This window comes from Vitis riparia, chromosome 11 (genome assembly GCF_004353265.1).
Source record: "Vitis riparia cultivar Riparia Gloire de Montpellier isolate 1030 chromosome 11, EGFV_Vit.rip_1.0, whole genome shotgun sequence".
NCBI classification, from domain to species: domain Eukaryota; kingdom Viridiplantae; phylum Streptophyta; class Magnoliopsida; order Vitales; family Vitaceae; genus Vitis; species Vitis riparia.
In genome coordinates this window covers 5,065,790-5,184,926 of record NC_048441.1, presented here as the reverse complement: position 1 = coordinate 5,184,926, position 119,137 = coordinate 5,065,790, and the positions used below count along the sequence as shown (strand labels likewise).

At 38.1% G+C, this 119,137-nt stretch overlaps 1 protein-coding gene across 1 annotated transcript; it reads left to right on the top strand.

Annotated features, from left to right (window-relative positions):
• Positions 1-18,961: 18,961 nt before the first annotated feature.
• LOC117925002 (galacturonokinase) lies at positions 18,962-90,439 on the top strand. The gene is made up of 14 exons (XM_034843779.1): positions 18,962-19,197; positions 19,499-19,612; positions 20,084-20,155; positions 20,862-20,905; positions 39,895-40,048; positions 40,889-40,954; positions 74,329-74,408; positions 75,655-75,754; positions 77,640-77,812; positions 86,880-86,920; positions 87,017-87,045; positions 89,135-89,204; positions 89,370-89,459; positions 89,936-90,439. The coding sequence occupies exons 1-14, from the start codon at positions 19,165-19,167 to the stop codon at positions 90,178-90,180; spliced, it is 1,311 nt and encodes a 436-aa protein (XP_034699670.1). The 5' UTR covers positions 18,962-19,164; the 3' UTR covers positions 90,181-90,439.
• Positions 90,440-119,137: the final 28,698 nt, after the last annotated feature.

Sequence of the window (119,137 nt, the reverse complement as noted above, 5' to 3'; positions counted from 1 at the left end):
TACAAATCTCAACCGACAGGGGAATATGCCCCAGTATGGCATCAAATGTGTGACAGGTCGGAAAATCAGATGACCTCAAATCATCCATCATCAAATGCATGGTCTTAGTCATCCACGCCCATAGTAGAATCAAACCCACATATCCAAGAGGTATCTCTCAGATGGAGAAGCATGATGACATCTAAGTGCCGAGAAGTGCGGGCCTAACTGGATGGCTCCCGAGAGGCTCCAATGAGAAATCCTCGTAAAAATAATGAACACGTCATCGCCTTGGTACGCATCCCGTGAGTGGGGGAGATCATACAACTCCATGAAGATCTGTAAACCTCACCCAAAACGGAAATATGCCCTGATTACTACTCAAAAAGTGCTATTTGATAGCTTGTAATTAATCCTTTTAAACACTTTTGAGTAGTAGTTATTGCCTTTTAACCCAATTAATATGTTAAGGCCTCTTGCAATCAATTCTAATCAAATTGCCTTAAGTTTTGGTGTTTTGATAGCTTTTTGATCACCAAAGCAATATAAGATTGAGGAGAGTTATTAGGAATCCTTGGCAAAGCAATGGGAAGCTTAGAGGCATGAAGAACCAAAGCTTTGAAGCCCTTTGCCATAAGCAAAGTTGAAATGCAAGGAGGGGAAACAAAGAGAAATCTGTCATGAAGCATTCTTGATGACAGTCATTTCAGCCACTTTTGGAGTACTTACTGATGTCCAAATTATGCATTCTATATGTCATTTGAAAGCTTAGGAAGTCAACAATCCAATGCTTCAAACCGTGTTCGATTTGGAGCTGAAATGAGGAAGTTACAGCCTTTGGAAGACAACTGCTCCAAGCTGAAGGAAGAATTCAACAAAGTGCTGCGAAATCACCCTTTTTATTGCGGAATGATTTCGCAACCTTTTTTGCACAGTGCTATGGATTTCCCCTGAAGTTTCACGGAGCGATGGAAGCCAAACACCACAAGATGAAAGCCAACTTCGCAGCGCTGCGGAATCAGCCTTTTGTTGCGAAGTAATATCGCAGCCCTTCTTGTTTGTCTGCGAAATTTCGCAGACCTCTTTTTCTCCTGTGAAATGGTCCTTAGTGCTTCCCGATATTTGTAACCGACACTTGGAGATATTTTTCATCAGATTTTTGTTGTCTAAATCCCCAAATTCTCCTTGTAAGCCACCAATTATAGGATTCCTTAGCTTTTAAGTTAGGAAATTAGCTAAATATCCATGTAATAGTTATTAATGTAAATTTTGGTATAAATATAGCCCGAGGAGCCTGTTCTGAGGGGGATGAACCTTTTGTAAGTTTGAAAGAAAGTAACATACAGAGCTTGAGCTCTATCTTACCTTACGTTCTCACTTTGATTGTATTTTTCATTTACTAAGTTATGCACTCTCTGAGGAGCTTTCCCCAGAGAATGAGTAACTAAACCTTTTAGTTCCTTGGAGTGAAGGTTGCCGGGAAAGGTTCCAAGTGCAAGAATCAGAAGCTTTGTGGTTTCAGCTATGAATGAAGAGAAAGTGTGTCCCATGAATGGTTTCTATGTTTTTAGTTAACTTAAAACGCCTTGGAGTCACCTAGGCCAACACTTGGTAAGGCAAGTGATCTCTAACCATGGAGATGCACTAGTTTACCCTTTGCGAGCCTCTGGGAGGTGACTTGAAGGTAGGATTTTCTAGAATTGCCAACACTTGGTAAGCTTTTGGACTCTAAGGAGACATCCATTAGTTATCTCTTGCGAGCTTGTGAAAGGAAGTCCAAGGTTAAAGATCACCTTGAATGGTAAAGGCTAAGTGAGAGGCTAGAACCATTGCAAGTTGCATCAGTGAGAGAATTAAAGCTGAAATCCAATTGAGGGATGCATTTGTGCAGCACCTGTTAGAGAATTGACTTTAGGTTAATTCTCTAATGTGAGGAATTGAACCAACTGACCGGAGCTATGCTATTGCATGAGGAACCTCCCCTGTAAACCTGAATCTCTAAGGAATGCTTTTCTTCTTAAGTAATTTTCATCACTTGTTGTGTCGTTAGTCTAAGTCTAAATCTTTTTCAACCAAAGTTATTGTTTTATTTCTTAAACTAACCTTGAAAAGAAACAGCACCAATTCACTTTGAATTGGTATCATTTTCAGCTTGGAAACCCTTCCCAGTGAACGATCCTAGAGCCACTATGCTATAATAGCTTTTTCTTTGCTACCCTAGTTCATGGTGTTATAGGTTATAAATTTTGTTGATTACTCCCGCCATCAAGGAGCACCAGCTGGACACGAATCAACTGAGACACCAATTAGGCATGAATCATGCCCCAGTATGGCATCAGATGTACGATAGGTCGGAAATTGGGTGACATGAAATCATCCATCATCAAATGCGCGATCTCCGTAGTCCAAATCAAACCCAAACATCTATGAAATGTCTCCCGGAATAATAAGCATGACGATAACCAAATGTCGAAAAATGTGGGTTTGGTTGGATGGCTCCAAAGAGGCTCCACTGAGGGATCATGACAAGGTAACGAACCCGTCATCGTCTCGGTAAGCATCCCGTAAGTGGGGATAATCATGCAACTCCGTGAAGATCTATAACTGTCAATCGAAACGGAAATATGCTCCGATATGGCATCAAATATATGGTAGGTCGGAAATTGGGTGACATGAAATCATCCATCATCAAATGTGTGATCCCAGTAATCTAAATCGAACCCAAACGTCAAGGAAACATCTCCCGGAATGAGAAGCACGATGATATACAAATGCCGAAAAATATGGGCCTGACTAGATGGTTCAAGAGAGGCTCCACTGGGGGATCATGATAAAATCACGAACACATCCTTGTCTTGGTATGCATTTCACAAATAGGGATGAGCATGCAACTCTATGAAGATCTGTAAATCTCATCGGAAAAGGAAATATACCCCAGTATGACATCGAATCTGTGGTAGATCAGAAAATCCGGTAGCACCAAATCATCAATCATCAAATGAGTGATCCTCATGAGCGGGGATGAGCATACAACTCCATGAAAATCTACGAATCTCAACCGAAATGGAATATGCCCCAGTATGGCATCAAATGTGTAGTAGATTGAAAAAATCAGGTGACATCAAATCATCCATGTCAAATGCGCAATCCTGGTAATCCAAATCCACAACTGAAACAAACCCAAACATCAAAGAAACGTCTCCCAGAAGAAGAAGCATGATGATATCTAAACATCAACCAAGTCTCAACGCAGTCTAAGCAGGGGCTGTCGAAGACGACATCTGATCCCATGGCCTCAAGGTGGTCTTAAAACGCGGGATGTAATGTAGGCTAGGGTGATAGGGTAATAGAAATGAAGGAAAACTAGGCTCAAATACCCAATGATCAAAACCCATGCCCTCATGTATGAAATGCAACATGTACAGAAAATCTCGTGAGCCATGGCCCTGAGGGTGCCTAATGTGAACATGATAACAATAACGAGACAATGAAGAAAAATGATCTGATAACGAGATGTGTAGGGATGATGCACATGAAGTATCAAATTGGGAATAGGTCGTCGTAAGAGAAGAGCAAGGGTAAGACAAATGGGATGAATCAAAAGCAAAACGAGGATGATGACAAAACAAATAACACGAAGATGAGTAATGATCCACTCAAATCAAACATGAAGTGAAGTCACATCAACAATGAATGTAATGATGGAAGAGACAATAATACAGAGCTCTTAAGAGAAAGTCACTCATCTCACTCTCAAAATACATGAAACCTGAATACAAATAATGAAGGGTCTCGAAAAGCTCACATACGAGCTCTCATCAACAAACATACTTAACGAAGTGACCCTCAAACATCAATATACACGCCCAATGATGGAGAATACTATGAACATACACACATGTGCTTATTTTTCTTTTCTTTTCATTCATCATTTTTTTTACATATATACAAATGCGCACCCCTTGAACATAAACAAATGAGCCCCAAATATGATATCAACAATGGATATACACACTCTCAAAACTCTCTCTGATGAGATGACCTTCTCAAACTAAGGATCTCTGAATCAATGTCCGTGTGATAGATAGCGGGAATGACGTGACTATCCTCCATGCAATGAACTGAGGAAGATCGCCATTTAGGGTGAAAATGATATGAAGCAAAACAAACAATAGATAGAATAAAGAATAAGGAATGAAGAACATGACCAATGAGATGTGATGAAATGCAATAGAGTGATGGTAGGAAAAATAATGAGAGAAATATGCACCTGTAGGTCCAAGACTCATGAGACTCCTAAACAATGCATGCATACACTAAAGGCCCCCTATCTCGGTGTAAAAAGTGAGCAAGGCAATAAGAAAGAAAGGTTATAACGCACATGCGAGGCTTAATGGGCTAGCAACAATCTATATATAAAAAAAGTGAAAGAGTATATGGCTAACTGAAATAATGGCCACCCATCCTATGACCATGATCTCAAACATAGTACCTCTTTAGTTGATCCACGTTTGTTGGCTCCGAGAATCGGTTTCCATCTAGATCCATCAACCATGCAACGCCCTTTGAGGTCAACTCCCTGATGAAGTAAGGTTTGCTCCAATTGGGTCTGAACTTCCCACTGGGATCTCTGATCAATCCCCTAATGACCTTCAGAACCAAGTCACCTATCTGTAGTGGTCGGGGCTTGACCCGCTTCTTAAAAGCATGGGCCATCTTCCTCTGGTAGGCACGAACATGGTCTGCTGCCCTCAATCTCCTCTCATCTAGGAGATTGAGCTGGTTTAATCGAGTCTAAACCCAATCTACCTCTGGAATCTACTACTCCAATGCTACTCTCAATGAACCCATCTCAATCTCAACTGGTAGCGCTACCTCCATACCATACACCAAGGAATAGGGTGTGGCTCCTATAGAGGTGCGAAAAGAAGTCCGATAAGCCCACAATGCGAAATGGAGTTTCTCTAACTAATCTCGAGAAGTCTCAACCATTCTCCGTAAGATCCTCTTAATATTCTTGTTCGCGGCCTCTTCCGCTCCGTTAGTCTACGACCTGTACGCAGACGATTTATGATGCTGGATATTGTACTTCTGTAATAAACTGTCAACATCTGCTCTGAAATATACTCCTTTGTCCGAAATCAACTCATGAGGGACTCCATAGCGGCAGATAATGTGTGATTTGATGAAACTAGCGATCCCAGACGATGTCAATCTCGCATATGAAACCGCCTCCACCCACTTGGTGAAGTAATCGATGGTGACCAAGATGAACTCATGCCCATTGGAAGATTTCGACGAAATCTTCCCAATGATATCGATACCCCACACTGAAAATGGCCATGGTGAAGTTAATGGATGTAACTCTGAAGGTGGCACGTGAATGAGGTCCCCGTGTATCTGGCACTCTGGACATCTCTGAACGAACTGGCAACAATCTGTCTCCATGGTCAACCAGAAATAGCCAGTCCTCATGATCTTACGAGCTAACATATGTCCTCCTATATGTGGTCCACAAACTCCCGCATGAACCTCTCTCATCACTCGATCGGTGGAGGCGCGGTCCAGGCACAATAATAACATCTCATCGGCTAATCGTCTGTATAATGTCTCTCCACATATCACAAATCAGGTGGCTAGTTGTCTCAATGCTCTCTTATCCTTGGCCGTGGTGATCTCAGGATATACTCCAAGTCTCAAAAAGTGATATATGTCATGATACTAGGGCAAATCATCATTTGGCTCTATATTGTCGATCAGACAACAATAGGCAGGAACGGATCTTGATTCGATCAGTAAAGGGCGAATAGTGGCATCAGCAGGAATATTGATCATAGAAGCTAGAGTAGCTAAAGCATCGGAAAACTGGTTTTGCGCTCTAAACAGATGTGTGTATCTCAAATCATCAAATCTCCCAACCAGTAGCTCCAAGTATGCATGGTAAGGCCTAAGCTTCGCATCTCTAGTCTTTCACTCACCCTGAATCTGTCTCAATACCAGATTGGAGTCACCAAACACCTTTATCTATCTAATCTCGAGCTCGAGAGTTGTCTCTAATCCCAAGATACAAACCTCATACTCAACAATATTGTTCGTGACAGGATGTTGATCCTAGAATGTCAAACAAACATATCTGGGAATGTGATCACCATAAGGGCATATCAACAAGACACTTATCCCGTATCCAGAATGGTTGGCTACACCATCAAAGTACATGCGCCAACCTGACAGACTAGTCATGGCAGCAACATCCTCATCCAGGAAATCATCATCAATAGCTCTACCATCAGAAACTGGTAATGAGGCTAGGTGATCCACAACAATGCTCCCTCTAATGGACTTCTGAGTGACATAATGGATGTCAAACTCAATCAGAAGTACCAACCATCTCATGAGACGGCCGACCAAAGCGGGCCTGTCAAAGAAATATCTCAGAGGATCTAGACGGGATATCAAGTGCACTGAATACTCAGTCATGTAATGTCTCAGTCGGCGAGTGGCCCAAATCAATGCCAAACAATAACGCTCAATCATGACATACCTCGCCTCATAGTCTAGCATCCTCTTACTCAGATAATAAATGGCTCGGTCCTTGCCCGAATCATCGAGATGAGCTAACATGCACCCCAATGCTACATCTAAAACTGACAGATATAGGAGTAAAGGACGGCCTAGTGTAGGAGGTACCATAACTGGTGGTGACAACAAATACTCTCTAATCCTCTCAAATGCATGCTGACACTAATCATCCCAAATAGTAGGTTGACTCTTCCTTAAGAGTCAAAAAATAGGCTCGCAGATGTCTGTCAATCTGGCAATGAATCTGCTGATGTACTGAAGTCTACCCAAGAAGCCTTTGACCTTTCTCTCTGTCCTCGGTGCAAGCATGTCTAGGATAGCTCTGATCTTGTCCGGATCTACCTCTATGCCTCTCTCACTGACCATATATCCAAGGAGCTTCCCAGAAGTCACTCCAAAAGTGCACTTCTTGGGATTCAGTCTCAATCTGAACTATCTGATCCTCTCAAAGAACCTCTCTAGAGCTGATAGGTGATCTGATCTATTTTAGGATTTCACTCTCATGTCGTTTACATAAACCTCGACATCCCGATGCATCATGTGATGGAAGAGGGTGGTCGCTGCTCTTTGATAGGTGGCTCCTACGTTCTTCAATCTGAATGGCATGACTCTATAGCAATAAGTACCTCACTCGGTAATGAAAGACATCTTCTCCATATCCTCTGGAGCAATCAGAAACTGACTGTACCTGGAAAATCCGTCCATAAAAGACAATATCGAATGACCTGATGTACTGTCAACTAGTATGTCGATATGTGGGAGAGGAAAATCTTCCTTAGGACTGGCCTTGTTGAGATCTCGAAAATCAACACAGACTCTCACATTGCCGTCTTTTTTGGGAATAGAGACGACATTGGCCAGCCACTCCGGGTACTATACCACTAACAAAAATCTGACACTGAGTTGTTTCTGGATCTCCTCTTTCACTTGCAAGCTCCAGCGATGGTGCAATTGTCTTAACTTCTCCTCGATCTCAAGTGAGCTCAAGCTGAACTATCTCATCGATCTGGGTCAAACTGATCGCAAGCATCTCATCAATGAACTCGTCATGTGGCACAACTCTATCCACTATGTCTCCGATCTCGACAAACGTCCCGTGTTCATTGACCTTATTCAGGAAATAGAGCGTCATAAGGCTCATGCGATCTGGAGATGAAGGGGCGGCCAACATAGATGTCGAAGTGCCATGGGCTCCATCACTCAACTGTAGCTGATGGACGAGGCACTGTAGCTCGACCTCCTAAGTAGTACTGAGTCCCTTAATGATCTGGTCCAAATAAGTCTGCGGCTCTGATGCTCTCACAAAGTAGTCCGTCAAACTCAAGGTGTATGGACGAACAGGATAATCAAACGACGTATGAGTCAGTCGAGCCCTCACTTGCTCCTTGTGCAATCGCGCCATATATCTATAATCGGTCTCAATGGGGATGAACCCGAGTCCGAATGGTACATCATGATCAGGGATAGCCATGAACTCACTAGGTCCGTGCTGATGTCACCCCAACCCTATATCGGGTAAATAAGACATGCTTCTCATCATATCGAGCACCACTGTGCTGCCATGTTGATCAAACAACATAGCCACGAAGTCTCGACTAAGATCCTCTATCTCTAGGGTTTGCATCTCATCGAACGTGAATCTAGTCAGAAATAGGTCGTCATCACTATAACTAATCTGAAGCATAGTGTCACAGGATGCTTCAAATGACCCTCCCCATGGGCTTATATAGGAGAAGGGGAGCTTCTGGAGACTCCTAGAGCCATCTACACTAAGCCATTGGTGGGAAGAGTGTGGAAGGTTCTAGAAATGCCTAGAGATGTCCACATATCTCTACACTATGGTGGAAGGCATGAGAGGAGTCCAAGGCTTTCTAGAGACTTCTAGGAATCTCTTGTATATTCTTGTACATAGGGTTGTACATAGAATAGGGTAGGATGTTCTAGAATATTCTTGATTTGTAAGGAACCCTCCAAGGTTCCAAAGAGTTCCCTTGGTGCCTATAAATAGGTGAGGGCCTCATTTGGCCAAGGGACCACCCAAATCACTTCCTAACCAAGCAAGTGAGCTTCCAAGCACTTGTAAAGGCTTCTTTGAGTAATAAAGAGCTTCCATTCTTTAAAGAGTTGCCTACTAAGCTTCTTAAGCTTTCGAGTCACAAGTGTCTTAGCCGAGCAAGCTAAGCATTGGGGATCAAGGCTGACTTAGCAAGATCAAGCGTCTTGGCTTGCCTAAGTGCCGCACGAGCTTAGTGAACGACTAAGTCCATGACAATAGGCTCAGCAGAATTAAACATGTCTCCCACGGATTGCATTGTGACGACGTGACCATCATGAATGAACTTTACCTTCTGAAGAAGGGAAGAAGGAATGACCCCGGCTCTGTGGATCCAAGGTCGGCCTAAAAGCAGGTTAAAGGATGCGGGAATCCTCAAAACCTGGAATATAGTGACAAATATAGCTGGACTTATTGGTAGCTCAATCTCGAAGGTGCCCATGACCTCCCTCCGAGTACTGTCGTATGCTCGAACGGTCTGAATGGAGGAACCAAAATCAGAAAGTGCATAGCTGAGGGCGATGGCAGTGGCCAAAGGACAAACGTTCAGGGCCAAGCCATTGTCTAGAAGGACAGATGGGACCTGGCGACCTGAACAACCAACAAATATATAAAAGGGACGCGTGTGGTCTGAGCCCTCCGGTGGCAAGTCGTCATCAAAGAATACAATGCATGTGGCTCTAGCAACTATCACCATATGAATCAATCCCTCAGGAGTGGAGGTAGTCTCAACTCTGATCTAGCTCAAGGCTCGAATCAATGCATCTCGGTGAGTGTTGGAAAATGCTAACAAGCTCCAGATAGAAATGCGAGTCTGAGTGCTCTATAACTGCCTCAAAATCTTATCATCCTCCTTCCTGACCTCCTCTTGGGATGATGTCCCCTCCAAGGGTCTAGCGACTGCGGGAGGGTGTTGTCGTACCATTCTACCCTCACGGATAACATACTGCACATCTGAAGTGTGAGCATTATCGATGTATGGAGTCTGAGGAACATCAACATACGAATTCTGAACCTCATCAACATCTGGAATCAAAACAAACAGAGTTCGAACACTACAATGTGGGAAGATCGATGGCTCGATAGTGCCTGTCTGTACTGATGCCGCCTCAGGGATCAGTCTTAATGGTGTGGACATCCGCGGGCCCAAAATCATCTACCTATCTCATAAATCTCGTCTGATACTATGAGCTCTGGCTTTAACTCATCCCAACTCAGCATGTGGATGTGATTGTCAAGCTCAACGAAGTCAATGGAGTGCATGCTATCGATTGGAGGGGGAACCGTGTGTGTAGTGTGAGCCGATAATGGGTTCATGGTTACACTCGGCTAACCCAAGTGGACCACACCCTGATCAATCAAATCCTAGATGGCATGTCTCAGAGCAATGCAACTATCTGTCTCATGTCCTAGTCTTTGATGATACGCACAGTGTAAATCCATCCTGAACTGAGGCGGAACAAGCTGAGGTGGTGGTCTGAGAGTGAGAGCCATCAACAATCTAGCCTTTGTAAGCTTCCGAAGAGCCTAGCTCAACGACATGCCTAACTGTGAAAACTGCCTCTATGTCCTCAAAGCAAAAAGAATAGAGGTCTGCTAAGCTTGGGGCCTGGGATAAGATGTCGTAGGTCTCACAGTAAACTGTGCTGCATAGCATGACTGCGTTGTGGCATAATATGAGATAGGAGGCCTCTCTATGCCCTGTGTGGTGTGGTGAGGCAATGCCAATGTAGGAGGCACGTAAGTCTGATCATATGATTGTGAAGGCGCTTGTGGTCTATACTGCACACGAGGTGATGGTGGGTGGTAGAGTCCAGAAGTCTGCCCAACTGTCTTATAGTGTTTAGGAAGTCTCAACCCTGTCGAACTGATAGCACTGACATCTCCCGATCTCTGTCCTCCTAAGGGCTTCTTCCCCTTCGAATCAGAAGGAGAAGGCTCAAACCATAATCCTCTAGCTATACCCTCCTCTATATCGTACAAAGCATGTACCAAAGATCCAAAATCTATATGTGGAAATCCCATCAAGTGCAGAGCAAATCGAGGTTGCAAACTCCCCATAATCATGCTGATCTGATCCCTCTCAAATGGTCTATCAATGACCTGTGAAATCTTCTCCCTCCAGCGGGAGATGAATGAGGTGATCGACTCCTCTGGCCTCTGTCTCAACACCTCTAACTCCCTCATTGATACGTCAATGACAGTATTAAATGCATTTTATCTCAAGAACTCCTGGGCTAGATCATTCCAAGTCCAAACAGCGTGATACATCCAATGAAGCAAACCAATGCTATGCCGCACCACTCAGGGACATGGGGAAAAACATAATCATCTGAGTCTCGTCCAATCCACGAGCCCTTATGATCGTACTGTAAAGCCTCAAATGGATGCGGGGGCATCCAATCCCCGAGTATCGCTCGATCTCTGGCATCCTGAACTTGGTCAGTAAATTGGCCACTGGTGCTCCATCAAAATCCTCCCAAGTAATAGGTCTGTCTGAAGTCCTCAACTGCCTCAACCTCTGCTCAAGCCTATCCATGCGAGCATGTGGGTCCTCTGAGGTCGGGATGGGCACGGTGACAGGAGGCGGGGCAACCTTGGTCTGGCTATGCAGAGTGAAAGGTATAGCTTGCGGTGCTGACTGATTGGGTGGAGGGGATAGTGGCATGGTAGGGTCATACTGGGCGCCATCCTGAGGCGGGACCTCTTGGACCTACTGCCCATCTATCATCTGGCTGAGGCTAGCTATAGCCTCCTGAATCGAAGCCATGGCCACAACAAACTAGTCAATGGTAACTATATGTGAATCCATTTCTTTGATCTGATCTATGGTCTGATGGGTCAGATACTCTGATCAATCTGCCCTCAACTTGGATCCAAGAAGTCGAATCTAGACCGAACGTATCAATGCTCCTATAATAGCGGAAATACTAGATAAGATATGGGTGGAGGGGATAGTGGCATGGTAGGGTCATACTGGGCGCCATCCTGAGGCGGGACCTCTTGGACCTACTGCCCATCTATCCTCTGGCTGAGGCTAGCTATAGCCTCCTGAATCGAAGCCATGGCCACAACAAACTAGTCAACGGTAACTATATGTGAATCCATCTCTTTGATCTGATCTATGGTCTGATGGGTCAGATACTCTGATCAATCTGGCCTCAACTTGGATCCAAGAAGTCGAATCTAGACTGAATGTATCAATGCTCCTATAATAGCGGAAATACTAGATAAGATACGAGGTAAGGGAAGCTCCACAAGGAAAGTCTATTAAATATGCCAAAATATAACTCGGAAGTAATCAAACTGATATATAATCCTGAGCAGGTATATAAGAGACTACTACGAAGGTAAATAAACCTATCACTACTGAACCGACTCTGAAGTCCCACGGATGCACCCACGTGTTAAGGAAGAAAATCCTTATTGAAATATCTAAGGCTCAACCTACAAGGTCAAGGTGGCTCTAAAGAAAAGAGGGCTGGACTTTAAAGGATCCCTACTAGAAGCGATCGTACCCTTCGATGGTATGCAACCCTCTACACACCTTTGAAGAGACGGGGCACTTCCATGCAAGGTGGTCATCACCTCCACACATGCACTACCTTGACATTCTAGGGGGTTTCCCATAGTGAAATCTCTCAAAACTTTCAACACTTAGTGGTCAATTAGAGTGCATAGTGAGCGGTGTGGGTGCATCCGAAAACCTTATGAAGCTAAAACAGAAAGAGGAAACATACTGGTCGTACAAATATCCATGAAACCTAGCTCCGAGCTATACAGGTCTTCAATGATCAGACTCCAATCAACACCAATGTGTCGGTCTCCTCCAAAATGCTCCCAAACATCGATATAGCCCGTCACTAGACCCTACTCATAACCCCTGGCTCGGTCAGAGAAACAAGCACACACAAGGCCTCACACTTGCAAAAAGCGAGAGCCAAAATTGAAAGAAATGACCGAAAATAGAGGATTGGAAGTAAGAGGATAGCTTTGCGGCCCACACAGACAAGCGACATGCAGTCATAGAGAAGAAGGGCGGTCATGTAACATACAGTCAAGCAGGGTACAGATATATCATTCATGTCCACATACAAGCTATGACAATCAAGATGAACGGTAACAAAGACAACATGCTCAAAAGACGATCAAGATAATATATAAGCAAGTGAATCCACCAATCAAGTCAAATGATATACAACAATGAACCCATGCATGTGAGGTGATCAGAACAATCATGGCAAAATCAGGGTGACTATGCTAAGCAAGGCAAGATGATCAATCAATATAATCGGCATGTTAATGTCCCAAACAAATATAGCAATGAAGCATAGGAAAAATCGCTACAATTGGAATCCTCAATCAATATAATCAGCATATCAATGTCTCAAATGAATACAATAACCAAACATACATCTAATGATATCGAGGACTCTCAACATGCAATCAAGAGATAGGTACCCACTGATCGACCAATCAAATGTCACATTTGTTTCATCTTAAGTTCAAGCTTGACCCTCTTATAGATCCCCAGTGGAGTCGCCATTTTGTGGACCTCGCATTTCGACTCAATGCATTCCCACTCGATGGCAAACTCGTTTTTTTATTTGAAAGATGATTTTTTTTTTTAAATAACTTGGAGTCGCCACTTATTTTTGTTTTATTTTGAAAAGGGAAAACAAAATAAGAAAGAAAAACCTTAAGTGTGACTCCTAAAGGAAAAATAGGTCTGTGAAAAAACTAAGTATGGGTTCGGGGATCAGGTTACTTATCGGGAAGGTACGAAAAAGACCGTAACACCCCTCTAAGTCCCTAAAAACGGGTCTCTACTAATAAGATGAAGTAAGCGTGATAATTGGGAAGGAAATCAATGGATACCAAAGTGATCACAAATCAAAATCATGTCATGATAATGAATAAATGAACAAAGCGAGAGCGAGAGCCTACATTGGCAGCAAGTAACAAAGCGCTATCATGAAACAGAGTTAGTGCGCAATAGCAAATACAAAATATATCGCTCATAGTGTAAGACAAAGATCAGACAACATTCATTAAGCATAACAGTTGACGATCAGAAGAAAAATCTCATATGTAGGGCCCCCACCAAAGCCCAATCGATCTTGCATGAATTAATCTCACAAATTCCATTATTTTGGAATTATGAAAATTGTCTTCTTGCTTATTTAAAATTAAGAGAAATAGAAAAAAATATATTTTAAAATCAAAGAAAAATTTATGAAAGCGCTTGCCTGAAAGAAAAAGGCAAAAAGTTTATTAAAAACGGGATTTTAGGTGACCTTGAACCTTAAGGAAAGATGAAAAGTGGTAGAATTAAAGAAATATTTGACAACTGGTAGTGAAATTAAAACTATTCGAGAGAAAACTGGATTTTTTGGATTTATTTGAAAATTGGAGTCTTGGGAATTAAATTTGAAAATTGGAATTTTGGAAACTAAATTTGAAAGAAATCAGAATTTTGAAAATTATTTGAGAATTGGAGTTTTGAAAATTAAATTTAAGAATTGGAATTTTGGAAATTAAATTTGAAAGAAATTAGAATTTTGAAAATCCTTTGAGAATTAGAGTTTTGAAAATTAAATTAAGGAATTGGAACTTTGGAAATTAAATTTGAAAGAAATTAGCAAATTATTTGATAATTGGAGTTCTGAATATTAAATTATGGAAATTGAAAACTTGGAAATTATTTAAAAATGGAGGTTTTAAAAATTGGAATTTTGAAGAATTATTTGAAGATGAAAATTTTAAAAATAAATAATTAAATTAAATAATAATAATAAAGAAATTAATAATGATTAAATAAATAAATGTGAAAATTTGAAATTTGGAAATCAGAAATTAAATTTGGAGATTGGAATTTTGATGAATTATTTAAAGATGGAATTTTAAAAATAAATAAACAAAATAATAATAACAAAAATAATAATGATTAAATAGATAAATGTGAAAATTGGAATTTTGGAGTTCGAAAATAAGAATTTTGAAGAATTATTTAAAGATGGAGTTTTTAAAATAAAAAAATAAATAAATAAAATAATAGCAAAAATAATAATGATTAAATAAGTAAATGTGAAAATTGGAATTTATAAAAAATTGGAAATTGAATTCAAAAATTGGAAAATTGGAGAACTTATTTGAGGATGAAAACTTGAAAATTATGTTCAAGAATTGGGACTTTGAAGAACTAAAAACAAATGGGAGTTAAAAGAAATAAATAAATAAAGGAAAATTGAATCTTTGAGCATTTTGGATTTGACCTGTAGGATAAAAGAATAAAAAAAAGAAAAGAATGATGAGGCATGACCATTGCATGGCCCGCCTCAAATCATTTCCCTTGGAAAACTCCACTTGGAAACCTATTTGCCAAGTTGCATGTTAGGTTGACCTAGGAATGCAGCATGTTAATTGCTTGGAAACGAGCTACTGTAGGTGGACTTTTTGCGGCATTTCCAGAACCTTAGTTTACAACATAAAACCCATAAACCTCTACCATTCCATACCCCACCGAATGTGCATTCCAATTCTTCCGGCATGTATTTTTTTTTTTCTGCTTCATGCCCATGTTTTAATATTTTCTCATGAAACGATTCAAAGACCTAAAAGCAATTGGAATTTACAGAGAAAATCGATTGAGAGAACATCACACTATAGTGTGAGAGGAAGCAAAGAGAGTTTTTGGAGCCGAACAGCTGAGACCAACTATGAATTTAGAGAGAGAGAGAGAGAGAGAGAGAGAGAGGAAAGCGACTAAAACAGGGAATAAGGAAAGTAGAGAGAGAATGGTGGTGACAGGAATGCAAAGATGGGTATGGAAATGTGGAGAGAGGGGAGAGCGGTATATAGTAGAGAGAGAAATGAGTTTTGGGCATTTGAAGAATAATGCTAGGGTATGGTGGCAGTGGGCGATAAATAGAGAGTTAGATATGGTAACGAGCATGGCGGGTGAAGGATGGCCATGGGTGGTGAGAGGTGGAATGAGCATAGAGATACGTACACGTGGAAATAATGAAAACGAGCGGGTGGGAGGTGAACGACATGAGGAGATAGGTTAAACGAGCATGGGGGGTGATTGGGGTGGTCGTGTACATGGGGCTCCATGCACGTGAAAGAAATAATAGGAATGAGAGGAGTGTGGGTTTGATGGGTGGTGTCTTTGCATACTTCTCTCTTCTTCCATCCATAACTTCTCTAATTGAGCCATGACTCTGAATTCCCCACGCAGCAACGATTGTCACAAACATAGCTCCATCTATTTTCATCAAATTCCAAACCAAACAACCCACCAAACGCGACACAAATACAAGGGTAATAGCCAAGACAATAACCAGGGTGAACTATGGGGATTAAACAAATTCTAGAACATGTAACGCAAGATAGTATAGAGCTCCACTTCAGGTGGCATCCATGAGCTCAAAACAAGTGGGATCAATAGATAAAATAAACACAAGTTACATATACCAAGTTCAGAAACCAAACTCATGCATCAATCTTGTACCAAGAAATACAAAGAAAACCTGAGAACAGGCTATGCACATAGAAGACTGAATTTAACCATGACAACCAAATGACTCTTCTTATACACGTCGAAGCAGCAAATTGATATCCAGAAAGACAGTTGAGAATGGAAGTCAAACCGTGTAAAAATGAGAAGATGATAAGATATAGTAATCATACCTGGAAAGCACTCCTCAAGCGAAGGGTGGCTCATCTAGAAACAGAACATGCGTCTCATTTTCCCCCTCAAATTTTTTTGGCTGATCCCCTAATTTTTTCTCTTCCTCAAGCTCTCTCTAATTTTTTTTCAAATCCTCTCTCTGTAATCCTAAAAAAAAAAAACTCCTTTTCTTTGCCTCAGAAAAATCTGCCATTTTCCCAGCTATCCCCCTGCCTCTCTACAACTAGCCACCTTTTCGCTCAGCTATGTCCCCTCTTTTTGAAACAACTCACGCATCAACTCTTTTTTTCCTGCTTTCCATCACGTCTAGCCACCCAAGGACATCTCATTCATCAGCAGCTCTCTTTCACTTCCAGTCCCCTCTTTGGCTGCCCAAGGACAACTCCTTCTTGGGGTGGCCAACAAAATCATAATAAAAAGAATGGAATAAAACCCCTCTATCCGAGGGGGGTCTACAGATCCATTTTACTATTTATTTTAAAGCATGAATTTGATATTTATGATAAACTCAAATCTTAATTTTCATGTTATTTTAATTTTAATTTTAATTTATGATTCCGGAGATGTTAAAAGAAATATTATTTTAGCATGGATTTAATAATAATATGAAAATTCAAACCCTTACATTAATTCTCAATTTATAAGATATATATATATATATATAATTATTTCAATATGTTTGTTATTAAGAAAAATTATTTATCTTATTTTACGTTTGAATTATGAAGTTGGTAGTTATAATAAACTTGAATTTTACTTTTAATTTATGGATCATAATATACTAAAAAAAAAAAGAATAATATTTTAACTCATTCATTATTAAAGAAACAACTTATTTTACTTTATTTTAAAACATCGATTTAATAATTTCATTTTAATTTATAGTTAAGGATAAGTTCAAATAATCATAAAATCTTTAACTACAAAATCAAAAGTTTATATGATCACATCAAAATTTCGTAATTTATCCTTCAAAAAGCTCCAGATGAAAAAGTAGAGACTATAAGTCGATGAATTCTGATAATTTACCTAAATAATAATCTATATGTGTCAAGGGTAAAATGAGGGGATTACACTATAACATAAAGTAATCTATTTTTTCAAGATTATGTTGAAATTTTTTTAACATACGACGATGAGGAATTGGGGTATGTAGGGTGTAGAGATCCTTAATGAAACAATTTGTATCATCTACTCATTGTCCTTGATCGTGTAAAGTATATATATATATATATTAATGTATAATACAAAAATACAAATTTATCACTATTGTTCACAAAAATTTATATTGATAATAATTTATTATCATTGTTAATAAACACATTTTCCACAATATATCAAATTAAGTTGTTATTCATTGCTGAATTTATTTATTATATATCAATTGTAAAAAATTAGTATTAAAATTTAAAAATACTATACTATAAAAAGCTAATAGAGAAAAAAATGTAAATAATTATAAGAGATTTTACTTTTTTTTTTTTAAAATTAAAAATAAAAAAATCAAAATGAAGTCATAAAAAATGGGAAAAAATATTTATGGTATTTTATTTGAAAATTTATATGTTGCAGGATACTTTTATTTAGAAAAAACATAATTTGAAATCATTTTAAAAATTACTTAAATGAAAGTTTTTATTTTATATTAATTTTAGATAATTTAAATATCCAACTACTCCAAAATAAAATGTCCATTTTATTTTAATTAAAAACATGTAATTTCTTTTAGGCTGGTTGTTGGAAAAATTGAGGGAAAATGTAAGAGAAAGAAAATACAAGGAAAAAGTAAGAGGAAATAAAAAGTAAAAAAAATAAAAAAAAATAAAAACCCAATAAATTATTTTTATTTGATATTTCAAACCCATTTAACGCATCTTAACACATTCGTATCAAGATTAAATAATTTTAAAAAGTATAAATTTTTAATTATATTTGATTCTTTTTAAAATATTTTTAATAGGATAATCAAATATAAGAAAATTATTTTTTTAATAAAAAAAGTCAAATATAATTAAAATTATTAAGAAATTGATGTATTTTAAAATTATTTATCAATATATAAAAAAGTTTAATAAGTGAAAAAAGTTTGAAAAAGGATATAAAAGTAATTTATTACTTGAGTTAATTTTTTTATTTTCTTTTATTTTACTTTTTCTTTTAATTTTTTTTTCTATCCAAATTTCCTCCAAACTTTTCGAGAGTCCAACATAGCCTTAACGTTTTTCAGAACTAAACATAACTTTAAGATTTAAGATTTAAGATTTTTTTTTATTTTATTTTTAAAATGAGAAAACAAACGCGTTCTTCACCTTGCGACTTTCGAGGTGAGGTTACATAGGGGATGATCCTAGGCCCACTAGGCTCCGCCGCTCCGCTGCTTGAATCTTGATGCGGTCGGGGTAAATTCATATTTTCAATCACACAATTCTCCTATTTATGGTTTTCCAAGACAGACATTTTTACTTTCTTAATTATTTTTTTTAAGCTCTTTCAAATAATTTTCCTTTTGTTTTCTACTGTTTATATTTTGTCTTAAATTTTATTTTGTAAGTCAGATCGGGATAAATATAGCAACAAACTCACAAAAAAGGACAAAAATTTAAAATTTTTACAATTGATGGAATTTATTTTTCTAGGAATGTAATTTCGAACTTGAACGGTAAACATGGTACAGTATTTAGACAAATGAAAAGCTTTGAACACCCACCGTCGTCCCATCAGATAAAATGAAATCACGGACATTTCAACCGATTTTGGCTTTTTAGTAACCACCATCTTCGTTTCTTCTACTTCACCGTCTCCCCCTCTCATACCAGTCCCCGAATTCCTGAGAAAAGCTAACTCTCTGTGTTTTTGGATCATGGAGGGGGTGTCCTGGCCTTCGGAAGAAGAGGTAATTGTCGATCTGATGTGGTTTACTCCTCATAGCTTGTTTTGGTTTGCTTTAGATCTGCATTGTTTGCGACGATTTTCCGTAATCTGCTATGAATTTTTCTGGGTTTTGTTATTGCAACATGGGTTTTTTCACCTCATAATTTTAGTGGCGATTCGTTAGTTTCCATGATGGTGCATTTGCAATTTTAGAGCAATTGAATCAGGAAATGGAATATGTATGTTTTTATGCGATTAAGGACAACTCAACAAAATCCTCAATGGCAGGGATTTATTATATTATTATCATTATTGTTTTTCAGTTGGATCGAGTAAGAAAGGTGGTTGCTGAAATGGCAGGGAGAAATTCTAAGGAGGTTAGAGTGGTGGTCTCTCCATATAGGATTTGTCCATTGGGAGCTCATATTGATCATCAGGTTAGTTTGGTATTTTTTTTTCCTTGGTGAATCCAAGGAATTGTAAGATTTGTATAAATTAAATTATTGATTAAGGGCTATCAAAAAAAAAAAAAAAAAAATCAATTATTGACTAAGAGTTTTGTATGGATTATTGAAAAGAATAAGACATGTATTTGGATGTTTCTCTTCAACTCCACAATATTGTCCCACATTTGCACGGTATTTCCTACATATCTCCAAATAATTTTCGTTATAGTCAATGTGAAAAGGGTATCGATCTCCCAGAAAACTAAATCGAAATGGTTGATCAAGATTGCAGCAACATTTGTTTGCCTTGGCCCTACTTAGTCACATTTCAACTAGGGCATTTCATGAGTTGAATTTATTTGTTTAGACATGCTAATAAATATTAGGGATTTCTGAATCCTGTGGATTCTAGATCAAGCATTCAAAGTGTGTTTTTTGTATTTGATTTTTAACTTTTTGCAGGGTGGAGTTGTTTCAGCTGTGACAGTTAATAAAGGTATACTACTTGGATTTATTCCGTCTGGTGACTCTCAGGTAAGTTTGTCTTTTTCCTTCACAACATCATGAAAATTTAGGGATGTCTCAGTAATTTCTAACTGGATTGCTATAATGTAGGATGGATATGGACAAGGGACACGGGAAATGTATTAAATAAGACAAGAACATTCCAATGACAACAATAGATTAATATATTTTTATTTTTATATATAGCAATATGACATGAAAAACAAATGATTTTGATTAATTTATCTAAATTTCTATACTAAGAATTGCAATCATTAAATTATATTACTGTGTATAAGAAGCTCAAAAAAATGTTCTATATTATTATATTATATATGCACTTGAACAATATAAGATATAAAAAATATGTTATATTTATAGTTTGTCTAAAACATGATCCAGAATTTTTCTTTGAGCCAAACTTTCAATGTCAAATAATTATTCCTATTTTTGTCACATTAAAGGACCTCTAGCATGAATCCTAGATTGTCAGAGGACATTTCATGACTGGGTTGGATAGGACTCCTTAAAAATGCCTTAGCTATATCGATTATGGTTATACTAGTGGGAAGCATACCATTAAACTATGATCTTATTTTTGGAGAATTAACTATTTTTTATGAAGTTATAAAATAAATGCAACCAAATCTCATCCGTAAAGCAATCCTTCATGTAGGTTTCCTCTGATCAGTTTCCTTATTGTTTTCTTTCTAATCAGTTGAAACTTCTTATATAGGTTTTACTGCAGTCAGGACAGTTTAAAGGAGAAGTTAGGTTCAGGTATGGGAGCGTGTTTCATTATTCTGTTGTTGTTTTCCTATTGCTCATGTAATATATTTCAATAGCACAAGGTTAGTATTGTAATCAGATTATCCTTTTTTTTTTGGTGCATCTTCTTGTTATGTGTATATGTGTGTGTATATGTATGCATGTATATTGTATATATATTTTATATCTCATAAAAACAAAGTGTACAAAATCAATAATATTAACAACCAAAAAAAGCAAACTGGGAAGAAAATATTAAACTTTCAAGGAGGAAATAATCTAATACATGCACAATGACGGCACTATTTTTTTGATGTCCTATATTTTTATTGCCTTGTCAATCTTTTTGTTGGTATATCCATTGTTTAGGGCAGTTATTTAAAATACCAAAAACTTCTGTCCAAATATCGAGACATATATTGACATATTAGCAATGTTATCAAAGTATGCAGGAATGCAGCCAGAAGCCTATGATCACAATTGTTCTAGAGTTCTATCAACATTTTACTGCTGATATGTGTCACTTTTAGGATGACGTTAGTCCAATAAGAAGTCACAAAACCTCCCTTCTTCTCAAATTGGATGAAGTAGATTGGGATGTTGTTACTCATGCAGTCACAGCCATTATAAGCCTCTAACTCTAGCCACCTAACCAATACCTGATCCATTTTAGTGGGGCAACATTGGGGATCTAGCTTGCTGTTGGAAAACACCAAACCTTGGTTGAATGCTTCTTTTATTATGTTTGTCTAAAAAACAGTGTGCAGAGAAATTAAAAGACTTCGACCTACTAGTTTGGTATTAGGATTTATAAGTTAATTGTGCTAGTTCTAGTTTAGAGAACGTGACAGGCTTTAAGAAGGCTGATAGTAGGATCACGTGATGCCCTTTTAAGGGCTGGGGTTTGAGTGCACCAGATAGTGAGAAAGCGTATGATCATTAAGGTTTACTCTTTTACTTGCTTACATTGGTAGGGTATAACAGATATGGATTGATTGAATAAAATCAATCATTTCAGCTGTTCAATCCTTTGTCCTTGTTAGTGGGACCTTGATCGGCTTCTTCAAGAGTTTGAGGGTCCTTCAATAGGGGTTTTTCTGTTCCACTTCATCATTGTGATGGAGGTACGCAGTAGTAAAGGTGCTTATATGGAGAGTTTCTGGGTCAGATGTAGGAGTGATTGTTTTTCACTTAATTTATGGAAACAAAGTAGATATTGACTAAATGAGATATCTCTGACGCATGCTACTCTGTTTCACATTTCATGGCAAATTTAGTGAAGAGCAAACTTATGTCTCTGGAACTGGTGTGGGATGTTCATAATTTGGCAACGCTTATTTGGACAAAAGGTGGGGTTTTTGCCTTTTATCAATTTGAATCTTAGATTGAGATCATAAAACTAAGGAAGTGTGGAACTCAGTTGTGGAGAGATTGGTGGAAGATTGACAAGCTGGAGGAGGCAAAATGTCCTTCTTTCCAATGCTGATCTTATTCATGTGTGAAAACTTCAAATTTCGGTCAGAGATGAATTAGATACTCAGAATTTTGAAAAGTTCGAAGAGGTATTGATATGCTCTATATTAAGCATTTAAGGCGTGTTTGACAAGATGAAGTGCAAAGTTGAAAGGATTATTGTGGAGAAAAAGTCCTTTCAGGTAGAGTTTGAAGGATTGAATGGCGGAACTTGGGTATCAGTAACAGAAAGGAGCTGAGGTTTCGTAGTTTCAGTAGGATTTGACATGGAGGAGCTGGATTGGTTGATGGAGCATTTGAAGAAAGCTATGGAGTTGGAGGCTTCCAGGGGTTTTGTATGAAAGATCAGGGGCAAGACTAAGACCCTCTTGATGGAGATATGCTTCAATAATAGAGGGCGGTTCATGAAAATTACAGAATTTGTTGCAAAAAGGAAACTTATATTTCTTGTCGTCCCCGACGGCGTCAAAAGGAAAGGGTGGGAAGATCTTAGGAAGGCGATCCTATCAGTGCGAGAGTATCCTGAACGAGTCGGAGGAGCTTCGAAGGAGAAGAATGGTGATATCCGGATGAATAGGGACACTTTCAAAGGAGGACGTTCATATGCAAAAGTGGTGGCAGAGGTTGGTTTTAGGACTGGAGGACGGTCATATGCAAGAAGTGGCGGCAGAGGCTGGTTTTAGGATTGGAGGTACGCTGTCAGCTGGAAAATGGGCCAGAGCTGTAATATGTGAAAGCCAAGAAAAAGTCCAAGACTGGACTCACGAAGGAAGAGCCATTGCGAGGATGATGGGTATGAAAGGAATGGTGTCCATAAATCCCATTTCCGCTTTCAAAGGGTGCTTATTTGTGAGTTCAACAAGGAGAGCGGAAAGGGTTCATGATCAAGGAAGACTTTCAGTGAAAGGAAGGACGATTTTGCTAAGGAAATGGTCGCCTAAGGAAAATATGGTGGTTCACGGAAAATTCAGGAGGGGTTGGTTAGTATTGAAAGGTCTCCCTTTCCACTAGTGGGATGAAGTTTAGTTGAATTTCATTTTGAAGAAATGGGGGAGGGTAACGAAGGTGGCAAAGGAAACTTTGAAGTTGGAGGACTTGACGAGGGCGAAGCTGTGGGTGGAGATGCTTCCAAATGTCGTGTTACCAGCATTGCTTGAGGTGGAAGATGGGGACTGGTCCTATACAGTAGCAGTTTCAGTCACCGGAGAAGATGACGAAGCCGACGCTGTCACGTCCGAGATAACCCATAGCAGGAACGAGTGGGTGAAAGCGGGAGGTTGCGTCTCTCAGTCGTCAAAAGCTGCAGAAGGGCTACGAGGTAGTATTAGGGACAATGAGTGCTACAGAAGGAGGCGTCTTCCCCAGGCACGTCATCGACAATCAAAGACAAGTTTGGCGGACAAAGGGGAGAATGGAGGGGGAAGGAACAGCTTGGGCCCAGCAGAAGAAAATTTTATTGGGCCCGAGCATGAGATCTCTTTTAAAGCCCACACGATAAGGGCCCAAAGTGGGATGAGGTATCATGGGCTTCAAGATGGCCCAGAAGCTCCTCAAGCCCACCAGACTGCATTGGCTTCGTCTCCTTCTCCCCAGCGAGCTGTTTCCTCTGCAAAGGCGATCGCGATGCTCTATCCAGGCGGTGCAAGGGCCGGCGCCGCGGTTTTCTTTGGAGAGGAAGGTCGGGTTGTTGAGTTAAAGGCCCAGTCCCTTCCCAACCCTAGTCCACTGTTAGACACCACTGTGGGCTATAAGTTTATAGGCCCGTCGGGGTTGGGCCAAAACTTAGGAGGAACGAAGCCCTTTGGTATGGAAGTTTGGTCGCGAAGGGAAGAAATCGAAGCGAGGAAGGGGAAAGCCCCCGCGGTTCACATGAGAGATGCTACGTAGGAGGAAGAGACGACAATTTCAAAGAAGATGTGGTCCACCCTCTTCCCTCCAAGCGTCGATTGACGACAAGGACATCGGTGTAGCAGTGAGCCTATTTTCACACGGGGTTCGTCGTCGTCAAGTGAAGATCGCAACATGGAAGAGGAGTTTGGGATGGGATTTCAGATGGAGCGAGGAATCAGAGTGAATTCTCTCTCTAGATGTCCTCTGTCTGGTAATCTTTCGAAGGAGGACACCTCGGCGAGCTGCGATGAAGTTAAAGAAGGGCTAACAAGACAAGTGGGGTTTGATCCTCGTGGCTCTTTAGACATGGTTTCACCTTCTAATTCAATAATTAGAGGTAAAGGACTCATCTTTGAGGGGATTTGCGAATATCGGGAGCCAAAAACTTGGAGGTATGTCAGCCCTCTTCTTCTCAGCCACCCGAGTCATCTTTTTTTCCTTCTTGTAGTCTGGATTCTCCTTTGACGAGTCCCTCTAGTCCACATCTCCCCAATTCAGTCCCTCTTCCTTAGTCTCCTACGGAAAATCAAGTTATTTCAAAAAAATTTTATGAAAAAAGTGGTGTTGACTCTTTAAAATATGGTGACATCCCTGACCGTGTTGAGGAGGAGAACCAGTATGCTTTATCTAACCAGATGACCGAGAGCTGTACCCCTAAGGAGTCTATTGTCAGGTCGCATAAGGAGGATTCAGGTGATTTCCTTATTGATGGCCTTTCCCCCGGGAAAATGGCCGAAGTGCGAGAGGTTTTATGCTCTCTTGACATTAAGGTGTATTCCAGGAGGAAGAACAGAGGCCTCACAGGTTATTGAGACCTGATGGTTTTGGCTCGGAAGGTTAGGGTCTTTGTGTTTTCCCATGAAAATTATCAACTGGAATGTTAGGGGTTTGGGTTCAAGGAATAAGCGTAGGTTGGTTAAAGATTTTCTTAGGCCAGAGAATCCAGATGTTGTGATGATTCAGGAAACAAAAAAGGAGAATTGTGATAGAAGGTTTGTGGGTAGTGTCTGGACGGTCAGAAATAAGGACTGGGTTGCTCTTCCGGCGTCTGGGGCATCAGGTGGGATTTTGATCATTTGGGATTCAAAAAATCTGCATAGTAAGGAGGTGGTAATAGGATCTTTCTCGGTCTCAGTCAAGTTCTCTTTGGACAGTTGTGGACCTCTTTGGATTTCCGCTGTTTATGGTCTAAACAATCCCTCACTTAGGAAGGATTTTTGGGTGGAACTTTTTGACATATATGGATTAACTTATCCGTTATGGTGTGTGGGCGGTGATTTTAATGTCATAAGGAGAAGCTCAGAAAAAATGGGGGGTTCTAGTCTAACACCAAGCATGAGGGACTTTGATAGTTTTATTAGAGAATGTGAATTGCTTGACCCACCTCTTCGGAATGCTTCATTCACTTGGTCAAATATGCAAGAGTCTCCCGTGTGTAACAGACTGGACCGTTTTCTCTACTCAAATGAGTGGGGGCTGCTCTTTCCCCAAGGCCTTCAAGAAGCCTTAATCAGAAGGACCTCGAATTACTGGCCAATTGTTACGGATACTAACCCATTTATGTGGGGGCTAATACCTTTTAGGTTTGAGAATATGTGGTTACAACACCCTAATTTCAAGGAGAACTTTAGAGATTGGTGGAGTGGGTTTCAAGTAAACAGATGGGAAGGCTATAAGTTCATGAGGAGACTACAATATGTTAAAGCCAAATTAAAGGAGTGGAATAAGTTTTCTTTTGGAGAGCTTAAAGAAAAGAAAAAAAGTATTCTCAATGATTTAGCTAACTTTGATGCCATTGAGCAGGAAGGGGGTCTCAATTCTGATTTGTTAAGTCAAAGAGCCTCAAGAAAAGGGGAGCTAGAGGAATTAATATTGAGGGAGGAAATCCATTGGAGACAAAAAGTTAGGGTGAAATGGGTCAAGGAAGGGGATTGCAACTCTAAGTTTTATCATAAAGTGGCTAATGGCAGGCAAAATAGGAAATATATCAAGGAGTTGGAGAATGAGAGGGGCTTAGTGCTGAAGAATGCCGAGAGTATCACAGAAGAGATCTTACATTACTTTGAAAAGCTTTACACGAGTCCTACAGGAGAGTCTTGGGGTGTTGAAGGATTAGATTGGTCTCCTATTTCGAAAGAGAGTGCGTTAAGGTTAGACTCCTCTTTCACTGAAGAAGAGATTTCTAAGGCCATTTTTCAGTTGGATAGGGACAAGGCTCCGGGGCCTGATGACTTTACTATTGCCGTATTCCAAGATTGTTGGGATGTGATTAAGGAGGAGTTGGTGAGAGTTTTTGCAGAATTTCATAGGAGCGGAATTATCAAAGCACTAATGCCTCTTTCATTGTTCTATTACCCAAAAAGAGTTTGACAAAGAGAATATCAGACTTTAGACCCATTAGTTTGATCACTAATCTCTACAAGATAATAGCCAAAGTGCTCTCAAGGCTCCTAAGAGGGGTTCTACATGAGACCATCCACTATACTCAAGGCGCTTTTGTTCAAGGGAGACAAATATTGGACGCGGTTTTTATAGCGAATGAGATAGTGGACGAGAGAAGACGGTCAGGGGAGGAAGGCGTCGTATTCAAAATAGACTTTGAAAAGGCCTACGATCACGTGAAGTGGGATTTTTTGGATCATGTGTTAGAAAAGAAGGGGTTCAATCTTAGATGGAGGAAATGGATGAGTGGATGTTTATCCTCGGTATCTTATGCAATCTTGGTGAATGGTAGCGCTAAAGGGTGGGTTAAGGCATCAAGAGGATTAAGACAAGGCGACCCTTTATCCCCTTTTTTGTTTACTTTAGTCGCAGATGTATTGAGTAGGATGCTTATGAGAGCAGAGGAAAGAAATATGATGGAGGGTTTCAGGGTGGGTAGAAATAGAACTAGGGTGTCCCATTTGCAATTTGCTGATGATACTATATTCTTTTCTAACTCAAGGGAGGAAGAGCTGCAGACTCTGAAAAGTCTTTTGTTAGTGTTTGGGCACATTTCTGGGTTCAAGGTCAATCTTGACAAGAGTAGTATTTATGGCATCAATCTTGATCAGGCTCATCTTTCAAGATTGGCTGTGATGCTTGATTGTAAGGCGTCCGGATGACCTATTCTCTATCTGGGTCTCCCTTTGGGCGGGAACCCTAAGGAGTGTGGCTTTTGGGATCCAGTGATTGAGAGAATCTCAAGTAGATTAGATGGGTGACAAAAGGCCTACTTATCCTTCGGGGGGAGGATAACTCTTATCTAATCTTGCCTTACCCATTTGCCATGTTACTTCCTTTCCTTATTTAAGATTCCCACTTCAGTGGCTGCAAAAATCGAGAGGTTGCAAAGGGATTTTTTATGGTCAGGGGTTGGGGAAGGCAAAATGGATCATTTAGTGAGGTGGGATGTTGTGTGCAAACCGAAGACAATAGGGGGTTTGGGTTTTGGGAATATTTCTTGGAGGAATCTCGCTCTTCTAGGGAAATGGTTATGGAGGTATCCTAGAGAGGGTTCAGCTCTTTGGCATCAGGTCATTTTAAGTATTTATGGTTCACACTCTAATGGTTGGGATGCTAACACTTTAGTCAGATGGTCACATTGCTGTCCTTGGAAGGCTATTGCACAAGTCTTTCAAGGGTTTTCCTTGTTTACTCGGTATGTGGTAGGAAACGGGGAAATAATTCGATTCTGGGAAGATTTGTGGTGGGGGGACCAACCTTTGGGAACCCAATATCCAAGACTATTTAGAGTAGTCGTGTAAAAAACATTTCTATTTCTTCAGTTCTTGGTCCATCTCGTCTTTTCTCTTGGAATTTAAATTTCCGCTGTAACCTGTCAGATTCTCAGATTGAGGACTTAGAAGGCCTCATGCGGTCACTTGATGATTTGTATCTATCTTCTTCAGTCCCAGATGCCAGATTATGGCCATTATCCTCTTCAGGGCTTTTTTCAGTCAAATCATTTTTTCTAGCATTATCTCAATCTTCTGGATCTCCTCAGGACTTTCCTTTAAAGTTTGTTTGGAATTCTCAAGTTCCTTTCAAAGTGAAGTCCTTTGTCTTGTTAGTGGCACACAAGAAGGTGAATACTAATGACATGTTACAAGTGAGAAGACCTTACAAAGCCCTTAGTCCTGATATTTGTATTCTGTGCATGAAGCATGGGGAATCAGCAGATCATCTTTTTCTTCATTGTTTCTTGACGATTGGGTTGTGGCACAGGTTATTTCAGTTAACTAAGATGGATTGGGTTCCCCCAAGGAGCATATATGACATGATGTCCATCAAATTTAAAGGCTTCGGTAATTCTAAGAGAGGGATAGTTTTGTGGCAAGCTGCGAGCATCGCTCTAATTCGGGTTGTGTGGTGGGAAAGAAACGCAAGGATTTTCGAGAATAAAGCAAAGAATTCAGAGTTCCTTTGGGACTCTATTGTTTTCCTTGCTTCCCTTTGGGCTTTCTGTTCCAAGGCATTTAAGGGGACTCCCCTTAATGTGATTCAACTAGATTGGATAGTGGTGTGTACTCCATAAGGATTGGTCCTTAATGGGAGTTTGTTTGTTTTATGTGCATTTTCCTGTAATTTAGTTGTCTTTGGTGGGAGGATTTCTCATCCTTCTTCTTGTACTTCTTTTTTCTATCAATATATCTTTGTGTCTTTTCCAATAAAAAAAAAATGTCCTTCTTTCCCTTTTACCTTATTGTTGTTATCAACTCAATTTTGGTAAGGGATTGGAAAAGCTGTCAAGAGATTTTTTATGGGCTGATCTAGAGGATGAGAGTAAAATTAGGCTTGGAGGAAATGGTGGTGTGCTCTCCTAAGAATTGGGGGAGGGGTTTTGTTTGTTTGTTTTTTCTTGATGGGTAAAAAGTAGAAATTTATGGTGTTGTTTGTTTGGCCTTACTTTTTCATTATGGTGTGTGGGCGGTGATTTTAATGTTATAAGGAGAAGTTCAGAAAAATTAGGTGGCTTTAGTTTTACTTCTAGCATGAGGGATTTTGATGGTTTTATAAGAGATTGTGAATTACTTGACCCTCCTTTACGGGAACGTCCCTTTCACTTGGTCAAACATGCAAGAGTCACCTGTGTGTAAGAGATTGAATCGGTTTCTTTACTCAAATGAGTGGGAGTTTTTCTTCCCTCAAAGCCTTCAAGAAGTTCTTCCTAGATGGACATCGGATCATTGGCCGATTGTTTTGGATACCAATCCTTTCAAGTGAGGCCCAACACCTTTTTAGGTTTGAGAATATGTGGCTGCAACATCCATGTTTCAAAGAGTGCTTTAGTAGTTGGTGGAGAGAATTTGAAGGAAATGGTTGGGAAGGTCACAAGTTCATGAGGAAGCTACAATATGTTAAGGCAAAATTGAAAGATTGGAATAAGAATTCTTTTGGAATGCTAAAGGAAAGGAAAGAAAGCATCTTAGATGAAGTAGCCAACATTGATGCCGTTGAGCAAGAAGGGGTTCTTTCTTCTGATCTTTAAGCTCAAAGAGCTTTAAGAAAAGGGGAGCTAGAGGAATTAATTTTGAGGGAAGAAATTCATTGGAGACAAAAAGTTAAGGTGAAATGGGTTAAAGACAGGGATTGCAATTCAAAGTTTTTTCACAAAGTGGCTAACGGCAGACGAAATAGGAATTTCATCAAGTATTTGGAGAATGAAAGAGGTTTGATGTTGGATTATTCCGAGAGCATCACAGAGGAGATCTTACTATATTTTGAAAAGCTTTACTTGAGTCCTCCTGGAGAGTCTTGGAGAGTAGAAGGCATAGATTGGTCCCCTATCTTAGAAGAGAGTGTTTCTAGGCTGGATTCCCCTTTTGTCGAAGAAGAGATCTTTAATGCCATTTTTCAGTTAGATAGGGATAAGGCGCCGGGGCCTGATGGTTTTACCATTGCAGTGTTTCAGGATTGTTGGGATGTGATCAAGGAAGACTTAGTGAGGGTGTTTGCAGAGTTTCACAATAGCGGGATTATTAATCAAAGCATCAATGTCTCCTTCATAGTTTTTTTGCCCAAAAAAAGCTAGACAAAGAAGATTTCAGATTTTAGACCTATTAGCTTGATCACTTGTCTCTATAAGGTAATAGCCAAAGTCCTATTAGGGCGATTAAGAGGAGTACTATATGAAACTATCCATTCTACTCAAGGTGCTTTTGTTCAAGGGAGACAAATTTTGGACGCAGTTCTTATAGCCAATGAGATAGTGGATGAGAAAAGGGGATCAGGGGAGGAAGGAGTTTCAAAATTGACTTTGAAAAGGTTTATGACCATGTGAATTGGGATTTTTTGGATCACGTGTTGGAAAAGAAGGGGTTTAGTCCTAAATGGAGGAATTGGATGAGAGGTTGTCTGTCTTCGGTCTTCTATGCTATTCTAGTGAATGGAAATGCTAAAGGTTGGGTCAAGGCATCTAGAGGATTATGGCAAGGTGACCCTTTATCCCCTTTTCTGTTTACTATTGTTGCAGATGTGTTGAGCAAGATGATGTTGAGAGCTGAGGAAAGAAATATGTTAGAGGGTTTCAGGGTAGGTAGGAATAGAACAAGGGTGTCCCATCTGCAATTCGCAGATGATACTATCTTCTTTTCTAACTCTTGTGTAGAAGAACTGCAAACTCTCAAGAGTTTATTGTTAGTGTTTGGGCAAATTTCTAGGCTTAAGGTTAATCTTGACAAGAGTAATCTTTTTGGCATCAACCTTGATCAGAATCATCTCTGTAGGTTGGCCTTGTTGCTTGACTGCAAGGCTTCTGATTGGCCTATACTCTACCCGGGTCTTCCTTTGGGAGGGAATCCAATTGCTTGTGGATTCTGGGATCCAGTGATTGAGAGAATCTCGAGCAGATTAGATGGGTGGAAAAAGACTTACTTATCTTTCGGTGGTAGGATAACTCTTATCCACTAATGCCTTTCCCACATTCCTAGCTACTTTCTCTCCTTGTTTAAGATTCCCGCTTCAGTGGCTGCAAAAATTGAGAGATTGCAAAGGGATTTCCTTTGGTCAGGGGTTGGGGAAGGTAAAAGAGATCATCTTGTTAGTTGGGATGTAGTGTGTAAGCCGAGGATAAAAGGGGGATCGGGGTTTGGGAAGATTTCTTTAAGGAATCTCGCTCTTTTAGGGAAATGGTTGTGGAGGTATCCTAGGGAGAGTACAACTCTGTGGCATCAGGTCATTCTAAGTGAAGAATTTCTGAATTCCTTTTATTGATTATTTAGGTACACACCATACACATATATATACACAACTGATTGAATAAGAAAAATCAATCTAGCTTGATTCTCTCCTAAAATTAGGAAACTGAATCATCCTAAATGATCTCTCCTTCTTTATTCCTAAAATACTTTCCTAAATTAAAAAACCCTAACTTTGAATGCCAAATTTCAACACTCCCCCTCAAGCTGGAGAATATATATCATATAATCCCAGCTTGCAAGTTAAGTCTTCAAAGTTAGGCCTAGGTAAAGCTTTGGTGAGGATGTCTGCGGTTTGGTGCTTGGTAGGAACATAGTTCAATCTAACCGTCTCACTAGTCACCTTCTCTGTGATGAAGTGTCTGTCAATCTCAACGTGCTTGGTCCTGTCATGATGCACGGGTTCTTTGCTATGCTTATAGCTGCCTGATTATCACACATCATCAGAATTGGAGATGAACTCGTTTGCCCCAGTTCACTAAGAACCCTTTTTATCCAAATCCCTTCACAGATTCCCTGTGCAAGAGCTCTGTACTCAGCTTCTGCACTACTTCTGGCTACAACGGATTGCTTCTTACTCCTCCAGGTAACAAGATTTCCCCAAACAAAAGAACAATATCCAGAAGTGGACCGCCTGTCAATGATGTTTCCTGCCCAATCCGCATCTGAGTATACTTCAGTGTCACGGTTCTCTGTCTTTCTGAAGAATAGACCTTTCCCTGGTGTCATTTTTAAATATCTAAGAATCCTGTAGACTGCTTCCATGTGTTCCTCAGTGGGGCTGTGCATGAATTGACTTACAGCACTCACTGCAAAGCCAATATCTGGCCGAGTGTGTGAGAGATAAATCAAGCGCCCGACGAGCCGCTGATATCTCCCCCTATCTACCGGTGTACTTTCTTTCTCGATACCAAGTTTCTTCTGACTATCCATAGGAGTATCAATTGGTTTGCATCCAGGCATACCGGTCTCCTTAAGAAGATCGAGTATGTATTTTCTTTGAGAGACTACAATTCCCTTCCTTGATCTAGCCACTTCCATACCAAGGAAATATTTCAAATTTCCAAGGTCTTTAACTTCAAACTCCTCTGACAAATACTTCTTCAAATTCTGTAATTCCTCCATATCATTCCCAGATAGAATAATATCATCAACATAGACTATCAATATGGCCATTTTCCCGGCATGAGACTTCTTGACAAATAGAGTATGATTAGCCTGACCTTGTTTGTAGCCCAGCTTCAGGACTGCTTTTGTGAATCTATCAAACCAGGCTCGGGGAGATTGTTTAAGGCCGTACAAGGATTTTTGGAGTTTGCAAACCTAATTCTTTGCCATACTTCCTTCGAAACCAGGTGGTATTTCCATGTAGACTTCCTCTTCTAGGTCACCATTTAGAAACGCATTTTTTATGTCCAGTTGTTGCAAGCACCAATCTTGATTGACAGCCAATGAGAGAAGAATCCTGATAGTGTTCAGTTTTGCAACAGGAGCAAAAGTCTCTTGATAGTCTATCCCATAGGATTGCGTAAACCCTCTAGCTACCAAACGAGCCTTGAATCTCTCGACTGATCCATCTGCTTTGTATTTTATGGTGAAAATCCACTTGCACCCCACGGGCCTCTTCCCAACCGGCAAATCTGTGATAGTCCACGTCCCATTCTTCTCAAGTGCATCAATCTCATCTTGTACTGCCTTCTTCCATTCTGAAATTTTTAATGCCTCTTGTATTGTGTTGGAACCTGAGTATCATCAAGAGAAGTAGCAAATGCTCTGTAAGATGGTGATAGCCCTTCATATGTAACATAATTCCCAATTGGGTGATCTGTACATCTCCTAACACCCTTCCTCAATGCAATCGGCAGAGTAGAATCATCAATGCTGGGAATTAACACCTCTCCAGCCCTATCCTCACCTATGTTCTCTTCAGGAAGACTTGAATTGGAGTCAATATATTGGCCACATGTTGACTGTGATCCGTGCTCTAATTCCTGTCTTTTCCTCCTCCTGATGTAAACTTGTAAGTTCTCATTAGCAAGTTGTGGGGCTATAGGTTGAATAGGCATGGGAGACTGGATGGTCATAGGAGATGGCTGGACTGATGACGGTATGGGTGTGGACAACTCAGTGGGCGCGAATTGAAAAGGATTTGGTGACTCTGAGTGAAAAGAAGGTACACCCTCAAGAAGAGACTCCCAAACTTGATGTTCATTCATGCTCTCCCCCTGAACATGAGATTTGGGATAGAAGAATACATGTTCAAAGAAAGAGACGTCCATGGTGGTGTAAAATCTTTTGTTGGTTGGAGAATAGCATTTGTACCCTTTTTGGGTTGGAGAATACCCTAGGAAAATGCACTTATTCGCTCGAGGAGCAAATTTGCTACGATTTTGAGGATACACATGAATGAATGCCGTGCAACCAAATACTTTGAGTGGTAAATCAGAAGAGGCTACACGGGTGTGAGGAAATTGTTTTAAGAAAAGTTGACGTGGGGATTGAAAGGTAAGCACTCTGGATGGCATACGGTTAATCAAATAAGTAGCTGTGAGAATAGCTTCCCCCAGAAATAGTTTGGAACATTAGAGGAAAACATAAGGCACCGGGCAACCTCCAAGAGATGTCTATTCTTGCGTTCAGCCACCCCATTTTGTTGTGGGGTGTCAACGCAAGAACTTATGTGGATAATGCCGTGATTTTGAAGATAAGTACTGAGACTACTAGTAAAGTATTCCTTTGCATTATCTGACTTGAGGACTTGAATTTTGGAATTGAATTGATTTTGAACCATAAGATGGAAGGTTTGAAAAATGTGCCCGACCTCTGACTTTTCTTTCATAAGGAAAACCCATGTTACCCGTGTATGATCATCAACGAATGTCACAAACCATCGAGTGCCAGAAATATTTTTTATCCGGGAGGGACCCCACACATCACTATGTACTAGAGAGAAAACAGTCGAAGGTTTGTATGGGATTTGAGGATAGACTGTTCGAGTATGCTTTGCAAACTGACAAATTTCACAGTGATAAGATGCTGGATTTTTATTGATAAATAATTTGGGAAACAATTTTGCAAGGTAAACAAAGCTAGGATGACCAAGGCGATAGTGTAACATTATAATCTCACTATCTTTATTGACCTTAGAATTTGACACAGAATTGAAAGACTCTAACATACTCTGAGACTGTATGCAACTTGCTTGAGAAACTTGGTTTGAGAATTGACCACATGAGAGGAGGTAGAGCCCGGAACACAGTTCAGCACTGCCAATCATCTTCCCCGATTTCAAGTCCTGAAAAACACACAAGTTTGGATAAAATTTAGTAACACATTGGAGATCACGGGCCAATTTGCTAATGGACAAAAGATTACAATCCAAGTTTGGAACATGGAGAACAGAGTCAAGATACAAGTCTTTAGTAAGTTTTATAGAACCTGTCCCGGCAATTTTTGACTTTGAACCATCAGCAATATGGACGGATGAATGACCATTACTTGGCTTGTAATTTTGAAGAATGGTAGCATCTCCTGTCATGTGATCAGAAGCACCTGTGTCCACTATCCACGACTTCATTCCTCCTCGATTAGCAGTGAAGGCTACACCGGTAGTACTGCCACTGCCAACCTGGCTTAATAGTTTCTGTAGCATCTCCATCTGCTCTTTGTTGAATGGACTCGGCTCGGGAACAGAGGTGCTCTCAGAGTTGGCAGCCACGTGTGCTCTGCCATCTCTGTCAGACCGTGGCTTTGGTTTCCAATCAGCTGGTTTGCCATGAAGCTTCCAGCAAGTCTCCTTATAATGGCCTGGTTTCTTACAATAATCACACCAAGGCCTATCCCGTTTCTGACGATCTCCACCACTACTATTAAATGATCGAGTCGCAAGGGCAGAGGCATCCAATGTTGGGGCAGGTTGCTCTTTGGATCCCATCATCACTTTCTTTCTACTTTCTTCACGCCTAACCTCTGAAAAAGCCTCCCTGAGACTTGGCAGGGGTTTAATGCCCATGATTCGGCCTCTAACATCATCCAATTCCCTGTTTAGTCCTAGGAAAAACTTGAACAGTCTCTTTTGTTCCACAATTTTCCTGTATGTTGCTGCATCATCAGGACATTTCCATGAGTGAGTCTCGAATAAGTCAAGGTGCTGCCAATACCTTGTGAGTGTGTTGTAATACTGAGTAACTGTCTGCTCTCCTTGGTGGAAGTCATGTAGGGCTGATTCAACCTGAAAAAGTTCTGAAATATTTTCAGAACTTGAGTAAGTTTCTTTGGCTGCATCCCATATGTCCTTTGCAGTCCTAAACAGCAAGAAATTTTCACCTATGTCATTATTCATGGAATTGATAAGCCATGACATGATCATGCTGTTTTCAATCTTCCACTTCCTGAAACCCGGTTCTGTAGTTTCTGGCATGACTGCTTCTCCAGTGAGGTACTCATCCTTTCCTTTACCGCAAATGAACAGCAACACAGATTGTGACCACTGTAAGTAGTTATGGCCATTTAATTTGTGTCCTGTGATGAGAATAGGAGAGGAATCACTACCACCAAGGTTTGGAATTTCAGATCTGCCTCCTAATTCTGGTGACGTGACGCTGGATACTTGTGATGATGCCATTCCGTATTTCGTCATGGACCGGAAAGGTAGAAGAACACTTCCCAAGGCACGTGCAGGGATTGGAGTTGAGGAAAAATAGCCGGAGGACGTCGGAAAAGCTGATCGGAGGGCTCGCGGAGGCAAAAAGACCCCAAAAGAGGCACGTGCAGGGCTTGGATGGCAGAAACAGGTACGTAGGGTGGCTGGTCGGCGTCAGGCGATCTTGGAGTAGGAAGCGCGTCGCCGGAAAGTGGCTCACGCGCCCTCACGCGCCGGCGCGTGAGATGCAGTCGCCGGCCGGAAAAAACGCGCGTGGGCGGCGCGTGGATGGTTTTCTGGCTCCGGTGTTTTTGGAAAAGTTGTAGATCTCCTCCAGACGCTCCTTGCGGTGTGAAAAAAAAACCGTCGCCGGAAAAGTTCGCCTGAAAAGTTCGCCGGAAAAGTTCGCCGGCGGTGAATGTTTTTCTGACGACGATTACCGATCGGAAAGCGTTTTCTCCCTTGGCTATGAGAACAGGGACTGATGACCGGAATGAGAGATGGTCGGATTGAGAGATGGCCAGAGAGATTTGGCCGGAATGAATGATGGCCTGAATACGAGGTGGCCAGAAGGGATTAGGGTTTCAGAAAACTGGCTCTGATACCATGAAGAATTTCTGAATTCCTTTTATTGATTATTTAGGTACACACCATACACATATATATACACAACTGATTGAATAAGAAAAATCAATCTAGCTTGATTCTCTCCTAAAATTAGGAAACTGAATCATCCTAAATGATCTCTCCTTCTTTATTCCTAAAATACTTTCCTAAATTAAAAAACCCTAACTTTGAATGCCAAATTTCAACACTAAGCATTTATGGGACACATTCCAATGGTTGGGATGCCAACACTTAAGTTAGATGGTCACATTGTTGTCCTTGGAAGGCTATTGCACAAGTCTTTCAGGGTTTTTCCAAGTATACTCGGTTTGTGGTAGGAGATGGGGAAAGAATTCGCTTTTGAGAAGATTTGTGATGGGGGGACCAGCCTTTGAGATCCCAACATCCAAGACTATTTAGAGTAGTCACGGATAAAAATATTCCTATATCTTCAATTCTTGGTTCTGCTCGCCCTTTCTCTTGGAACTTTAACTTTCGTCGTAATCTTTCAGATTATGAGATAGAAGATCTAGAATGTCTCATGCGATCTCTTGATTGTATGCATTTATCCACTTCGGCTTCAGATGCGAGATCCTGGTCTTTATCTTCTTCAGGATTGTTTGCAGTCAAGTCTTTCTTTATAGCCTTGTTCCAAATACCCGATTTATCTCCACTTTTCCCTACTAAGTTTGTATGAATTCTCAAGTCCCTTTTAAAGTCGAGTCCTTTGTCTGGTTAGTGGCACACAAGAAGGTAAATATTAATGACTTGCTACAACTGAGAAGACCATACAAAGCTCTTAGTCCTGACATTTGTAAGTTGTGTATGAGGCAAGGAGAATCAACATATCATCTTTTCCTACATTGTTCTTTGGCAATGGGGTTGTGGCACATATTATTTCAGCTAGCCAAGATGGATTGGGTTCCTCCGAGAAGCATTTCCGACATGATGTCCATCAATTATAAAGGCTTTGACATTTCCAAGAGAGGGATAGTTTTGTGGCAAAATGCATGCATTGCTTTAATTTGGGTTGTGTGGCGGGAAAGAAATGTTAGGATATTTGAGGACAAAGCTAGGAACTTAGAGAATCTATGGGATTCCTTTCAGTTCTTTGCTTCTCTTTGGGCTTTTTGTTCCATGGTTTTTAAGGGCATTCCCCTTAATGTGTTACAACTAGATTGGCTAGCAGTGTGTAGTTCCAATGGGATGGTCTGGCCAAGAGAGCTTGTTCGTAGTTTTCATAGTGTAGTTTCTTGTTCTTTTATTGTGTTGTTTAGTTTTATCTTTGGGGGAGGATTCCTCATCCTTCTTTTGTACTTCTTTTTTCTATCAATATATATATTTGTTGTTTCCTATAAAAAAAAGTAGAAATTTATAAAAGAGAAACATCAAAAGAACACTCCAAAATATATGGGAACATTAGGAAGTATTCAAAACACAACTAAAGGCATCAGATAAAACAGAGGGGGATACTAAAAAACAACCACCCTCAACCCGAACCCAACCAGTCCACAAAGTCTATGGTGGAAAGAGGACTAGGAACTATATGCAACTTACACCACACCCAAAGATTACAAAGGAAAGAAAATTTAAGCCCTTGAACCTACCCACTCCTCATTTTCAAATGCCCTATTGTTTCTTTCCTACCAAATTGTTCAAAAAAGGCATAAGGGTGCCCACCATGCCCTTTTCCTTTTTTTACCCACAAAAGAACCTTGCCATCTTAAAAGTGTCCCTCTAACCGAAGAAGGGAGCACCCACAACACGCCAAAAAGGGAGAATAGAAGATGCCATAAAACCCTTGCTCTGTCACAGTGGAGAAGATAGATTTGAATCTGCTAACTAAGACACTGTTAGAAAAATGACTTTCAAGATGTGCGCACTGTGGAGGTATAACTCATGAAGGTTAGGGAATAGGAATTGTTGCTCAGGGAAAGTGAGGGGTCTGCATGAGGGGACTACGGAAGAGTATGGAGATGGTGGGACATTTTTTAGATACTTATTCATTTTGCAGTGGGGGATGGGCAAAGGGTGAGGTTTTGAGATGTTTTGTGGTATGATGATAACCTGCTGAAGATGGGCTTTCCAGAGATTTATGGTATTTAGAAACTGAGAAGGCAAAGTAGTGGATCATTGTTAATAGTTGGAAACAGGGAAATTCTGTAACATTAATCTCATCACGAACCTTCATGATTGGGAGCTGGAGGTGTTTGGTTACTTTTTGTGGATCAAATTTGTTGTTAGGAGCTTAGTTGGGGAAGGACTGGCGATATCTAATGGTAGTTAGCCAAATAAGGAATATTTCACTCAAATCTTCTATTTTATTTTTATAAAACTCCATGAAATGCAAATATCAAGTTTCCAATCTCAAAAGTAATAATAGAAGATCTTGACCGTTGACCAGTTGATGAGAAGAATGTCTCTCACAAACTGGTGTTGCATGTGCAACAGAGGTGTCGGATCTATCTATTATTTATTGCTCCACTGCTTAGTGGCCCAAGATCTGTGATTGATTTGGCCTTTTGGTGTAGCATGAGTTGTCCTAGACCAACAATGGAGGTGATCTTGAGCTGGTATGGTAGGTTTGTCAAATGAAATTGGAGAGAAATACAGAAAACAGCCACCTTTTTGTGAATCTTATGGAAAAAAGAAAAGTAGGTGAATATTTGAGTTGAGCTCCCAGGGAGGAAGTTGAAAGAACATGATTTGGTTCTCTCTGTGTAAACAGTTCGTGCCATGGTTGACAGGAGAGTTCCTCTTCTTTTTTTTTTTAAATTTATGCCTATACTTTTCTTTGTTCCACAGGGAGTAGTTTGTACCAATATGGCCTGTATTATGTTGGCTAAGTGGATTCAATAAAAGGAATCTGTTTCACTTTACAATAGCATCTCTCAATTATTTGCCTTCTGATTAAGTTCGCATTTTAGTGTCTAATGCGGTGTCTGATATTGGTTTTTTTGATTGAATTATTTTATTTGTATTTATATTTATTTATTAACTAAAGACATCTTTTAGCACTCATGAAACAACCTGCAATAGAAGCTGGAATGCTCTGGACTTATCATTATATTCCCAGATAATGCAACTTGTAATGTAATCATCCTTATAGAGATTAGCTATGGATCATGTTGGTAGATTTTACACTATTTCTATCATGTGGCATATAATGAAATTAGATTTGGTTTTTTTTTTGTTTTTTTCTGGTTCTACAGAGTTGACGAAATTCAGCACCCAAGGCATAGTGCTTTGAAAAATGACAAGATCATTACAAATGGTTCATCCAAATCAAAGGAAGAATGTGATTGGGGAAGGTATGCCAGAGGAGCCCTGTATGCTCTACAAAGTAGAGAGAATCATCTCTCCCAGGTTGGTGATATGCCCATCGTTCTTTTTGGGACTTTATTATCAATATATGATGACCTTGTGCCATATATTGAAAGCCCAAGTTTAAATACCTTAATGTTCCCATATACCACATGTAAATAGATCTTTATGGCTCTGTTTAGTCTTTTTGGAAGCATATAATTAGGACAAGATGATTTTGGCAAGTTCTTCTATCCATTTTACATGTTTGTTTAGGAATGGGCATCTTGCTTAACCAAATCTAGTGGAAAATGTTCATTTTTGATTCTTGGTTTTCGGGTTCAATTTCTTTATGCTTCTTCAAACCAATGCTGATCACATTGACCAGAAATGGAAAACTGGGTTCATTTGTGATTTTCATTGTATAGGATTTTTATTATATTCCTAGCAGGAGTATATTAGTAATTTTGCATATATGGATTATTTGGTTCAGTCATGGGTTTGTTATTACAGCTTAATTGTTCCCAGTTTACTATTTAATATTTTTAGAACATGGAAAATTCCTTTCTACTTCATGTTTTCCAAATTTTTATTTTTTATTTTTTGTGAATCTCTAGTTTGAGTTCAAACTTTTAGTGGGACCAGCATATAGGAACTCCAGAAACTTTCCTTTCCAAAATACTGGAGTCCTTTGTAGTTTTTATATTTGTTTAGTTTTGTTTCTTCAAGGTTTCCAGTTAGAAAGTTTTTTGACCTTCATTGAAGTAATGTCAACTCTTTTGGACATGTTTGAATATTTTTTTTTGTTTTTTGGATGTAGTTAATATGTAACATATTTTGTCATTTCTGGAAATATGGGACCCTTGATTCCAGGTATATAATCTTCCATTTCAATTATTTCAGGGTATTATAGGGTTCATCAATGGCTCCGAGGGACTTGACAGTTCAGGCCTTAGCTCTTCTGCTGCTGTAAGTTGATGCTTCCTTTTTCAGTTACTCATGTTCTGGCTTTATTCTAGCATCTTAGGTAACCAAGAAATGCTTGGTTTGTGAAATATGGTTAAATACATCACTAGTTCATTTCTTGTGGTTGAACCAGTATTTTTATTTTTTATTTTCTATTTTTGTGTGGTTTTGATAGCATTTCAAAACTTCCTGATTCAAGAATCTAAATGCCTGGCCTTTTTCATTTTTTTCTTTTTGGTGAATAGGGCATAGAATACAAGAAGATTAAATGGGCAAACTGATTTCTCCTGGTTTTCAAAAGGTCAATTGGTGTTGCTTAAGGTGTTATTTCCCATTGCATGTCCTTGTACAATCCTGTTTACTCTTCTAGAAAAAGAAGTAACTTCATTGTTAAAAGTGAAAAAAAAAAAAATGAAAATGAAGGATATATACACAGCTGGTAGTATATTCTAGGAAACTACGTATTCTGTTTAGGCATAATTCTAGGGTCATGACCCTGTGTATTTACAGGATCACTAAAATTTAGGATATGATACAAGGAAAGGAACAAAATTATAGATAATGAGATTTCCTAAGATTAGGGAGATTTCCTAAGATTATTAGGAACTTTATATGGTAAAATTTCAACCTTAAGTGGATGCAAAGGGATTTTGCATGTCAAGCTTGTCCAAGAATTGATGAAATATTGAGTGAGAAAGTTGGTCGATTGCTTAGTTGAAGCAACATAAGGAGTACAAATTTGCTTATTGTCCATTTTTTCTTGGATGAAGTGTCGTTTGATTTCTACTTGTTTGGTTTTGTCATGATGCACTGGATTATGTGTTATATTTATAGAGGCTTTATTGTTGCAAAATACCATCGTAGGCACTTGAGTCTTTACTTTAAGATCTGCAAGCACTATCTTAATTCAAAGTAACTCACAAATCTCTTGGCCATTGCCCTGAATTCATCCTTTGCACTATACTGAGCCAACACTGATTGCTTCGCTTCTTACTCCTCTAAGTGACAAGATTACCTCTAAGTAGAGGGCAATACCTTGTAGTAGATCTCCTATCAATTAGGGATCCTGCTCAGTTTGCATCAGTGTGGGTCTCTAATCGGAGATTTCCATTATTCTAGTATAAAATTCCCTTGCTTAGAGAAGACTTGAGATACTTGAGAGTTCTATACACGATTCCAAGTGAGATTTTAGTGGAGAATGCATGAATTGACTCACAACACTAACTGCATAAGAAATATCAGGTCTGGTGTGTGAGAGATAAATGAGATTCCTCACCATCCTCTGATAAATCCTTTGTCAACAAGAGGTTCCTCCTTTATGTCCTCAAGCTTGTGGTTGGCCACAATTGGTGTTTCTATTGACTTGCACCCCACTAATCCTGTTTCTCTAAGTAAATCCACCACAATTTTTGTTGGGATATAAAAATACCCTATTTTGATCTTACTACTTCAATTCCTAGGAAGAATCTAAGACTTAGTAGATTTTAATTCAAATTCAGCTGCTAAATAAGACTTTAGTTTCTCAATCTCACTTAAATCATCTCCAGTAATCAAAATATCATATTTGTACACAATTAGGGTGAATACCTTTCCATGAGTAGAATGTTTGATATATAACGTGTGGTCATCTTGACTTTTTTGTAACCTCTTCTCACCATGGACTTGGTAAACCTTCCAACTTGACCCTTGGAGATTGAGTAAGCCCATACAGAGATTTCTTTAACCTGCAGACTTTGTCACACCATTTTTTATAAGAAAAACTGGGTGGAACATTCATAAATACCTCCTCTTCCAAGTCTCAATGGAGGAATGCATTCTTTACATCAAATTACTGCAATGACCAGTTTAGATTTGTTGCTAGAGACAATAAAATCTGGATGATGCTCATCTTAGCTACTAGGGCAAAAGTGCCTTGATAATCAACATCATAAGTTTGTGTAACCTTTTGCCATAAGTCTTGCCCTGTACCTTTCCATTGAGCTATCAATTTTATACTTAATGGTATAAATCGATTTTCATCCATAGTCTTGCATCCTTTTGGCAAAACCACTATCTTCCAAGTCTTGTTTCTCTCTAATGCTTTCATTTCTCTTTTCATAGCCTCCTTCCATAGTTCCAAGCTTAGAGCTTCCTCAATGGTTGCAGGGAATTGCATGATTGTCAGTTGTGTAGTAAAGGCCCTATATTGAGGTGAGAGGTTCTGTAGGGACACAAACTGAGAAATAGGATGAATTGCACAAGATGTAGTTCCTTTTTTTGAGAGGAATAGGTAAATCTAGATCATTACTTAGGGTGAGATTTTGATTACCTTTTCCATTACCTGTTTTAGAGTCAATAGTTGGATCTTGCAAAGAAACTTTAGGCTGCTTTCTCCTAGAATATGTTGACACTTCAATTATAGGAGGTGCTTCATTTTCAGCTACTGCAGGATTTTCAACATCAGTGTTCTCAGGAGTGATACTAGAATTTTGAATAAATTTATTGAAAGAGGACCTTTGGAATCATTTTGATTTAGTGTTGAGCTGCCAATGCGGAATTCGTAGAGGTTGGCGTCAGATATTCTGGTTTCCTATGCATAACTCCCTTTCGATCACAATTCTTTACCTTCTAATCCAGAAATCAGAGGTAAAGGGCTCAGCCTTTAAAGGGAATTGTGAAATGCCGGTAGTGGAAAACTTGGAGGTATGCCTGTCTTCTCTTTCTCAGTCACCTGAGTCTTCTTCTACCCCTTCTTGTGGTTTGGCACTTCCTATGCCGAGTCCCTTTGGTCCAGATCTTCCTAGTTCAGTCTCTCATTCTCAGTCTCCTATGGAAAATCGAGTAATTTCTGAAATTTTTTCTAAAAAAGATGTTGTTGGCACTTTTGATAAAAAATATGATGGCAATCCTGTCCGTGATGAGGCGGAGGTCCAATTTGCTTCTTCAAACCTGATGTTCGAGAGTGTTAACCCCAGTAAGTCTAAACCCATTTTGCCAAAGGAGGTTTCCAACCTGGTTACAGTTAGCCAAGGTGGCGAGTTCCAAATAGATGGCCTGTCTCCCAGGAAAATGGATAAAGTGTGTGAGGTTTTAAGTTCTCTGGATATTAAGGTTTATTCCAGGAGGAAGAGTAGATGCTCCACAGGTATATGAGACCTGTTGGAACTGGTTTGGTGGTTTAGGGTCTGTGAGGTTTCTCCATGAAAATAATCAGTTGGAATACTAGGGGTTTGGGATCAAGGAATAAGTGAAGGGTGGCTAAAGATTTTCTGAGGTCAGAGAATCTGGATGTTGTGATGATTCAGGAAACAAAAAAGGTGGAGTGTGACAGAAGGTTTGTGGGTAGTGTTTGGATGGTCAAGAATAAGGAATGGGCTGCTTTTCCGGTGTGCGGGGCTTCAAGTGGGATTTTGATTATTTGGGACTCTAAAAAACTGTGCAATGAGGAGGTGGTAATAGGATCCTTCTCGGTCTCAGTCAAGTTTGCTTTGGATGGATATGGACCTCTTTGGCTATCTGTAGTTTATGGCCCAAACAACCCCTTACTTAGGAAGGATTTTTGGGTGGAGCTTTTAGACATTTTTGGCCTATCTTTTCCGTTATGGTGTGTGAGCGGTGATTTTAATGTCATAAAGAGAAGTTCAGAAAAAATTGGGTGGTTTTAGTTTAACTTTAAGCATGAAGGACTTTGATGGTTTTATAAAAGAATGTGAATTGCTTGATCCACTTTTACGGAACGCATCTTTTACTTGGTCAAATATGCAAGAGTCTCCTGTGTGTAAGAGATTGGATCATTTTCTTTACTCAAATGAGTGGGGGTAATTCTTTCCTCAAAGCCTTCAAGAAGCTCTTCCTAGAAGGACATCGGATCATTGGCCGATTGTTTTGGATACCAACCGGTTCAAGTGGGGCCCAACACCTTTTAGGTTTGAGAATATGTGGTTGCAACATTCTAGTTTCAAGGAGAGCTTTAGAAGTTGGTGGAGAGGTTTTCAAGGAAATGGGTGGGAAGGTCACAAGTTCATGAGGAGATTGCAATTTGTTAAAGCTAATTTGAAAGAGTGGAATAAGGTTTCTTTTGGAGAGCTAAATGAAAGGAAAAAAAACATCCTCAATGATTTAGCTAACTTTGATGCCATTGAGCAAGTAGGGGGTCTCACTTCTGAACTTTTAGTTCAAAGAACCTTAAGAAAAGGGGAGCTAGAGGAATTAATTTTAAGGGAAGAAATTCATTGGAGACAAAAAGGTAGGGTGAAATGGGTTAAAGAAGGGGATTGTAACTCAAAGTTTTTTCATAAAGTGGCTAATGGTAGGCAAAATAGGAAATTTATCAAGGTGTTGGAGAATGAAAGTGGCCTAGTGTTGAATAATTCCGAGAGAATCACAGAGGAGATTTTACTTTACTTTGAAAAGCTCTACGCAAGTCCTACTAGAGAGTCTTGGAGTGTTGAAGGTTTAGATTGGTCCCCTATATCGGAAGAGAGTGCGTCTAGGTTGGATTCCCCTTTCATTGAAGAAGGGATTTCTAAAGCCATTTTTCAGTTGGATAGGGATAAGGCGCCGGGGCCTGATGGCTTTACCATTACAGTATTTCAAGATTGTTGGGATGTGATCAAGGAGATTTAGTGAGAGTGTTTGCAGAGTTTCACAGAAGCGGGATTATCAATCAAAGCACTAACGCCTCCTTCATAGTTCTGTTACCCAAAAAAAGCTTGACAAAGAAAATCTCAGACTTTAGACCTATTAGCTTGATCACTAGTCTTTACAAGATAATAGCCAAAGTGCTTTTAGGGCGTCTAAGAGGGGTACTACATGAAACCATCCATTCTACACAAGGCGCTTTTGTTCAAGGGAGACAAATATTGGATATGGTTCTCATAGCCAATGAGATAGTGGATGAGAAAAGACGATCAGGGGAGGAAGGAGTCGTCTTCAAAATTGACTTTGAAAAGGCTTACGACCATGTGAGTTGGGGTTTTTTGGATCACGTGTTGGAGAAGAAGGGGTTTAGTCCTAGATGGAGGAAATGGATGAGTGGTTGTTTGTCCATGGTATCTTATGCAGTCTTGGTGAATGGAAACACTAAAGAGTGGGTTAAGGCTTTTAGAGGCTTAAGACAAGACGACCCTTTATCCCCTTTTTTGTTTACTTTAGTCGCAGATGTACTGAGCAGGATGTTACTGAGAGCAAAGGAAAGAAATTTGTTGGAGGGCTTCAGGGTGGGTAGGACCAAAACTAGGGTGTCCCATTTGCAATTTGCAGATGATACCATTTTCTTTTCTAACACTAGGGAGGAAGAATTGCAGATTCTCAAGAGTCTTTTGTTAGTGTTTGGACATATTTACCTTGACAAGAGTAATATTTATGGCATTAATCTTGATCAGAATCATCTTTCTAGGTTGGCTAAGTTGCTTGATTGCAAGGCTTCTAGTTGGCCTATACTCTATCTGGGTCTTCCTTTGGGAGGGAATCCCAAGGCTTGTGGCTTTTGGGATCCAGTGATTGACAGGATATCGAGAAGATTAGATGAGTGGTAAAAGACTTATTTATCTTTTGGAGGAAGGATAACTCTTACCCAATCTTGCCTCACCCACATACCCTGTTACTTCATTTCCTTGTTTAAGATACCCGCTTCAGTGGCTACAAAAATTGAGAGGTTGCAAAGGGATTTTTTATGGTCAGGGATTGGGGAAGGTAAAAGCGATCATCTAGTTAGTTGGGATGTAGTGTGTTATCCGAAGGTAAAAGAGGGATTGGGATTTGGAAAGATTTCTCTAAGGAATCTCGCTCTCTTAGGGAAATGGTTGTGGAGGTACCCTAGAGAGGGTTCAGCTTTATGGCATTAGGTCATCTTAAGCATTTATGGATCACACTCTAATGGTTGGGATGCTAACACTGTAGTCAGATGGTTACATTGTTGTCCTTGGAAGGCTATTGCACAAGTCTTTCAGGAGTTTTCCAAATTTACTCGGTTTGTGGTAGGAGATAGGGAAAGAATTCGGTTATGGGAAGATTTGTGGTGGGGGGACCAACCTTTGGGATCCCAATATTCAAGACTATTTAGAGTAGTCTCGGATAAAAATATTCTTATTTCTTCAATTCTCGGTTCTACTCGTCCTTTCTCTTGGAACTTTAATTTCTGCCCTAACTTTTCAGATTCTGAGATAGAAGATTTAGAAGGCCTCATGTGGTCACTTGATGGTTTGCATCTATCACCTTCGATTTCAGATGCCAGATCCTGACCTTTATCTTCTTCAAGGCTTTTTTCAGTCAAATCTTTCTTTCTAGCCTTATCCCAATTTTCTGGTTCTCCTCCTGTTTTTCCTACTAAGTTCGTTTGGAATTCTCAAGTACCTTTCAAAGTCAAGTCCTTTGTTTGGTTAGTGGCACACAAGAAAGTAAATACTAATGACTTGCTACAATTGAGAAGACCTCACAAAGCTCTTAGTCCTGATATTTGTATTCTGTGCATGAAGCATGGGGAATCGATAGATCATCTTTTCCTACATTGCTCTTTGACGATGGGGTTGTGACACAAATTATTTTAGTTAGCCAAGATGGATTGGGTCCCCTCGAGTAGCATTTTTGACATGTTGTCCATCAATTATAATGGTTTTGGTTTATCTAAGAGAGGGCTAGTGTTGTGGCAAGCTGCGAGCATCGCTTTAATTTGGGTTGTGTGGCGGGAAAGAAACATGAGGATTTTTGAGGATAAAGCAAGAAATTTAGAGTATCTTTGGGATTCTATTTATTTCCTTGCTTCTCTTTGGGCTTTCTGTTCCAAGGTTTTTAAGGGGACTCCTCTTAATGTGTTACAACTTGACTGGTTAGTGGTGTGTAATTCCAATGGGTTGGTCTATCTAGAGAGTTTGTTTGTTTTTACTGTGTACTTTCTTATTTTTGTATTCTTGTAGTTTAGTTTTCTTTGGTGGGAGGATTTCTCATCCTTCTCTTGTACTTCTTTTTTTCTATCAATATATTCCTTTGTCGTTTCCTATCAAAAAATTCTACCACAAGCCTCATCAAATTCCAAGTTGAGTCCAACTAGAAAATTGAACATTCTTTCTCATTCAATCATACCCTTTAATTTCTCTATCATTCACACATTTTATTTCCACATTTTGATACAAATCTAATTCTAGCCAAAGTCCCTTTCAAATATCATAATACTCAGTGACAGATTTGGTCCTTATTTGGTGGAAACAATCCTCACGTTCAAGTCATACAGTTGATCTGCCAAGCCTTTCTTTGAGTAGGTCAAATAGATTAATTCCCAAGTAATCCCTTGTGGTACTCAACAAGAGATAAGTCTTGTTAATTTTTGGTTGCATGGAGTGTAACAACTAGGGCATCACCATTGAATTCTCCGCATCTCAGGCTTCGAATTTAGGATCATCTGCAGGAGGAGAGGAAGTTCCTAACATGAAGTTCATTTTCCCTTTGCTTTTGAGGAAGATTTTGGCTGATTTAGACCATTCCATGAAGTTGGATCTATTCAGCTTTGAAGTTGTGATCTGTAAAGTGGGATTTTCCAAAGAAAAGGACCCTGAAATTGTAGTAGTTGTGGGATTGGCAGCAGAGGGAAATTTCAGAGTGTCTGACATTTTCCCAAAGAAGGATATGGGGTAGAGTATGAAGAGGTTTGAGTGAATAGAGCTAGAGGAAAAACAAAATCAGAGAAGAGTTTCAAGCCTTAGTCTGCTCTGATTCCACGTAGTATAGCTGATTTCATTGATGATGAATAACTCATAATACATAGGGATATATACACAATTGATAGTATATTATAAGGAACTACATATTCTGTCTAGGCATAATACTAAGTCAATGATAGCCTATATATTTACAGGATCACAATAATTTAGGATAGAATAAATAAAAAGAAAGATAAAAATTCATAGGGAATGATATTTGCTAAGATTAGGGAGATTTCCTAAGATTATTAGGAACTTCATATGGTAGAATTTCAACACTTTGTAATTATGAGGCTCAAAAAAATAATAAACAGAAGAATACAATGAGAAAAAATCAGATGAGTAATAAGTATTAGAAGAATGAAGGCAATGAGGACACTTATGAAATCATTTAAGATAGTGAGAAGGTGTGAGATTCTATATTTAAAACATGATGAAGATTTAGCCAACACAAGTAAACGAACCTACTTGCAAAAGAGACAGTTGTGTTCCTGCGAAATTAAGTATGGATAATTGAAGGAAGAGTTCTTATCAGAAAAAAAAAAAAAATAATAGAAGGAAGAGTTGCAGAAGAAAAGGAAGACAGAGGGGCAGGTAGGGGAAAAGATCAATGTAAATCACATAAGATTTATTTAGAGTACAGGAGGCAAAAGGTATAAAGAATAAATCTTTGTAATTCTCCACATTCAAAGGATGAAGAGAGATGAGTGAAGCTTTAAGGGGTGGAAGGAGCTGGTTTGCAGTAGAGCCCAAGTCTTTTGAGCTGCAGGTTGAGGAGGTGGGTGGAAAGTTGAAGGGGTGCATCTGGGAGGGATGTAGAGGAATCACTTCATGGATTAGGTTTGGGGAAGTTAGTTTTAGTTGGTTGTTAGATGGAGTTGAGGCTTGTTGTAGGGATAATGGAAATAGAAGGTGGGTTCTTGATTGGGAGGAGGGGGGAGAAAATATAGGTTGGAGCGACTTTCGAATGAGGCGGGAAGGTTTCTTCTCTGTTCAGTTTGCGATCTTGAGTTAAAGAGATATTTTGTTATCTTCCTAGAAGGGAGAGGTTTGTTTGGTGGCTGGAACATTCTGGCTGAGAAGTTGCGAGACCTTGGAGTCATTTCCTTGGTAAGGTTTCTGGACTTGGGTGGTTTAGTGACTCCTTTTGGGGAGAAGGGTTTGTTGTCAAAGACTTATGCGGAGATTGCAAAGCCAAGGTCAGGGGATTCTGTTTGGTTGGAGTTGGGAGAAAGGGAGCTGCTAGGAAGGAAGGATCACCCGGATTGGTGTTTGGTGGGTTGGTGGGGTGCGGATTTTGTTCCTGCCCCTGAGTTGGATTTTTTTAGGAGTTGGGTGAGTCACCACTGGTTGTTAAAGGGGAGATTGAGGGTGGCTTTCCTGGGTAGAGGGCTTTTGCTATTTGAGTTTGAGTCTTTTGAGTGAAGTTGAATGAGTTCTTGCTAGAGGGAAAAGGAGACTCAAGGAGAATTTTTTGCATCTGGCAAGATGGAACCTGGACGTGGGGTGTTTTCGGCAAGGAATTTGTACTAGGAAGGATTGAGTGAGGGTGGTGGGTCTTCCTCTTCACATGTGGAGTAGAGAGGTGTTCAAAAAGATAAGCGATGGTTGTGGATGTTTTATTGCAGTGGATGGAGATACAACTTTCTTTACGGAGTTACAGTGGGCCGGGATTTTAGTGAAGTTGGATGGTAGGAGCTACCTAGTTCTTTGGAGATAGTGGTGGGATTGGGTTGCTTTGTGTTGAATATAATGTATTTATAGTATATAACCTTTCCTTGTTAATATAGGATACATGTATGGTAGTTAGGACTCCTAGCCTTGTATATATATATATTTCTCAATTGTAAGTAGATCATTACATTAATGAGAATTAAGGTTTTTCTTCTTTCTCTCTCTCTCAACATGGTATCAGAGCCAAGGAAGAAAACCTAATTCTTTCTTGTTTCCCGTGTCATCAACTCCGGGAAACCTTCCGGTGACCGTGTTTCATTCCGGTCACCTTCCCCATCTTCCAATACTTTCCGGTCATTCGGATCGTCGACAGAAACTACTCACCGCCGGCGAAATTTTCCGGCGAATTTTCCGGCGAGCTTTTCCGGCGACTTTTCCGGCGACGTATTTTTCCGACACCGACTATACCAGAAGGAGCGCCTGGAGGAGATCTACAACTTTTGTGAAGGCACCGGCACCAAAATCCCATCCACGCGCCGTCCACGCGCAAATTTCCGGCCGGCGACTGAATCTCACGCGCCGGCGCGTGAGGGCGCGTGAGGCCTTTTCCGGCGACGCGCCTCCTCCTCCAGCTTCGCCTGACGCCGACCAGCCTCCCTACCTCCCTGGTTCTCCCATCCGAGCCCTGCACATACCTCTTTTGGGGATTTTTGTCTCCGTCGGCCCTCCAAACAGCCTTTCCGGCGAAGCTCCGACTACTTTTTCTCCACTCCAATCCCTGCACGTGCCTTGGGAAGTGTTCTTCTACCTTTCTGGTGGTACCACGCCGCGATCTGAGGCCGTCTCCCTTTTTCGGTGGTGCCACGCCGCAATCTGAAGCCGTATTAGGGCTCTCTTCGATCCAAACATACTTCATTCTTCAGATAAGTAGATATGACTACTAAAAATTCCATTTTTTCCGCTGTTATATCTGGATCTCCTATGATTACTTCGGAGAAATTGGTTGGCAGTGACAATTATCTTTCCTGGTCTGCGTCTGTTGAACTTTGGTTTATGGGTCAAGGATATGAGGATCACTTGATTACACAGGAGGCAGATATCCCTGAGGTTGACCGCGTACAGTGGAGGAAGATAGATGCACAGTTATGTAGTGTATTATGGCAATCGGTTGATCCCAAGATTCTTCTTCATCTTCGGGCCTACAAAACTTGTTTTAAATTTTGGACTCAGGCCAAAGGATTATATACGAATGATATCCAGCGTCTTTATAAGGTGGCTTCTGCAATTGTCCATCTCAGCCAACAGGACTTGGATCTATCTACTTATATTGGCCAGATTGCCTCTCTTAAGGAGGAGTTCTTGACTGTGATGCCTCTTACTCCTGATGTTGGGGCTCAACAAACACAGCTTGACAAGTTCTTCATGGTTCTTACTCTTATTGGCCTCCGTCCGGATCTTGAGCCTGTCCGCGATCAGATTCTTGGTAGTTCATCAGTTCCGTCCTTGGATGATGTGTTTGCTCGCCTCCTCCGTATCTCCTCCACTCAGACTTTGCCATTTGATAGCACTTCAGATTCTTCTGTGTTAGTTTCTCAAACTAACTCTCGAGGAGGCCGTAGTGGTACCCGAGGTAGAGGTCAACGTCCTCATTGCACCTATTGCAATAAACTTGGCCACACTCGCGATCGTTGCTATCAGTTACATGGACGACCTCCTCGCACTGCCCATGTGGCCCAGTCCTCTGATTCTCCGCTGCCTCAAGCTCCGAGCTCTTCCGCATCTCAGGCTTCTGTTGCCTCTGTTGCCCAGCCTGGTAATGCCTCTGCCTGCCTTACCCACACATCTTCTCTTGGACCCTGGATTCTAGATTCTGGAGCTTCTGATCACTTATCTGGTAATAAGGATCTTTTCTCCTCTATTACTACTACCTCTGCTTTACCTAATGTTACCTTAGCTAATGGTTCTCAAACTGTGGCTAAAGGTATTGGTTTGGCCCTTCCTCTGCCTTCTCTACCTCTCACTTCTGTCCTTTATACTCCTGAATGTCCTTTTAATCTTATTTCCATCAGCAAAATCACTCGTACTCTTAATTGCTCTATTACCTTTCTGATAAATTTGTGACCTTGCAGGACCGGAGTACGGGGAAGACGATTGGCATAGGACGTGAGTCTCAAGGCCTCTATCACCTCACCTCGGATTCATCTCCTGCAGTTTGCATTTCCACTGATGCTCCTCTCCTCATTCACAATCGTCTGGGCCACCCTAGTCTCTCCAAGTTCCAGAAGATGGTCCCTCGTTTTTCCACTTTATCGTCGCTTCCGTGTGAGTCATGTCAGCTTGGGAAACATACTCGTGTCTCGTTCCCAAAGCGTTTGAATAATCGGGCAAAGTCTCCTTTTGAGCTTGTCCACACTGATGTTTGGGGTCCTTGTCGGACTGCGTCTACTTTAGGATTTCAGTATTTTGTCACTTTCATTGATGATTATTCTCGATGTACTTGGTTATTTTTAATGAAAAATCGAGCTGAGTTATTCTCTATTTTCCAGAAATTTTATGCTGAAATCCAAACCCAGTTCAATGTTTCTATTCGTGTGTTACGCAGTGACAATGCCAGGGAATATTTTTCAGCCCCATTTACTTCGTTTATGTCTCATCATGGGATTCTTCATCAGTCTTCTTGTGCTCATACTCCTCAACAAAATGGGGTAGCTGAACGCAAGAATCGACATCTTGTTGAGACAGCTCGTACTCTCCTCCTCCATAGCAATGTTCCTTTTCGTTTTTGGGGGGACGCTGTTCTTACCGCTTGTTATTTGATTAATCGTATGCCCTCCTCTGTCTTACATGATCAGATTCCTCACTCCCTTCTCTTCCCTGACCAACCACTTTATTTCCTTCCTCCTCGTGTCTTTGGTTGTACTTGCTTTGTTCATATTCTCACTCCTGGACAGGACAAGCTTTCCGCCAAAGCCATGAAGTGTCTCTTCTTGGGATACTCTAGACTTCAGAAGGGTTATCGTTGTTATTCCCTTGAGACTCATCGATACTTTATCTCCGCTGATGTCACCTTCTTTGAGGACTCACCATTCTTTTCCACCACTTCTGAGTCTCTTCCTGTTTCTGAAGTCTTGCCTATTCCCATTGTCTCCCCACCTGATGCTATGCCTCCTCGGCCACTTCAGGTTTATCATCGTCGCCCTCGTGTCGTTGCTCCTCTCCCTTTTGCTGAGGCACCTGCTGACTCACTTCCTATCCCTTCGGCTTCACCTACCCCGGCTCTGCCTTCTCCTAATGACTTACCCATTGCTGTTCGGAAAGGTACTCGCTCTACTCGTAATCCTCATCCTATTTACAATTTTTTGAGTTATCATCGATTATCTTCACCCTATTCTGCTTTTGTTTCTGCTATATCCTCTGTTTCTCTTCCAAAGAGCACCCATGAAGCTCTTTCCCATCCAGGCTGGCGACAGGCAATGGTGGATGAAATGGCTGCTCTGCACTCTAATGGCACTTGGGATCTTGTTGTTTTACCCTCGGGTAAATCTACCGTTGGTTGTCGTTGGGTTTACGCAGTTAAGGTTGGTCCTGATGGTCAGGTTGATCGCCTTAAGGCCCGCTTAGTTGCTAAAGGCTATACTCAGGTTTATGGTTCTGATTATGGTGACACATTCTCTCCGGTTGCCAAGATTGCTTCTGTTCGTCTGCTTCTCTCCATGGCTGCCATGTGTTCTTGGCCTCTTTATCAATTGGATATTAAAAATGCCTTCCTTCATGGTGATCTTGCCGAGGAAGTTTATATGGAGCAACCTCCTGGTTTTGTTGCTCAGGGGGAGTCTGGTTTAGTATGCAGGTTACGCCGTTCTCTATATGGCTTGAAACAATCTCCTCGAGCATGGTTTAGCCGTTTTAGTTCTGTTGTTCAAGAGTTTGGCATGCTTCGCAGTACAGCAGACCATTCAGTTTTCTATCATCATAACTCTTTGGGGCAGTGTATTTATCTGGTTGTTTATGTGGACGACATCGTCATTACAGGCAGTGATCAGGATGGTATTCAGAAACTAAAGCAACACCTTTTTACCCACTTTCAGACCAAAGACTTGGGGAAACTCAAGTATTTCTTGGGAATTGAGATAGCTCAATCCAGTTCTGCTGTGGTCCTTTCCCAAAGGAAGTATGCTTTAGACATCCTGGAAGAAACTGGTATGTTAGACTGTAAACCGGTAGACACACCTATGGATCCGAATGTCAAACTTGTACCAGGACAGGGGGAGCCTTTAGGAGACCCCGGGAGATATCGACGGCTCGTAGGTAAATTGAACTATCTCACCATTACTCGTCCAGACATTTCTTTTCCTGTGAGTGTTGTTAGTCAATTCCTACAGTCACCATGTGATAGCCATTGGATGCTGTAATCCGCATTCTTCGATATATCAAAAGTACACCAGGCCAAGGTGTGTTGTACGAGAACAGAGGTCATACTCAGGTTGTTGGTTACACAGATGCAGATTGGGCTGGCTCACCCACAGATAGACGTTCCACTTCAGGGTACTGTGTTTTTATTGGAGGTAATCTAATATCTTGGAAGAGTAAGAAACAAGATGTAGTGGCCAGATCTAGCGCTGAAGCCGAGTATCGAGCTATGGCTTTGGCAACATGTGAACTCATATGGTTGAGACATCTTCTTCTAGAGTTGAGATTTGGAAAGGATGAACAGATGAAACTCATATGTGATAACCAGGCCGCATTACATATTGCATCCAATCCAGTCTTTCATGAAAGGACCAAACATATTGAAGTTGACTGTCATTTCATTAGAGAGAAGATCGCATCAGGATGTGTTGCTACAAGTTTTGTTAATTCAAATGATCAACTAGCTGACATCTTCACTAAATCTCTCAGAGGTCCTAGGATTAAATATATTTGTAACAAGCTTGGTGCATATGACGTATATGCTCCAGCTTGAGGGGGAGTGTTGAATATAATGTATTTATAGTATATAACCTTTCCTTGTTAATATAGGATACATGTATGGTAGTTAGGACTCCTAGCCTTGTATATATATATATTTCTCAATTGTAAGTAGATCATTACATTAATGAGAATTAAGGTTTTTCTTCTTTCTCTCTCTCTCAACACTTTGCTATTCAGTTATGGTGGGAAATCCATCCTTGGTTTGTTCGAGTGGTGCCGACGATTGAGAGTTGCTTGGCCGGTGGTTCCAGAGGTAGGGAAGAAGGTGATGAGAGTCCATGCGCTGACTCTTGCAATTCTCAAAGAGGAAGGGTGGTGCAGGTTGAGGTTTAGAAGGGAGTACAAGACGTGTCGATGCTTAAGGGGAGGCAAAAAGGAGTTGGTGTTGATTCTACTGTTTCTGTTACATCCCTTGTATTGGGAACTGAGGTTAGGTTGGAAAAGGGGGGCAGGGATTTGATCCTTGAGAGTAGGGGACGAGGTGTAGGGGCGAACGTGGCTCTTTTTAAGCCGTTGGGTGGGTGTAGTGGTGGATTGGATAGAGAAAGGAAAGGGAAGGCGGGATTGGGCTTAAAGGAGACCTAAATTGTTAATGAGCTAGGCTTTTTGAAGGAGAAGGGTGGAAAGGTGGCGGACTTTAGGCCTTTTTCTTTAAAAAGCCCTTTAATGGACCAAGAGGAGGGTTGGGAGTTGGGTGCTAGGCCTAGTAAAGGGGGCTTGGTGGTCGTTGGCCCTTTAGAAGCAATAACTCATCTCGCTGTTGAGTTTGAAGCTAGGGCTCAGGAGGAGTCTTAGAACAAGGATGAAGATCGTAGAAGGTTAGTTTTTGGTCTCTTTGAGGGCGACCCAATGCTTGCGCAAGTAGAGTTTACTTAGGTAGAGATCGCTAGGGCAGCGATTACGAACGAGGCGTTGTTGGAAGAGGCCTCCAGGTACAACAATCTTCCTTGTGGTTTTGTTGAAATTCCGTTCCTCTCTTCTACCCTTTTTTCTTTTGATTTTGGCAGGGCCTTGGTGGTGAGTGGGTCCTTTGGCTTGGGTGGGTTGGTTGGGACGAAAGAAGAGAGATCCTTGGATCCTTTGACCATTGTCTTGGCTGACGGTAGTGAGTGGGAGGTGGTAGAAGGAGGGGAGAAGGTTATGGATGAAGGGAGAGTGAGGGATGTAGCAGAAAAGGCTGTGGATGCAAGGGTTAGTCAAGAAGCAGGAGAACTTTGTGACTAGTGGGATGAGAGTAGTTTGGTGAAGTTCAACAAATTTTTGGGTTTCTCCATAGAAGGGTTTGAAGGGGAATTATTAAGTTTGCTTCTTAGGATAAAAAATAGAAGGGAACAAGTTAAGAGAAAGGGTATTTGTTTGACTACGAGGTTCGACTGAGAAATGAAGAAGTTAAAGTGGTTGATAAATTATAATGGATGAGACAGAGAGAGTGGGATAACCAAAGGAGGAGGAGATAAAGTGTTAAGTTGCAAATGATGTTAAAATTGTTATCTTGGAATGTTAGAGGGGCTAATGATAACAATAAGAGGAAGGTTATTAAGGCTTTAATTAGGGCTCAGAAGGCGTACCTAGTGTATCTGCAGGAGGCTAAGATCCGGGAGATGTCCATTGGCGTGGTGCATAACCTTGGTGTGGGGAGGTTTTTGGAGTGGGGTACAATTAATGCAAGGGGAGCAACCGGAGGGGTGGTGGTTTTTTGGGATAATAGAGTGTTAGATTTGATTGGCATGGAGGTGGTACAGTTCTCAATTTCTTGTTGTTTTAGAAACTACGAGGATGGTTTTGTGTGGGTCTTTACGGGAGTTTATGGTCCTATTTTGATGAGATGTAGAGAACTTTTTTGGGAGGAGTTAGGGGCTATCCATGGGTTGTGGAATGACCCTTGGTGCATTGGTGGGGACTTTAATGTGATAAGGTTCCTTAGTGAGCGCAGTAGAGGTGGGAGGTTGGCTGTTGCAATGAGAAGATTCTCGGAGGTGATTAACGAGTTAGCTTTGAGAGACCTTCTCTTGCAGGGGGGTTTGTTTACTTGAAATGGTGGGCTAAATGGGCAAACTATGTCAAGATTGGATCGGTTTTTGGTGTTTGAGGATTGAGAGAATCATTTTAGTGGGGTGTTGCAAAGCACTCTTTCTAGACCAGTGTCTGATCATACCCTATTCTTCTAGATGGGGTAGGGGTGAGGAAAGGCCTTATTCCTTTCTTTTTTGAGAATATGTAGTTGAAGGAAGAGGGGTTTAAGGATATGTTGAAAAACTAGTGGCAAGGGTTTATTTTTAGGGGCTCTTGCAATTTCATTATGGCAGCAAAGTTGAAGGCCCTATAAAGTAATTTGAAAACCTGGAATAAGGAGGTGTTTAGGAAGGTGGAGGTTAACAAGAGTTTGGCGTTACAACAGGTGAATCTCTGGGATAATCAGGAGAGGTCTAGGGCCTTATCGGTGGAGGGGGTGGAGGCTAGGAAGGAGGCAAGGAAGGAATATGAGAAATGGGTCCTCATGGAGGAAATCTTCTGGAGGCAAAAATCTAGAGAAGTGTGGTTGAAGGAAAGTGACAGGACTACAAGTTTTTCCACAGGATGGCAAACTGTCATAGAAGAAGGAGTAACCTGACCAAGATTAAAATTAACGGAACCTGGTTAGGTGATGAGCATGAGATACAAGGGGGTGTTGTTAGTGCTTTCCAGCACTTGTTGTCGGATCCTAGTGACTGGTGTCCAAGCTTGGATGGGTTGGTATTCAAGAGATTAGAAGGGGAAGAGACAACTAAAGGAGGCTTTCTCTATTGAAAAGGTAGTCTCTGCTCTCTTTGATCTAAGTGGGGACAAAGCTTTGGGGCCAGATGGTTATTCCTTAGCTTTTTGGCAGTCCAGTTGGGAATTTGTGAAGGAGTAGGTGATGGGGTTTATCTGAGAATTTCACGAGCATGGGAGGTTTGTTAGAAGTCTGAATTCTACCTTCTTGGTTTTGGTTCTAAAAAAGGGAGGTGCTAAGGACCTAAGAGATTTCAGATCTATTAGTTTGGTGGGAGGGCTGTACAAGTTGCTAACAAAGGTGTTAGCTAATAGGTTGAAGAAAGTGGTGGGTAAGGTGGTATCCTCGTCTCAAAATGCTTTTGTTGAGAGGAGGCAAATTTTGGAAGCATTGTTAATTGCTAATGAGGTTGTAGATTCTCTACTGAAAAACAATGAGTGCGAGGTGCTGTGCAAGCTTGACATAGAGAAAGCGTATGACCACTTAAAATGGGATTTCTTGCTCTAGGTGTTACAGAAAATGGGGTTTGGAAAGAAACGGGTAGGATGGGTTAAGTGGTGTATTTCTATAGAAACTTACTCAGTTCTGGTTAATGGCACATCGACAGGATTTTTCAACAACTTAAAGGGGTTGAGACAAGGGGACCTCCTTTTGTCCTATATTTTTGTGATAGGTATGGAAGCCTTAAGCTATTTGATTAAGAAAGCAGTTAGTGGGGGCTATTTGACAGGCTACAGGGTTAAAGGGAGGGGTGGTAGGGGAGTTCAACTCACCCATCTGCTGTATGTTGATGATACGTTGGTTTTTTATGAAACCTATGAGGAACAATTGGCTCACCTAAGCTGAGTGTTAATGTGGTTTGAAGCCATCTTTGGTTTAAAAATTAATTTGGACAAAAGTGAGATCCTACTAGTGGGGAGGGTGGAGAATTTGGAGGAGCTGGCCCTTGAGCTTGGGTGAAAGGTGGGGATGCTCCCTTCCTCGTACTTAGGGCTTCCTTTGGGTGCCCCTCACAAATCAACGGCGGTTTGGGACGGGGTGGAGGAGAGGTTTTGGAGGAGATTAGCTATATGGAAGAGGCAATATATATCTAAAGGAGGGAGACTCACTCTCATTCGAAGCACTTTAACTAGTGTGCCTCTTTACTATATGTCTATTCTACGTATGTCTAGATCGGTTAGATTGAGACTTGAGCAAATCCAAATGGATTTTCTTTGAGGTGGGGGTGCTTTGGAGTAGAACACTCATCTTGTTAAGTGGGTGGTATGCTCAGATAAAAGTAAGGGTGCTTTGAGTGTTAGATGTCTTTCTACACTTAATAGAGCCCTTTTGGGTAAATGGAGTTGACGCTTCATGGTAGAAAGGGAAGCTCTTTGGAAACAAGTCATTGGTAGGAAGTATGGAGTGGAAGAAGGGGGTGGTATACCCGTGAAGGAAGAGAAGGTTTTGGAGTGGGGTGTTGGAAGGAGATTAGGAAGGTTCTTTGTTGAGCAACAACATTGTGTTTTCCGTGGGTAATGGTAGAAGAGTTAGATTTTGGAAGGATTCATGGTGTGGTGATGAGGCTTTATGCTACACCTTCCCCTCTTTGTTTGCTTTGGCGGTTTCAAAAGAGGAGTGGGTGGCAGAGGTTTGGGACCCTTCGGTTGAGGGGGGGGAGTTAGAGCCCTTGTTTTTCTAGGGCTTTCAATGATTGGGAGGTAGTCTTGGCGGAATGGTTGCTCATGACAATTCAAGGGAAGAGGGTTAGCGCAGAATGAAGGATAGGGTGGTTTGGAAAGAGACAAAAAGTGGGATTTTCACAGTTAAGTCTCTTTACAGTGCAGTGGAGCCAGGAAATACAGTTCGGTTTCCAAGGAACATCATTTGGAGTCTTTATGTACCTCCTAAAGTGGGTTTTTTTGGCTTGGGAAGCCTCGTGGGGGAAAGTTTTAACATTGGATCAACTTAAGAGGAGGGGTTGGACCCTAGCTCATCGATGTTTCTTTTGTCTAGTCAAAGAGGAGTCTACTAATCATATCTTAATCCACTGCACGAAGACTAGGGTTTTGTGGGAGTTAGTATTTGTTCTCTTTGTGGTGACTTGGGTTCTCCCTTGCTCGCTAAGGGAGACTCTCCTTGGATGGTATGGGTCCTTTGTTGGCAAGAAGCTCAAAAAAGCTTGGAAGTTGGCTTCTTTATGCCTTTTTTGGGCTATGTGGAAGGAAAGAAATAGGATAGCGTTCGACAATGAAGAGTTTTTAGTTCATAGGTTGAAGTATTCTTTTGTGTATAGTTTTTGTTCTTGGACAAAGTTGTATATAGATGTTGGACCTTTACCTTTAATTGAATTTTTTGATAGGTTGGGTTTTAGGTGAGGGCGGATGAGGTTTTTTGTATCCCCTCCTTTTTGTTCTTCTTTGCCTTATGGTGCCTATTGTATACTTCCTATATGCCTTGGGTTGTCCTCTAGGCTCCCTTTTTCTAATTTATATATTCTCTATGTTTACTTATATATAAAAAAAAGGTATAAAGAATGAAGGAGTATGCTCAAGGGAAACAATGTCTAGAATCATACAACCTTTGTGCAACAAGATCAAAGTGATACTCCTTTCATCCCTCACCATAATTAAGAAAAATTACATAGTACATTGGGCAGCTATTTTGGTATGTTAAGATTTACGGAGAAGAACAAATCTAGTGCATCCAAACAATTTTAAAGAATTACAGGCAGGAAACATCCCATAAAAGCCATTCAAGTGGAAAATACTAGAAGTGACAACAAAAAGAATCTTATTAATTTGTCGCATAACAATAAGAACAACTTCCCCCCAAAGGATACCGGGCGAACTAGCGGAAAAAGAAAAGAATGAGTTGTGTTATCCATGATGTGCCTATGTTTATGTTCCTTCACACCATTTTGGTCAGGAGTTTTACCACAGGAAGATTGGCGAATTGTATCACTAGACTTTAACGAATAAACATTATTATATTCCCTACCCAAATCACATTGAAAACATTTAATGACAATCGAGTATTGTGTGAATCATAGCATAAAAGGCATTGAATATAGAAAGGAATGCACATTCATGTCTCATGAGGGTAAACCCAACATGATTGAATTCAATGAAAGGGACTTAGTATCCAGATCCTGCTTTAGAGGCAATGGGGGCAAGTCCATACATATTAGAATGGACAAGATTAAAGAAGTATAGGAGGAAGCAGAACTTTTATTAAAACAAGAATTTGTAAATTTTACAAAGTTTCAGCCACTGCAAGCAGAAATATTATTATCTAAATTTCCTAGAACATAAATGGAAACTGAATACTTTACAAGAGAACTACAAATGTGTCCAAGATGAGAATTCCTTAAACAAAACACACAAGACTTAGGATTCAAATGAAAAGAAGACAGATCAACTGAAGAGGCATCTACCTTTGGATCATGCAACTCTTTCAAAACATACAATAATCCCACATTATGGCTTGCTCCAATCAGCTTCTTGGATTGAGGATATTGTACAACACAACCAGTGGAGGAGAAATGAATCAAGTAACCAGAATCTGACAGTTAATTACAAAGATCAAGTACTAGGAGAGTTGAGGAATACAATAAACATCAAGAAGAGACAAATTAGAGGAAATAATTGGTGTAGCACCTTCCAATGATGTGGAAGTGCCATTGGTGATTAGAACAAAAGATAGAAGTGTGAGAAGAGCAATTTGAAACAGATAAACTGGGTCACTCAAGTAGATCAAGATACACATGGAGTTTATAAGGACAAACCTATAGTGAAAGATATTAAGAAGACACACCAAGTGTAGAGAGGTGCTTTTGTAGTTGTTCAACAATTAAGTCAATGTGGGAGCTGGTTTGGATTTTTGTTGGCAGGTGATGCTATAACTGCAGTGTGATGATCCCCACTCATCTTGCAAGGATGTTGCTGCCCAAGAATTTGTATTTTTTTTCAATAGTTTGGAACATTGAGTCTTCCTTCCTATGACCTTTCCGATGAAAGAAACTACATTCATGAATGGCGGCTCTTGTACTATGCTTGCTCTCTGTGCTAGGTTGTAGCTTAGAAGGAACAACCAACTATTCGAATATTTCAAAAGAAAATCAAGTGAAGCTTGTGGCATATAAGTTGAAAGGTCTCCATTCATTTCCTTGCATCCTTTTGGACTTTTTGTTCAGCGGGTTTTAAGGGCATCCCCCTTAACGTATTACAACTTGATTGGCTAGTAGTGTGTAGTTCCAATAGTTCCAATGGGACGACCTAGTATATTGTTATTTTTTTGTGTTGTTTAGTTTTACTTTTGGCGGGAGGATTCCTCATCCTCCTTCTGTACTTCTTTTTCTATCAATATATTCATGCGTGGTTTCCTATAAAAAAAAAAAAAAAAAAAGAGTTGAAAGGTGGAGCTTCTGCATGGTGGGAACAACTTCAATATAATCGTCAACGACAAGGAAAACAATGTGTTCGTACTTGGCCTAAGATGAAACGGTTATTACAAGGATGATTTCTCCCTTCGGATTATGAACAATTTTTATACCAGTGATATCAAAATTGTTGACAAGCCAACCGAACTGTGAACGAATACACGGAGGAATTTTATTGATTAAATGCCCGAGTTAATTTGTCTGAGACAAAGGATCAATTAATTGCTCATTATATTAGGGCCTAAAGCTAGTCATTCAAGATCGATTGGCTTTTCAAGGGGTTTGGACCATGATAGATGCAGTTAACTTGGTGATGAAAGTGGAAAGTCAAATCAATAGGTCCATAGTGCACACTTAGGGTAACTTTCGTCGACCAACCCAAGAAGCTTCTTCTGCTCCAAAGGGGTCAACAACTTCAGGTAGCAATGATAATAGCAATAAAGATGCCCCTTCAACTCAAAATTTGACGCAGAATTGAAGTGGAACTTCAACCCCTATTCGATCTAATACTCAAGGTTGAAACCAATGACAACAATGAATCAATAATGACCCTTATGCATGTCCAAATCTAGAGAAGTGTTTCTAGTGCAACCAACCAGACCATCTTTCAAATAATTGCACGAATAGACGATCTGTTAACTTTGTAGAAGAAGGTGGCAATGAAGAGGAATAGGTTCTTGAGGAAGATATTGATAGGTATCTAATGGAGAATTATTATTGAATTTCAAGAATTTCAAGAAACAAGAGTCCCAACTGGTCCTCAGATAGCTATTCGAGAGGCTATCACTCCCTTACCAGATCCACAATATTCCCTCCTCTGTAATTCCCCTTCTTTTCCTATTTAAACCATCCCCAGCCCGTATCCAACTGTGACCTAGCCTACACTAAGGCTGTTACAACTAACTGCCAGGTGGCAGTATATTCCTTTTCCCTTTTCTATTATACACATAATGTATAGGAGGCCTATCATTACCCCCCTCAATGAGAGACACCTTGTCCTCAAGGTGGAAGTCAGGAAAGTGCTCTTTAATTGTGTCAGCTGATTCCCATGAAGCTTCAAACTGAGGAAGTCCTTTCCATTGAATAAGTACTTCAATACCAGGCTGATTGTTATTAGGAGATTGGCGAATATCTAAGACCTGATCAGGCTCCACAAGCCATTCCAAATCCTCAGCAAGAATAGAGGAAAGTGGCTGACATAAATCAGCTGAACTAAGAGCCCGCTTGAGTTGGGAAACATGAAACACTGGATGAATAGTTGTCGAAGAAGGAAGCTCTAACCTGTACGCCATTGGACCAATTTGTTGCACCACTTTGCAAGGGCCAAAATATCGTGGGGAGAGCTTCTCATTTGGTCGCTTGGCAAGGGAACGAAGACGATACGGACGAAGCTTTATATAGACCAAATCCCCAACTTCAAATTGAACTGCACGACGATGAGCATCTGCAGATGACTTCATTTTGTATTGGGCATAGCAGAGATGATCCTTCAATTCATTTAAAATTAGATCACGCTCTTGCAATAACTGATCCACTGCCAGAACAGAGGTAGAATCTGATCCAAAACGTATCAACGGTGGTGGGTCTCGCCCGTAAACTACTTGAAACGGTGTTGTATTAGTGGAGGAGTGGAATGTGGTATTATACCAGTATTCTGCCCATGAAAGCCATGTAGACCAACGTCTAGGCTTGTTATATGAAAAACATCGAAGGTATGTCTCCACACAACGGTTGACCACTTCCGTTTGTCCATCCGTTTGCGGATGATATGCGGTACTATGGCAGAGAGAAGTACCCTGCAACCGAAATAGCTCCATCCAAAATCGGCTAAGAAATACTTTGTCACGATCACTAATAATGGAACGGGGAAATCCATGTAATTTGATAACATCCCGAATAAAGACAACAACCACCGTTTGAGCTGTGAAAGGATGCCTGAGCAGTGAGAAGTGAGCATATTTGCTCAATCGATCCACAACAACTAAAATGGAGTTATAACCCTTAGACTTAGGAAGCCCCTCAATAAAGTCCATCGTCACATCGTCCCATATTTTGTCTGGAATAGGCAGTGGTTGTAGTAACCCAGCAGTTGACAAAGTTAGGGCCTTATTTTGTTGGCATACTAGACACTTTTCCACAAACTCTTTGATGTCATTTTTCATGCCAACCCAAAAGAAATCTCTTGTGAGTCGTTTGTAAGTCCGCAGGAACCCGGAATGCCCTCCAACCACGCTAGCATGGCCCTCTTGAAGAAGTGTTGGAACAAGGGGTGAGGCCTTGGGAAGGACTAGGCACCCCTTGTGGAGGAGAATGCCATGGTCCAAGGAATACCTAGGATAAGCATCCGGATCAACCAGTAGCCTCTGTTGAATCTTAGCAAGGTGCGGGTCAGCTTCAACTTGTGAATTGATCAACGAAGTGTCTATGCGATTGGGAACCATGAGGGCAGCTAACTCCATAGAAATGGGGATGCGAGATAAGGCGTCAACTGCTTTATTCTCCAATCCCGGCTGAAACTGAATTTCAAAATCATACCCAAACAGCTTTGCGACCCACTTTTGGTACGACTCATTCACTATTCTTTGCTCTAGTAGAAACTTCAAGCTACTTTGATCCGTTCGCACAATAAAGTGGCGACCAAGCAGGTAATGATGCCACTTCTGAACTGCTAAGACAATAGCCATTAACTCTCTTTCATATATGGAGTTTTGTCGCTCCCTTATTGAGAGGACTTGGCTAAAATAAGCTACTGGTCAATGACTTTGCATCAAAATGGCACCCAAACCATACCTCGAGGCATCTGTCTCTACAATGAAGAGTTGACTGAAGTTGGGCAAAGCCAAAACAGGAATTGTTGTCATAGCTGTTTTCAATTTTTGGAAGGTTGCCTCAGCCTCTAGGTTCCAATTAAAAGCATCTTTTTTGAGTTGCTGAGTGAGAGGCCAAGAAATAGCTCCATATCCTTCTACAAATCAACGGTAGTATCCAGTCAATCCGAGAAATCCTCGTAATTCTTTAAGGGATTTGGGTGTGGGCCACTCTACCATGGCTGAAATCTTGTTGGGATTAGTAGCAACCCCCTTGGCAAAAACGAAATGGCCCAAGTATTCCAATTGTGGTTTAGAAAAGAGACATTTCTTTCCATTGATGTGCAGTTGGTGGCTCGCCAGAATGGACAACACACTTTGCAAATGGTCACAATGCTCCTTCAAGTCTTTGCTGTAGACCAATATGTCATAAAAAAATATGAGCACAAATTTCCGAAGGTGTGGCCGAAATATATGGTTCATTAACGATTGGAAAGTCGTTGGTGCATTGGTTAGCCTAAAAGGCATCACCAAGAACTCGTAGTGACCTTCATGGGTGCGAAATCCCATTTTGTGGATGTCTGGTTGCCGGACTCGAATTTGGTGGTAGCCCGATTTGAGATCTAGTTTGGAAAAAATGGTCGCGCCATGAAGTTCGTCAAGTAACTCATCAATCACCGGAATGGGGAACCGATCCAGGACTGTAACTTTGTTGAGGGCACGGTAATCTATACAAAACCTCCATCTTCCATCTTTTTTTTTCACCAACAACAATTTACTAGAAAATGGGCTTAAGCTAGGCCAAACAATTCTTGCCTCAAGCATCTCTTGCACCAATCTCTCTATTTCATTCTTTAGAATATGTGGATATTGGTAGGGTCGGACATTAACCGGAGATGCTCCCGGAATTAATTGAATGGCAAGGTCAATATCACGACTTGGTGGTAACCCTGTTATTGGCCCAAAAATTTGCTGATGTTGAGCTAATACTTCTTTAACTGTTTTCGGGACCTCTTGTATTCCTTCATTCAAATCCGAAGTGGTGGAAGTCTGACAGAGTTCCACCCATACCCCTTGGCTATGGTGCTGCAGTGCTCTAGCCATTGCTTTAAGAGATACCTCAGTTCGACTAAGGCTTGGGTCTCCCTTTAACACTATCACTGCCTTCCCCATTTTGATCTTCATTGTTAGCATCTTCCAGTTTACTTTCACGTCTCCTAAAGTCCCCAACCAAGGCATTCCTAGAATCACATCAGTGTTGCCTAATTCAAGTGGAAGAAAGTCTTCCACTACGGTGAGCCCCTGCATCGAAATACAAACTCCTTTACAAATGCCCTTCCCTTTCACGGATATCCCGGTTCCCATCATCACCCCGTAACTAGTTGTTGTAGTTAATGGAAGTGCTAATTGTTGAACCAATTCAAGGGATAAAAAATTGTGGGTAGCCCCACTGTCTACAAGGATGATTACCTCTTTTGACCCGATTATCCCTTTGATCTTCATAGTTCCCGGCGTAGTTAAACCGACCACGGAATTTAGAGATAATTCCACAGCGTCTTTCATCTCGATGAGTGCAGGTTCTTCGGTTGCTCTGCCGTCAAACTGGTTATCGTCTTCCTCCTCATCTTCGTGCACCAATAAAACCCGTAATTCTTTCTTACAACGATGACCAGGGGAGAACTTTTCTTCACACTTAAAATAGAGCCCCTTCTCTCTATGGGCTTGAAGCTCCGATTCCGTCAGTCTCTTTATTGGAATCTCATGTCGCTGGCTCATCGTCTTCTCTCCGATAGCCACTGCCCTAGTCTGAAAATTTTCCCCAATCTTCCAATCACCTCGATTTGCAGATGACAACATTTTGGTGCTCTTTGGGCCATTGGTTCACGGGCCGCTCTTATGGCTAAATTCCTATCTTCAACCTGTTAGGCCATTTCCATCAAGTGGCCCAGCCTATATGGTTGTAGAAGATGTAGCTCAGCCCGGATCTCAGGAAGCAGCCCATTCATAAACGTGCTTTCCATTACCTCATCTGAAATCCCTTTCAATGGAGTTGCCAGAATCTCGAATTCCCGCCGGTATGCTGCCACTGTCCCTTGTTGTCGCACTGCCAGAAACTGCTCACAAAGGCTCCCTTCTTGAGTCGGACGAAAGTGAAGCAACAACCGCTTCTTCAAAATTTCCCAACTCCCAAACGCCTCCCTTGAATTAGTCCACTGGTACCAAGAGAGTGCGTCCCCATCTAAACTCATTGCGGCGGCGACTAATTTCTCTTCTTCCGTGAGTCCGTACGTCACAAAGTATCGATTGGCCCGAAAGATCCAGCCGTCCGGGTTCTCTCCTGTAAATATAGGCATCTCCACTTGTTGGTTGCTGCGCCATTCTCCATTTCCGCCTCGCCTCGTCTCATCCGACGCCATCCCCTCCCCCACTGGGTTCCCTAACTCCAGGGATCCATCCTGCACGATCTTCTCGTTGAGCAGCAGTCGTCGTGTCCCGCTCCGATGACAACGCCGCCACTGCCTTCTGTGTCTCTTTCAGCGACTACAAAACTCGCATTACATTCTAAGCAAGGTCCATCATCGTCTTTTCCTATTGAATTTCAAGAATTTCAAGAAACAAGAGTCCTAATTGGTCCTCAGATAGCTATTCGAGAGGCTATCACTCCCCTACCAGATCCACAATATTCCCCCCTCTGTAATTCCCCCTCTTTTCCTATTTAAACCAACCCCAGCCCGTATCCAACTGTGACCTAGCCTACACTAAGGCTGTTACAACTAACTGCCAGATGGCAGTATATTCCTCTTCCCTTTTCTATTATACACATAACGTATAGGAGGCCTATCAGATATCTACAAGGGTGCTGAGTTTGCAGAAGGAGATGTGGGAGAAGAAGTGGCGTGCATTGTCCAACGACTTTTGCTTACCCCAAAAAAGTTGGACGACTCTCAACAACATAAAATATTCTAGACTCGATGCACTATTCGTGATAAAGTGTGCAAAATGATCATTGACAGTAAAACTAGCGAGAATGTTGTTTCCAAGGCTTTGGTGAAAGCACTAAATTTGAAGACTGAGAAACATCCTTCTTTGTACACGATTGCATGGATTAAGAAGGGCCTGGAAGTTGAAGTGCTAGAAGTTTGCAAAGTTCCTTTATCGATTGGAAAGTATTACAAAGATGCGATCGTATGTGACGTGGTGGATATGGATGCTTGTCATATTTTATTGGGGAGGCCGTGGCACTATGATGTTGATGCCACTTATAAGGGTCAAGATAATACTTTTGTTTTTTGGTGGTTTGACAAGAAGATTGTTTTGATGCCATAGTCTCAATTGTCAGAAAACAATTCGGTTACTAAGAAAGATAAGCTGCTATTCACCAACATAACAGGCCTAGATTTCTTTAAGCAAGTCAAGGAGCCAAATTTTGTTGTAGCATTGGTGGTTAAGGGTCAATTTGAAGCAACTATTGATATCCCCACCAAGGTTCAAGAGGTACTTGCTGATTTTCCTGATTTATCTCCCAATGAATTACCTAATGAGTTACCTCCTATGCAAAATATTCAACACCACATCGACTTAGTACCTGGAACTAGTTTGCCTAACCCACATTATCATATGAGTCCAACTAAGCATGAAGAGTTGCAGTGACAACTTAACAAGTTGCTTGATAAAGGCTTGATTCGTGAGAGCATGAGTCCTTGTGCAGTCCCAACTTTACTCACTGCAAATAAGGACAGTAGTTGGTGCATGTGTGTGGACAACCGTGCTATTGACAAAATAATGGTCAAGTATTGCTTTCCTATCCCACGTCTTAATGACATGCTTGACAGGTTAGAAGGTGCTGTGGTGTTTACCAAACTTGATTTACGAAGTGGCTATCACCAAATTTGTATTCGGCCATGAGATGAGTGGAAGATGGCTTTCAAGACTAAAGATGGCCTTTATAAATGGCTAGTGATGCCATTTGGGCTATCAAATGCGCCAAGCACTTTCATGTGATTGATGAACCAGGTTCTTTGTTCATTTATTGGAAAATTTGTGGTGGTTTATTTTGATGATATTCTCATCTATAGCAAGGACGAGGAAGAGCACTTATCACATCTCAATAAAGTTCTCTTAGCCTTACAAGCTAATAAATTATGTATCAATCTTAAGAAGTGTAGCTTTATGACTAGCCATCTTTTATTCCTTGGATTTATAATGGGAAAGGAAGGTATTCAAGTTGATGAGACGAAGGTAATGGCTATTTGAGAATGGCCAACTCCTAAAACTGTGCGTGAAGTGCAAAGTTTCCATGATTTAGTTACTTTTTATAGGCGTTTTATTTGAGGATTTAGTACAATCATGGCGCCCATTACCAATTGTTTGAAGAAAGGCCAGTTCCAATGGGGCAACGTGCAAGAAGACAACTTTGAAACGATAAAAGCAAAGTTGTGCACTCCCTAATTTTGAGAAAGTGTTTAAGGTTGAATGTGATGCATCGGTTATGGGAATTGGGGCTGTCTTATCTCAAGAGGGTCACCTAGTGGAATTTTTTAGTGAAAAGGTTAGTGAACCTCGACAAAAGTGGTCCGCTTATGAGCTTGAATTTTATACAGTTGTTTGGGCCTTAAAGCATTGGGAGCATTATTTGTTTCATCAAGAGTTTGTGCCATTTATGGATCATCAAGCTTTAAAGTTCATCAATTCTCAGAAGACAACGAATCGAATGCATGCTCGATGGATTTCCTTTTTATGGAAGTTCACTTTTGTTATCAAACATAAATCTGGCCAACAAAATAAAGTAGCTGATGCATTGAGTCGACGAGCCTCTTTACTAGCTACAATTAGTACTAAGGTGGTGGGGTTTGATTATTTGAAGGATACTTGTGCTGTTGATGAGGATTTTGGTGGCATATGAGCGCAAGGCAACAATAAGGAATTTGTTACTGACCTTCTTGTTCAGGGTGGATTTTTATTTCAAGGTACACAATTATGTATCTGTCGTTCGTTCTTTGCGTGAACATTTGATTACGGAATTGCATGTTGGCGAACTAGGAGGACATGTTGGCCGAGATAAAACAATCAGCTTGGTAGAGGAGAGATTTTATTAGCCCCAACTCAAATGGGATGTTGGCCGTTTTGTTTAGCGTTGCCCAGTGTATCAAAAAGCCAAGGGACAAGTTCAAAATACCGGTCTTTATACTCCTTTACCTATTTTAGAGACAATTTGGCAAGATTTAACTTTGGATTTTGTTCTTGGCCTCCTAAGAACTCAATGTGGAGTTGATTATGTTTTGGTTGTAGTTGACTGGTTTTCTAAGATGGTTCACTTCCTTCATTGTAAAAAGACTTTGAACACTTCTTATGTGGCCAATTTATTTTTCTGTGAAATTGTTCGCCTGCATGGCGTTCCTCGTTCAATAACTTCAAATAGGAATGTGAAATTCCTTAGTCATTTTTGGAGAACTCTGTGGAAATTATTTGACATTTCTTTGAAGTATAGTAGCACGAGCCATCCCTAGACCATTTGGCAAACTGAAGTGGCTAATCGCACTCTTGGCAATATGATATGATCTGTTAGTGGAGATAAACCAAAGCAATGGGATGTTGCCCTTCCACAAATTGAGTTTGCTTTTAATAGTAGGCCTAATTGTTCTACTAGTGTTCCAAGGCATACAGTGGATTTGATTCGTCTTCCCCTTTCTCATGATGTCAATCCTAACGCTGAGGAGTTCGTAGAGTGTATTCAACAGATTCATCAAGAAGTGAAGAAGAATTTAGAAGAGGCTAATCTTTGTTACAAAACTGTTGCAGATTGACATTGACGCCTTAAGTTGTTCAATGAAAGTGATCTAGTAATGGTCCATCTCTGCAAAAATCTTTTTCCTACTGGCACGTACAATAAACTTAAAGACAAGAAAATTGGTCCTTTCCGCGTTCTTCAGAAGATTGGAGATAATGCTTACAAGATTGATCTTCTAGCTAATATGAACATTTCCAATACTTTCAACGTTGTTGATATCTTTGAATACTTTCCCCCAAATGAGTTTTCTTTGTAGCCACAAAACTCGAGGACGAGTTTTCTTCAAGTGGAGGGGATTGATGCAGCACACAATCATCATTAGTTTCTATTTTAGATTAGTTTTTATTTTAGATTAGTTTTTATTTTAGATTAGTTTTTATTTTAGATTAGTTTCTATTTCCATTAGTTTTTATTTTTAGTTTCCTACATCATTAGTTTCTATTTTAGGTTAGTTTCTATTTTCTACATTATTAGTTTCTATTATAGGTTCATCATTAGTTTCTTATTTCTTTCCTAGTTTTCCTAGTTTCCAATTACCTTGGTTTCCTATTTCTAATTTCCTATTTCAGTTATTTCCTTTATTTTTGCATTACAAACATTATTTAAAGGCTCATTGTAATTGTTAGAGAGGAGTTCAATATAATTTTTCAGAATTATTCTCTAATTTTCAAATCCTATTATGATCTTTGTGTTTGTTTTCGAGTGTTTTTCTGTTTCGTTTTGAAACAAACCTTCCGTTGCACCAAAATCCGATTAAGTGTCACAAATAGCATCCCACACTTCTTTTGCTATTGGAATGAACAGAAATGGCTTTCCAATACTCGACTCCATTGAGTTGATGAGCCATGCTATTACCAAGGAGTTTTCAGATCTCCAACTCTTCAGATGTGGATCATTGTTTGCTGGTTTTTTCACCTCACCAGTCAAGTGACCAAGCTTCCCCTTTCCGTCAATTACGAGCTTCACCGTCTAAGCCCATTCCAAGTAGTTTTTTCCATTCAACTTGTTCACAGTCAATTGAAGAGAATTTGATGAAACAGCACAAGAGTGTTCTGCTTCATTAGATAATGCAGCAGAGTCATTTTGAATGCTCTCTACTGCATTCCCTGTAGTTGCCGAGCCTCTGCCAGCTCCGACTATAGCAGTTTTCACCATCAGAAACTTTGATTACACCAAAGCTTTGATACCATGAAAATTTTGAAATGGAAAGATTTCTTTTTTTTTTTGAAAATTGAAATTTGAAACTGATTATATCAAATAAATAGACTGAAATTTGAAATTTGCCACAAATTTCTCAACTACATTAGCTAACAAAACAAAACAACTAACTCCTAAAAATACGGAAACAAACAAATTTCCCTATCTTAAACAATTCAAATTTAAAATCCGAATTTTATTAAACAGAAAAAAGAAACTATAAATTCCTAACTTTCAGCTCCAGCTAACTCCTAACATTTCGACAATACAACCTAAATAAATAATCCCAAATTTCCTTGGCTGTAGGGAATTTAGCCAAGTGACTCTAATAGATTTTTTTTTTTTGATTGGAAATGACACAGAGATATATTGATAGAAAAAAAGTACAATAAGAAGGATGAGAAATCCTCCCGCCAAAGAAAACTAAACTACAAGAAATTACACTGTAAAATAAGTGAACTCTCTATAATGGACCATTCTTTATGGAGTACACATCGCTAACCAATCAAGTTGTAACACATTAAGGGGAGTCCCCTTAAAAACCTTGGAACAGAAAGCCCAAAGAGAAGCAAGGAAAACAATAGAATCCCAAAGATACTCTGAATTCCTTGCTTTATCCACAAAAATCCTCTCGTTTCTTTCCCACCACACAACCCGAATTAGAGCGATGCTCGCAGCTTGCCACAAAACTATCGCCCTCTTAGATGAACCAAAACCATTAAATTTGATGGACATCATGTCAAAGATGCTCGTCAGGGGGACTCAATCCATCTTAGCTAATTGAAATAATCTATGCCACAACCCAATCGTCAAGGAACAATGAAGGAAAAGGTGATCTGCTGATTCCACATGCTTCATGCACAGAATACAAATATCAGGACTAAGTGACTCTAATAGATTGCTCCACAGAGTTACTAATCCAAGTGATAATTTAGGAATTTTTTACCTCCCTATTGGAAAACCATACTGCATAATAATCTACTTCAGAATTTGTAGGTTTTTTTTTTTAGCCCCATATAGCTCTAGATATTCTTTCCTGTGAGCAACTTCTTCATCACATATGGCCAACAGACATAGTTGGCACTGGTTAGCTTCATACTAACAGTTTGAAGAGAATCTGAATTTCACTTTCCATTAACTCCAATTTTCAGAATGATTTCAAGGATAAAAGAAAGAGAAATTGAAAACAAAAGTGAAGGTGCCAAAATTGAGTTTTAGGAGAAAAAGAAACAAACCAGGCAGAAAACTACTCAAAATCAGAACTGCTTTGATGTTAAGAAAATAATATCAAACTGAGCAAAGAAAGAGAAGAGAGTTGAGAGACAAACAGAGAAAGATCATACACCAGTGTATTTTCCTATGTAAGTATGTACAGGGAAAACGTTCACATAGATGGTAAACCCCTATATCAAAGGAAACATATTCAATCTAGGATCATGGTTCAATTATATTCAGAAGGAATCTATCAGTCATGGTCCCATTATATTCACAAGGAATCTATTAATCATACACAATCAGCTTAGGATTATGGGTCAATTATATTCACATAATCAGCCCTGGATCATGGGTTAAACATAACAATACTAAAAAAATATTGAAAGTTTTAAACAATAAATCTTTAATTAAGGGATTCCTTTTTATTCAATGCTTTAGCATAATATTAATTTGTAGGGTTTAATTTCAGAAATGTTAACTAAAGTGAAATACATTATTAACAAAGCTGCAGTAGTAGGTATTGACACTAGGATGAGGGGTGAGTTTTGAAGTTTTATATGGCAGTGAAACAAAATTCTGAATGCTATCATGTTATGTAAGATTTCTTTGATTAGGATTTGAACTAGAGGTTCTGAATCTGGGAAAATTGTAATAATGATTATGTTAAAAATTTACTTAATAAACATATTAAATATCAAACCGTAAACAATTATGTTAAAAGTTATTGTAAACATTTTGTCTTAACGGTTGCATGATGGGTTTTCATCAATCAGTATGTTGTTTAATTTCCACTTTTTTACTGTATGTAGCCATTTTTGAGACTTTACTATCTTTTTAATTTCAGGAATTTTTGTGTTATTTATACTTGCATGTTTAACAGACTGGAATTGCTTACCTGTTGGCTTTGGAAAATGCAAACAACTTAACGGTATCTCCTATGGAAAATATCGAATATGATCGGTGGGTTCTTTTGACATTTTGATCTACTTATTGAGTAACTAGATTAATTATGGCCAAGTCAAATATCACTGGGTCTAGTATACTGATCTGTTGAAATTAAAACCAGAGTCCAATGCTTATATATAGGTGTGAGCAATTTTTGCTTAGACAGCAAGAGATGTTATGCTACAAAAGCACTGTAGGGGGGATTTTTGGTGAAATTTTGCTTTGGCTTTTGAGTTCCTCTGGGAAGTTCTAGCTTTCTGTGTATTGTAACTCACTAGGGGGTATTTTTTTTTGTTTTCCCTTCTAAGAAATACAGGTTTCAGTGTAGGCTGTTGTATGCTTTAATCTTCTTCATGCTTCTGAATGTTTGGTGATGTCAAAGCCCAAAGATCATTTTCAACTTTGTGTGAACTGGGGTGGAAAAGCTGGAGAAGATAAAACAATATTAAGTTTATAACCCAAAAGACTTAATGATCTAAATGAACAATTATCCTTCACAAGATGATCTTGTGAAAAAAAAAGATCGTTTTTTTTACATGAAAAGATTTTGAATTTTGTTAGTTGATTCTGGTCATGCAGAATCAGGATTCAGTTCCTGACGTCTTGTTCTCATCAATCATCAGTAACAGGTTGTGGATTCCTTTTAATCATGACTTCATGCCGGAAGGAGCAATACCTTCCTGAAGATTGCAGCCTATATAGAAAAATGTGATTTTGGCTGAAACGTTTTTCATTTTCTAAATTGAAACTTTACTTGAATTTAAGATAACTTTTAATTGATCTAGGGTCAGACTGTCTTCTAATATTTCTTAAGCATAAAATTTGTCATCTATAAATTAGGTTCTAAGAGAATTTGCATTTTTTTTTATGTAGGTCAGTATAAAATTTGAGTATGAGTAGTTTTAAGTGCAAAGATGAAGCTCTTGAATTTGACAAATATGATCACAGAAATGTACATGCTTCAGTTCTGATACCTTCTAAATGTTTCATATGCATATAAAAGTATTATAATATTTAGGTCAATAAACAGAGTTGTTTGTAATTTTCTTAAATGGATTACTCCTCTACTTTGTCCGGTTCTTGATGAGGTGATTCAGTTGTTGTTTCTATCATTTAGATGAGTCATCATTAGCAAATTTTGGTAATAATTGGCAGGGAAACTGGGTATTATCTTCACTAAAATGTGTGTTATCACCAATATGTTGCTTTTTCTCTTGTTTTAAAATATTGGTCTTCTAAGTCTTACTTTCTCTGCATGTAGGCTGATTGAAAATGGATATTTGGGTCTAAGAAATGGGATATTGGATCAATCAGCTATATTGCTTTCAAGCTACGGTTGTCTAACTTTTATGAACTGCAAGGTAAATTGTGGCTTCTTTTACTTGTAGTGACGTGGATGCTTAGTAATATCCTTGTAATCTCATAAACAAAAGATACATTCATTAATCTGTGGAGCTGGGTTTTGCTTTTGTGATGTTGACTCATATATTTCTATCTCGAACTTATGGTATTATTCTACTTGGTCTTATGTGACCCATAATTGGAGCATCATGCAGTTTTAAAGTGCATGCTACATTAATAACCCTATGAGAATCTCACAGGTCACAATAGTTTGTGCTATTTTCTAGAAGGTATAGTGATTAGTATCTTATGGGAAATTATTGAGTTTGGTTTGTTTGCATTAAAATGAAGTTGTTTTATAAGCTTAATATGTTTCAATAAACATATGCAGTACAATTCATGAAAGATTAACTGAATAACTACAGGGTAACAGAAGTGATAGAGGGAGAGAGTAAACAACTATCCAAAGTAGAACTTCTATCAGGTCTGTCAGACTCAGAAACATATTTACCTAAAGAAAAACCAACCAAATTCACCTTGGATTCCCTGAAGCTTAACAAATATTATCAAATACTAAAAGTTATATTAAAGTCAGGTTGATTCTGGGAAACATGGTCGATCAAAATTCAAGGATTTTTTTTGGAGATGGAACTAGGTCCTTAAAAGAGCTATGAATAAAATATGTTTTTCACCCATTTTGATGTTCGTCACCAAGAGTTTCTCGGCATATGTTGAGTCTCATATCTTTGGACTCAAAATTTGCTTGCATGGATTACCGTGGGAAAAAGGAAACTTTTACTGTAGGAAGGCATTGGCATATGCATCGAGTTTTAATGAATGTACTTTGGATAGCCTACATTTGCTGCATAATGGGGGCTATTAGAGATTATGGAGAGGAATTATTACTAGTCTGTTTCAATTAGTTCAATACTGGCATGACCATTGATGCTGAGATTTTATCCTTCTGAGAAGGTTGAAACATGGCTGCTGGCTCGAGTGTAACAAGACCTTCTCATTGAGGGGCTTTCTTGATTATTAATCCTAGTCCTCTTTGGAAGGTAGAGATTCTTAGTTGCAGATAAGGATTTATGCTCTTTCTTAAGATATTTCCTTCTTCTATTAACGCGCAGCAGTTTTTATTTATTTATTTTATTTTCTCAATTTTCTTTACCTTTCTAAGGGGCATCTCGTCATTTTTATTCTCTTTCTCTCTCTCTCTCTCTCTCTCTCTCTCTTCCCGTCCTCCCCAATCCTCTTATATCGACTTCCTAGCTCTTCAAGTGTGAAAAGTACTAATTTTTTTATTCAAGATTGGATTCAGCAGCTTTTGTGACCATTTTCATCCTTTTATATGGGGATGCCTTGATCAAATTTAAGTGAAAATAAGGATGAATGATCGATAAACTACTGCACTTATCTAGTGGTGAAGAGAATTTATTCTTAACCTATCATTTTAGATAGGTTTGAATTGGATTGATGCCATGATTTGATTTAAATGCATCATTTTCATGATGTAGAATGGTAACCTCACTTGATTTTCTAATTTATTCTGAACTTGTTTTCATAGATTTGCTTGAATTCCATATGCCATGGTTTGATTTACATGAATCAGTTTTCATGCTATAGAATGCTATTCTTAATTTTATTGTTCTAATTATAGTATTCTTTTATCATCCCTAACATTGCTACGCTATGTATTTTTACTACCTCTTAAATGTAATTAAAAAAAAAGGAAATTGCCTAATGAATATTGTAACATATTTAATTAGATTTTGGACTCCTGTATTGTTTGTTTGTTCTAGACTTTTGAAATATGTATGTTTTTATTAAGGTTATCTTTATGATGTGTTATTTCCTAACAACTTACATATGCAAGCACTCAAGAATCCAGTTTATCTTATGTAGACCAAAGAACACAAAGTTGTACGTCCAAAGTTGCTAAAGAACCAAGAAGCTGACATGTTGAAATCATTCAAGATACTCTTGGCACTTTCTGGTTTGAAGCATGCTTTGACAAATAATCCTGGATACAACAACCGAGTTGCTGAATGTGAAGAGGCTGCGAGAGTTCTTTTGCAGTATGATTCTTGACCCTTGTCATTGAGAACAAATTGAGTCTGAGTTCTTTTTTATGGTGGTCTTGCTTTAATCCTCCTTTACATGCATGTACCTCTTAGCTATGACATATTTTTATTTTCCTTTTCTTTTTATCAAAATAGATTTTATGGCACTAGATTTTAATTACTTTTTCGCCAAAGGTGATAGTTTGATGTTTGCAAGTAACTCATGGTAGTATGTGGTTTAAGATGCGAAAATTACTATCATTGATGAGGTTAGCAAAATGTGAAGGTGAAATAAAAAGTTGAGCTGAGTTGATAAACAAAAGTTGGAAATTTTTGCTTCTCAAACTTATTATGATTGGGTACTCTTGTGTTATAATATGTGGAATTTAAATCTCTCCTTGCAATGAAAACAAATGAAACAATTGGCTTATTTGTTGAACTTATGTGTTATAGCTCTCATTAGATAAAGGGAAAAACTTCCTAGTACTATCTATATATGGGGTTCCTCTTAACTATGTAGACATGTTTTAAAGTCATGAGGACTTCTTGGTCTAGAGTTGACAATATCTATATGGTTGAAAGTGAGTTGTTACAAATAGTATCAGAGCTAGTCTTCAACTTCAGTGTGAGAATTTGTTTGGTCCTGTAAGGGGTGTTTTCTGTTTGGCCCTACAATCTTGTGGGACACAATGAAGACTTCACGACTATATGAGGGGATAATTATGATATCCCACATTGGATAAGAGAGAAACTTCTTGGCATTATATATCTATGAGTTCCTCTTAACCATGTAAACATGTTTTAAAGCTGTGGGAACTCTTTGGGATTAAAGCAGACAATATTTACATAGTTGAGAGTGAGTTGTTACAAAGCCAAACTCAAAAATTGTTTGGGCATCGTAAGAATTTGAAAGCAATGAAAGACAACTTATTTAATAGAAACCCATGTAGCATGGACAAAAAAATGATGGATGTTTGTATCTAAAATATGGATATTGTGGCATAAAACATATGAAAATGAACTTGATAGAAAACATCATGAGGAATAATAGAAAACGACTTTAGAAGAGGTTGACACTGACATAATGTTGTGGTTAGACTTTATGAATTGGATGGGTTTCACAAACCAATATGAGTGGGCCATGTGACTCTTCCTCTCTCTCTAGCAAACCCTACATAGGACGGTAATACATATAAAGGTGCACATCATTTGATCTTGCTTTCTTCTAAGTCTCACATAATAATACTAGTTTAGGCTTGGTATGTTTAGACCAAATGGATTTAGTCATATAAGCTTTCACTTCATTGAAAAGAGGTTGACCATGTGGAAAAGATGGTAGTTCTCTAAAGGTGGGAGGCTTGCTCTCAAAAGCACCCTTTCAAACTTGCTTGTCTATCAAACGTCTTTTTTTTTGTCAAGTCCACAAAAGTAAGCCTAAAGCTTGAGAAAATTCAAAGGGGCTTCTTGTGGAGTGGAGGTTCTTCGGAGAATAAGTTGCATCTAGTGAGATGAGATATTGCTTGTATAGAGCAATTTGATGGAGGTCTTGGTATTAGAAAGCTTTCCTTTCTCAATAAGGTGCTTTTGGGAAAGTGGTTGTGGAGGTTTGCTTCTAAAAATGAGTCACTTTGGAAAAGGGTTGTTGTTGGGAAGTATAGGGAGAAGGAGGGGGATTAGTGTACAAGGGAAATTAGGGATGGCTATGGAGTTGGTTGTGGAAGGCCATTAGGAGTGGGTGGGAAATCATTAGTTGAAGAACCTCTTTCAATGTGGGAAATAGTAAAAGGTTGAAGTTCTAGAATGATATTTGGTATGGTGATTCAATTGTAAGAGAATACTTTTCCTCTTTATATTCCATTTCCTTGACAAAGGAAGTTTGGGGGCTGATGGTTGGGACCCCCATGAAAATGGAGGGATTTCAAATCCCTATTTCTCAAGAAATCTGTTGAAATTTGGCATTCAAAGTTAGGGTTTTTTAATTTAGGAAAGTATTTTAGGAATAAAGAAGGAGAGATCATTTAGGATGATTCAGTTTCCTAATTTTAGGAGAGAATCAAGCTAGATTGATTTTTCTTATTCAATCAGTTGTGTATATATATGTGTATGGTGTGTACCTAAATAATCAATAAAGGAATTCAGAAATTCTTCATGGTATCAGAGCCAGTTTTCTGAAACCCTAATCCCTTCTGGCCACCTCGTATTCAGGCCATCATTCATTTCGGCCAAATCTCTCTGGCCATCTCTCAATCCGACCATCTCTCATTCCGGTCATCAGTCCCTGTTCTCATAGCCAAGGGAGAAAACGCTTTCCGATCGGTAATCGTCGTCAGAAAAACATTCACCGCCGGCGAACTTTTCCGGCGAACTTTTCCGGCGACGGTTTTTTTTTCACACCGCAAGGAGCGTCTGGAGGAGATCTACAACTTTTCCAAAAACACCGGAGCCAGAAAACCATCCACGCGCCGCCCACGCGCGTTTTTCCGGCCGGCGACTGCATCTCACGCGCCGGCGCGTGAGCCACTTTCCGGCGACGCGCTTCCTACTCCAAGATCGCCTGACGCCGACCAGCCACCCTACGTACCTGTTTCTGCCATCCAAGCCCTGCACGTGCCTCTTTTGGGGTCTTTTTGCCTCCGCGAGCCCTCCGATCAGCTTTTCCGACGTCCTCCGGCTATTTTTCCTCAACTCCAATCCCTGCACGTGCCTTGGGAAGTGTTCTTCTACCTTTCCGGTCCATGACGAAATACGGAATGGCATCATCACAAGTATCCAGCGTCACGTCACCAGAATTAGGAGGCAGATCTGAAATTCCAAACCTTGGTGGTAGTGATTCCTCTCCTATTCTCATCACAGGACACAAATTAAATGGCCATAACTACTTACAGTGGTCACAATCTGTGTTGCTGTTCATTTGCGGTAAAGGAAAGGATGAGTACCTCACTGGAGAAGCAGTCATGCCAGAAACTACAGAACCGGGTTTCAGGAAGTGGAAGATTGAAAACAGCATGATCATGTCATGGCTTATCAATTCCATGAATAATGACATAGGTGAAAATTTCTTGCTGTTTAGGACTGCAAAGGACATATGGGATGCAGCCAAAGAAACTTACTCAAGTTCTGAAAATATTTTAGAACTTTTTCAGGTTGAATCAGCCCTACATGACTTCCACCAAGGAGAGCAGACAGTTACTCAGTATTACAACACACTCACAAGGTATTGGCAGCACCTTGACTTATTCGAGACTCACTCATGGAAATGTCCTGATGATGCAGCAACATACAGGAAAATTGTGGAACAAAAGAGACTGTTCAAGTTTTTCCTAGGACTAAACAGGGAATTGGATGATGTTAGAGGCCGAATCATGGGCATTAAACCCCTGCCAAGTCTCAGGGAGGCTTTTTCAGAGGTTAGGCGTGAAGAAAGTAGAAAGAAAGTGATGATGGGATCCAAAGAGCAACCTGCCCCAACATTGGATGCCTCTGCCCTTGCGACTCGGTCATTTAATAGTAGTGGTGGAGATCGTCAGAAACGGGATAGGCCTTGGTGTGATTATTGTAAGAAACCAGGCCATTATAAGGAGACTTGCTGGAAGCTTCATGGCAAACCAGCTGATTGGAAACCAAAGCCACGGTCTGACAGAGATGGCAGAGCACACGTGGCTGCCAACTCTGAGAGCACCTCTGTTCCCGAGCCGAGTCCATTCAACAAAGAGCAGATGGAGATGCTACAGAAACTATTAAGCCAGGTTGGCAGTGGCAGTACTACCGGTGTAGCCTTCACTGCTAATCGAGGAGGAATGAAGTCGTGGATAGTGGACACAGGTGCTTCTGATCACATGACAGGAGATGCTACCATTCTTCAAAATTACAAGCCAAGTAATGGTCATTCATCCGTCCATATTGCTGATGGTTCAAAGTCAAAAATTGCCGGGACAGGTTCTATAAAACTTACTAAAGACTTGTATCTTGACTCTGTTCTCCATGTTCCAAACTTGGATTGTAATCTTTTGTCCATTAGCAAATTGGCCCGTGATCTCCAATGTGTTACTAAATTTTATCCAAACTTGTGTGTTTTTCAGGACTTGAAATCGGGGAAGATGATTGGCAGTGCTGAACTGTGTTCCGGGCTCTACCTCCTCTCATGTGGTCAATTCTCAAACCAAGTTTCTCAAGCAAGTTGCGTACAGTCTCAGAGTATGTTAGAGTCTTTCAATTCTGTGTCAAATTCTAAGGTCAATAAAGATAGTGAGATTATAATGTTACACTATCGCCTTGGTCATCCTAGCTTTGTTTACCTTGCAAAATTGTTTCCCAAATTATTTATCAATAAAAATCCAGCATCTTATCACTGTGAAATTTGTCAGTTTGCAAAGCATACTCGAACAGTCTATCCTCAAATCCCATACAAACCTTCGACTGTTTTCTCTCTAGTACATAGTGATGTGTGGGGTCCCTCCCGGATAAAAAATATTTCTGGCACTCGATGGTTTGTGACATTCGTTGATGATCATACACGGGTAACATGGGTTTTCCTTATGAAAGAAAAGTCAGAGGTCGGGCACATTTTTCAAACCTTCCATCTTATGGTTCAAAATCAATTCAATTCCAAAATTCAAGTCCTCAAGTCAGATAATGCAAAGGAATACTTTACTAGTAGTCTCAGTACTTATCTTCAAAATCACGGCATTATCCACATAAGTTCTTGCGTTGACACCCCACAACAAAATGGGGTGGCTGAACGCAAGAATAGACATCTCTTGGAGGTTGCCCGGTGCCTTATGTTTTCCTCTAATGTTCCAAACTATTTCTGGGGGAAGCTATTCTCACAGCTACTTATTTGATTAACCGTATGCCATCCAGAGTGCTTACCTTTCAATCCCCACGTCAACTTTTCTTAAAACAATTTCCTCACACCCGTGTAGCCTCTTCTGATTTACCACTCACAGTATTTGGTTGCACGGCATTCATTCATGTGTATCCTCAAAATCGTAGCAAATTTGCTCCTCGAGCGAATAAGTGCATTTTCCTAGGGTATTCTCCAACCCAAAAAGGGTACAAATGCTATTCTCCAACCAACAAAAGATTTTACACCACCATGGACGTCTCTTTCTTTGAACATGTATTCTTCTATCCCAAATCTCATGTTCAGGGGGAGAGCATGAATGAACATCAAGTTTGGGAGTCTCTTCTTGAGGGTGTACCTTCTTTTCACTCAGAGTCACCAAATCCTTTTCAATTCGCGCCCACTGAGTTGTCCACACCCATACCGTCATCAGTCCAGCCATCTCCTATGACCATCCAGTCTCCCATGCCTATTCAACCTATAGCCCCACAACTTGCTAATGAGAACTTACAAGTTTACATCAGGAGAAGGAAAAGACAGGAATTAGAGCACGGATCACAGTCAACATGTGACCAATATATTGACTCCAATTCAAGTCTTCCTGAAGAGAACATAGGTGAGGATAGGGCTGGAGAGGTGTTAATTCCCAGCATTGATGATTCTACTCTGCCGATTGCATTGAGGAATGGTGTTAGGAGATGTACAGATCACCCAATTGGGAATTATGTTACATATGAAGGGCTATCACCATCTTACAGAGCATTTGCTACTTCTCTTGATGATACTCAGGTTCCCAACACAATACAAGAGGCATTAAAAATTTCAGAATGGAAGAAGGCAGTACAAGATGAGATTGATGCACTTGAGAAGAATGGGACGTGGACTATCACAGATTTGCCGGTTGGGAAGAGGCCCGTGGGGTGCAAGTGGATTTTCACCATAAAATACAAAGCAGATGGATCAGTCGAGAGATTCAAGGCTCGTTTGGTAGCTAGAGGGTTTACGCAATCCTATGGGATAGACTATCAGGAGACTTTTGCTCCTGTTGCAAAACTGAACACTATCAGGATTCTTCTCTCATTGGCTGTCAATCAAGATTGGTGCTTGCAACAACTGGACATAAAAAATGCGTTTCTAAATGGTGACCTAGAAGAGGAAGTCTACATGGAAATACCACCTGGTTTCGAAGGAAGTATGGCAAAGAATCAGGTTTGCAAACTCCAAAAATCCTTGTACGGCCTTAAACAATCTCCCCGAGCCTGGTTTGATAGATTCACAAAAGCAGTCCTGAAGCTGGGCTACAAACAAGGTCAGGCTGATCATACTCTATTTGTCAAGAAGTCTCATGCCGGGAAAATGGCCATATTGATAGTCTATGTTGATGATATTATTCTATCTGGGAATGATATGGAGGAATTACAGAATTTGAAGAAGTATTTGTCAGAGGAGTTTGAAGTTAAAGACCTTGGAAATTTGAAATATTTCCTTGGTATGGAAGTGGCTAGATCAAGGAAGGGAATTGTAGTCTCTCAAAGAAAATACATACTCGATCTTCTTAAGGAGACCGGTATGCTTGGATGCAAACCAATTGATACTCCTATGGATAGTCAGAAGAAACTTGGTATCGAGAAAGAAAGTACACCGGTAGATAGGGGGAGATATCAGCGGCTCGTCGGGCGCTTGATTTATCTCTCACACACTCGGCCAGATATTGGCTTTGCAGTGAGTGCTGTAAGTCAATTCATGCACAGCCCCACTGAGGAACACATGGAAGCAGTCTACAGGATTCTTAGATATTTAAAAATGACACCAGGGAAAGGTCTATTCTTCAGAAAGACAGAGAACCGTGACACTGAAGTATACTCAGATGCGGATTGGGCAGGAAACATCATTGACAGGCGGTCCACTTCTGGATATTGTTCTTTTGTTTGGGGAAATCTTGTTACCTGGAGGAGTAAGAAGCAATCCGTTGTAGCCAGAAGTAGTGCAGAAGCTGAGTACAGAGCTCTTGCACAGGGAATCTGTGAAGGGATTTGGATAAAAAGGGTTCTTAGTGAACTGGGGCAAACGAGTTCATCTCCAATTCTGATGATGTGTGATAATCAGGCAGCTATAAGCATAGCAAAGAACCCCGTGCATCATGACAGGACCAAGCACGTTGAGATTGACAGACACTTCATCACAGAGAAGGTGACTAGTGAGACGGTTAGATTGAACTATGTTCCTACCAAGCACCAAACCGCAGACATCCTCACCAAAGCTTTACCTAGGCCTAACTTTGAAGACTTAACTTGCAAGCTGGGATTATATGATATATATTCTCCAGCTTGAGGGGGAGTGTTGAAATTTGGCATTCAAAGTTAGGGTTTTTTAATTTAGGAAAGTATTTTAGGAATAAAGAAGGAGAGATCATTTAGGATGATTCAGTTTCCTAATTTTAGGAGAGAATCAAGCTAGATTGATTTTTCTTATTCAATTAGTTGTGTATATATATGTGTATGGTGTGTACCTAAATAATCAATAAAGGAATTCAGAAATTCTTCAAAATCTAAATGATTGGGAGTTACAAAGGGAGTTTCTTTCAAGACTTGAAGGAAAAGTGGTGAGAAGGAATGAAGATGATAGGCTAGATTCGTCGGATGCTGAGAAGAGCCAGTTTCTAGTCAAATCCTTCTACTCCTTTATGAGGCAGGAAAGAGTAGTTACTTTCCCCTCAAAGGCTATTTGGAACTCATAGGTTCCAACCAAATTTTTTTGTGTGGAAAGTTTCATGGGGAAAGGTTTTGACATTGGATAAACTGCAGAGAAGAGTATGGCACTTGGTGAGCTGATGTTTTCTGTGTGGAGGGGGAAGTGACTGTTAACCACATTCGAGCTTGAGACTTACGGAGTTTGGCATTCTCCTTGTTTGGGGTAGAGCGGGTGATGCCTTGGTCGGTAAAAGAGATTCTATTGTGGTGGCATGGTTCTTTTGTTGGTAAAAAGAGAAAGAAGGCTTGGAGGGTTATCTCATTATGTGTTTTTTGGACTTTATGGAAGGAGAGGAACTAAAGATCTTTTGAAAGCAAAGAAATGTCTGTTTATTCGCTTGTTTTATCCTTTCTTTGTAATCTTTTGTTATAGGTAAGGGTGTACATTGATAGAGGCTCCCTAACCATGGTAGATTTTCTAGATTGGTTAGGTTCGTCTTGATGGGGCGTTTGTTATTTGTTGCCCTTTTTGTTGCTTTCTTGGCTTCCTTTCTATATGACTTGTGTACTTTGGTGCGCATTATAAATATTTTTTTTGTTTGCCTATCAATATACATATACATGTATGTATATGTATCATTAGAATTGTTTAACTGAATCAGTATATTCAGACACAACTAAAACCCTATCAAAAATATATTTAGGGTAATGTCATGGACTTAGGTTTCTACTAAGTATCCATGGGGCACTTAATGTATAACCTAAAGAAAAGTCATGTTTGTTGTTGCTAATTCAGCATTTCCCCAACATGTGCTAGACAAAATCTAGCTAATGCGAAATCTGAACACTGAGTGGAAAATGTAGAAACTTCACAAGCCAAACATCTTAAAATGCCTTGGAGCTGTCAACTCAAGGGTGGCATGGTAGGTGGGTTTTTACCTATTTATAGGCTTCATTGGAAAACTCTAGAATCCCTTGGATTCTTGGAGACTCTACCAAACCTTCCTATAACTGCTACAACATATAACACTTTGGGGGAATTTTTAGATTTTCCTTCTCTCTTTGAGTTTCATAATATTTCACATCTTTCCAAAATATTCCAATCCTTAAACCTGCAAATCTATAGATTGTTTTAACAGCTTCTACCAAGCTCCAGTGTAGGTTCTAAGCAGTCCTGATTGCAGTTTCTTAACAACTTGGAACACTGTCTAGAACCTTCTTCCCCTATATACAAGTGGCAGGATTATTTGGGCAGGATGTGAGAGTAATCTTTTTCTTAATGCATAGGTATACTGATATACCCATTATGCTTGGGCCATTTCCTTGTTTTTGGGCTTTTTTTTTTTTTTTTATATACAACATGCAAATTCTTGTTCATCCTCACTCCATCTGGAATTTTCATTTCAAGGTTACAGCTGTCTTCTCTATGTGCAAGGGAAGGAAGGGTTCTCTCAAGTTAGAATTAAAATATTTATAGCATAGTAGCTATCCATTTAAGACTATTAATTATAATAGATTTATGGTACTTTTTTGCCATTTGGTTCCACAGTGCTTCTGGGAATGATAAACTGGAGCCTCTTTTGTCCAATGGTCAGTATATTTCTGATCCTCTTTTTAATATGTTTTGGATTTCATACACTTGTTGCTCGAAAATAACCTGATTGCTTTTCTTTTTATATCAAATAGTTGAACCAGAGGCATATGAAGCTCATAAGGTAATCCCTCATATGAACATTTAGTTTATGTTTTGACGAAGATAAATATTCATGGCAGTTCTGTTTCATTCACAATTTACACATTCCAATTATTGCATGCCTTCTAATAAATAGATGTATATACATTAATACGTATAATGAGATAAATAGATGCACAAAATTTTACATACATCTCCTTGGGATTATTTAAAACTATCAGCAAGGTTTCATGGTAATTATTGGAAAGGATTCATGTTTCTCACCATCAAATAATAGTTGAGAGGATATTGTATAATTTTTGGTTTTGTTTTTCAAAAAAGATCTGGGCATCTAAGTAAATTTTTTTACAATAATGTAAATATAAATAGCTTGTATTTTTTTTTAAATTTTTTTCTTGAACATTTTAGATTGTAAGTCTTTGTTAACAAGATTTTAAGAAGTCAAACAGTTTCTCTTTGTGTAGACAATTTTATTGTTCAAGTAAGAGCTGCATGCCTCAAGTAATAAAGAGAAAGGCATGCATGTGCTTGGTGCTGGCTATGTTGCTACTCTTCACAATAAGTACCTCCCTCAGTGGGGCCCACCGGCCTTCCGCTGTTGGTCTCTGTTGAACCTGCACCAATGGAGATCGAAGGTTTCCCCCTGGCCCACTGTCTCTGATTATTAGTCAAGAAAAAGGGTGAATAATAGGCAATCAATGAAAAAGGAGAGAGATTGAGAGAGATAGAGAGAGAGGGAGGGAGGGAGGGAGAGAGAGAGTATGTGTATTTATTGGTCAACTCTAGTTTACGGAGAGTTGAACCCTGATTTTTAATCATGTAATGAGCTTTGGTGAGCATAGGAATTGTTGTGTTTGTAGCAATTACTAGATATGCCATGTTTACCAAGAATATGGGTTTGCCGTCTTTTGGAGAATGTATCTTTAGATGCAATTCATGTTTTAAAAGGCTATTGAAGCTTATGCCTCAAGACGTATGCCTCGAGGCTTGCCTCAAGGCTAAAGGCAAGGCTCTACAAATTAGCCTTGAGGCTATAGCCTCAGTTAAGGTAATTGAGGCTTAAGCTGCCCTTTCGAGGTTTATAGCTTTGAGGCTATAGCCTCAAGGCTGTTGAGGCCTAAACCTCAAATATCCAAAGGGTTTTTGGCCTTTATGGACTTTTGGTATATATTTTATAATAGGCTTAAGTGTCAATATTCAATGAGTTATAATGGGTTCTATCATTTATGCATTTGTGGACTTTTGATATAGATTTCATGAATTTTGTATTGGGTTCCCACTTGGTTAAACCCTTAAGAAAAAAAGGGCTTACTTAACTTCAGTTAACTTTTAAAATGGAAGGGAAAAAAAGATTGAGAAGAGTAAGGGACTTGTTGACACTCCCATTGATTGATCTCATATATAATCTAACTATTGATGGATAAAATAAAGATACCACTAGAATTGGTGGATGAAGAAGATGGATGGGTGGATATTAACACAATTGAGGATGATATTATTACAATTGGATATTATTATATTTCTTGAAGGATCCTAGCGATAGTAACAGTAATTTTGAAAATTATTTGGTAAAACCATGAGAGCTAAATTTAATGAAAGAAAAAGGAACTAAATTAGAACTATTGACAATGAAAAATAAACCATGGGAGAGAGCTAAATATTACAAGAGAAAAAGGAACTAAATTAGAATTATTAACAGTGAAAAATAATTAATTTTATCATTATGAAGTTTGTCTTTTTTATTATTCAATTTTATTGTGATTTTATGAGTATTTTCTTTAAAAAAAAAAAATTGATAATTTTTTATTATTTATTTGTTGAAATTGACGCTTGTGCCTCATTCCACCTCAAGGCTTATGCCTTGCCTCATTTAGGCAAAACGCCTCAAGACCGCCTTTAGCCTTTTAAAACATTGGACGCAATCATAAGATGGGTCGGTTATTGCTCTGCTTTTGGGCTATACAGCAGGCTCATTCGTTCACAACAAATTATCTGTCAAAATACATACAAGCATTTGATTTGGATTAATTTGAGTTCTATTTCCATATTCTGTTACAAAGTTATCAGTTTGCAGTCTTCTTAAACGTAAATTGTGTTCCACAATTTGGCAGGGGAAGTTAGAAGCCACATTAGCTAGAAGAGCAGAGCATTATTTTTCAGAAAATATGCGGGTTATCAAAGGTATTTCTCTTTTGATGTGCTCTCACTAGCTTCTCTCAACTTTTCTTGTGCCAGAGATGCCCCCTCTTGCTTAGTGCTTTACTAACTTGCATCTTATTGATTATTATTATTAATTTTTTTAATCAGAATTTGCATCTTACTGATTATGAGTGATAATTATTTCAGGATTAGAAGCATGGGCTTCTGGAAATTTGGAAGATTTTGGAAAGCTTATCACAAGCTCTGGTCTAAGTTCTATTAAGAACTATGAATGTGGTATGTCCTGATTTTCATTGTTTATAGCCGTTCTTTTCTCCATTTTTTTTTCAAATTTCCCTTTTTGCTCTTTGAGTAATAAATAAGTAAACTGACAAATTATTTTATTGAGTTGAGTCAGGCTTAGGCAAGCAATCTTCAAGTTCAGGTTGAACTTTGGTTGACTGTAAACCCAACCCTATTTGCTTAAGTTGCACCCGTAATCTTATGTGGTCTTTCCTTTATTGATGAACTTAGAGATTCCAATTGGAGGTTTTTGATATTCTAGTATTTCATGATTTTATTTATTTATCTTTTGTTAGAGCATGATATGTGATAGGGGGGGTTTGGTGGTGTGGTCTTTAGAGCATTCCAAATGCTAACAGCTTCAGACCATCCTAAGAAGTGGAGCAATATAAGTTCTCCTATTGTTTAGTGGTTATAAATGCTCATAATCTTAAGATGTTATAAATGATGAGGACTGTGTGATTGTTCAGGTGCTGAACCGTTGATACAACTGTATGAGATACTCGTGAGGGCACCTGGAGTATATGGAGCACGGTTCAGTGGGGCTGGGTTCAGAGGGTGCTGTATCGCCTTTGTAGATGCTAGCCGTGCAGTTGAAGCGGCATCGTTTGTGAGGGACGAGTATTATAAGCTGCAGCCTGCGTTGGCCAGCCAGATAAACCCTGACAACGCTGTATTGATATGTGAAGCAGGCCACTCTGCCCGTGTCCTTTAACTTCATCCATCAACTCCTCTCTCATTGGGTCTTTCATGAAATTGCACTACATATCATTCATTCAATTCATTCTATTGAATATATTCAGACCCTTTGACTGTGAGTTTAGCTTATTACAAATTCTGGGCAAGGATATTGATTGAAGGTAGAACCTCAAATGGTGTATCGCTCACACGAATAATTATGATCACTTGAAAATTTCCTTTCAATGACACCGCAAAGCCGGAGGCCAAGGGCACCATGTTCATTTCATGTCAAACTCGAGAATCCAATATATGAATGATTTAACTAACAAATCTATCATGTAGTTAGCTGGCTACTACCTCCAAATTAAGTTAAAATTTAAAACAATAATTGAAACATAATTCAATAGTTAAAATTTTTTGATCCAAAACTAATTAAAGTATCTCAACAATAAATTCTAATATTATCCCAAACACTATAAATAGAAAGTTCTAAAAACCGTAACTGAATTTAGTCTTATTTCAACTCTAAAGCTGCTTATAATAGAAACACACTTTCTATTTTGACACCTCCTTACCATTGTCATTTTTACCTACAAATTGGTACAATGGAGAAGGGTAAATTTGATAGCTTATTAAGGAAAAATAGCTCAATAAAAAAGATTAAATATGTTATAGATTTAAATTTAGGGAGATATCCTATTTTTATAGAAATTAATTAGTAATTGAACTCATTTAATTTAACAATTAAATTTATTTTTTTTGAAAATTAGACATTTTAGATTTAAAGATAGAATAATATGATATACTTTGTTCATATTCAAAAGAATTTCATAAACAAATATTTTACTTTGTTCACCAGTAATAATACTACATACCTAAATAGGACTTATATTATGTGACTAGTCTTAAATTGTTTCTCTTACTAATGGATAGAATAATTTCCAATCAACTATATACTAAAGGCTAATAACATTCTTATTAGATAGGGTTAATCATACCCCTATTAAGGGTAATGAAGGTCAACAACTTATCCTCTCTAAACCATGGTCATTAATAATTAGAGTTTAAATATCATTATAATAAATTAAAATGTAAAATCCACTTGTATAATAATCAAACAAATCATATGATATTTCCAATTTATTCTATAAATTGTGGAACAAATAAAAGTATCTTTCTAAAAAATATTACTTGATTCACTTAAGGGAATTAAAACATTTTGATGCTTAAAAAAAAAAAAAAAAAACCATGGACAAAGAATTATTGTGGACTTGCATTTTTCATGTGCATTCCCACTTAATGGCGAGACTCGTTTTTATTTGTGAAATTTTGATTTTTTTTTAAATTTAATTTTTGAAAAATGAAATTATTATTTATTTTTAAAAGGAAAAAAAAACCTTAGTAGGATTCCTTTTTGAATATAAAGGTATATTTTATGAAAAATTTAGTCTAAGTTTAAGGGTTAGATTACTTATTGGGAAAGTATCATAGGGTAACATCTTTTTAAGCCCTTAAAATGTCTCTACTAAACAAGTGGAATGAATTCTGATAATTGACTAATAAATCATGGATACCAAAAAAGCAAAAGTAAAAAAACATATTCAACTAGGCATCGTGACAAAAGACAAAGGAATGATGGTGGATACATGATCTATGTGCCTACGAATATCAAGGTGAACCCAAGCCAAGCAAGTAGAGAAGATAAAGAGATAAACATGCTCAACAAGAGAATTAACCAATAATATATATAGGACTTGCCTTAGAGATGCTAAAACAGGACATCAAGCATATGCAAGAAAGAATGAATTAATTGAGAAGGTTAGTAAAAGATTTATAAAAAAAAACAAAGATTTTCTAGTATGCATAAGGAATCTCAATGCACATCAACACTAAAAAAAGGTCAAATAACCACCAAAAGAATTAGATATGAATAAACATGTTATGGCTCACAAAATGGACAATACACAAACTTATAATAAATGAAATTATTCAATAAGTTTTGCAAGGGATAATGCATCAAAACAAGACTTATTCAATATATAGATATATATAATACAAAACAAGAATCAAGAGTGGTAAAAAGTGCACCATGCAAGACTAATTTCAATAAGGATGCAAGGGGTACAAAAACAGGATAGTGTGTGAAAAAATAATTTCGCAAGGGATAATGCATCAAAACAAGACTTATTCAATATGTAAAAAATATATATAATACAAAACAAGAATCAAGAATGGTAAAAAATGCACCATGCGAGGCTAATTTCAATAAGTAGGTACAAAAAAAGGATAGTATGTGAGTGTGAAAAAAAAAATATTTAACATTGTTAAAAGTGAGTTATCTACTAAGAAAATTTTTTTTTTCTAATATGTTTAAGATGTTTAAAGTACATTTCAAGAGTCAAAGATGCCCAAATAGACACCACATAGTCCAATTTAAGGAAAAAATTTATGACACCAATAACAAGACAAGACATAGGCATGCAAATGTTCAATTTATTCCATAAGCTTAGAGAAGAATTTTTTTTAGCAAGACCAAAATTTCCTAGCATATTAAAGACATATATAACACAATCCAAGCCTAAAAAAAATAAAAATAAAAGTAAGCCAAATGGAATTGATTCACAAAAACTTCTCATGATGCAAAAACAAGGCAGAAAACATGCACTTCAAAAAGAAAAAAAAAACCTTGAATTATTCAGTGAGTTTAGAAATGAATTTTTCAACAAGTAAAAAAAATTATTTAGTACAATTAAGATATTTATAACACATTCCAAACATAAAAAATAATTAAAAACCCACCAAATGGTACAAATTTACAAAAACTTTACATGATGTGAAAGCAATGCATCAAATGGACACAGGGAAAAAAATGAACACAAGGTTACAAAGAGTTATACCACCAAAGCATGAATCCTCTACATTATTCAACATGTATAAATTTTTTAAAAAAAAAAATCAAAAGTTTACCAAAAACCCCTAAGCAAATAAGATTTAATAGAACATTAGGAACATGCAAAACATGGCATTATTTCAAGCATTCAAGGAAAGAGAAATGTTAAGCATGTGTAGAGGATATTATTCAAGCAATAACTAGCAACCTAAATCTACATCAAATAGTCTTCAAAACAAGTTGTGATATAATTTACACAAATAAAATTAAGAAAAAAAAATTCATAGGAAAATAACATCAAATATAATAGAAAAGAAAGTAGATAAACATGCATATGAGCAAGTGTTAATGAGCAAATTAGCAAACCAATTTGACAATAACTTGGCCTAATTTTATTTGCATGAAATTAAACATTTCTAAGACTCAAATAAGTATGGAAAATGGCTCAAAAGACTAATGATGTGTCTCATAAAATTCAGTTTTGAAAAGAATTTAGAAGATTGTAAAATAAGGAGAAAAAAGTTGAAGTAAAGGTTAAGATAAAAGATTAAGTCATTAGCCTAATTTAATTTGCATCGATATTCCAACATTTTAACCCTCAAATGAGCATACTAAAAGACTCATGAGGACCAAGAAAAATTCCATTAGATTCAAATTCTTAGGATAATCCATGATTTAAAAAACAAGGATTGAAAAATAAGGATTTTAAAAAATTGAGTGATGTTGGCTAAGGACATGAGTCACAGTTTAATTATAAGGCTCCCACTGTTAGGATATAACCTTTAAAAGTATAGCATAATATAACAAATTTGGAATACATTATTCATTTAATGATATTCCAACTTCACTTTTATCCATCCTTAATCTATTCATCACACTTTATGAGCATTTTGGCCTAACGTGTTGGCATCTTAGATCTAAGCAATGGAAGTAATACCATTCTTTAAAAATAAAATAAAAAATAAAAATCTGTAAGGTTAAAATACTAACCATTAGGTTTGGATGTTTCTAAACCTTGAATCCAAGTGTTGAAGAATCAAATCGATGTTGTTGGAAGTCTCATAAACCTATGATCTTCTGCACGATAATTCAACCTCGTTCCTTATCACACAAATGATGGGGAGTTTGGGAGGATGGAGGCTAGGATTCTCTCTTTTTTCTAGATGGTGGAAGACAAAATGTGATGGAAACCCTAACCCCTATGGGGTATTTATAGGGTTCCTAATTAGGCTTAAATGACTTGAGCCCATATGGGCTTGAGTTAATTTAGCCCAAATTAGGTCATAATTGATTAATTAACCCAACAAGGCCTACTAATTAATTAATTAGCTTAATTCAAAGACCTTGTTCACTTATCTTTATGCAATCTTACAAATTACCAAAATGCCCTTATGCACGAAAGTGAACCTAGAGCCAATTCGACCCTCATAACCCATGCTAACAAGGTATATGAGCTTAGAGCAGGAACCACTAGGACTCATATGAGATTTGGTTTCCTCATAATCCAATTTTGAAGTTGATTCAACATCCCACTATAGATAATTAACTAAATTTCGGTATCTTATGTAAATAACAACGAGACACTATGTGCTCGAGTTCGTGACTGGCTATCCATTGCAATGAGTCTTCCCATGAACTAGTGTCCATAGTCTAACAAGGCAAAAACTATTAACCTTTCAAGACTATCTCTACTATCCTAGAGTTACAAATTCTCCTATTGTGTGTTTAATTGATTCTTTTTAGCTCTATAAGAGCTAATGTCAAGTTCCACTTAAGGAACTAATATGGTCATAGTTTTCATGAATACACCTCCTTATGATCACCTAAAAGGACACTCTATCTTAAACCCATGAGATATCATGGTGCCTTTATTTAGAACGCCTATTCATAGCGAATATATGATCAATTTATCTTATGTTATTTTTAGATGAGGATTAGATTTTCAGGATTATTCTTTTTCAAGATTCTGAGTGTTTTTTAAGGTAAAAGAAATTAATGCAAATTTTATAAAAGAAAATATATTTCTTTTTATTTGTTATTTTGAAATGTGTAAAATGTTATTTTTCTTTCTATGCATGGATCAAATATATTTTACATGAAAAATATATTAGAACATTTTTTTCTTTTGTTTATAATAGAAAAACATGGAGATATTATGTTTTTGTTTTTTATAAGTTTGAATAAATGAAACAAAGTGTTGGACTCTAGTTTGTTTAGTCTAAGTCAACAAAATATAATAGTTGACCTTTTTAGTCCTAGTCAAATGGGATATAATAGTTGACTTTTTGGGCATGTCAATAATATGTAATTGTTGATCTTTACATTCCTTAGTGGTGTATGTAATTGCTTTAAACCCTAACCTTTAGGGGTCTAGTTAGAGGTTATTAGTATTAGTAGTATTTGGTTATGTCTACCTTAAAAGGAACAAATTGAGGCTAGTTACCCATTTGTAAAGTCCCACTAACTAGAAACCATTTATTATTTGATAACTAGAGTAAAAATGTTTTGAATGCATTTGATTTGGATTTGATATAAAATTCTATTGACATAAATATAAAAAGGTTTGGTTATAAAGTTTTGGATGTTTTAGCATACTTGAACTCCAAAGTTTGTTTTGTGGGAAGGATTGTAAATTATATCTCTTATTTGTAATCATAATTGAAAATGTTTAATCCACAAAATTATATTAATATTCATTATTAGACTTTGAGTTAATTCCTTTTCATTGAAATTTTTTCAAGTACTCTCAGTTTGATTGAGGAGTGTGGTTAAAATGGGATTTTGTCGTTATGATTTTAATTTAAACTTTATTTTTGGACATAGTTTAAAAGTTAGAATTTAATAACTATTTGAATTGTTAAATTTGAAGTTGTATGGACAATAGCACTTTGGTTTATGTGTTGTTTTAAAGTTGAGATTTGAGAATTATAGTATTATTTTAGGTTTTATTACTTTAAGCAGAAATTTGAAATTTTGTAACATTCCAATTACAAGATGATTGTTTGAGTCAATTCCCACTTTGAGTCTTCTAGCATGAGGTATGAAATGACTGTCATGCCTTTATATTGGGTATTGGGGTGTAATAGATTTAGCTCACTTTTTTTTTTCTAAAACTAATTTTTCACACTAAGCTAAAGGAATGCATGAAAGTAAGAACACTTGAAAAATTATGTGAAGATTGAGGATATTTTGTTAGTTGCATTCAAAATTAATTTCTTACGTATTTTTTGGTGTTTTGTACTAGTTGGGCCTGTATACTAAAAGATTATGAGAGTTGTAACTTTTGGTTATGCAACTAACTGTTGTATGTACGAACTTGGTTGAAGGTTCATGTGTTTTTAGCAAATGTGATTTTGATCATATAAATTTAAGTTTTCAATTGTAAATAGATATTCAAGTTAAAAAAAAAAATTAATGGTTGTTTCAATATGAATTTCATAAGTTTTAGGTATGGAAAAATAAGAGAAAACTTGAAAATAAAAACAAAAAATAAAAAATGGTGTTTTGCAACAAAGGTGCATCAACTATTCTAAAGGTGTGCTAAGTTCTTCCTAAGGTGTGCCACTGATACGAGCGTGTACCAACTCCTTAAAAGTGTAAGGTGGTATGCCAACTTCTTTAAAATTAAGATACGTTAGGTTGTTCTCAAATATCAAGTGCCCCACTATTAGGGTAGAGCTCTTGAAAGCATGATATGTTGTAATAATATATATGATTTCACTAATATTAATATTATGATTTTGGTTTCACTATACTCTTCTATGTATGCATTATGGCTTGTTTGAGTACTAAGGCCTACATTATTTACATTGTACATGACTTGGATGTATTAGAAGTTGCACAGAAGATCCAAGTTATAGGTCTCTTACAAGTTGATGAGTTGTTTACAATTAGTTCATAGATTTAGGAAACCATATAAGGTTATAGTGAGTGACTTTTTATTTAGAGGAATGCCTTTTCTTCGTCATTGGGATAAGTTTCTTGAAAAATGAGTAATGCTCTGAATACCACTTGAATAATAGTTGAAAGTCCAATAAGGAACACCTAGAGGGGGATGAATGGGTGATTTAAGATTTTAAAATAATATTTGTAAATTATAACCAACTTTTTACCCCAAGAGATAATAGGGATGTCCCAAATAAATAAATGGTTGTACTTAAAATTTTTAGGTATATAAAAATATGATTTTTGACTTTTAAGGATACCCTGCAATTGGTTAGGGATAAAGATAATATAATTATTAATATCTGAAATATATGTTGAGGTATGTTAAGGATAACAATAACTACCAAAATAATCAACCTAACAAACTTAACAATAATCCCAACAAATCAATCAATAATTGGTTATAGGTATAACCACTACAACCACAAAGATAACTAATCCAACAATCTTAATAATCAATTAACCAATCAATTCAAGATGATCAATGTCATCAACCAGAATATAAGCAAGAATAAATATATATGCACCTTTTCAAGAAAACTCTACAATATATTAGGATTAATCAGCTAGACTTATTCTAGGTAATTCAAACGTAATATAAAAAATAAAAGATATAGATAATGAGGCACAAGATTTTCGTGTGGAAAACCCCCACAAACTTGTGGAGATAAAAAATCATGAGGTTTAAAACCTACTAATTTAAATCCACTATTCAAAATCAAGTTACACAAATTTACTTGACCGCTTTACCCTAAAGACTTACTCTCCAGTACCTATAACTTGATCCACATCTGAGACACTATAACTCCATGTTGCTTCCTAGTAGATCCTTCAGTTTCTTCGAAGGGATTAAGTTCTTTGACCCACAATTCAAATAATTGAATCCTTAAATGAGAGATTGGGAATAGTGTGGCAATAAGGCATTTTCTCAAGGAGTTCCTCTATAGAATAAGAGGTCTCTAAACTCTTAGATTTCTACGATCTCTAATTTCTTAGCCCAAATCTCTAACTCTCAAAGGGTTACAAAAGAGGTATTTATAGGCAAAATCCATAAGCATTTAGGTATTTTAGGTTTCCAAATTTGAGTTTGAGTGAAATTCATTCAAAAAACGTTTCTAAACTCGGCAGGACTATCATGATCGCTTGAGCGCTCTATTTGAGCGGTTCTTATTTCTTGAGAGAGATTAACTTCTTGAGTGACCCTTGCTACTTTTGAAAAATCATTTTAAAACATTTTAAGTCCACAAATGATACCAAACCTTTTATACCTCAAATAAGCCTTATATGTCATAAGACAAACCTTTTTAGACGCACCTATGACTTCTTGGTTGGACAAACAACTACCCTTAATCTTCAATAGAGAGCAAGTCACCATCTCAAAAGACTTCTATGACCAAACATAAATTGGAACAAAATTGGGCACATATAAACAAGACTCAATGTCCTAACATTTCCCATGGTGGCACTGATGTATATGGTTACATATTGTATAGGGCCTATGGTGAATCATGATATTAGTTATCTGATAGTCACGATTTCACCAAGTTGCTATGGTGCATGAGCTTTTAACTTTTAAAGAATATTAAGCTAGCTTTGAGATCTTTAGTAGCTTTGACCTACGACTTGATATGACCATATATTATTTTTTGTGGATTGGGTCATTGTTAATATAGGCAAGTGACAACAAATATTCTCAAGATAGGCAACTGATATCTCATGGGATTAAGATAATATGTTCATTCATATGTGAGTATAAGAGCATTTTGATCAAAACACAAGGTTAAATAAGAGCTTATGAATTCTATTTCTAAATTTGGCTAATTAATTATAATCCAGTAGGATAGATTAAGTGATCTAAGCCCAAGATGGGCTCAACTCACTTAATCCATAAAGAAGTCTATATAAATCATCTTAGGCTTTACGGTTAAACATTCTAACTCACTATTGTCTTTTAGAGAGAAAGAAAATCCTAACCTCCATTCCTTTAGACAAAAGTCCACCTTTCTTCATTGTTAAGATCTAAGAGAGAGTCATCGAATAAAAGATCCCTAAGTCTTCAAGGTCTTTCTTCATTGATTGGAGAAAGGATTTTTAGGAACTTCCAAAATGAAGATATGGATTCAAACTTTAATTGACCTTAGAATAAATAATTTAAAGGTTTTTTTTAGTTTCTTCTACACCTAGGATTTGTTTATGAATTTTCACCCTTCGAGATCCAAAGTTTTGATTGGATTTTTCTAGGGATATAACACCAACTTAAGTGGCGCACTTCTTCCTCCTTTTTTGCATGGTGTACTATCCTTGATGCACTACCCTTAGGTGCTCTAAGTCCTAATTCTCAGTATCCCAACACCCTAACATGTATATCCTAACACAATTATTTTTGTTGCATTATATTTACCACATATAACCCTGCATAGTTATATTCTTTACACTATATTTAAGTAAATGTCTTCATTTATTATTATGTCATTTATATCTCCATTTACTTTAAGTTTACAATGTAAGTAACGAAATACCTCTCATTTGAATTCAACAAAAATACTTTCAAAAGCTAATTTTGAGTAAATGAAAATTTGATTTTCCAAGTTTAGTTATTAATTGACAACTTTTATAGATTTAAAAAAAAAAAAAAAAATTTCCCAAGAAAAATTATCAAAATAAAAATTTTGAAAAATTATTTTGAATATCACCAACATGAAAACAACAAAATTCACAATTTTTTTTTATCTTAAATTATGAAACTTTTAAAAATGACCAATTTCTTATACTGAGTGAAATTTCTACAAAATTAAGACAACATATTAACGTATTTGAAAACTTTCAATCCATCAGACCATGTCATCTATACTCTTAAATGAAATAAAAATTTAAATTGAAAACTTGTAACATAAAGTTTAATCATATTATTATTTGAAAACAATAATAATAATAATTGGTAGGATATTAAGTCTTGTTTATATGTTGGCAACTTTGTTCCTTTTAATGTTTGGCCATAGAACTCTTTGTAAATAGTGACTTGCTCTCCCTTGAAGATCAAAAGTTGTTATTTGTCCAATCGGGAAGTCACATGTATATCTAAAAAGGTTGACTTGTGGTAATTTAGGCTACGTTGAGGTATAAAGAAAATCGATTTTGTTTTGAACTTAAAATGATTTAAAATTGACTTTTTGAAAAATGCAGGACCGCTCAAGTGGCTTGAGCCGCTCAAGTGGCTTGAGGCACTCAAGCACTCAAGAACACTCAAGCCATCCTCACCGCTTAAGTGTTCAAGGCGCTCAAGCGGTGAGTGAGTTAGCTTGAGAGGTCATGTAAATTCTATAGAGATTTTTCATGCAAATTTGATTTAGAACTCTTCCAAAATCGAGACTCTTCGAACTTTTACCTATAAATACCTATCTATTAACTCCTTAAGGGTTAGAAATTGGAGAACTTGTGGAGATATTGCATTGAGATTGTTTAAAGACCTTTCATTCTTAAGAAAGGATCTCCTAGAGAGAAAACCTAAAATGTCACACCATTCCTGATATCTCATTCAAGGATTTGATATTTGAAAATTGGGTTGAAGACCTTCATCCTTTCAGTGAGGTTGAAATGATCCATTGGAGCAATCAAGGGTCGCTACATCGTGGACGTGAATCAAATTGTAGGTACTAGAGAGTAAATTTTTAGGGTAAAACAGCTAACTAAACCTATGTAATTTGATTTTGCATAGCAGATTTAGATTTATATGTCTTAGACCTTATGGTTTTTTATCTCCACAATTAGTGTGAGGGTTTTCCATGTAAAAATCTCTGTCTCATTGCTTATATATTTTTATTTGATATTTTGTTTGAATTGCCTATAATAAAAAGTTTTGATTATCTCTAACATCTCGCAGGCTATCCTTAGAAAATAAAAATCATATTTTTATATTTAAAATTTTTAGATATAGTCCATTTGGTTATACATGATATATTTGGGATCTCTTAGGAAAAAAATTAGGGATAATCCATATAAATTTTTATTGTTGAAAATATTTTTAAAACCACCCACTCACTCCCCCACTAGGTATTCCCTATTATACTTTTGGTTTTTCAATTGGTATTAGAGAGAGATAAAACAAATAGAAAAAAAAAATATTGATCCTATAAGTTCGATATGCAACAATCTAAAAGTGGTGCCCCTTTGAATGGTCTACCCTAATTTGATGGGAATAACTATTCCCATTGGAAAGCTCCAATGATGTTTTTCCTTACAATACAAGGTGAAAGGGTATGGAATTCAATTGAATATGGATAGGAACCCCCATTGATCCTTGATGCTCAAGAAAGATCAATTGGATAACTTAAACCTAAACATGAATAGGACAAAACTGACAATAAAGGTAATGTGGCCAATGTTAGGGCTTTATTTAGTATTTTTAACAAAGTTTGTCCAGATGAGTTTTGTAGGATAGCAAATTGTAAACATGCAAAAAAACATGGGATATTCTTCAAGTCACAGATGAAGGTACGTCCGTTGTAAAGATCTCTAAATTACAAATACTTGCCATTAAATTTGAGAATATTAGGATGCTTGAAAATCAAAACTTTTTTTCTTTCTATTCTAAATTAAGTGATATTGTTCCTTTAACCTTGGAGAACCTATTCCAGATTCTAAGATAGTAAGAAAAATATTGAGATCTCAAAAGCTTAAAGACTCTACTTTTAAGGATTCTAAGAATGAGGAGAAAGATACTTAAATGCCATAAAATATAACTAGGAATGAATTGACTCATATGGCTAAAAAAATAAAAACGGTAGTGAAATCCAATAAAAGGTTTTAAAAAAACCAAGAATCTGGGAAAAGTAAGAGACCTAATGAACAATCATCTAAGTAAAATGATTAAAGTTTCTCCAAAGGTAAGAAAGTTGAATGTTTTAATTGTGGAGTCTGGGACACTTTGCTAATGATCGTTCTAGCCCCAAAGATATCAAAAAGTTTATGCAGGCTTCTTGGAGTGATATTGACTCTAAAGAAAGTGGTTCCACAACTTATGAAGATGAAAAATATGATCCTAATGACTTTTTAGCTTTTATTGCATCTATGGAATCTATGCATGATAGTGACTGTGAGAGTGATTATGGTGATGAGTTCACCAATGATCAAAAGGCATTTTTTTTTTCTTTATTTACTTGATATATTAGCATGATTCGTAATATCTCAAGTTTGTGAATTAGAGAAATATAGTATATCTATAAGGCTTGATGTGGATTGATTCATAGATATTTGTTAATAACTATTGACGTGCTTGATTCCTGATAATTAAATATCTCTATATAATGGAATTTCAACCTTAGTTATGTCTTGTACTTGATCAAGAGGGAGACTTCTTAAGTTTAACTCGTAAAGTAGATTTTGTTCACTTTGAAAGGATTTGTTGTCATGTTCAAATCTTATTACCCACATATCTTGTTTGACCAAGATCATTATATTGTTTCCTGAAGTGAGTTAGTGTATAATATTTGGATCTTTAGGTACTCATAACTCTCATACTCTTTCCAAGATTCATGCTCTCAACTATAAGTTACTCACTTGAAACATTTGGAAACACCCCCAAAGTGGATACAAAGGCAACTATGAATGAAAACAAAATGAAAAATCAATATTGATCATCGTGTACAATGCCTCCACTTTCAAAAGAAAAAAAAAAAGAAAAAGAAAAAGAAAAATATAATATCAAATTAAGGGGGAGTCAAGTTGTATTGTATATAAATTAATGAGGTCGTGTTAAACAGAAATCTGAAGATCTTAGATCAAATTGACTGGATGTGTACTTTAATTTGACCAAATGCATGACTAGATCTCTTCTAAGCGATCAATTTCAAAATGAAAACTAGATAGTAAGTTGTATTCCCTTAAACATCAATACTTATGTTTCTATGTTGACTCTCTTATACATTGATGATTGTGCATTGTGTTCAAAATTGAGATTGTGATTAACTTTGACCTTTGAACTTAAAACCTCATTCTTGATGGATTGATGTGTAATGTCTAAATTAACTCACTTGATTTATTATTGATTAGATTAATCTTAAGAGTTTTGAATATGATGATCTACCTAAGTTGATTATTTTGCATTTCATTGTTGCTTCTTTGTTTTCTAGTTCAGTTTCCTAAGTTTCCCTTGTGAAATTTTTCTTCATTTTCTTATGGCTTAAAGCTTCAAATGCTCGAGCGTTGTTCCTAGTGCTCAAGCACTCAATCTAGCACTTCTAATGGTCAAGCATTGTAATTTGTTTCTAGTTCTGCTTCTAGTGTTCGTGATGCCTGAGCACTAATCTACATTGAGCACTCCTACAGGCTATATAAAGACCATCCAATGCGTCATTTCTTACTTTTCATCTTTTGAGTTGTTTTGAGCACTCTAAATTTCCATTTCTTTGTCTTTTAAGGTTAATTTTCTTTGTATTTCTCATTTTCGTTCATATAGTATTGTTCTACACATCGTATTTAGTATTTCTAGCTGTTAAGTTTTGTTTTGAATTTTTATCAGTTTTATTGCTTCTTGTGTCCTTTCATATTCTACTTTATTTATGGCTAGTCGTAGACATCCTCCTGAGGTGATCCCACTTGGGTCACTTGAGCTCGTCTAGGGCATCCCACTCTAGGGTCATTTAAACCTGGAAGCTCTTTTGGTTGAGTGCTCTCATTGACAGGAGGCACAAGATCGTTACTATGTTTTTTTTTGTTCTCTATTCAAGGGACTTATTATCCCCATCTTGTTCACATGTTTTATGCAAACATGCATTCTGTTATTATTGTAGTCACCTTTCAAGTGGCTATTTATAGTAAGTCCTTCCTTGTCGTCCCGCTCCATTAGGCATGTACTTGGCATGCCTAGGTTAGAGGCTCACATTCTATCTTTCTTTCCTAAGGTTCAAACTCTCACTTGAGGGGAGCTTGATGCCATTTCGAATTCTCTTTATGGTGCTCCCTCTTTTGTCTTATATTTTGATTGTTGGCTTCTCTGAGCTAGCATGGCTGATTGCTACTTTCTTCACCTACTCCTTCTACCCGTCTTCTCATGGCACCTAGATTCGTCGATCATTTGATCGGTTTATACACACTATTCGACATGATGACTCATCTTCGTAATCCATCTTTCAAATGAGGTACTGTCCCATTTACCCTCCTTATCTCATGAATTCTCAAGACTGTAGATTTTGAGATTGACCCTACATTGGTCTAGGCTACCCATGCTCTTCTGGATGAGAGTTCATACACCAAGCATTATAGTCATGTATACGGTTTGATGGCACCTCCAGCTCATAATCCATAAGATGCTACCAACAGGCATGTCAGAGGGCAATTGCTGAGGAGGATGAGATTTGAGCTATGGAACAAGGTGGAGTTCCCATGGCAGACTATCCGAAGCCTACTTAGAGGACTCGTTCTAGTTAAGGTCATACAAGTTCTCCATGAGCTACACACATGGCTTCTTCTTTTGTTGATCCAACTGCCCGAGAGATTCAAGATTCCATGACCTTTCTCCATCAAAAGATGGACTCTTAGGATCTTTAGCTTTAAGAGATCCAAGGATAGCTTGACTGCATCATCTCTTGGATCCATTCTCAAGGCATTTTGAGTTCTATCCCTTTGCCTCTACAAGATGCTTAGATATAGATGTTTATTGTTTATATATATTTTGTATATTTGGTCTGGATTGGCTCATTATTATATAGCTTATGTATCCAGAATCACTTTTTATTATATATATATATATGTATAATTTTTTTTTTTTAATCTCTTGTGTGCTTTTCAATGTTTATAACTCATATGCTTTGCCAATTTTGTGACAAAAAATGAGATATCATTGACATATTTGATTCACCTAAATAAGAGGAGCATAGACACCTAAATAAATGGAGCATAGGGAAATTTATTAGGGGTTGTTAGCCCAAGGGTTCTCTTAATCATGCTTTGATGATAACAAACCATGGTTAAGTTACTAATTGGTTTGAATTATAAAGAATTTCAGGTGTTAATTTGGAAATTCATCAAATGACCTAATGAATGCAAGATCTAGACTTTTGGAAGACCTTTAATCATATGAAACATATTTAAGATGAATGCATGGGTGCACTTAGGATTTACATATCATTTCATGCATCTTTGAAAAACTCGGTTTATGATTTAAAGTTACATTTCTATCAAAATCCAAGTTCTATCAAATGAACCTTAGGCAAAACGTTTTAAAATTGACATATAATTTTACCTAAAAACCTTGCCTAAGTGTTAGAAGCAAAAAGACCAAAAAAAATGTTGGTTTTTGGGCCAAAAATGTTGAACTGGTCAAGGCTCTGTCCAAACTGGCTCAACCGGCTAGGGAATCGATCTACTGGTTCCCTTTTCCCGGTCAAGGTCCGATCGAGAGGTGCTAAAAGCACTCTTTCTCTCTTTTATTAGACTTTCCTTCCCGGTTGAGGTCCGATTGAGGGTAACGGTCACCTGTCAAGCATTAAATGTTCCAACGGCTAGTGAACCAGTCGACCCCCAGCTTGACCAGTTGAGGCTACTTTTTGGTTTTCTTGGCTTCTGAGGTTAGAAACCTATAAATAGAGAGCTCCACTTCATTGATGAGTAAGAAAACACCTGCATTTATTTGTTTACCTACTTGTTCTTGCCTTAAAAGCTCTCATTTCTTTTCTTGGTGCATTAAATCTCCATTTTCATATCATTTAGTGCACCTTTGTGATTCCTAGCCTTGAGTTGTATTTGAGCCTTTGTTGAGCTTGGTTGAGAGATTCATACTTGTTAATTGAGTGTTAAAGCCTTCAAGTGAGTTGAAACTTGAAGAGATTGTGTAAGAGCCCATTGAAGCTGTAATCCAAGTGTAAAGGTGATTAGAAGCTTGGTTGAAGCTTCAAGTTACTGGAACCCTCACTCGGTTAGGAGCTTGAGGAGAGTGGACGTAGGCAAGGAAGTGTCAAACCACTATAAAATCTGAGTTTGATTTCTCTAACTCTCTTTTTATATTTGCTTATCTTGTGCTTAAATTTGTTGTGTTTAAAAAGAATTTTTAAAAAAACCTAATTCACCCTTCCCCCTCTTGGGTGTTTTTTTCTTTTAAGATTAGCCTTTATTTTCTCAATTAGTATAAGAGTTACGCCTCTTGTTTAAGACTTAATTGTCTAAGAGGAAATGGCTAATCCATCAAGCTCATCTCACAATGAAAGTTTTGCAACCAATAAACCTCCATTTTTTACGGGAACCAATTATCCCTATTAGAAAACTAAAGTGACTTGGCTTTTACAATCAACCAATTTAGACGTATGGGACATCATTGAAGATGACCCAACTTTTCCTTCAAAACTAGTTGATGGAGTCATGGTTCCAAAATCCATGCAAGAATGGGATGAACGTGATAGAATAAATTTTCAATTAAATGCTAAGGTTGTTTATACTTTGCAATGCTCTATGGATGGAAATGAATATATTTGAATATGTCAATGCAAATCGGCTAAAGAAATTTGGAGATTGCTTGAAATAACTCGTGAAGGAACAAATCAAGTGAAAAAGTCAAAAATTAATTTACTTGTTCATAGCTATGAATTGTTTTTGATGAAAGATAATGAAACTATTGTTGAGATGATCACTAGGTTCACCGACATTGTCAATGGTCTTGAAGCCTTGGGAAAGACCTACAAGGAATCCAAAAAGGTGATGAAGATCTTGAGGTCACTTCCATCAAAGTGGCATACCAAGGTCACCGCAATTCAAGAAGCCAAAGACTTGACCAAGGTACCTTTAGAGGAGCTCATAGGGTCATTGATGACATATGAGATCAATTTGGCAAAAAAAAAACAACAAGAAGGTGAAGACAAGAAGAAGAAGATCATAGTTCTCAAAGCTACAACTAAGAAAGAAGAAGTTGAAGAAGAAAAACAAAGTAAAGAAGATGAAGATTTAACCCTCATCATAAGAGAGTTCAACAAATTCATGAGGGGTGAAAGGTTTAGGGGAAGAAGGTTCACTTCTAGAAGAGACTTTTCTAAAAAGGAATCTTCATCTCATGGTGACAAGGAGAAATGAGAAAAGAAAAGAGACTTGGTGTGTTTCAAGTGCAAGAAACTGGGACACATTAAAAATGATTGTCCTCTCTACAAAAGTGAAGCCAAGATGAGAAAGAAGAAGGCAATGATGACCACTTGGAGTGAAAGTGAAGATGAATCATCTGAAGAAGAAAAGGAGAAAGAAGTGGCAAACATGTGTTTCATGGCAATTAGATGAACTTGATGAGGTAAACTCTAACCTTAGTGATGAGGATATACATGATGCATTTGAAGAATTGTATGAGGATTTTGAAAAACTTAGTTTGAAAAATATTTATCTTAAAAAGAAAGTTCAACAACTTGAAAAAGAACTTGGAGAAGTAAAAGAAAAATTTTTAACTGTTGAAGTTTCTAAAACTCATCTTGAAAAAAAAAATGAGATTCTAAGAAAGAAAAATGAATGGTTGACCTCCTCTCTTTCAATATTTTCTTGTGGATAAAAATATTTTGAAATGATTCTAGCTAGCCAAAAATGTGTTTTTGACAAACAAGAGTTATGATTTAAATCTTTAAAAAATCAAAAGTATTTTAAAAACTATTTTGTAAAGGAATCCACAAGTGCAAGTCCTTCCACTACTTGCAACTTTTGTGGAAGAGGAGGGCACATTAGTAGTACATGCCCTTTAAGAAATGGTTCTCAAAATAATTCAAATGCAAAAGCTAAAAAGATTTGGATTGAAAAATCTAAGGTCACCAACCCTTAAAGACCCAAAAAGATATGAATACCTAAATCAACTTGAGTTTTATGTTGTAAGGTTCAAAGAAGGATAAGTGGTTCTTAGATAGTGGATGCTCAAGACACATGACCAGAGATGAATCAAAGTATGCTTTTCTTACAAAGAAAAATGGAGGATATGTTACCTTTGGAGACAATGCAAAAAGAAGGATCATTGGTCAAGGCAACATTGGTAATGACACATCCTCTCTCATTGAAAGTGTTTTATTTTTAGATGGTTTAAAACATAACATTTTAAGCATTAGTCAACTTTGTGACAAAGGTTTTAAAGTAATTTTTGAAGCATCTCATTGCATCATCTTCATGGGCCATAGATGTGATAATGTTTACACTATAAATATTTCAAAATATGATGGACATGATAGATGCTTTTCAAGCATGCATGATCAAAGTTGGTCATGGCATAGGAGGTTAAGACATGCTAACATGGACCTCATTTCCCAACTCAACAAAGATGAACTTGTTAGAGGTCTTCCCAAAATAAATTTTCAAAAAGATAAAGTTTGTGAAGCTTGTCAAGTGGGAAAGAAAATTAAAAACTCTTTTAAAAACAAAAACTTCATTTCCACATCTAGGCCACTTGAGTTGTTGCATATGGATTTATTTGGTCCCTCTAGGATACTAAGTCTTGGAGGAAAGTCTTATGCATATGTTATTGTGGACAACTTCTCTAGATACACATGGGTCTTGTTTTTAAGTCAAAATAATGAAGCCTTTTATAAGTTTTCAAAGTTTTGCAATAAGGTTCAAAATGAAAAAGATTTTTCAATTACTTGTATAAGAAGTGATCATGGGAGAGAATTCGAAAATATTGATTTTGAAGAGTATTGCGATGAGCATGGAATTGACCACAATTTTTTGGCTCCACTCCTTGACAAAGTGAGGTAGTTGAAAGGAAAAATAGAACTCTTCAAGAGATGGCAAGAACCATGCTAAATGAAAACAACTTACCAAAATATTTTTGGGCCGAAGCGGTTAACACTTCTTGTTATGTTTTAAATAGAGTATTATTAAGGCCCATTCTTAAGAAAACTCCCTATGAACTTTGGAAAAACAAGAAACCCAACATTAGATATTTCAAATTCTTTGAATGCAAATGTTTTATATTAAACACCAAAGACAATCTTAGAAAATTTGATGCAAAATCGGATGTTGGAATATTCATTGGTTACTCAACTTCAAGTAAAACTTTTAGAGTTTTTAACAAAAGAACCATGGTTGTAGAGAAGTTCATCCATGTTATTTTTTATGAATCTAACAATTCTCTCCAAGAAAGAGAGAGAATTGATGATGATTTAGGTTTGGAGACCTCAATGGGAAGATTGCAAATTGAAGATAGAAGACAACAAGAAGAAAATGGAGAGGATCCCAAGAAAGAAGGATCACCATTGGCACTACCCCCTCCTCAACAAGTGCAAGGTGAATCAAGCCAAGACCTTCCTAAAGAATGGAAGTTTGTCATCAATCACCCACAAGATCAAATTATAGGTAATCCATCTAGTGAGGTAAAAACTAGATCCTCTCTTAGAAACATTTGCAATAATCTAGCTTTTATCTCTCAAATTGAGCCTAAAAATATAAATGATACTTTAGATGATGAAAATTGGATGATTGCAATGCAAGAAGAGTTAAATCAATTTGAAAGAAGTGAAGTATGGGAGTTAGTACCAAGACCTTCAAATCAAAGTGTTATTGGAACTAGATGGGTCTTTAGAAATAAAATGGATGAAAATGGCATAATTGTTATAAATAAAGCAAGATTAGTAGTCCAAGGTTTTAATCAAGAAGAAGGAATAGATTATGAAGAAACTTTTGCCCCCCCGTTGCTAAGTTGGAAGCATTAGAATACTACTTGCGTTTGCATGTTTTAAAGACTTTGTTTTATATCAAATGGATGTGAAAAGTGATTTTTTAAATGGTTTTATAAATGAAGAAGTATATGTTGAACAATCACCCGACTTTCAAAGTTTCAACTTTTCTAACCATGTTTTAAACTTAAAAAGGCATTTTATGGTTTGAAACAAGTACTTAGAGCATGGTATGAAAAATTGAGTAAATTTATTTTGGAAAAAAGGTTTTAAAATGGGAAAAATTGACACAGCTCTTTTTATAAAAACCAAAGAAAAGGATATGCTCTCAGTTCAAATATTAGTTGATGATATCATATTTGGTGCTATTAATGTCTCTCTTTGTGAAGAATTTTCTAAGTGCATGCATAGTGAGTTTGAAATGAGCATGATGGGAGAACTCAACTTCTTCCTTGGACTTCAAATCAAGCAACTAAAGGAATGAACCTTTATTAATCAAGCAAAGTATATAAGAGATCTTCTCAAAAGGTTCAACATGGAAGAAGCCAAAACAATGAAGACTCTAATGAGCTCATCCATTAAACTTGATAAGGATGAGAAAGGTAAATCCATTGACTCTACTATGTATAGAGGCATAATAGGTTCTTTGCTATATTTGACTGCTAGGAGACCTGACATTATGTATAGTGTATACTTGTGTGCTAGATTTCAATCTTATCCTAAAGAATCTCACTTAAGTGTCGTAAAAAGAATCCTCAAATATTTGAAATGGACAATAGACACTATGCTTATGGTATCCTAAGAGTGATAACTTTGAATTAATTGGTTTTTTGGATGCCGATTTTGCCGATTGTAGGGTTGAAAGATAAAAACACTAGTGGCACTTGTCATTTCTTAGGACACTCACTTGTCTCATGGCATAGTAAGAAGCAAAATTCGGTAGCTTTGTCAACGACGGAAGCTAAATACATAATAGTTGGTTTATGTTGTGCACAAATCCTTTGGATGAAACAAACACCTAGTGATTTTGATTTATCTTTTGAGCATGTTCCTATTAAATGTGATAATACTAGTGCCATAAGTATATAAAAAAAATCTCGTGCAACACTCTAGGACTAAGCATATAGAGATTAGACGTCATTTTATTAGAGATCATGCATAAAAGGGTGACACAGCACTTGAATTTGTTAGCACAAAATATCAACTTGCTGATATCTTTACAAAACCTCTAAGTGAAGAACAATTAGTTAATATTAGAAAACAACTAGGGGTGATTTCTTTATGATATAATGTTTTCTTAATGAATTCTTGATGAATATACATTTTGATTGCATGAATTTCATGTCATATGCATTATATAGACATATACTTAGATAATGGTCAAATTTCGACCAAAAATCAAAATTCCTTTGGCATTGGGCATAAAAAAAAAAAAAAAGGTTTTCAACTGAAAATGGCAGGGGGAGGATCGCAAAATAAGAAAATGCACAAAAATTAAAAAGTTAAAACGTTGACCACATTGACCAGGTGGTTGACCAGACTAGGACTGGTCGACCTATTCATCAAGATTTGGGGTTCTTAAGAGACTCCCGAGATTCAATTTCTACACCGTTCTCCTCAATTTCTTCATGATTTCTCTGATTTTGGCTTCTAGAAATTGATTTGAGTGCATTTTAGACCGATTGAAGCCTTTTGGATTGGATTTTAGGAAGATTGGAGGCTAGGGTTTTGGATTTGGGCCACCTTCTCTTCCTCCTATGCGTCATAGTCAACTTCAATATCGTTCTCTCTCTATTTCTGCACGCCTAGGGTTTCAATTGTGAGTGTCTCTCTCTCGACCAGCCACTACTCCCTTATTTCTTCTTCCACATGGCTCCTAGGCAAAAGTCTGTTGCCTTTAAGGCACAGGGCACATGGCAAGCACCCAGCTGAGTCGTCTTAGCCGAAGGCACGTCGAAAGGCGAGGTTTGACATCGCCTTGTTCATTTTCGTGGAGGACTACTAGCGGTACAAGCATCACTTTGCTCAGAGACGAGCAGTTCCCAGAGAAATATTAATTTTCCCCAACTTCAACATTTCGGATTCGAGGGTCTATTCACTAGGATGGGTTGGTTGCCTATGGTCACTATTTCGGAGTCGATTTTCTTAACCTTGGTGTGAGCTTTTTACTCGAGAATGACTTATAGCATAAGTGGCTTGATCATTTCTAATATTAGAGGAATTGAGATCTGCTTGGACCCGGAGAGCATCTACCGTATTTTCAATATTGCTTCGGTTGGACTCAAAGTATACGAGTCCAAGATGTGGTCCACTATGCTAGGATTTGAGCCTAGATAGGCCATTTACAGGATTTGTGGACTTCCTGATGCCCAGGGGATGGACAAACCCTTGGCACACAACCTGACGGTCATCAGAAAAGTGTTACACCATATGTTGTGCTCTATCTTTCTACCACAGGGCGGACACTGAGATGAGGTCTCTTATTATGAGGCATTCCTTATTGACTCAATTCTAATAAGGAGACAGATTCATTTGGGGTACTTGATGATGATGCACATGATTTCATGTTACGAGAGCACTATTCACATACTCCCCTATGGTTGCTTCCTTACCAGAGTATTCAAGGATGTCGGCGTTGACTTGAGCAAAGAGACGGACTTTGAGGCCCCCAACACTTATGATACGTATGATGATCAGTCAATAGGGATGATGAAATTTAAGAAAGCCCCAGATAGTTCTTGGGTAAGGAGAGCAGAGAAAACACTAGCACAGGCCTGGGGACAGGGACATGCACATCCCGGAGTTGAGGAGGAGGCCAAGATACGAGAAATGGAGGGTGGAATAGACCCTCAGAGTGACTATCAGCAGAAAGAGCCCGAGCTTGACATTCCTCCACTTCGGTCAAAGGGTGTTATGTTTGAGGCTACCTTCTCTAAGCCGATGATGTCGGAGCTGACTTATACAATGGGTCCATCTACTCAGTCTTCATTCACTAAGCCTCCTCACACTAAGATACCACCTCCTCAGGCACCTCTTGCTCCTGACCATGCTCCATGGATGGATTTATCTACTGTGATTAGCTCTTTAAGCACTCGCATGAAGGAACTTGTTGTAATCAGTGATACACGGTTCTACTCCATGAAAGATCGCATGGATCAGTATCAGGCTGGCTTCACTTCATAGTTTAAGTATCTCCAACAGAGGATTAAGCGTATTGAGGATTGCTTGGAAAGTCAGCATGAGGAGATGATGGCTTATCTGCGCTATATGTTTCCAATTCCACCTTCTTAGCCTTGATTTCGTAGAGACTCCCCTTGTTCCTTTTTTATGTTGCCAAAAGGGGGAGATATTTAGGATCTAGGAGTCTATAGGAGACTTACATGCATATCATTGTCATATCATTGTTAGGATCGTACATATTGGATTGTGATACATTTGACTTATATATGATATGCCTATATGTTTCATGACTTACATTGTTTCTTATTGCAAATTCTCTCTAGCATGTCTTGATTATCTTGGTTCTAACTTCATAAATTTTGATTATTGACCCATGATCGGTTTGAGAGGGAGATTCTTCTTTTCCTAGATAACCAAGGTTTGTCATAAAAAAAAAGGAAGAGATTGTTAGCCCAAGGGTTCTCCTAATCATGTTTTGATGATAACAAACCATGGTTAAATTACTAATTGGTTTGAATTATAAAGAATTTTAGGTGTTAATTTGGAAATTCATCAAAGGACTAAATGGATGCAAGATCAAGACTTTTGGAAGACCTTTAATCATAGGAAACATATGTAAGATGAATGCATGGGTGCACTTAGGATTTACATATCATTTCATGCATTTTTGAAAAACTCAGTTTATGCTTTAAAGTCACATTTTCATCAAAATCCGAATTCTATCAAATGAACCTTAGGAAAAACTTTTCAAAATTGGCATATAATTTTACCTAAAGACCTTGCTTAAGTGTTAGAAGCAAAAAGACCAGAAAAAGATAGGTTTTTGGGCCAAAAATGGTGAACTGGTCAAGGCTCTGTCCAAACCAGCTCCATCGGCCAAGGAACTAGTCGACCGGTTCCCTTTTCTCAATCGAGGTTCGGTCGAGAGGTGCAAAAAGCACTCTCTCTCTTCTAGTAGTCTTTCTTTCCTAGTCGAGGGATCTGTCTTCTCGGTCAAGGTCCGGTCAAGGGTAATGGTCACCTGCCAAACATTAAATGCTCCAACGGCTAGTGAACCGGTCAACCCCCAACTCGACCGATTGAGGCTGCTTTTTGGTTTTCTTGGCTCCTAAGGTTAGAAACCTATAAATAGAGAGATCCACTTCATTTATGAGCAAGAAAACACTTGCATTTATTTTTTTACCTACTTGTTCTTGCCTTAAAAGCTCTCATTTCTTTTCTTGGAGCATTAAATCTACATTTGCATATCCTTTAGTGCACCTTTGTGATTCATCCTAGCTTTGAGTTGTATTTGAGCCTTTGTTGAGCTAGGTTGAGAGACTCATACTTGTTAATCGAGTGTTAAAGCCTTCAAGTGAGTTGAAACTTGAAGAGATTGTGTAAGAACCTATTATAGCCGGAATCCAAGTGTAAAGGTGATTAGAAGCTTGGTTGAAGCTTTAAGTTAATGGAACCCTTACTCGGTTAAGAGCTTGAGGAGAGTAGACATAGGTAAGGAAGTGTCGAACCACTATAAAATCTGAGTTTGATTTCTCTAACTCTATCTTTTTATATTTTCTTCTTTTGTGCTTAAATTTGTTGTGTTTAAAAAGAATTTTTTTAAAAACCCAATTAACGCGCCCCCCCTTCCCCCCTATTGGGTGTTTTCTCTCTTTTAAGATTAGCCTTTATTTTCTCAAAGGGGTTAATAATTTTTTATTCTTTTAATTCTTTAATTCTTAAAGGAAATTAATTGAAATATTAGACGAAATTAAATCAAATGTTGAAAACTTAGAAAGTTTAGAGAAATACCTGACATAGATGTTTCTTGCAAGATATTTTTGTTTGAATTGTCTATCTCTTTAGATGCATTCTAAGTCACATAAGCTTTTTCCCATGGTTTTCACTGCCTAGTTTTTGGTTAGAGATAAACCTTTAGGCATCATAACTAATCTACTATGTCTTATCTAGCTTCTATTATGTTCCTTTCAAGCTTTGTTTTGTACCTTGGTGTCACTACAAAGATCTTTTCCTCAATCATGCTTTCACAATGCATCAAGCAAAATTTCCAACTATCCTGTTTTGTTTTCTTGACATTATGTTATCTCTCATACTACTTTACCTTTGGTATGGTTTTCTATATGTGTGCATGTTACAAGGTTGGAAGATAAGTACTACAAAGTGATGCAGAATATTTCTTTAGTTTATTTTTAATTGAATGCTAATGTGTGCTATGTAAACTCCATTATGAGAGTTTGGTTGGGTTTATGTAATAATGTTTTGTCACAAAATTGCCAAAGGAGGAGATTGCCAGGACATTAAATCTTGTTTATATGTTGGAAATTTTGTTATTTTTAATGTTTGGCCATAGAAGTCTTTTTAGATAGTGACTTGCTCTCTATTGAAGATCAAGAGTTGTTGTTCGTCCAACCAAGAAGTCACACGTATGTCTAAGAAGATTTGACTTGTGACAATTTAAGCTCTGTTGAGGTATAAAGAAAATCAGTTTTGTTTTAAACTTAAAATAATTTAAAATTGACTTTTTGAAAATAGTAAGACCACTCAAGTGGCCTGAGGTGCTCAAATACCGCTCAAGCCATCCTCACCGCTCAAGTGTCCAAGGCGCTCAAGCGGTAGGTGAGTTAGCTCGAGTGATCATGTAGATTCTACCGAGATTTTTCACACAAATTTGATTTATAATTCTTCCAAAACCGAGATTTTTCTGCCTTTTTCCTATAAATACCTTTCTATTAACCCCTTAAGGGTTAGAGATTGGAGAACTTGCACATAAATCACATTGAGATTGTTTAGAGACCTTTCATTCTTTAGAAAGGATCTTTTAGAGTGAAAACCTATAGTGTCACACCATTTCTAATCTCTAATTCAAGGATTTGATCTTTGAATCTTAGGTTGAAGACTTTCATCCCTTCAACGAGGCTAAAGTGATCCACTAGAGCAATCAAGGGTTGTTGTGTCACAGACGTGAATCAAATTGTAGGTACTGGAGAGTCAATCTTTAGTGTAAAACGACCAGGTAAATCTATGTAATTTGATTTCATATAGTGGATTTAGATTAGTAGGCCTTAGATCTTGTAGTTTTTTTTTTTATATCTATAGTTAGTGTGGAGCATGTAAAAATCTTTGTCTCATTGCTTATATCTTTTTAATTAGTATTCTGTTTGGATTGCCTATAATAGAAAGTTTTTATTATTTCTAACATCTCACAAGTTATTCCTAGAAGAAAAAAAATCATATTTTTATATTTAAAATTTTTAAGTATAGCCTATTTGGTTATACAGGATATACTAGGGATCTTTTAGGATAAAAATTGAAGATAATACATATAAATATTTATTGTTGAATTTTTTTTTAAAAAAAATCACTCATTCTCCCCTCCCTTATTGGACTTTCAGTTTTTTAATAATATTCCTCATTGTTCTTGTACACTAGAATTAAAATTCCTAAATGTGGAATTAAATAATTAGTAAGTATATTATACTACAAAAATTATATCATTTCCATTAATTCACAATTCAAGTGCTGAAATTGTGGATTGAACTTAGATTTTTAAATTAAACCATAATTTCAAATAAAGAATATCATAAAAAAAATAAAAAAAATTCTCTATTCTCTAGGTTATATCACGCCATTATTACGCATATTGAAACCCATACAATCACGAGCCATAAGTTCTAGACCTAGAAATGTTTATGTTATGGCATGATTGAATGTGTTATTCAGGTTAACTACTAAACCATCTTTTACTAAAGTCAACTCTGAGTCATCAGTGTTTTTAAAATGAATTTAAAGGAGACATGTGTGGGCCTATTCACTTATATTGTGGGTCATTTTGGTATTTTATGATTTTAATAGATGTTTTCACTAAGCGGTCACATGTTTGCCTATTTTCTACTTGACATATTGCATTTGATGGACTCCTTGCACAAATAATTCGATTATGATCTAAGTCCCCAAATTAAGGAATCAATACAACACATATTCATAATGCTAGTGAATTTACACTCAAAATAACTTTTAATTATTGTGAAACCAAGGTTTGGTTAATCTTGATTTTGATGATAACAAAACAAGGTTTAGAATTAATGATCATATTTCAAGTGTGATTAGGCAAGACAACTTCCAAAGTGGCAATCCAAAGACAAATCAAGCCAAGGAGAAATCATGAAGAAGAAGACCACCTCAAAGAGAAGTGCTTTTCAAGACCCAAGCTTCATAAGATCTCCTTGTAAGGTTGTTGGTGCACTAGGTTTTTTCATGCATTACATTCTTTACTTATGCACCAAAATCATCCAAGAATTAATTCATTTTAAATCCTTTTAAAATTGGATGATTTCATGTTTTCAATTAAAACCTTGTGTCAAATATTTTCCAAACTTGTTTTAAAGGTTTTAAATTGAAAAAGTTGGGTGTTGAGCCAAAAATGGATCAACCGGTTGAACCGGATGAACAGTAACCGGTTGACCCACAGCTCAACCGGTTGAGGTTATGAACAGTAACCGGTTGACCCTCAGCTCACCCGGTTGAGGGGTATGAACAGTAACCGGTCGACCGTTCGAAAAATGCAAAAATTTTCTCTTTCTTCCAGAACGGTTGTTCAACCGGTCAAGGTTGAACCTCGTCCGGTCGAGGTCCGATCGAGGCCCGGTCGAGGCCCAACGGTCACTTGCCAAGCATTAAATGCTAACGGCTAGTCAACCGGTCGACCCCCAGCTCGACCGGTCGAACCCCAAACGGCTAGTTTGGCTTTTTTCTTCTATAAAAAGGCTCTAATCTTCATTGTTTCAAGAGCTTAACCTTCCTAAATCATTCTTGAATATATTTGAGCCTTAGAAGAGTGTTTTTGAGTGCATCATTGTTCCAAAACTTGCATATCTTTAGTGCACCATTCAATCCTAGTTTCTTGTATCATTTGAGCTTAAAGCTTTTGTACTAGGATTTTGTGAGATCTTTATTTGTATATCCTTGAGAGGAAGTTTTCCAAGAGTGTGGTATCTCTTGAGAAGTGTAAAGGGTGCTTGGAGCCAAAAGTCCAAGAGGGTGGATTGGAACCATAATCCAATTGTATTGCTTGAAGGCTTGGTTTGGAAGCCTTGAATTAGTGGAACCTCAAGCTTGGGATTGAAGCTAGAGGAGAGTGGATGTAGGCCGGGTTGCGCCGAACCACTATAAATCTTGTGTTTGCACTCTCTCTTCCCTTACTCTTTTAAATTATATGCAATTGTGTTTATTTTGTTTATTATATATTTGCATATAATTGTCTCTTATTTTTATATAGTTTAAATTTGGGAAAAAGAGACCATCACCCTATTTACCCTCCCTATAGGGTGATTACCATAGTTTGGATTAGCATAAAATTCCTAACAATTATTATATTTCAATTGGAATCGTATTGAGTATCTTGTTGCTCACACTCGAACTTGTAATAGTTTGGCAAAATTCCTCATCAAACGCCTTCGATTGATTGTTCCTTACTAATGAAAATCAAATTACCTACTTTCATACAAAGAAATGTTATTATGCATGTTATGGCTTTAATCCACATTTGACCTACAACTTACGACAAATACTCCCCTTCAAAACTTATACTTAGAAAACAACCAAATATGTCCCGCTTATGAATTTTGATTATGCAATATATGTACTAATTTCACCAACACAACACATTAAAATGGGTCCCCAAGAAGACTTGAGATTTATACAAGTTTCATTTTTTCATCTACTATAGGGTATCTTGAACTCCTAATAGTTGATGTTTGTTATGAAAAAAAATTATGAATTGTCATTTTAATGAGATACTTTCCCACCTTTAGGGAGAGAAAAGGTTGTTCTAGGAAAAAGATGATTAGTTGCTTGAAATACATCAACTTTGTCTCATCTTAATCCTTATATAAATTAGTGTGAACTAGAAGTTTATAGAAGCATTCACTTGCAAAGTCTTGAAAATTAATTACTAAATGTATTCATTGATATAAAGAAAATGACAATGTCACATCCTAACTATTAAGTATTTTAGCATAAATTGATATCTCTACGGTATGGTTAACAAATAAATCCAAGACACGCCTAAAATATGATAAATTTGTCAACTCAAATGATAATTCTCTAGAAGACGAAAACATAAGGAAGAACATATGAAACTCAAGAAGAATTTAGAATTACAAAAGGGACAATAAAAATAACAAAGCAATCTAAAGTTGAGATGGTTACCCTTGAAGAGGTGAAAACAAAAATAAACTCAAAAGAGATAGATTGAAAAAGTTATCCTTGAAGGTAAAAGGATATTTGTAAGCTATATACATATAAGAAAAATATAAGATCAAAATAACATTGTGATTGATAATTTTTCTTTTTCCAAG

Coding starts and splice junctions, on each gene's coding strand:
- LOC117925002 (XM_034843779.1), top strand. CDS start 19,165: ATGGAGGGGGTGTCCTGGCCTTCGGAAGAAGAG. Junction 20,906..39,894: donor AAAGGAGAAGTTAGGTTCAG/GTATGGGAGCGT, acceptor CTGGTTCTACAG/AGTTGACGAAATTCAGCACC. Junction 86,921..87,016: donor GGAGCCTCTTTTGTCCAATG/GTCAGTATATTT, acceptor TATATCAAATAG/TTGAACCAGAGGCATATGAA.